Source organism: Gasterosteus aculeatus, chromosome 21, assembly GCF_964276395.1.
Source record: "Gasterosteus aculeatus chromosome 21, fGasAcu3.hap1.1, whole genome shotgun sequence".
Taxonomy (NCBI): Eukaryota; Metazoa; Chordata; class Actinopteri; order Perciformes; family Gasterosteidae; genus Gasterosteus; species Gasterosteus aculeatus.
The window spans coordinates 12,666,747-12,810,925 of NC_135708.1; the positions used below are offsets into that span (position 1 = coordinate 12,666,747).

Genomic DNA, 144,179 nt, shown 5'->3' on the forward strand with positions numbered 1-144,179 from the left:
TGCTGTGTGCGTTTCCTTGAGGCTTTGCCTGTGTGTGTCTCTCTCTGTCCACAGATATGCACACAGAGTGTGATTTGGGAACAGCTTGGTTCTTGGATGAGACCCTTTTGCGTGACTTTATCCGTGTGTGTTTGTTTCATAAAGGTCCTCCTGGCACTTTGCAGAGGTAGAAATGGAGTCAGCGGGCGGCTCTCGGCGTGACTCACAGATCACATCTGTTTCCAAAGCAAGCAGAAGCAACACAACCCTTCAACCCTTTAACCCACCGGAACACGGTGGTTTAGTCTAAGTGTTTTTTTTATTCCACTCCGGCTGTGAGGGACTGCATGTTTTTCGGCCGTCACTAAATCCTTGAAGATTCCGCCAAAATCGTGGTACCAAAACAGGCCGCGGCTGCTGCCTTCTATATAGTGTGTTACTTTAATGGAAACAATTTAACGGCCGATGATGTGAGTTCATTTTTGTGTTCATGAGCTGTATGGAATATGCATGAATTTCTATTTTTTTTTGTTAATGATGCTAACAGCTCAACCCCACAGACACTTGCTCTCCGAAGTCCTCTTAAGTGGGATTCTTGTGAACCAGCATGCAGTGGATCTACATCTTTTTTTTTTTTTTCACACATCCAAGCAACCTACGTTGTAACTTGTTTGTGTTCTCAACGTTGTCGGCTTAGTTTTGACGTTGGGCGTTGACTTTTGGTGTGAAGTTTTTTGGGGGTTCCTTCAGAGTCGAGCTGAGGTTTTCTGATTGCTTTGAGAGTCTAATCCGGCACTTAATTACCACCCGAGCTGCACAGGCTCCACCACAAAACAGCTTCTCTCAGCATGTTTTCACAGGAAGAGGAGAGGGAGGGAGGGAGGGAGGGAGGGAAGAGAGAGGGAGAGCCCTTTGCCTCCACTGGCTCAGCCCCAAAGCCTCATTATTCTTCCTCTTTCTCCCTCAATTGAGTTTTTTGTCGACACGTCAATGTGGCATGTGTGGTTTCATGAAAACTGTCATATGTGCAGCAGAGTGCTGCACAGTAACACACACCGAAATGATTTATTTGTCTTTCTCCAGTTTTATTTTTTTTTAAAGGAAAAGAAATATTCCTTCATCTCTTTGACTACCTTTTGGTTCACCTTTCCTTTACCCTCATGCCGATCAACCCACTTCCAGCCACTCAGGGCTTTCTCATGCACTTGGATATTTGCATAACTGTCAACTTGAAGAGAACATTTCTTTTCTTCTCTCCAACCTGCCCCCTTTTTTTTTTGACCTGCCAAGGTAGGCTGTGTCCTCTCTGCTATGCAAATCCATTGCTCGCTCTCTCTTTCTGCCGGAGGGGGCCGTCACAGTGCTCGAGAATTGATGTGTTTTCCTGGGCGCAGAAATGTGGCAGTTATTCTCAAGTACAGTACGTGTGTTCCTCTGCATTTATCGTAACCTAATTAGTTTTGCGCGTCACACAAGAAGCGCCACTGGAGAAACTCCTGCGAAATAAGTCGTGCGGGCAGCTGAACATCGAAGTTGATCATCACACAAACGTGTTGTGAAAGTACTTATAAAACCAGTGTTTATGTTTCAGGATGATCTCACTCATCACCGAGGACAACGAAGAACACATACTCTGTCGCATGCATTCATTTAGATACACAGATCTTCGCTTTCCCACTTTATTTGACACACAGTACAGCACACGTGGGAGGAGCTCCCTCCCTCCCTCCTTTCCTTCCTCCTTTCCTCCCTCCCTCGAGTCAGTGCGGCTCTTACAAGGCGTTGCATGCAGTTTACTCCACAATGCGTGGGTGATCGCAGGAGGATGACGGTGAAGTTGGTAACTGCAGCTGCCCGATGAATGAAGGCGCAATTATGCCCTGTGAGACGGCGCGGAGCCTTCGCAAGAAAAAGTGATTTGCTGTGAATGAATCTGAAGAAGAAGAAGAAGAACTGGATCTCGGCGTCGAGGGTCTCGGCTGAGAAGTTTTCCCCAGAAGTGATCTAAATTAACCAGCAGCGATGAGGTCGAAGATTTCTACAAGTTGGATCGTCCGAGGCTGGATAACGTGCGCCCTGGTCTCCTTTTACGCGCAGGTAAAATGCAAAATAACACTTTGTGTTAAATGGAAGGGTTAAAGTTGTCTGATAACATACTGCAAATAGTCAAGGGAGATGATAATTACTTCACTGTTGCGTTTCAGGAGAATTGACTAAATTATGAAAATTATATTTCATCTTGCGTGAATACGTGCAGGAGGAGGGTGAAAGAGCGGATGATGTGTCACCCCAACACATTATTTGTATGAATTGGGCAAAGGGAGGGGAATGTAAAGGGGGGGTAGTTGGGCCTGAATCCATGTCGCACTGTAACCAAACGGCTCATTATGAGAAGAAACCTCCAATGCGTTATAAGCAGATGACCAACTAGCGTCCCACAGACACCCACAAGTGTTTCCAACCCGTGCGGCGGGGCCGCGCGTAATGCCCCGCGGCTGAACCCGCTTCAACTAACCGACTGTTGCAGTGATTGACGTGAATGGCCGGCGGCGTGTTGTTGTCCACGTCGTTGGTCGTCAAGTCCAGACAGCTACCTCCTGACCAGGTGGAAGCAGTTCCCGAGATGTGGTCGCGGTGGTGGGACTGCTGGGCACCAGCGTTGCCCGCTGGCCTCCATAAGCCTGCGTCGTTGTGACCGCAGACGCTGGTTCTTTTTGTTTGTATTCTGCTGCGCTTCACTGACGTGAAGTCGCAGGAGAGATCGCGCTTATTAGGCGGGAGCCCGAATGTGGCCCACGCACACTTCCAGAGAGAAAGATGTCAAGTTTTTAAAAAAAAAAGTAACTTTCATCTGCGTTTTGGTGGCAAACGCAAACTTTTGGCGTTGGGTTTGTTCTCACCATGCTCTCGCCATTGCTGACTCACTGTATCCCCCTCAAATTCCCCTTCATTTTTTTTTTTCAATTCCAAATTAATTTCAAGCATTGAGCAATACAAAATTGCTTCAAGATGTCGGGAACTTAAAAGTCAAAGGTTATAATACAACATGAATGAACTGAGATTTGGTGGAGTCATTGATTTGCTCTTATCACATGACTCCTGTACTTTTTTTATCATAGCCATTCATGCATCTGATCATTCTCTCATCCAGCCATTCAATAGTCATCTGGCATCTCCCTCCATCTAATATTCAACTAGCAACCTTTCTTTGTTGTGATCACTTAGTGAAGAGATTATTTTGTAACCCTCCAGCTCCCTTCATCCATCCAGCATGTCTTCAGTAGGCTTGAGCAATAACAAATCCTTGCCTCAGGCCTTCAAACCTCATTTGACTGTATAAACAAGTTATCCAATAGATAGACAATAGAGCTCTGTGTGGAGACATTATAAGATGGTAATAGTTTTAACGCCTCAACACAATCTTGTTGAGCTCTGTCTTCAATCAAAACAATTACCAGGTTAGAGCTTGCAAGCTGATGGAAGAGCAATAGTTTGCCGTGTCTTTTAAATGCCACATCGTGGTTACATTTGTTTGTTTAAGTCGGGAGCATTTAAAATGTTCTGATTTCCAAAGTACTAATCGCAAGTGCAAACATTGTACCAAGATTGCATTTTTCGTTACGCTTTTACATGTTGTAAAATGCAGCAGATTCTTTCCCTCATCACGGACGAGGCGATAACGGGATAAAGTCACGCCGTGCTTCTCCTGGCTCCACGCCAACGGCTGCCGTTGCCGTTATGCAAATTCCACCCGAGAGATGGAATGCGCTCTGCGTCACACCTCCTCTTTGCTATCAACGTCGGACAAACGCTTGTGAAATGAGTTAACGTGGTATTAATTCATATCGCCATGAGCAACAGGACACTCAATCCCTGTTTGTCTTTTGTCTTTATTTTATGATTTTTTTTTCATCTTTTACCTCCCACATCTATTCCTTCACACTGTCTGTCAGCCTCACGCACTCAAACACCAGTGTATATTTGAATCCCTGGAGCAGATAAAGTTAGATTTGAGGTTGGATATTCCATCTTGACAGTCAACATAACCTATAATCATATAGGGTGGATCCACTCTTTTTCTCTTACATTTATATCCAAGCAGTCGAAACTTACTGCCTCGCATAACTGACACCCAATATTTAGATGTGGCGGTAACAGAAATACAATTCCCGCCATTCTTTTGGCTTCCTCCGAGGGGATTGACCGCCAGCATCGTTTGTGTCTCCACATCTCGGGCCGATCCGTCCATCCACCTCTGTAGAGTAAACAAGCATGAAGCTCTCAGCCTGGGAACCTTTCCTTCGTCTGTCACTCCTCTGCTGCAGCATGTGGTGCTTGTTAGTGCTGCGGTCTGAGCTGTGACTGCAGTGCATCATGATCCCTCTGGTTACATTCTAAAACAAAGACACGGGTTGATGGGTGAGAGGCTTAATGGGGTTGATTAAATGCTGCGGTGTTGTCGGGGTGCTCTTGGAGCCGCGGCGTCCAGACAAACAGACACTGAGATAGGCGGCGTTCATGTGGAGGTGTGAGGAAGAAATGCCACGCGGAAAGATGAGCACAGGATGTGAAACACAATTCCAGAGCGTGGATCACCTTATGTTCTTATCTGATTCTTATATTATTGTGCCTCTTTGGATGGAAAGAAAAGAGCCATTTGTCATCGATATGATGAAGGACTGACTGATGGAGGAAGCCTCTGGAAGGAGCAGGAGGACGAGTTTCAACTGGAGCGTTTCTTCATAATGAATGACTGAATTAGCAAATTGTTTCACGGGGAAAAGAAGCTGTCTGAAGGGCTGAGTGGGGAAGAAAGTAGAAGGTTGATTCTAGGTCAGAATGCAGTCAGGCCTATAGGTTGTATTTTTTTTACACATATATATAGACCTGTGGCTTTGGCACAGCTTCTGTCATAACAGCCAGATTCTCTAATTCAGCAATGTGGCTAGGCGTTCACTGACCCTTAATTTAGGTTGGCTGGAGGATGTGTACAGTTTGTGAGAGTCTGCACGGCTTTCCTTAATCGCCTTTACTTAATGAGAGTTTCCGTTTGTTCTTTAAAATATGCACACTGGTAACTTCCATGCTCCTTCCAACTAAAGCTCCAGCACACACACTCTAAGGACTCAGCATCATTTCCAGTTAGAATATAATTAATTCACCACTTTGCTTAAGTGCTTTTTTTTTTTATATCTGCAATATCTGTTTTAAATTTCAAGCTGACTGAAGAGGGTTGCATTAGGATCCAGTCTGTTCTCTCTATGTGACTGGTTGCTATTGGGGTTTGGTTTGCTGGTTTGGAGGGTGTGCTGCTGTGCTGTGGTCAGGTGCTTCTGAGAGTATGGAAAGAATTCCTGGGCACGTCTTGGAGATATTTAACCATACTCTTCCTCTCATTACTCACCACCATCTGAAAATATCCAATGCGGATTTGAAAGATGAACCGACGAAGGAGAAGGATTGCAAGAGAAAAGTGTGGCCTGCATTTAGGAAAGAAGCATTGAAGCTTTAGCTTTTCTTTAGAAGAAATTATAGTTCTCATGTAAATATGTATATATAGATAATATCCTCTGTGTTATTAAAGGAAATATGACTGTTTTGTTTCCTGTCTCACTAAAAGCAAAACTGATTTAGCAGAAAACTGATTTTATGTCCTGATCTTTTTTTTAGGACGCCGTCTCCAAGTCTCTCCAGTGTAATGAAACACATTATTTAAAAGGCTCAAGATGCTGCAAAAAGTGTGGACCAGGTAATAGCACACACACACACACACACACACACACACACACACACACACACACACACACACACACACACACACACACACACACACACAGACGTCCAACACAAGAAAACAGAGTGCGCATACAATACAAAATAGATTTCCATTCACAAATATCCTGAATCAAAAGAGGAAGCATGTCTAAAAAAGGAACATCTTGGCCAAAAATGGCACAGACGTACGTGTGATTTCACAACCACACACATTACACAAGGATTTGCGTTGACATTTGGTCCACTATAATGTACCCACTCATTTTAAGAGAAATGGTGCTTCGATTTAGCCAATTTAGTTTTTCTTTCAAGTTTTAATTGATTATGTGATTATTTTCAGGTCGTAAACTTCATCTGTCTTTGTTCATCCCACCGTCTCTTTCCCACTCACTTATTTGTTTCTTCTTTTTGTTTAGGCCTCCGTGTGTTTTCCCACTGCACCAATTCCCAACAGACTATATGTAATAGTTGTAATCGGGATGAATACCAGCCTGGCTGGACTGAAAACCAGAGCTGTCTCAAGCAGAAGTACTGTGACCAAGGTCAGTACCAGCCGTCTGGAGCTCTTCATAAACCAGTTAAAGTATAGATCATAGTTTATAAATATCTGGTGTCAACTCCCTCTTAGTCTAAAGCTCTACAACAGAGCCTCTGAGGGTCAACAAAGTTAAAATGAATTATTCTAGTACTGTTGTAGTGATTCTTTTTGGCTGAAATCACAAAATGAGCAAAATGTGTAATCGTACTCTATATGTAACAAATCAATTCCAAACTAATATAAATATAATATTTAAATCTGCCCTTGGGTTGGGGCTTAAGCTGTAACACACAATCATTTCTTCAATGTTTTGAACCTACTTTTGCACTAAAACACTTGTACCACTGACTACCAGGTAAGGGTTTTATGCCGAGGCCTGAAAACCTTGTGGCAGAGGAGCCGTGTCGCTGCAAACAGGACTTCCAATGCCACCCCATCAACTGTGAGTACTGTGAGAAGATACCCAGCTGCAGTACTGGATATGGACTCCAGGTGGACCCCGGTGAGACAAATGAACACAAAACACCAACAAAACAACAAACAATTAAGCAACCAGGAGTGTCTCTGAGAGCTTTGTTGCAATTTATTATTGATTTTAGAGTCAACCATTGGAAGGAAGACATGTGTTGCGTGTAAAAAAGGCTTCTTCTCTGCTGACAACAGTGCGGAACAATGCAAACCATGGACAAAGTGAGTGTTTAAATGCACACACAAAGACACACACAGATATTAGCCTGGAATCATGAATGGAAAATGCATTTGGGTAGTTGACGTGTGTCTCACCAACAGTCAGCTGTTATGAGTAATAACTCACACCACTTCCCCTGGAACCCTTGATCAGACACGAGCTTCCACTGCCGCTTTGATCCTTAGTGACGATGGAGAGAGGGAGGAAGAATTTAGTTTTTCTCTCCATCTGTTCCCCTTTTCTGTCCTTCGTCATTGCAGATTCATCTGCAAATTCTCTCGGGTCGGCGTGCAAATTGTAGAGGGAAAGAAAAAAAAACAACAACAGCTAACGAGTCCCGTTGAAGAAGTATTCCCCCCGTGACTGGTGCGTGTTTGTGATTTCATCCTCCCGTCTAGTTGTAAAGCCGAGGACAGGAGTGAAACCCAGCCGGGCAGCGCCGAGGCTGACGCAGTGTGTGGACCACCTGTCTCTGGTAAGACATCATTCACTGCAGACTGCGACCACACAAAGGGTGTGTGATTTATTCCTTAATTGTTGTATATTCGGCTGAGAAAAGTTGTCTGTAAACTGCTCTTTCTTGCAGGTGCAACGCCCTCCTGGCTCATCGTCTCCGTGCTGTCCGTCATCACTGTTCTCTCTCTCCTCATCCTGCTCCTCTTCTGCTACAAGGACAAGCTGAAATTACTGTCTGGTTAGTCACTGTCACATTATAACTATGATGTTTCATTGTTTTTTATCTTTTTAAGGTGTCACTCAAAAACAGATAGTCAGAAGGGACATGCAATCACTTTAAGTAAACATTGTAGTACTTCCTAAATCCTAAATGATCCCTTATGCTGTTCATTAACCCTTTTAGCAGTACATCTTCACCAGAGATTATTAAGAGTCCTACCACTGCTTATGATTCTGTGTTAACAAAACAATGTGATGTTTCTTTGTTTAGTAAATCTACGATCCTGTGTGCAGAATCTGAAGAGGACTAGGATACAACAGGTAAAGTGGAGTTTTGTTTCAAAAGCCATCGCAAGTAATGATGTTATTCATGAAGCATGTGATCAAAAGAAAGAATTAGGAACACAAACAGCTGTTATGTCTATTACCACTAGGTATCTTTTAACTACTTATGCTAATGATAGCAATAGCTCACAATGCCCATTTCGCTCTGCTCTCCTAGGAGACCTTGGCCCCTCTTTACCACAGTGGAGCTGGAGGAGGACTAGCAGGGGGCCCCAAATATACACCGTGCGATACGACCAAACTCATCTGCCAAGCCCCCCACGGCCCCGCCGACGGGCACCCTTGCACCTTCCCCATGTCCGTTCCCGATGTCAAGGTCTCACTGCCCTTAACGGGGGAAAGGACGGAGGAAGAAGGCACCAAGGGGAAGGCAGCGATGGAGGACCAGAGTGAAGGGTCTGGGGAACCCGAGGAAGTGTCAGAAGAAGACGAGGTCGTCAGCGCGTCTCCCCTTTTGGCGGGTTCTTGCGTTTGTCTCGTTCCTATCCGCGAACCCCTGGAAGTGGGGGAGAATGAGGACTGTAGCCAGGCCGTCAGCTGCGGCACCCCAGGAACCTGCTCATGTAGAGGGCCGGATGGAGAGAGGGATGCAGACGAGAGTGGGAAAGAGGAGAATGGTGGGAGTGCAAGGGCAGACGGCAATGGCGGAAACGGAGGCGGAAACCCAGAAAAGATCGTTTTGACCAAGAGTGAAACAGGCGTTGCGTCTCTCGTGCCGCTTTCTCCTCCGCTCCTCCACATCTCCTCCGTCATACCTCATCCCAGTACACTTCCTGAACTCTGCCTGCCGCTGTCTCAGGCGCAGACGAGGTCGGAGTTCAAAGCACACCTGACTGACAGGTCACTGGTGAAGCAGGAGGAGTCGTACACAGAGAGCAGCACAGCCTCTGCGATGATCTCGGTCAGCCCCTTGATGACTTCCTCGTCTGTTGGAGATCTTAACCTGGAGAAGCCCCCCGAGGCCTCGAGCCCGGAGCTCGGCCAAGGACTCTCCTGGGGCCGCAGCAGGGGAATAAAACTCTCTTCTGGAGAGTTAGATCTTGAGTGTTCACCTGAGAGCCTCCACAGTCAGCTGACTGAACCAACTCTTACCTCAGGTGGGTAAACATGTAGCACTCGCGCTGTATATTGTGCCATAAAAGAGTCATAGTATACAGTATAGTGTATACTATACTGTATATTATGACTAGGCATGACTAGGCATCAAAGAAGTGCCATAAAAAAGTCTCAATACCTTATGTTACACAAAAATGTCATAGTATGTCATTAAAAAGTCATTTTAAGTCATTATATAAAATGGCATAAAAATGTAGTGCTATAGTCTAAAGAATTACCATGTTATAATATGCCATGAAAAAGTAATAAAGAAGCAATAGTAGGATGTGTCATAAAGAATTCAGAGTACTTTTTGGTATTAAAAACCATGAACTTATTATTGTAGTGCTACAATAAACATGTCATAGTATAGTGTCATTTTGGAAAAGAAAATCTGAATACTAAATTATTATTATTGCATAATTCTGACTTGGAAAGTTGATCTCATAGTTGTGATTTAGTGTCTCATAATCGCCACATTGTTGGTGACCAAAACCAAATGTTGGTCGGTGGTAGAAACGGGCTTCCATACATACGTACTCTCATTCCCGGAAAGTCAAGCTATTTTTTTCCAAAACCCTCCTGGGGCATAAAAAAAGAAGCTGTGGAGATGGATACTTCCTGAATACTTTCGCGATGACCACCCAACAATGTCAGTGGACCCTGAAAGCACCACGGTTGTGTGCTCGGGGGGGGGGGATATTGGCTCATTACAAAGACCGTCGGACCACAGCTGTGTTTGCCAGTTTTTGGTTCTTAGTTATTTGTTTGTGAGTCAGTCACAACCACCGTAATGCCCCAGTGTCAGTGTGATTTAACGCAGCAGGGCTCTCTTTCTGCCGAATAGGTGGGACTGGCCACCAAAAAACAACACAATGAGACTCATGTTGGTTTTAATGGAAAGTTTTACTGTCACACAGTCGACCTTGTATTGTTCTCGTTGAGGCCGTCACGCGCTGCCAAAAGGACATATTTATTTATTTAGCTGTATTATGACAACGGTCCCGTCACTACACTGCTTCGATCAAATTATTAGGCGAACACTCTGTTTCACAATATAAATAAAAAAAGGTGTGTGATTGTTTCCAAGAAATATATCTTCTGCAGCCAGTATTGATAGTTTAACTCTGGATTAAAGGGGACCACACACAAAGCAGGAATACGATCTGAGTTTGATGAGCCAGTGAACCACCAGAACCACACTCATACAGTGTTGTGTGTTTGTTTGTGTGTCTGTGTGTGCCAATGTGGAACATGCCATCTACAAAGCTCCTGTTTACCCAGAGTTCCATAGGGTTGCACAAAATGACCACAACTTTGATTGAAGAAAGATGTTGCGCAGCTTGTGTAATACTTTTATAGCCCAGAAGAAAACACACTGACACACAAACATTTTGACTCTCACTGATGAGTTGGCTCTTTAATTATCCCATTTCCCATCATGCAGTAATCACAGGTGGTCAAATGGATTTATTTATAATTGTGAGACTATTGTCTCAGAGCGTAACATTGTCAGTTGTACGTTGGACTCTCAGCAGCTTCGGGTTTGGGGGTTAAATGCATTTGTGCAAAGAGGACACATCAAAAGTTGTAAATGACCCAGATATATTTTACTGGTCGAGGAATCAAACTGGCCGCTGTTCAGGTAACACGAGAAACGTTTGGCAGGGAGGAGCTGTGTGCAGTTGTGGTTTTCACTGAGACTGAGAAGAAGAGAGAGAGACACAAGTTCAACTTTAGTCTTTGGTTCAAGGAAAATCGGCCCAGCTGAAGAACCAAAACGGATTCCACAGAGCTTTGTTATAAAAGTTGTGGTGAATCGACATATTTTTTTGGGAGCCAGACCTCTCAGACTGAGATTCCAGGAAATGTTCTCAGATGGGTAACACAGAGACACACTCACTTTGTGCGTACTTGCGCTTGTCGGCCTTTGCAACTTCATGGGGATGTGTGTGCTGTTCAGTGAGTGTGTACGTTTGTGTAAAAGCTGCGATTGTATGTATGTGTGTGTATGTGTGTGTATGTGCGGCACATGTGCGAGCCGGCATGAGCTGTGAGTCACTGAGGTACGGCTCGTCCTGTCGGCTGGCTTAATGAGGTGGAAGATGGCTGACAAAAGAAAAACACACGTTACATTTCCTAATTCACCTGTTTCGCTGCAATTACATGAGTTTTTTTACGTTACTTGTGGAGAAACACTGGCACAGTACTGGCTGGAAATAAAGATTAGCGTGAATACAGCGTTATTTTTGGCAATTTATTCAGCTATGTCTGAAGAACCTTTTGACAAATGAGTTGTTTTCAGAGGGATTGAGCTTCTCACGCTGTGAAGCGCTACACACTGAAACAAATGAGACGGAAAGGATACGATACGGCGGTTTATGTCGCTGTGGCCTCTCTGTGGTCATCCTGCGTGGTCATTACACCCACTGTCCATCTGTCATCTGAGCTTGGTCGAGATTTAGCTCCTTCTTCACTGACATCATGAATCTGGAAAGATCTATCTGACTGGGCGGGTGAGAAGAGGGAGACTGGGGGGGGGGGGGGGGGGGGGGCCACCTCTTGCACAGCTGTACTATATATCAAATTATCTTATGATAATAAATTGTCATTCTACCCTAATCCAGGGATTATAGTTGAGTTATTTATCATGAATCCATGACTTTTGTTAGATCAGCCTACCCTTTCTAAAAAAATATCAAATATGACCCACAAATAGTGTCTCATTTCTTCATTCCTACTCCTCACCACCCCCCCTTCTCTTTTTCTCCCTCCCGTGCTTCTCCCATAAAGGTCAGGTGTCAGGGAGCCACAACACCACCTTCATCTCCAGCGGCCAGGTGATGAACTTCAGCGGCGACGTCATAGTGGTGTACGTCAGCCAGACGTCTCTGGGCAGTGACGGGGCCGGTCAGGACGACGCCTTCGGGAGCCCCGTCCAGGAGGAGTCCGGTGAGACGGCCCCGGTTTTAAGGAGCGCCGCGAGGCCGCGGGGGGACTCGGTCAATCGCAGCACCTCGCAGGACGAGACGCTGCCCGTGCAGGAGGTGGTGGAGGAGCGTCCGGCGGGAAAGTGAAAAGTGACTCAGAAGGACATTATTGATCTCCTATGCAGCCAAGAACCAAGACTGAGCTTCCTCTGTCCTTCATGGACAGCACAGTCCTCATCTCAGTGACAATCATTCAGAAAATGTAAAAAAAAATGACTCTGATCAATTCAGTTACTTCAACTTAATGTGTTAGCTTATGTTACAAAAAGCCTGAATGAATCTGCATAACATCCCTGCTTCCTGTTAAAGAGGAAAGAAAAACTGCCATTTGAAATGAAGCCGGGGAGAGAGACACTTTTTAGTGATGCGGAGCTGCAGATCTATGTCTGCATAATCTTTTCTTACTCATTTGTCAGTGAATCTTGCCTCAGGCATCTCCAAAACGCCTTTATTAGTTTTCCATTGGAAGGCTTCACGCTTTCCAATGGAAACTCCCTCCGATCCAGACAAAGATGGGGCATTTGTTGAGAATTAGTAGCAGAATTAGCGTTCGAACTGGAAGAACGTTATGTTCTTATTGTATGGAAATTGCAGTTGGGTACATGATACATTTTTATTTTCCCACCATCCATCCCTGATTATCCCGGATTAAACTCTAAACTACATTTCTGTGTTTAACATTTCTAAAAAAAGTATCCTTGCATAACAAAATATCCACCATGTGGAAATAATTGTGTTTGCTCTCACAAAATCAGGATATGACGGTAAATATTTTATGGTATGAATCTAATCCACCAGCTACTTTACTATCTGGCCATTCAGTGAGTGAGTGTTTGTCTTTTGGGGTTACAGGGTTTGACAAAAGATCATTTACAGTAAAGGGACATATCCAGTTTTGGAACAATGTTTATTTATCCCATTATGTCTTTTGACTTTTTCAAAATGATCTTCTTATTGCACCACAAGTGCAGTGTGTGTCAAGGAAAAATGCTGTGCATTTAATAAGCTATATTCTATTGCTGGTTTGTTTTGTCTCATTAAATTTTAATGCACAAACCTTCATGAAGAAAAGTTAAATTTCCATCTGTTTATATTTTAATTATTTTACAAAATTAAATTGTCGATCTATCATTTCAGAAGATATGTGATCAATGTCTGTACATATTTCAAAAGAAAGGGATGTATATGTGAATCTAAAATGAACGTTCTCTTTTTGCCTCCCCTTGTTTGATGTGAGGTGCGGATGCTTTTATAGACGCCATCAACAGCAGGCAGAACTGTTCAGTACAACCTCGCCATATGCTAGTAGCCATTATGTACATATCAATCGAAATCTTTCCAATCAGAGACTGAAAGAATTTTGTGATTGAAATTAAACACCTTTTGCATCTAATACTCTTTATACGTTGCCTGCTTTTTACCTCTGTCGACTTTCCCATTCTGGTTTTGCTAAACCACAATGAACGTGTCCTTTCTCCCCTAAATATGGTCCTCAATCTACGCGAGCAGTGCTAATTACAAATGTGGCCAGTCCCCTGTGTCTTTGCCCCCGCGTTGACGGGCAGACAGACAGGCGGCCTTTCATCGGGCCTGCGGACGGCGAGCAGCTGTGAGGGGAAACCAGTCAGACCGGCCAGCGTCACAGAGACCACATGAGAGAAGCTGGCAGCGCTCATTTGGGCCTGGTTTGGGTCAGCAGGAGTGTGTTTACGCGTGTGTGTGTGTGTGTGTGTGTGTGTGTGTGTGTGTGTGTGTGTGTCTGTGTGCACCTCGTTTCAGCTCACTTTATGGTTGTTTGTGAAAACAGGAAGTTATGACTAGCCTTCACATGGTTTGCATGAGAGCTGAGCCGAGCCAGAACCTAACTGTGGATTCAAATGATTTCAGTCCTGTCTCCAGCTTTCCACGTAGGAGCAAACAGGCCCTCTGCTGCTGGAGACGTGTAGCAAGTCTGCCCCCTAGTGGTTACTGTAAAAAAGGACAAGAAATCACATATGGAAATTTTGACTTTGAATAAGCAATTTGTATTAAAATTTTTAAAAGCCCGTGCTAGTCTTTGGTCTCATTAATGCATACCAATGCAAACATGTCACCCGTTTACCTCCATCACACAATTTTTAGAGGGGAGGGCAGTTTAAACACACTGTCACGTTTGCCACAATCCCCAATTAAGATAACAGGCTCAAATTCAGGTGATAATTTAGACCTTCCTGTGGAAAGCACCAGAAAATCCACAATGGTCGAATGCTGGCAGGATCACGTTTGTTTCCGGGTTTTTAATTTCACCTGATTTACTTAAGATTCATTTCCCCAAAGATCATTTTTCTTCCAGTGGATAAGGTTTCTGGTTTCCTCTCAGGTACGGATTCGCATGCAGGACGTTTGAAGAGATTAAAAGAGTTCAGATCAAACCGCCAGAAAGAAAATAAAGTAGCTTCACTTGGACCATCAGATACAACCTCTCATACTGCTTCCATGTTAGTGTACAAATATCGATTATTATTTCACTCTGTTTTATGTTTAATGATAAACTTTTGGAGTGAGCGAGATTCATGACATCCCAACAATCTGCTCATTTGAAGGCTGAAGTTCACTTTAGAAACACTGCAACTAAATACACAGTAGTTCTCTGTTACTCAGACTTCTGGAACGATAGCACCGCATGCCATGTGACTGCTCGCCGGAAAACCTGTTAAAAATTTGGTCAGATTAATTTGTCACCCTAACAGACTTTTAAATCACAAGACTTGCATGTACTTATGACTGACCGATGCACACGTAATTATGTGAAGGGGGTATAAAGGGCGTACATATTTTTCTCCATCTCCTTTCCCTGTCGTCCTATCATTCTCCCCTCGGCAGTCTTGGGAAGGAGAAATTTCCATTTAAGGAAGGAAACGACAATTTTGTGTCGCCGTCTACAGATATGCAAGCAATCAGGTAAGAAACTCCGATAGGAAGACATAAATAATTCAGAAAAATGATATATTTGCTAAATACATTGATTTCAGGGGAATAAGATGGGTGGAGACGTTGCTCAAGGTCTGTTCTGAAAGACACTGAAATGTCAGGTCAGCTTAAGCTTGTGACTTTTAACTTCATTTTGAACGATAATTATTGTTTAGCATTCACTTTTTGGACGGAGGTGGTAAACGTCACCCACCTTGTAATTTAGTCACTGCCAGTTTATACAAACATGGCACAAAAATGACTCTTGTCTCAGACTTAGAAGTTTTTTTGAATTATCTATCGTAAAAATGGGATTTATTCACAGTGTTTGGTGTTCAGATATTCCCCAACACCCCTTATGACTAACACCTTCATGCTCCACTCCGCAGGTCTCTAATCATCCCCAAGTGGTCCTCAGATGTGCAGCTGGAAGGGAAGACAGCCATAGTAACGGGGGCCAATGTGGGAATAGGCAAAGAGACAGCGAAAGACCTGGCAGGCAGAGGCAAGCAAGCAGAACCGCACATTTAAAGACAAATGAGCGCCATGATGACTTGCAGCCTCTTTGTGCAAATCTCTCTTGCTGTGTGACGGAGAGGAAATTGCGTGGAAATGGTTTGCGGTTTAACAAGCATGCAGGTGTGACAAATATAACAAAGTGGCTCAAACATTAAAGTGTCCAATTTGTTTAATAAATAATACCCACAAGCATGTGAAAAAACAGTGACTTTAATCAAATAAAGCTTAAAACATGTGAGACCAGAGCAAAAAAAATGGAATTACTAATAATTCATGCTGAGACAGAGATAAATGTTAGATAAATGAGTAAGCTCACTGTTTGGGGGCACTGTTCCTTTTCGACACGAACATACATGCAAGCACGCAGCCGTCATTAGGAGGTGTCTGTCTCCGTAGGTGCTCGGGTGATTTTGGCATGCAGAGACATGGCGAAAGGAGAGCAAGCCGCTCGGGACATCATGAGGGAGGTGAAGGGAGCCAAAGTAGTCGCCAGGCAACTGGATCTGGCTGACACCAAATCTATCTGCCAGTTTGCTGAGAATATCTACAGCAGTGGGTGGCACGCACAACGCAACGCAACGCAACACTGCAATACAGTTTGTCCACTCACAACCTGTGTGGTATATATTTTGTTTTCCAGACGAGAAGACTCTTCACTATCTGATCAACAATGCGGGTGTGGCTATGTGCCCTTACTCCACCACAGCGGACGGATATGAGATGCAGTTTGGAGTCAATCACTTGGGTAGGAGATCAAAAGTTTTTGGGACAATGGTCCCTGTTGGTTGGTTAAAAATAAAAGCAAATGATCAACCAGTGTGGCTCTGTTTCCATCACTCCGCAATCCCAAAAAATCCTTTGTTCGTTAGGATGTTTCTTGCCTCGCTTCATCCGTGAACTCATTTACCTCGATGGTTCCCTCTTCAGGTCATTTCTTCCTGACCTTTCTGTTATTGGATCTGCTGAAGCACTCGGCCCCATCCCGGGTCATCAACTTGTCCTCGTTAGCTCACACTATGGGAAAGATCCAGTTCGATGACCTGAGCAGCGAGAAAAGCTACCACCCGGTGAGGGCCTACGCCCAGAGCAAGCTGGCCAACGTCCTGTTTACCAGAGAGCTGGCCAAAAGGATTGAGGGTAAGGTGTGTGTGTGTGTGTGTGTGTGTGTCACAGAGAGGGGGACACATTATGCACCGTGTGTGTGCGTCTTCATGAGCCTTTTCTGTGGCTCTCTGTCTCGTTTTCTCTGCGTACCAAATGGAATTAGCTTCTCCAGCCGCTGTGAGAGTCTCATGCCTCGACCACAGTCGCTCTGGGCGAGGAACGCTTTTTAAGGAATGCACCGTGGCGGCGATTAAACATGTCACTCAGTATAATTAGGATTATGAGTGAGTGAAGGATAACTTGCATTCAAGATCAAGATTCTAACGGTTAAGGTTCTTTATTCGTGAAGATGAAAGTCTTTGCGCCGTGTCATTTTTTGATTTTAGAGCTATTTAGAGCAAAACCCCAGCGGTGGGACAGAAAAGCGTTTTGGAAAAGGGGCACTCACATAAACCCGTTTTAACTGCATCCCCTCGGTGACAGCTCTAGGTGTGACGGCTTACTCCGTGGACCCCGGCACAGTGGACACTGAAATCTCGAGGCACCTGGGGCGCCCTCTTGTGAGCATAACCAAGACGTTTGCCTTCCTGCTCAAGACCCCGGCAGAGGGAGCCTACACCACCATCTACTGCGTCGTCACTCCGGAGCCCCAGATGGTCACCGGAGGATATTACAAGTCAGTCCAACGTGCCGAGCTTCAATCCTCAATTCAAATCAGCCTGACCGGAGCCATTTATGAGGCCTCCCTGAAAGCAGACATCAGGCAACATGACAACACGTGTAAACAGCCTGAGGTCATTGTTTCCTTGATGGTGCATGATGTTGGACAATGCAGTTGCCGTCATCATATCTCATCACGACGTTAATCGTATTCACTGCCTGCTTAGAAACAACAGCAAGAACAGAACCTTTGCAGGACCACATACACCACCAAAAGTCTTATTATAGGACACGTGTCAATCAGCTACATGACAGCTATCCAACAGGTCATACACTGAATGTTTAGAATGAGCTTTTCTCATAGGATACCGCCCCATAAATCTGTAACAATTACATCGGGCCCTTTTGCAAGCTGCCATTCTGGATTTAATTCCGATGCAATTTGATAGGGCGTGTTGCAGCCCTCTCAGTGCTGCAGCACGCCCTATCGCCGTTAATAATGACACTAGTATTGCACATATAGAGGTCCTAACTGTCTTTCCCTGCCTTCCAGGGACTGTGCCAGTGCAATGACCGCAAGGGCAGGTCAGGATGATGGAACTGCCCTGAAGCTTTGGGCTGTGAGCTGCCAACTTCTAGGCATCCGCTGGAGATAAAACATCTAAATCTGCCACACCACATGCCATCAGGCGCTATGCATGGACACTGTTACACTGTTACAAAATATTATGCCTTGCTAGATTGAATAAAAACAGATGACTCCACGTGTTGTAATAGAGGTTTGGTAGTTTTGGAGGATTGGTAAAACTTGACAATGCTGAGGAAACAATGTTCATAGCTGTTGCTGATAAAATAAAAAAAAGCATGGTGGTATTCACAAGTTGTTCTTGTGCGTGTGCGTTTATCTGCATGCAGCAACCTCACTTCCTTTCCACGCGTTAAAATATTTAACCAAAATACACGTGGGTGTGTCGGGATGAAATCCTCAGGACCACCATTTCAGTTTGATATCGGGGGGGGGGCTCAAGCGGCAGGAAGAAAACTGTGACCACAATAACACCGTGATTACCGCATTATGCGCGTTACGCGCGGTGACTGCGCGGTTCGCCGTTTTTCTAGCAGCTCACTGGTGTCACGTACAGCAGATTGTGTGCGGGGGGCGTCATTGTTTTTATCGGAATCCGTTTTTCCTAGCAGTGTCCGGAGCCAGCTCGGTCTGTAACCCGAGTCCTCTCTCCGGCCCGCCGGTCCACCGTCTCCAACGTGCTAATCAATTACGCGTCCGCTCGCTCCTGATTGGCTGAGGCGCGTTATTGTCACCGAGGAGCGCGGCGGGGAGGGAGAGACAACACGATGGATCCGGGAGGTGAATTCATTCCGTGCTGAAGTGGCTCACTGATCCTGAGGTGGGGAATCTGTTGCAGAATGTACTGCAGGTAGGAGAAATGCAACAAAAAATGATTTGGGGAACGTTACATCACGGCAGCAGATTTGGATTTGATTTAACATAAATGTGTTATAGATGCGTCGATCCGGTGCGTGTTTCTTGGCTTGTAAGTGTTAGTATTCATTAGTCACTAGTTAATGAAAAACAGTTTAACAAACAAGTCTGAACGCTTCTCACTCCTGTCAAAATGTTAGTGACTTTGAACTGAATGTTTTTTTGTAATTGTTATAGTATCATCATAGTGTTTTCTTGTTGTAATCCTAATCTGTGGGCTGGAAATACAGATTACAATATATATATATGTGCTTAAATTAAACAAAAGTCAAGCACTGTAATTATCAAAGAGTGGATCATGTTTAGCATGATTCATTTCCCTCTTAACCAATTCACCCAATTCACTTTCCTTTACTTCACTTTCATGGAACATTCCACCAAGGATCAAGTTTCATAATGACAAAGCAGGTTCCTGACGGCAGTCGTACTCATTGTGAAGGTTTCTGTGATTGTTGTGTGTTGTTAAGGGGTGTGTGCTCGAACCGCTGGTCCTCTGAGGAGAGGTTAGATGGGAAAACAGTCATCATCACCGGAGCCAACACTGGTATTGGAAAAGAAACGGCCAGGGACCTGGCAAGAAGAGGTAGTCTCAGGCTTGTCCGTCTCCCCCACCCCCTTCTGTCTTAGTCTATTTCTGTTTTGCTCCCATTAATGTGTACCTGCTTCTCTAGCTTTCATCCTCCGAGCTCACTGACTACCAAACTGACTCACACATTCTACTCTTATTCCCCCGATTAAGTACCTTTAAGGCTTTCGGTTGTTTAAAGCCAAAAAACGTGATCTTCGGCAGCGGGCCCCCGTCCTTCGACCTCCAACATAGAATCCGGTTTTTAATCCCATTTGTGTGCTTATTCAGTGTGCTCATGCTGTTTTGTTGGGACTAATAAACTGTATCAAGGGGTTTTTGTGACTTCAGAATACCTTAACGTCTTGAATGCTCCAAGAAACCGACGTGAAGGGCAGATAGAAAAGAGAAATTCAAAGTGAACATTCCTCAAACCGTAGCTGTGATGGAAGACAGACGATGCATTCGGGGACAGAGGGAGCATTGTGAGGGTCTGCTCCCCTCCACAGCCAGACAGGAAACAAAGAGAGATTGGAGGGTGTGCCCCCCCCCCCCCCCCCCTCCACACCCCCAACTCGCAGACACAGAAACAGAATGAGTAATTAGAAAGTGTTGTTGTTGTTTTTTACATTTGTTGGAAGGCTCTGCGTGGCATCACACCCCCATCCCTCTTCTTTTTTGACGCTACCGCAGTGTATTTGTGGGAATTCATCTGAGGGCAACTGGGGATCATTTTTCTCACCTTATCACATTGCTAAAATATTCTTGAAATGAAATAAAATGAAGATAAACACAGAACGTGGTGAAAGCGATGGGAGGATTGGACAAAAAGAATCATCGTGGCCGGAGGAAAACAACGATAGCTTCTGGAGAATTCCCTGTCAAATTACTGGATCATTTTTCAGTGAATTGCATTACACAGCGGCATGGTGACAACATGATTACATTTGAAAGGATTCATAACACAAGGTGCTTCCTTGGGGTAAATTACCAGGACAACCACACCAAATCCCCACCTTTTTAATCATTTATTTATTACTCATTTGCCAATCTAATTATACAGAATTGGATCTGGTCGACTTTGCCTTTTGTCCTTGTTGCATATACTGACACCGACTGTGCCCCCAGTAACACTGTGCATCATCTGCTGGGTGATGCTCAACTTGATTCCTCATAAACTTCCCTTCTCCCATTTCTTTGCTACTGAATTACATTGAAAGAACTTGGCTACCAGGCAAATGAGGGTTTTTTAAACAATTGGGTTTTCCGACATGGGAACAGCAAGCGGGAACAAAGCCGCTGCTCCTGATTAATGAGCCTCCTCCTCCGTAATTGGTGGGTACAGCAGCTTTTTTGAGTGTCGGGGGAGTTTTCTTTCAATTTGTTACTTGTTGTGTCTGTTGTGGGCGACAGAGAAAGAGAGAGAGAGAGTGTGTGTGTGTGTGTGTGTGTCCTCCAAGCCCCTTTTCTCTGCTCATTAAGGAGAATGCATGTTCATTTGCGTCGGAGGCGAGGATGACACAGTTGAGAGGGTCTTGTGTTCATGTGAGTGAAGCACCTGGCTCAATGAGATGCTCAATGAGAGGTTACAGGATTTAATTGGTTTCTTTTGTCAAAGCGGATGATTTCAGAAAGTACAGACTCACATACTTCCCCCCCTTGATTGGCGTAGTTCGCTCTGTGTGCGTGCAAATGGGCAGTGCTTTTGTAGTTTGTAGTTGGAAACTTTCAAACATTCAAGCGAGCCGCTGTAGAATCTGCCTTTATACTTAGATGTCAAGGTTATATTCAGACATTGGAATTTCTTGTGTAGTGTAAATGATCCACTTGCAGCACAAAGATGAATGGGGACGTGATAATCAGCACGCTTAAACAGACTTGTAACCACTCAAAGGTCATGTGATGTGTGTTTTTTCAGACAGTGGTGTGGAACGGAGCATCAGTCGTGTGAACTTTGGCCCCTGTTTTTCAGGCGCACGCATCGTCATGGCTTGCAGAGACCTGGAGAGGGCCGAGGAAGCCCGAACGGACATTTTGGAAGACACAGGAAATGAGAACCTGGTCATCAGGAAACTGGATCTCTCGGACACCAAATCCATCAGAGTGTTTGCTGAGCTCATCAACAAAGGTAGGAAACGGGAGGCCACTGAAATCTTTACATTTAGCCCAGTTTGTCTACCGGCTCCTTAACCCACTGGTGCGTTTTGCGCGGGGGTTGCACGAGGCTTAATGAGAGGCAAACTGTGAAGGTGCTAAACGCAGTCCACTTACCGTCCCGAGCATCATGCCACTCATTTAACATTTGTGACTCATGGGAAATCATTACTAATTCTCCCTTTTCCTTTTGTCTTTTCAGAGGAGAAACAAGTGAATATCCTGGTAAACAACGCGGGCGTCATGATGTGTCCCTACTCCAAGACCGTTGACGGGTTCGAAATGCAGTTAGGCGTCAATCACTTGGGTAAGTCCTACTGGAAGGCGTAACATTCCGGCAAGTGACGGCTCAGTCGTGCTAATCGACGCAACATTCACAGTCGGGAGTGAAGTTTGTGAATTGTTTATTAACATGAATACGCAGTGATAGGAGGCTAAAGAAGGATATTTCAGCCCATATTACGTTGTGTTAACAAAGCCACTGAACACATGTACAACCAAGCTGGCCGACATGTCAGCCAGGAAAATGAACCAGTGTCTGTTTGGGTCAAGCTGTCCGTGTTTTGCCCAGCATTGAATCGTGGCTTCCTTCCAAATGATCTTCTCCTCAGTGATATTTTTGTCGCAGGCTGAGAAGAACAGTCTGTGTCAGAACATGCTCTCACCCACACACACACACACACACACACACACACACACACACACACACACACACACACACACACACACACACACACACACGCAATGTCACACATTGCACGCGCACATATAAACCTGTGCATCCACGAACATCCTTTACGTGTGCACACATACTTTGGATAATAATAAACACTGGTCAGGTCAACAGGAAGAAGAGAAGAATAGTTTTTAGGGCAGTGGCATTGTGTAGGTGGGCTCTGTACGGAAATCTGATTTTTCATGCACCACTTTATGCTGGAAATGTCCTTATTTCTGTAAAGGAAAACAAAAGCCAGGCGCTTTGAGCAGTAAATACCTATATAGCATCAATCCAACATGTGGTTTACCTCCGGGTATCTAAGGAGCTCATTATCATGGGAAGAGTCACTGTATGTTGACTCTAAAAAAACAGCCTCATGTGACACCGGCATCACATGGAATCACAAGCACATCACATAGTGAAGCTGCAGCAATAAAACCGATACAAGTACAACTTGAACAGAGAGTAAGTAAGCTCTTGACAAGTATGACTTTCACAAATGAGCGACAAAGACCAACCTAGTGGAATAAATGGAAGGGAAAAAGACACACACAGGGTCTTTATGTCATGTTTCCCGCAGGGCATCTCCTATTGACTTACCTGCTGCTGGACCTCATCAAGCGCTCTGCTCCTGCCCGTATTGTCGTCGTGGCATCGGTGGCTCACACTTGGACTGGAATTCGACTGGATGACATCAACAGTGAGAGGAGTTACGACACCATGAAGGCCTATGGGCAGAGCAAACTGGCCAACGTCCTCTTTGCACGCTCACTTGCCAAACTATTGCAAGGTGAGGTGGTGCATGCGTAGGCACACGTCACAAGGGATGGAGGCAAGAAAGAATAAGAAAGCTTTGGTTTTAAATTCGATGGACACATCTCTGTTGTAGCCATGATGAATTCATACCCCCAATTGTTATGATAACACATGGACATGTGCACGTGTTTGGTCAGGCTGAGACACTGGGGATGTTTTGGTTTGGAAGCTTGATGGATCATTTTCTACGGTTTGGGAGCAAACTAGCCTTCACAGTTGTTGCTGAGAACGATGACTCAGAAAGTAGCATTTTATTTAATTTTGCATACAAACACTGACGTGACAAAGTCAAAATGTTCCATTACTTGCACATTCGTTTTCCTTTTCCTTAATGGCAGTGGACTGAAACAAATAACATTCATACAACAACCCCACAGTCTAATAGTAGATTACCAAGGTCTGGAGTCTATCATGTGTAAGCATGGCTTTATGTGTGTAGGTTACTGTGCAGGGGCCTTTTATTCGTGTTGCAGGTACGGGGGTGAGTGTGTTCTCTCTGCACCCGGGGGTGGTGCAATCTGACCTGTGGAGACATCAGCACCAATGCATCCAGGTGGCAGTGAAGATCTTCAGGGTTTTTACCAAGACAACACTGGAGGGAGCACAGACCACCATCTACTGCGCTGTGGAGCCAGGCCTGGACAGCCAGAGCGGGGGGTACTTCAGGTACACACAGTACTAACAAACCAAAAATTGGCCACACAAAAGCTTTAATGTTGTATGATAAACGAACACGGCACAGTGTGTAATGGCCGTTTTTCTATGCCGGGCAGTGACTGCGCTCCTGCTAGGTGCTCAAGGGCGGCTTCGGATGAAGATTTGGCCCAAAAGCTGTGGGAGATCAGCTGCAACATGCTTGGCATCACCTGGCAGTGAACAGTGTTGAATGAGCTGTGCAGTGAAATAACATTGTATGATGTGTTAGAGAGCACTTTCACACACTTGTACATAGGCATTCATGTTACTGTTACTGATGTGCTCTTTATAAATCAAAGTACCGACATGTCAAAACGTTTAGGCTCTTTTATTTTGTATAAATATCAAAATTACATTTTTTGTCAAATTGTGTTTTTCAAGCAAGGTTGCATGACAAAACTGTCTATCTACTATACTTTACTGACCCAAGTGGGCATTCTTTATTGAGACCGTTTTCTAATCTTGAGTGCAGTTGCGCTTCTGTCTTGTTGTTGTAAATGTTAAAAGCGATCCGCCAGCATGGTCTAAACGTGTTTTCATTGGACAGCCCTCTATCACCTGCAACTTCAAATGCAAGCTGAAGAATGGAAAAAAAATTGTCAAGAAACGGCCTGTATGTAAAAATTAAACTAGACCGGTGGACATATTGCAAAGTTCTGCTTGTTTGTGACTTTTACGTAAACCTGACTTCTGTTTAGCAGTTTGGTTGACCGTTTCAGTGTGACACTGGGATAAATGTAACCATTGGGAGTCAACACAGTTTAAGGAAGTTTAGTGTGGAAGCAACGAAAGACTTAAAGTCTTAAAGGCTCAGCCGTGCCACCCATACCGATGAATGAATTTCAACGTGACTCACTCCATGGTCAATTCTTTAAAATCCCAATTGTAATAAATAAATGTTAAAATCCTATCCATTGAACGAGGCCCCAATAATGGATATATAACATAGGACATAGAATGCCTTGGACTGCGCAGCACAACTACTGGGAGCGAGGTACTTGATACAGTCTAGAACTATTAGCTTAAGAAACAAGGATCAAAAGAAAACACCAGAATTCTATTTAGTTTTTTAATCCCAATCACATGTTGGAGTATTTAGAAACAAAAGGAATGTGGCATGAGCAAAATGAGTGGCAACAAAGATTCAATGCTCCCTCAAAGCAATATGTGTGTAGCCAGTGGTAGTTTAGAAAAGTAATGCACTAACCAAACAACAAATACAGGGACTGTGAAAAAACTATTTTTGCTTGTAAACTGACAGCGTTCAATACAAATATTCCTACTGAATTACAGTCCATAGTTTGTTAGTAACGCATATCCCATAGCGGCCCATGCTATTAGACACACATAGTGTGAGGTTTGTGATATTTGAATTATCACAATTATTGAATTATAAAGTTGACAGAGAGAGAAAAGTGTAGCAAAAAAAGGTTTATCGCTCTGAACTTGTAAGTCTTAATATTTTAAGACTCAACAGATCAGTGAGAGAAAGATACTTTTTATAACTCAGGTCTCATAAGTGCCTACATCTAGATATAATGAACGCAGTCTGCGCTAAAGCCTCCTGACCTGCAGGCGGCAGTGTCGGAAATACCTCCACTTAGTTGACAGGGAGAATGAAGACGATGCGCATGCGCGCGGGAAGGATACGTCACCTCTTCTTCAACGAGCAGCCCGAAAGCGACGTGGCCCTCATTCCTCCGACTGTCTATCTGTCCTACCCGACCTCAGAAACAGGCAAGATAAAATCTTTTCTATTTACTGTTATTGTGTCCCACACGAAGACGACACGCTCACTGTTGTGCTGGTGTTTAACTACGATTCGGTTTTATTGATTTATTTCATCGCGAAACGACGGGATTCAGCCTCGCGTCGCCTTCGACGTCAGCAGCCCGGCCACCCGAAGCTCTGACGCGGATGTTGTGTCTCACTTTGTCCCGCAGCTCGAGCGCCATGGATCAGGTGATGCAGTTCGTGGAGCCCAGCCGGCAGTTCGTCAAAGACTCCATAAGGCTCGTCAAGAGATGCACGAAACCCGACAGGAAAGGTAGGTTTCGTACCGCTGTCTCCTCCGGGTCCCTCCGGTTCCTCCGGTTCCGCTTCCCTCAGCGGCGACTAGTGAAACATTTATACGAGTCAAGACGCGGCACAAGTTTTATGTTTTTTCGTAATTGGCTTTATTTGATTTGTGGTGGATTTCAACATCGATGATCGCTCGCGGTTCTTTCAGAATTCCAGAAAATCGCCATGGCCACGGCGATCGGGTTCGCCATCATGGGTTTCATCGGTTTCTTCGTCAAACTGATTCACATCCCCATCAACAACATCATTGTGTGAGTATAGGGGTGAGGGGTGAGATCGGGGGTGAGGGGTTCAGTCGGTAGAGGTAGTGGACGTCCCGGCTCAGTCCAGGGACGCGACGTCAAACATTTGATCCCATTGCAGTCAGTCATCTGTCCTGAGTGCTTCATTGTCTCCATCTACTCACTACAAACATGTTTAATGAGATCCAATGCTGCAGAAATACACTGAAACATTATTATTCTGTATCTCAAATACAAATACATTTGTGTTCTAAGGTATTAGTACATTCCTATCCTGAAAATGTCACTATATATGTATAATATTTATAAGCTGGAACATCATATCATTGTGATCCCCGTTTGAATACCGTGTACTCTTTTTGCATAATTAATACGTGATGTCAAACCTTTTTTTGTATTGTTACACAACTATCATGGATACTTTACAGCCTAAACATCAGCAGTCAACCAGTCGTGATTGTATTTTTTGGTACATTCATTCATTATTCATTTAGGCCATGATAATAATCTTAATGTTGGCCTGTTTTGTGGAGAAAGTTGTGGCACAAAGATAAATCTTAGCGGTGACGGACACGTTATACTTGTTTTGGGGACTACTTTTGTACAGCAGTGATTCATTGCTTTGCTCAGTCATTCAAACTATTACAGTAATGTTCATGTCCTATTTGGCTTTCACCGATAATTAACAGTGCTTATCTTTTCTTTTTTCCATCTAGTGGTGGTTGAGTCCTGGTGAGGAAGGAAACAAACCTCAATACCCGGGGACAGGAGACAGTGGTGTAAAGTGTGATAGGGGACTGAAGGGATGGCATTTTTACATTCTGTGCACAACATTTATATTTCAATGTGTAAATAAAACAAATGGGAAATTCACAGATTTGTCCCCTATTTGCTTTTCAATCACTGCATTTATAAAAGGAAAAACCGTTTCAACTGTCATCAGGCACAATTATGTTGTTCTAGTTCTTAGCAGAAGCCTTGACGTTAAAGGCACACGGTGCAGGCTGTGATTCCTCAGAGGTATAGCAGAGTCTCGGTCAGGCTTAGATTTATCTTCCTTCATACGGTTAATTTAAAATTTCACCCCGCACGGTGAGGAAGCACATCCAAATACATTAGTCAACAATGATCACTAATGATGTTACGGTCTTTCGGTCAGTTAGTCATTTCCACGCTCTCCAAAAAACTCTCAAACGTATGAGTTGTCCATAGCACGTTCTTCGTAGTCAAATGTGGCCCGAGAAGGAAGTGGGGCTTCCGCTGCGTCATTGCCCATCCTCACAGATGCCCATGCTCCAGATCAAGGGCTGGTCTGTTGTCACGGTTACGGGCTTTCTGGGGTGTCCGGGTCCAACGGGTTCATAGGTGTTCGAGGTGCTCACCAGCTTCCCAAACTGCAGGACCTGGTTACCTGGACAGACGAGACAGACGAGTGATTAAAGTCAGCAGTAATGAGGTTCTACTGAGCCATGCGGCACTTTAAATCGCATGGTTACATCATTCAAACTGTGAGTTTTATAATCTACGCCCATCTGTATCTTTGACTGTCAATAATTCAGCAATATGCCACGGCCTTGTTTGGGAGGATGTGGTCTGCAGCAATTGGTGTCCCCCCCCCCCTGAATAACAGGCAGGGTGGTACTGCATGACTTTGCAGTATGTTACTCTAAGGCCACAGAGCGTACTCCCACTCCACGGTTACTCAAGTGCCAACGAATCCCTCAACTTCCTCCAGCGGGAACGGTGACCACCGAGTCAAATCAGGCCTTTTGTTTGGTCGGATTGCGCCCGCTCAGAGTAAACTCAACTTTTGTGGAGTGGAGCATTTTAAATGAAAAAAGATACAATATTTTTATACATTTTTCAACCAAATGATGAGCTGAGATAAGTCATATCTACCTCCCGATAATCTCACTATTAAGGCCCAATGCTTCAAAAGGTAAACCATATAAGTTGAGAAATGTGGTTGTCTTTGTGCTCCATTGGTGCTGTCTCACTACGGGACATCAATTTGTTCACTCTTGGTTTAAAAAAATAAATATAAAACCAAATTGTAGCACTTTAATCACACTTATCTAGAGCAAGTTGCAAATCGGCTTATTCGATGAAATTGCACTTTCTTGTTTCTTGTTCTTCTGGGTTTGTGTGCTTATGGTTTAAAATGCACTTATTGTAAGTCACTTTGGATAAAATGAAAATGACATGTAATGTAGAAGAAGTGGTGGTTTACTTTATATAAAGCAGGATGAAGGTAAACCTGGCCAACACTGACATCTAGTGGTCCAGGCAGGAAGCTCGGTAGTATGTGTGGTGAGGGGGCGAGACACCAGTAATCCCTCAACAGTTACTCCCAATAAATAAGGCATTATCTTTTTCATCCTGACCGTGCTTTGTATCTTTTAAACTGGCAAAGAGAACCATCTTAATAATGTAAAACACGACAGTTTTCTCTTGTGAGGAATGAATTTATGCAAAATGATGAATCCTTAAGGACAGTTACGGAACCATTAAGCCGCGCTGCAAAAAGGCCCAAGTGGCAGGAGGAGAAATTTGCGTGTCACTTCAGACCTTTAACATTTACATTTATTCACGCACCATTTGCTCTGAAGGAGCCCAGGTGACAAACACGGTGAGAGTGGAGCTGTTGGATCGTGGCTAATGTGAAAAGGGCAAACCTCTACCTCGGGAGATTCCTACCAGGGGCACTTTATTATTCATTCACCGTAGGTTCTAACAATCTGGAGCAAATTGAACAGTGAAATAGGTAAAATAAAAAAGAAATCTGCTTTAATTGGGTTTGCATTTTGTTTGTAATACTTCCCAGAAAAATAAAAAAAAGACCTTCTGCTGCGGCTTTTATCTTCAAGTTGAACAGATCTATTTCTTAAAATCACCCGTCCCAGCACGGCCTTAAACCATGATACACTGTTTTTTAATGATCCCTTAAGCACATCTATTCATCGATCAGCTCTAAAAGCATTGACCTTACTTTTTAAAGCTATTTGATCTAATTAACAGGTATTGCCCGCTTAGTGTGTGAGCAGACCGAGTAGCACAAACAGCAGCTCAAACTAGGGTGGGTGCGTCTGTTTCTACCTGTCAATCATCTCCGCCCCATTAACAACTGTTCTATTTTCATTTCAGGGGATAGAGTTGCCATCTGCTCTTATGAATAATTTGAGCTTTTACAAATTACCTTAAAAAGGCACCAATTTGTCACTCTTCATACACATTCAAATAATATTGAAGGTATGTATTTATTGTCAGTAACAACTGTTATTGTTATATGAACAGGCTGATGGACAGAATAACTGCAATTATAACCCCAAAAGGCGTTGCTTTACTCAGCTTTACTTTGCTTTACTCAGGTGAATAGCAAAAGTGTATTTATTTATTTAGTATTTAAAATACTTCCAGTAGCTATAATACGAGTATGTTGTTTCCAGTTAAACTTTAGTTTCATAAACTTTGACTCAAATCTCAAAGCTATTACTGTAATAAATTGTAAATCACTAAACTCTAACGGTTGTTGTGAGCAACTCAATCCTGGGTCTTAGAATAAAGCTTTTGTGATTATTTATATATATAATTCAAACCGCAATAACAAAACCAATTAATCATAGAACCTTTTTTGGCGAACGTTACGCTTCACACATCACACTACACACTATTAACCCAAACCAACACCTTATGATTGCATTGTTTCAACATCTTTCACACAAAATAATGAAAAATAAAGAATTTCATGAATATGCAAAAATAGTTTTGGCGCAATCACTTCATGCCAAGGCAAAAAATGAACACAAAGGAACAAAGGCTGAGGAGAATGAAGCGAATCATTTGTCCACAGGCGCCTGCACGCACATCAAACGAAAAAAAGCTACTGTGCTTCAAAGACTGCCACACGAGCACGGCGTCGGACCAGCTCGGCTGAGAGGAGTAAAACAAGCTGCATGTGAAGTTTGGCTGCTTAATAATTGAGTGAACAGAGCCGCGGCGTGTAAGAGAATCGTTTTGGACTGTTGTTTGAGTCTCACTCTGGAGTTTTCACTCAGGGGGATGCGTCTTTCTCTCACCAGCTTAGAGCAACAAAGCTTTTCCAAACAGCCGGGACAAATAAAGGAGTCCAGGCAGATATCGCAGTGTTCTTTGTCGTGTGCGTATTTTACCTTCACTGCTCTCTTCGGGGAAAAAACCCACAAGGCCACATGTAAAGATTAACAGGGATCTCATTATGAGCATCATATTCCTTTCCGTTTGAACAGGTTTTAGATATTCTCCTCAACAAGTTTCTTCTTCAATACTTACTCAATAACTAAATAATAATTGACATTAATGTTAACTAGCATCAGTGTGGCAATAATGGATCTCAAATTAGGTTCCTCAGCAGGCTGCCAAGACTCAACAGCTTTACATTTGTCCAAAGATCTTCACCACAGCCCAGTTGGATCGTATCACAGCGAGGAAGGAGGCTTCCAGGTGTAAACGGTGACGTCTGGTGCAAGCAGCCGGACTCCCACCAGAGGCAGCAGAGCACTGCAGACAACCACAGGACGGCCCCGTGGCTCCTACAGCTACAAACACACATTGTCCCCCTCCAGCTGTCCTTCACGCACATCTTCTCTTAGAAGCACGCACACACAGACGGGACACCCCCCCCCGCGCGAAAACTCTTTACCGCCCAAAAAGCTTTCAGATGGCTTCATTAGTAATCCCCTCCTCAAAGCTGATAGCGATCGATGGCCACCCCCCCCCCTCCACTCCTCCTCCTCCTCGCAAAGGGGACCAAAATGAGCGTCGCACCCTCCAGTGATAACAATGGAGATGTTTGCTGCCTGTAATTGCATTTCCAGCGCCACAGCCGAAAGGGCCCGTCAGCTGTAAGTAGACCGTATTTACACAACAAATTACCCAGGAGAGGGGGTGGGAGGGGGTGGGAGGGGAGACGCGCAGACACTCAGGCTGCAGTCGGACAGGTAGAGAGGGGAATTATGGGTATTATGGGGGGGGGGGGCGTTTTGGCACAAGGAGAGAAGACTGTGCTCCATTTCGCCTCTCCACATGGCAGACAGGTTCTCAAAAGGACATGTTGGAAAAGCTTTTCTAAACAGCAATAGATTAGCCACATTATGTGGAGGTCAGCGTGCACGCGAGTCCACAGTCTGCGGGAAGCCGTTTGTGTCCCAGGTGTCTGTTTGAGTTAATGTCCTCAAAAACGATGGCCATATGTTCCATTAAACGCAGTTTGTTTGGCAAAGATAACGCTGATCTCTTCACTTTGCTCAACGCGCAGGTCGCAGCTGTTAGAAATCATTTTGGTCTTCCCACTCGTCCGTCCCGCCGCCGTCACTCAAAGAGCTGGAAGGCGATCGCTGTCTCAACCAAGACGCAGATCGATACGGAGGCGAGCAAAAGCGGGCCCTTATTTTCCAGAGCTGACTTTTGCTAATCACCCGTAATGGGGGGGGAGGAAATTGTTTGTGGAAAGGAAAAGCGTTGCGTGAGTCAGCGTGGTCCGAGAGGCACATGAACTTACACCGAGAAGACCATTTTATCCCCTCCAATAATTCTGAACGCGCGAATCCCCCTGTTAACGCGGCTCGTCGTCGAGGGGCAAATTGAGCTCATTCAGTCTGATCCTCCACTGTGCTATCAAACTTCATCACGCGTCACAGTTTGAGAGAGAAAATCATTTTCTATAAATCATGTTTGTTCAATGCCGAGCTGTCCAATTACTAAGATGAGGTGAATATGTGACTGTGTTTCTTTATACTCAAACCCTGCCCAATGCCCCCTTTGGAAAAGACAGCGTACGTCTTGCAATCCATGGACTGTACGGTATCTGTACTTTTGCAAGGTACAACAAGAGAGTAATAAGGTGAAAAGAATACACATTTAATGGTTTGAATTTAAGGCCTGTTTCACCTCCACAGAAGCGAATGGTTGTTAGTTTGTAGATGGATGAGGAAAACACTTGTGTTAGTGTACAATACTGTGCCAAGCGTTATCTAACGTTATCTAAGATTTGTACCGGGTTTACTGGTTAAGCCATTCAGATGCTAATGCCTGAGTTTTATTTGTATAGCTGATTACACTCCTTTAAAGTTTAAACAATGATCACACGGCATGAAAATGGAACTAAAAAAAATCCAACTTTCACATTATTTTAGTATTATAATACAATTTTAATAACATGTACAAATCGAATTTTTGAATCACCGTGAAGCTTGTGGTTATTCAAGCCCCGAACTGTGCATATGGCACCAGCCTGCAATCTGAATAAGGTGTCCTTCCTTTTCTCCACCTGACAGTCTGCTCATATTCAAGGCTATTTATTGGCCATGACATGAGCCAAGGCTTGCACTAGCATTGTTAGCACCATCTGCTGTGCAATGATAGCCACTTCCATTAAATGTTTATGACGGGTTTGACTGAGAGAGAGAGAGTGCGTGTGTGCGTGTGTGTGGGAGGGCGAACGCTGCCTCTGCTTAAGTTGACCTTCAGATAAGAAAACCCGTCCCTGCTGAATTCTGAATGCGGTATCAATCAGCAGGAGAGGCAGGAGTGCAAAAAGCATGTTGTTAGCAGGGGCTGATTGTTATGTTATTGTGTTTTCGCCTCAGTGCGGGGGGCGGGGGGGGTTTGGGGGGGTTAGTTGGTGTGTTTGTGCGAATGAATATCCTGCCATGCATACTTGTGTCTACTGTCTTTGCAGCAGGCCAGAGCTTGTTGGCCTAACGTTAGTGAACGTGTGCACTCTTCCTCGGCATCCCCGGCTTGTCTGCAGCTCCACAGGGGGTACTACTCTCAGCTTCATCACCCCCTCCTCCTCCTCCTCCTCCTCCTCCCCGTGTGTGATGTGCACAGCGCCAGAATTCTACAGATCCGTAAATAAAACCACAAAACAGCAGTTTCCCTTCCCGCTGCCACACAGTGCGCGTACACGTTTCCTTTCCCCTCGCTCGGACCTCGGTGAGTGGGAGCGAAGGAGGCGGCGAGGAGCCGGGGAGAGGGCGGGCAAAAGGGCAGAGAGGCCCGTCGTCATTATGCAGCGGAGGAAAGAGAGCGGAAGTGAATATGGGGAATGAAAGAAGGAGCAGGTGAGATGAAAAGGGAGAACCGGTTCTTAACTTTAGTCTGGATCCCAGAAAAAAATAGAAACGTGGTGAGAATGCAGACAGAAAAACACGGTCAGGGACAGAGGAGAGATAAGAGATGTGAAAAAGGATAAGGGAAGGTCGGCTTCTCAGGAAACAGAAGGAAAAGGAGAGATCTTACAGTACAGATGTGCGCCTCTGGCAGGGACACTGAGTAAGAACTAATATTATCCGTTTGACCACGAGATAAAGGGCATTGCTTTAACTTTGAAAACAATCCTTTCCCGATATCCTGAACGCCCCCCCCTGAGTGCTGACATCTCGAGCCAACATAGTCTTACGTTTCTAAATCAAAATATTGAACCACAAAGTGGGATTTAGTATAATTGTATAATTGCACTTGACCCAAATCTGTAGGAACAAAGAATGAGCTACTCGCCCCCCGGGAGACTTCCTGTTAAGGGTTCAATGGAAAAAAATGGAGCATGCAGTGAAGTCCTTATTAAAAATCTATCTCATTTGCAAGCCAATGTGTTTGTGAAGGCGTACGTTTCATAAACAGCATGTTCTCCTCACCAGCGAGGACAGGCTTTCTAATCTTGCCCAAAGTTTACTTTTAATTACGATTTTTCAATTGCTTTGGCTCCGTAAGAGACCCTGCTGCTGAAATCCATCTGTGTTCACATGTTTGTGTTTTATCAAACTCTGCACCTGTTTGTATTAAATCTGTGTGTGTGTGTGTGTGAGATGTTGGACTAGTTTGTCTGTGTGTGTGTGTGTGTGTGTGTGTGTCGGCGCCGGTGCAAATCTCCCGGGGGAATGAGTTGAGAAAGCTCACCTGTGGGGGGTCATTTGAAGGTCTTTGCCCGTCCTGATGACATTTTCAAGCACCTTGTTTGGAGCAGCGTGTGGGTGAGGGCGGCTTTATCAGTGTAGCATTTGGAGACGGTGCGAGCGAGAAGGACAGCTGGATGCATGAATGTGTGCAGGGAAAGGAGCGCGCGTCTTTGTCCGAGACTCCGAGAACACACGTGCAACGTTTGTGCATGCGTGTGTCAGACTGTGGCATTGTATTAGGAGAGATAACGGCTTCATAGAGTATGCCATTTTAGATCATTGTATAGTATGTTGTTACTCTTAAAAATATTACAGACAAGCTCAAATGTTGTAGCTTGAAAGAATATTAAAGAACTTTGATCTCAACCTCCAAGCCAACATGGATGAGGTATCGCTAAAGCCCCCACGGTAAAAATAAGAATAGTTTGTCTACTATTCTATGAACTGAACGAGCTCCATTTGCTGACTCACATCATGCAATATGGCCAGGAGCTCAAGAACAGCTACTTAATGGACCAAGGCAACTAAATATTTCATAATTAAAAGGTGATGACAAAGGAAGTGGATCCACTGTTCATTTTACTGGACAAGAACATTTTCCAGCAGGAGCCCTTCAGAGTATCTTCATCAGTCAGGGCCTCTCGATACACTGTGGTGGATATGTATGTATCTCTCTATTTATATATACACTCTATTTTCCTCTTTTTTTTTTTACATGTGTTCCCACAGTAATTATGTCCTGGGCTCTGAGTGCTGCTAGGACCTACAGTCAGTGCTGTACCTGAACGCATCCCGTATGGAAACAAAAGGTGGAGTACGGCTGCTGCTGCTGCTGCTGCTGCGTCACAGCACAGTCTGCCAAGACACCGTCTAATTCAGAAGTCAACATTTAATCACGAGTTACCGTATTACCATCTCCAACATTGTCTTTAGTATTAACAACCACATGAAGGGATGAATCCTCTCAGCCTATAAATAGAAATACACACTTGATCTTCAGTAGCATTCCTCCTGATTTGCATTTCCTTGAGCGAGGCCATATTTCCCCAGTAGGTGCGTTAGCGCCCCCCCCCCCCCAGGTATTTAATAGACATATCAAATCAATCTGGACTAAAGTTATGAGTAAAAACCTGGAAAAAAATGTGACATTTCTCAAGATTTAGGAATACATATCTTAATACTGAAATAACAAGATCACAAACTGTCACAATATTAATATTATACTGATTTATTGCCCAACTCCAATGTCTGTGTGTTAAGTGTCTGCTGGTTGGAGCGTGGATGTATGAGCCGGTACTGAAGTTATGAGGAACTGCTTATTTGCATAATTTAAACTGGATGTAAACCGAAGAATGAAACGCCTCATCAGCCTCACTGTCATCAGTGTGCTGACAGCCATTGTTCATGCTCCACAAACGTTTATCTTGCCGTTTGTCACTTTGGTAACACACACACACACACACCGAAGGAAACCAACAAGCAATGAAATCAATACAAGTGCACACACACGCCGCTTATACAGAACACAAGCATATGAAATAAAAGATACAATCACACCGACCCGCTCAGTCGATCACACACACACACACACACACACACACACACACACACACACACACACACACACACACACACACACACACACACACACACACACACACACACACACTATATGCAGAGCTGGTCTGTGCATGACAGCCATATCAATTTGTTGGTCATTATGATCCACGCTAAGCTGAAAAACATCATGACGAAGCAGGTTCTAACGCGCACAATCAACAAACGCCACAGGCAATAACTCTGTGTTGCTGCAGCACGAAGGCGTTTTTTAATATTAAGCCCTCGGTCGAGTGGCCGAGTCATAGAAATGACTACGGTAGTTTACCGCACGCCACACACACCTACACACACACACAAGGTGGTGGTTCTGTCAGTCACAGACGGAGCCCTGTGGTCTCACTGACCTGCATAACCCTAATCATCCATGGCTTTTTCCTTGGCGGAATATAGATTTATGTTGATTTAAGAGTCCTCCAAAAGCACCGTTGGAGAAATTTCATCTGCAGAGAATAGTTCTTGACCGGTATTTCTTTCTCAAGGAACATAGCAGATGGCCACAAATAACACGCATAATGGGGAATAAGTGTTTTAACCCTTGTACGTTTGGATCAGTGGGACGCGTTTTTCTGTTTATTAGATAAAAAATAATACGATTCATTATTTTTTTTTCCAACTCCATTTTAACCGCCCCCCCACTACACATTTACATTGCACACATGGTGTTCGGGTCCACTGGACCCGGGGCAAATAATAAGTGTGGAAATTGTAAGTCCTGTGTACCTTCAGTCTCAAGTGTCCACTGGGATTCAGGACACACTGACATCAGGGGACGAGAGTTGTCCTGAGGGACTCAGTGGACACATCACATACGTCGACATCGTATTTTTTGGTTTTAATTGCTTCCAGTTGTGATCAAGCAAACATGTTGAGTATTTTAACATGAGGCATACAATTTATTACGAACCGAAAAAAAAACAAGGGTTAAGAGGAGTCAGTCAGCCTGAGCCGTGCGCTGGTCATTTTAACTGTGCTCCACTCTATTTCAAAATAAAGGGTTTTTTAAAAAGCCTGGTGTCAAAACATCAAGCTAGCAGCAGCAGGTGTTTCAGGTCCTCGGGGTTTTATGGTTGATGGGATACACTTGTGTTGTTGTATTTGAGTTGATTTTGTGTGGACACAACAACAACACACGTGCCTGAAATGGAGGCAGAGTGCTTGTCTGATTTGCTGAATATTGTCATTGTAAAAGGAGGCAAACTGACGGGAGACAATTGTTTTTTATTATTATTTGTCTTCTTTTAACACAGCCTCCGTCACACAAGTCAGTTATCAAGAACACAACACGGTTCTTTAGTTGTCAGCGCCGAGGTTACAAACACCGACAATAACATAAACTCAAAACAGATTATAGACATCAGTTAAAAAAAAAGGTTGCACTGTATTTTAGTGAAGCAAAATATATATAAGATATCCAGTAAGCATGCATGGGAGGGAGAAGTGCAAAATGGCAACACCACCTTCTTCTTTACTGCAGCCTTCACTTATTGAAGGAACCTTTCTTTGTAGCATCTTCCGTCTGACAAAGCTAGGAAGTCACTTTTCATTTAGTAATTAAGTGAAATTAATGGAATGTGGGTCCACTGCCTTATAAACCCACGAGGTCTCGACCCGTTGTGTGTATTCCACATCTGCATGACACTGTTATTTTGGTCGAACCAAGTTACAGTTAAAAAAAAAACGTAATCATGACTAAACAATTTATTAAAGATGTTGTCCGGCCAAACACCAGATGTTTAATGAAGATAGTTTTGTTGATATACACGTTTTTCTGCCAATTCTTTTTGGGGAGAGGCTGTGGATGAAAAGGAAAATATGCTAAATCTGATACATTCGTGTCCCGGAGAGCGTCGTATGCACGCTACTTCCATGAATTAGGGGAAGATAATTAATCAAAAAAAAAATAGAAAACAGCAACAGTAAAAAAAAAAACCTCTCATTACAAACTACCCAAAGGTGCAGCGTTGAAAGTAACGGGCTCAGTGGCAACAGGCTGCTGAATCTCTTAACCCGTCTTAGTGAACGGCTACCAATAAACACCACTGCATTATGTTCCACTGATCAATAAAGTCTGGGTCAGGCACAGACTGTTGTTTTACAACAGAATTGACCATGTTTACTGCGCACACATCTGTTACAGCACAGTCCCCCGCAATTAGTCACGAGTTCCAGTCATTAGATTTCACCGTGGCCTTCACTTACAACAGGAAGTCCGTTACTTTGAGTTCTCCCATCTGTTCTCCTGGTCCCTCCTCGTATGTTGGAAAGGTTTGTTGCTAGTTCTCCTCAGATGATGTTACGCGTTCTCCACATTCTCAGGGAATACTTGACAAGTATGCCGATTACAATTTTTCCACAAAACATAATATGCACCCGAAAAAAAAAAAAAACCCATCAAGGGCATCCAATTATAATGGAAGAGAGGCAAGATGTGCCAACTCACTTGAAAAGAAGGAACTTCGTCAACGTCATGGTGGATAAAAAATGATCAGAAGAGAACAGAACAAAAGTCAAATACTACCATTTAAAAACTAAATGGTAGTTCATTACGAAGCCGTAGAAACACTTTGACTCCAGATTTTATATTTATATTATATCATTTTTTGTGAGTTTTTTTTCCCGTTTAGACTTGATATTGTAAACAAACACCCTGCCATTCTTCTACTGGAATATCTTCATTGAGATCTAACCACTAAGTGAGCTTTGTTGCAACTATAAACATTTTGTGAAATCGGCACACTGATCTCCTGCCTCATAATGGCTCGGGCTCGTCTTTTCTCTGTAAAGATTTGACAGACCTTTGACAGATGTCTTTTATACTAAGAAATTGATTTGATCTTTTCACCAAGAGAGTTCCAGGGAGGACTATGTAAGGTTTAAACATACACGGACCTTAAAAAGATTTTCTTTTCAGATTCAATTTAAAGAGAGCACAATGTGTTTCATTTAAAACAGTCTCTACAGGCAGGGATTCCCTCAAAATGCGTCTCTCTCTTTGTGCGTTTGCTTGACCTTTTTTGCAAATTAACATTTTTATTTCTCGGAATTCTTTCTATGACTGCGAATTGGCATTTCATCTCCCAAAAGTAGCTTCATATCACTAGTATAAATGGACTGAACAGCTCCAAGCATAAAGAGTGCATTATCATGTCCAGTCACTAACACAAGCTTGACCAAATCCGCCATCCTGAGTGACTACTTTTACATTTTTAAAGTAAATATATCCTGCATATTTTTGTTTTATTCAGTGTGGAACTACCTCCAAACGCCCGCTGGCAAAATAGCATCTTTGGATCCATATTTCTTTAGCTGTTGCATCATCGAGTGTGAGACCCCTTCACCTCTCAATCATCTGCCCACACATGCCGTCTTTCCCCAAGATACAGCCTCAGCACCAGGGCTCCATTTTTATTCATGTTGAGCGCTTCAGGGCTGTTTAATGTATTCATCTTTCACAGTGAATATTAATAAGCCTTTACATATGGCAGTTTCACAAACATACACTCTGCATAAAACATATTGTAATCACTTCAACCTTTAACATATTTATCTGGTTTTTAGTGGGTTGGAAAGACAAGTTCACTTTATGAGTGATGGAAATATGTTGCGTTTACATAACAACGGGCTTTAGTGGGATTACATGGCGCGCTTTGAATAAGCTGCTCCCCACAATTTTTCTGTAATCTGTGTGCGGTCGGCACAAGGAGAAGGTGTCATTAATTGTTTGCGTAGTGTAATAACGGGGCTTTGCTACATGCTTACTGAACCTATGAATGCGTGTGTCTGTTCCCCCTGATGCACAAGCTTCAGGGGTAAAACAGCACGACGCGGCAAGGTGTTAAGGAAAGGAAGAGCGACTTTGATGTCATTGTCACACTTTCTAAACAGGGGTGAAAAACAAGACAATTACAGCTAACTAAAGGCCAAACCACGATACTTAAAACTTATAATTTCATATTTCAACTCCAATACTTTGTTTCCACAGTCAGTGAAATTGGTGGGGATTTGCCCCAACGCAGGAAGTGCGTGCAAGCGGCTGGCAAAGCTGAATGTATCTCCAGCTCTGCGAGATTTAATGACCGACTCTGCTAAACAGCACGATCGGTGTAGATAAATCCATAATGCCAGAGAGAGTGCAGAGAAAACGCACAACTTATAGATTACTCTAGAGACTAATGTGGCTGGAAATTCCCACGCACAAGCACAGTGTGATCAGAGGGTGCTGCGCTGCAGAGCTGAGCATGTCCATGCTTTCCAGGGGCTACTCCTTTCTCGCTTCCATGACTATGAAGACCTGATGACATCCCTTTACGCAAGATTAATATTACAGTGGTTACGTGCTGTGGGTGGTCCACTGCCACTTATTTTCTGCAGGGTAGAGCAAGGGCGACGTAGTGCACAACAGTGACGAAAATGAGCACAGGGGAAAAAATAGAGGTTAGAGCTACTTAATGCAAACAAATTGGCAGGGGTCTGAAATTGTTACTGCAGGCCACAGCAATCAACAATCGTAGCCCGGCCGACAGGAGCGTGGTCAAGGTTTATGGTCCCGGCCACGACCAATCAAGGCTGCAAAGAACTCAGCCTTATTTCACATAATTATTGGTATCATCAGCCAGGTTTGAGCTCCTGCACTAAAGCAAATGAGGGGGGAAAACAGCCTTGACTGACTGCTTTGTGATGCTACAAAGATTTGAGATTGCAAAAAAAACACATTGCATGTCTCTGAAATGTATTTTGGGGGCTAAATAAAAAACATTTTTAATATGAGATTCATGCTCTCTATTGCTGACCCTGCTAACCGTTTTAATCCAGACTGAAGCAGTCATCGACTGCACTTCCACTTTTGCAATTACAACTAAAAACAGAAAACCGCATGTGGTACCTCAAAAGGCTTTTTCAACCTCTTATGGGAAGAAAACCGGTGTGGGTTCATTGGCTGCATAAATCAGGCCAAACAAAGGCAGACCTCTCAAAAGCAAAAGTGGTGGTCTTTTGCAGGTTTGTCTTAAGAGTGTGAAATGTCACTTGAAGTACACATGTTTTGGCATTTGTAGTTCTAAATCTTGAGCCTGAATTCTACACAGGCAGAACAAGCAGCTAAAACCAAACGCCAGAAAAGCTTCCACAGATGGCCGCTGCATTGTTTCATCCGAGAACGGAACAGATGTGCGGCCTGACATTTAGAATAATGGCAACTCGAACAAACGAAAAAGATAAAATCTGCTGGAAATAAACAGTATTGCAAAACAGATCAGCAAATGAGTTGTCCCGATTTTGCTCAATTAGCAAGACTTTTAAAGGAAAAACAATTTTGATCAGCTTTCCTAAAGATCAACGTGTTTAACTGTTGAAATCATAAGTTATTACCGCCATCACGGAGGACGACGTGGAGAATACGTGCAGTTGGGCTGATCAAGACTGTGCAGTGCTTCTTGGTTTGCATGTGTCCTGTTTGAAAACACACCAGAACAGAACAATCCCTTCTCCTGCAGAGAAGCATCCATCAGAAGAAGAAGTGCACACTCCCCACCTCTAGGGCCACATTATTGGACAAGGGCTCCAAAAGCGTGGCGGAGTCGCTGGAGCCAGAAACAGGAACCCTGAAGCATGTCCCACTCTGAGGCAGATGTCACGAGCCGCAGGAAAAAGTGCTGTCAGAGTGAGACGAGGGCAGGAGAGCGCCGTCAGAGAGCAACCCGTCGTCAACCGCGAGCAACCGACTCATTTGTCTCAATCGGGCCGTTTGAAAGGAGGTGAGCGCCCGGCTTCGGCAGAGCAGGATGAAGCACGCGACGGAGCAGGGGGAGGAGGGTGTCGGGCGGATTTCGCTCCAGCAATCACGTCGCGCTACCGAGACTTGAAAAAGAGTTTCCTAGTGGTTCGGCCAAAAAGCATTGTGTGCGTCATCCAGGTCCCACAAGCGTGTTGGATGCATTTCCTTTGGAGTTTAAACATTTGCAGAGATGATTTGAAGCCCCCGCATGGTTTACCTGCATGCATACTATTACGCGGGCTTATTTGTCTCTGCATTTGCTGGCACACTGGGGTGTTTCTTCATGAGTCACTTGTTAATTCCTGGAACGGCAGAAGAAACCGTTGGCCGGAACGCGTGCAGCATTAGTCACGTCTCCTCGTGCACGTCCACTAGCGCGGAGGAAATGTGGACCAACACACATCAGAGACATTTCACCAACTCCAGATGGGACCTTTGGAATTAGTAGTTTTGGGAAAGACACATTCGCTGGCGGAACAAAAGCAAATGCAGTGCAAAGGCAGCATGTTGTGGTATTATATGGGGCTTTGTGCTGGACTATTTCTTGGCTGGGCACAGTTACCTCTAGGACTTAATCTCTGGAACCTTTCTGAAAATGGACTACATTAAAGCCAAGTGTGGAGTTTGTGTATGTGTGCGTGTGCATGTGTGTGCCTACCAGCTCCTCCTTGCACATATCGACATTCTGGACATAAACCTGTCCACTTATCACAAATAACTGAAAGGGAGGAGTGGATAATGTGTTCATGGGACATATTCACATGAATAAAAAGTAAGAAAAAACGCTGGTAAATTATGTCATTAAGGAATATTGCCCTGAGCTAATGGTGAAATCCTACAGCCCATCTGAAAATACACACATATGCGCGAATGCAAGCTCACGCACGGACACTCGGAGCGATATATGTGCACACACTCAATGACAGCATTTACCGACGGAATCCTCGGGGGACTTTAGAACCGATGATTGAAAATTAATGTAACATAGAGAAGGTGATAAGGAGCTCGGCTGACAGTATCTCATAATGAAAGAGAGGATAGCGGCAGTCTCAGGCGGGAGGCGGGATTAGAATAGAAGAGAGCAAATTGGAAGGTGCCCGGAAAGAAAAAAAGGGAATGAGAGAAGGGAACGAGAGAACGAATAAATTATCACAGCTCAGTAGGAGTATGAGAGAGCGGCGACAGATTTACAGCGACTCGGAAGTCCATCCGTCTCCAGCCCGACACGCTCATCACATCCCGTTCAGGATGCCACACTCAACATGCAGCGCCCTCCTGCATGGATGTTAGCGCACCACAGTCACTTCGTGGAGCACTTCCTTCCTACATTGTTACCCCTTTCTACACTGCAGTCACTTCATTATTTAGCAGTACACTCCCTTCCTGTAGTATCATTACCGCAGTGCAGTCCTTTCATTAGACAGCAGTCTCCACAAAGACTCTCTTGAGCCACGGCCGCGCACGGCTTCCTCCGATGCCTTATGATTTTGTGGATTTTTCTCTACCGGACTGCCCGACTATATAGGAGTTTCTAGACAAAGCCTTGGGATCGAGCAATTTCTTTTAACCAGGACTTCTTGGATAAATTAAAATAAACATTTATTAAAAAACATTACAGGTTTGCATTAAAAAAATCTGATAAAATCATAAAGTATGCAAAATTATTCAGGCATAAACACATCAAGCGCAAACCTGCCTTCATTTTGAGATGCAGAATTAATTTGTGTCAATTGATCTGAATGACAATCATGTGCTAATTGCCTGCAGATTGCTTCCTCCATGACCTCCAGGGGTCGACGGTGCTGCCAGCAGTTTCACCTTTATCCCGGTTCTGTACCATATTGGACATCAACCCTCCGGGGCTGTATTCATTAATAAGCTTCCAAGTACTAAACACAAGCTTCTAGTGACAAAATTCTAAGGAACTTTTTAGAAATTTGATGTTGCAGACAAATTGCATGCATGCAACAAAGAAAGCAAATGAACGAATGCAATGGGAATACTTTGCAAGTAAGCCTATATTGTAGTACACTTTTAAAGCTGGCGTATAGCTCACAAGCTTCTGAATAGACAATATTATATGCTTTTTTGCCCATTATCGACAAAAATGCCCATTTATTCTTGGGGTTAAGCAGTTCAATCTTTTTAAAAGGATACGTCATGGCTAGAAACAAGGTCAGCCACACCGCTTCACTGGTGGGTAAAAGGGTTTGTCTCATGCTTGCGATGAGTTGCTTTGGGGGTCTCCCTAAATCCCTCCTAAGCTGCGACTTCTTGCCAAAGTTTTTAGGCCGAGTTAGGAGCCGTCTGAGGTGTTCTCCGAGTGTTGGTGAGTAACACCCCCGGTGTATCTGCCGTGCCCTCATGTCTTAAAGGATCAACCAAACAAGCATATCTTCCCAACCGGTGTCCACCCGAGTGTTTTCTTGAGGTTGTGAGATATCCGCAGCTAAACTTGTGCCTCTCCTCCAGGACAGGGGAAGTGAATTGATGTTTGCTGATGGATTCTTCCCAGTGTTATTTTCTTTTGTGTGTTGTATATTTAAGTTATTTAGATATTTTAAGACTGAAAACGAGGAGCATATGGTTTTGCTTTCATGTTATTGCCAAACCAAACATTTCTTTCTGTTGCAGAGAAAATATGAATCATCAATAAGACAAACTTTGACAAAACTCATAACTTTTTTTTCCTTCTTTTTTTTCTAAATGGTATCCTCTCATCGCCGGCTCAAGCGCAGCCCTGTCTGATCTAATTTCATAGCAATATTAATAACAAATCAACTAACATAAAACAAAATTACAATATTATCAACTCAGGCCGAGGGTATTGAAGCTCATCTTGCACACTCCCCCTTGAAGTAAAAAACACCCAGAAAAATAAAGTTTGCTTAATGTTTGACTATTCATACCAAATGTATGCTTTGGATCAAAACACCGCAGATTTTCATTTTTTTTAAAGGAAAAACTTAAAACAAGCTCTGGATGTAAGCAAAAAGTCCCCTTTGGGACAACAAGCCTGTAATGGCTGACAGCCCAAAAGCTGGGTCTTTTTTAGAAAGATTAGATATTTTTCATCACAGAAAGGCTTCGAATCCCAGTGTGGGGGGGGTCCTTTCAACTGACTTCTAAAGAGACTTGGTGTCACAAGAAAGTGACACGGAGATGATTGGGGCCCTTGAGTTGCATTGACAACCATGGAGACCACCACTGACACACATCAAGGAACTTTACAAAATGCACAACAACGAATGGTATCGTTTTCTATATGAAGACTCGCGCATACTGTGAGACATGTAAGGGGGGGGGGGGGGGGAGGTATTCCTAATTTTTGTTTCACATTCTGGTCTGTCCTCCCAACCCCAATGGGAAATCATTAGTTCCAGCCTTCTAAATATGCACATGATTAATTATGCATCTTGTTATCACTGGCTAATCTGCATAGCACTCTCATCCCCATGTATAAAGTCCCTCTCATTACCACTCAGAAGGCCATCTCACAGGTGTGCAGAGTAAACATAAACACACAAACACGTTAATGAACGGGGCTGCGCGGTGCACGCACAAACACACCTGTTGAAAACGAGCACAAAGACAACAGCGTGCTCCCTCGAGTGTGAAGGGGAAACATGCGATGGAGACATGAAGAGTGGACACCAACCACGACGCAGACAAACCCGCTTGACAGAAGGTCCAGGCTTCCCTCCTGCACCGGTGGCCGGCGCCTCCGCGCCAACTCATTAAGAGCACAGCTGGCCGCGCGGCTTCGAGTGGGGAAAGACCGCAGGGTCGTCAAATTGGATTTCCATACAATGTTCAGGACTATAAAAAGGCTCACCATGGCATGCGTCTACAAGGTATGAAACTTGTCTAAACAACTGGATTGTATATAATGCATGTGGACAACTCAGTGGAGGTTGCTTCCACTGCAAACGCAGTCTTGCGCGTGCAGTATTGGCAACCAACGGGTGAGTTTAAACACTCGAACACTTAAAAATACATGCCGCCACCAACCTTTCTATCATGTTAAGTATCTTGGTTACTTTGGACAAATTTCAGAAGCTCCATGAGGGTCTAATGACAGAACCACTAATGCGAGTGCTGCAGCCCTGTCGTACGGGTCACAAACCTTTAAGTTTGCTTAGTTCCACTTGTTAAAAACACTGACTTACGAACATGAAACCTTAATTTGAATTAATTTAAATATGATTACCATAGTATTGTTCCATCACAATTTATGGAGAGCTTTTTAGATTTTATGTTGAACGAAATTCCTCTTTTTAATCTCTGGCTACAATTTTGTGAACAACACATTAAACATACGAGGGGAATCAGAATATGTATTTAGTTTTAGCCATAGCAACACAAAAACAGTCTTGAGGACCATTGTTTTCCTTCTTTATCCTCATCATAGGCACGTTGTATTAATCAGATTCAAGAAAGAAGAAGCGTTACTTTTAAAAAGACAGTTTTTGTTTGAATTCATTGTGCCGCAAAACAAGTTAATTCTTCTTTTTGGAAAATAAAGCGACAAAGAAAGACTAATTATTATCTTTAGAGATCCAATCGAATGTAGAAAGTGCAAACAAAGAGGCTCACTCAGGTTCCACTTCAGTCCAGTAGTGGTCGTTTGGCAGGCTCCGCCCACCGGGATGAGGCTGCACCAGCTACCCTCCAGACCCGTGTTCACCTCCAGCCTGTGACTGCCCTGCGGACACACAGGAAACGAATGACGGCTCGTCTGTGCACGTGTGCCCGAGCTGATGACAGGTGGCAACTGGGAGATAGGAAAAAAAAATTATGAAAAAAGAGAAAACAAATGTGGAGCAAGACTTTTGCAGACAACTCCATGAGAAACTGAGCTTCTCCACCCAGGGACCCAAACTCATTAAAATAAATGATTGCCCTTGTCAGTGCTGCAACCCATTTGCAGTTGCTGCCCACTCTTGCCATTTGGAATATTAGTTCATTTTACCCAGTGTCACAGGGGAGTCAAGACAAGTATTTTTAAACCGATACCCCATACTGACATCCAGTTTCTCTCTAGAAAAGCCGTATTAGTACAATCATGAATAGCTCACGTCAAGTTGACGTGGGCAGTGTGTTTCACAGCATTCATTCGATCATTATAGCTGGTAGAGAGTATTTATTGGCTATGGGGAAAGATGGTGGACTTTGATAGACTTTCACAAATCATTGGAAAATACCTGTCAGAGCATCACTGAGAGGAACTATAGAGATGAGGATAAAAAGGCTCACATTGTGCAAGTGCAAGGTAGTGTCAGTCTTTGCTCTGAATGTGCTGGTTATAATAAAACCCGATGCTAGAATGTGAAAAAGGTCAAAACAAAGTTTCTCTCCATTCAGAGGTTAGTCAAAGAACACCTCGGTCTAATTACAGCTCATACATAGGAATTTCTTAAGAAAATGTTGCAGCAGGAAACTGCCCGAAGTATTCAAATCCCTTTTAATAAGATGAAACATGTCAGACACCCGAGCAACAAAAAACAAAAAAAAAAAGCATTGATAACTCAAACTTACTATAGATTAACGATCTACTAACAATTTGACAGATACAGACATGGACAGCAGAGGCAGACTCACTCAATTAGGAGTTTGAAAACTTGAAAGTGTGACATGTATAAAGCAGCTTTTCCTTTGCCTGGCTTCTAAAAGCTGCAAAGCTAGAGGGAAGGAAAAGTGGAAGAAAGTCTAAGCGTCGGAGTGTTTGGTCTTGAAGAAACATCCCTGAGGTTGTTTTCTAAACCTAAACACAGTCTCTTTGTGTGTCAGGGAGTGAGAGCGTGTGAGAAACGGAAAGAACGGCACACCGATGCACAAACAGCTCACGATGACAATGTTCCTTTCTGGCTGTAGAGCTGGCTGCTAATTGCAATAGTGACATTTCGCCATAACACAGAGGAATGAGAATGGAGCTTTATGCGGAAAGTTTTAGTCAGAAAAAAAGTTGCTGTTTAGATGAATTTAATGCAGGGTTAGGAAATGAAAACTACAAATGTATGAGACACAGAAAACCATGTGATGAACTTTAGCGTGCACATTGATGAACAATATTTATGGGAAATATTTCAAAATCTGCAGGGCAAATAAAAAGGCAGGCATGTTAATAAGCATTAAATGAGAATTAGTTTGAGTAATATTCAAACAGGGTGAAGAAGTTCTCTCTGCTGACACACATTTGAGCTCATTGTTGAGTTTCAATGTGAATCTGTCCTACAGCTTTAGCAGCACTAGAAAACACGCTATTAAATGAAGGGTCATTTTAAAAATAGTTCAGCGAGTTTTTACATTTGCTACACTTGTTAATAATCAGAGCACATAAAATACAATCCAGGATCAATTCTTTAGCTCTTATTTGTGTATTTTAATGCCATGTGGATGCTAACTTGGGGCTGAATTAACACACCTCAGGTACGACACTTCATCACTTAAATCAGCTCCTGAACCGACATGTTTCCCCATTCAAAAGGGCATCAGGTAAACAAGCTCATGCATTTGAACGGGAGTGTGTGTGTGTGTGTGTGTGTCGCTTAGAGTGATTCACAGCACGCATTGGGCTGACACAGCACTGTGCATTGTTCGCCCCTCACAACTGAGAAGAGCCCTCTGAAGTATCTTCGGGGGATGCGACACTAACTCGGGTAAACGCCGCTACGCTCGCCCCTTGCGACAGGAGACTCGCACAAAGAAGCAGGTGAACTCTGTGCAACTTTTTGTTTCTTTTTATGTGGTTTCAAATTGAGTAAATTTAGCGTCACCCTGAGACCTATACTGATTAAAACGTCATCTTGTCGTGTAGGGACTCACGACTCGAGCCCGAAGCCCCCGCGCCATATTTTAATAAAAGACGTGAGACTTCTGCGAGGCCCTGAGCCATCTATAGAAAACGTATTCCCACAGATGGCACAATCACACTTTCTTTTACCTTTTGTTTCCCAGATGAGTAGTCAAACAGACACAGGCCTGTTTAAATCCTGTGATATGCACTGACGTACTCAGGAATGAAGAAGCATGCTACGATAAAGTAGCTTTACGCTTACACCAGCAGTCTCCTCCAGCGATGGAAGTCCCACAAAATGGACACAACTGGTCGTCTGTCTGTGATCTTAATCTGTTCAGTATTTGTTTGTGCTGGGCTGAGCACTGAACATGAACAACGGCGTACGTATTGATTGTTGCACCGTATCCTGAAGCCGAGCACGTAACCGGGGGCTGATTGCGTGGGCTGCTGAGGATGTTTGAGGAACGTTGTAAACACCCCAATTACAGATGTAACTGGAACAAATAGTACCGGGCCTCTCGAAGGTCGCGTTCACCTTCATGTACCGGCGTCTGCGTTCATCAGTCGCCCGGCGAATTGAAGCTGCGTTGACAAACGAGCTTAATTTACCCTCGCTGAAGTAAGATTAATTGGAGGTGTCGAGGTATGAAGCAGCAAATGACAACGCGCCTTTAGAATAATGACATGAAGTAGGGAGGGAGTGCATGATAGAAAGGTTTACTTAGTGTATTACAAGGTGTCATCAGGAAGTGTGACACTTCGTCCTGGAGATTCTGCAAATAAACAATATGAGGTTGGGTGGGGGGGGTGTGTGTCCCAAATGGTGCCACTTGTAAACTCAATCAACTGAGGAGCATGAGAAAGTGGCTGGCATTGAGGAAAAACAATTTGCAAGAATCAAAAGAAACTCTCTCTCTCTCTCTTGTGCACAACAGCAAATTGGGGCACCATGAGAGGGCTGAGAAGAGAGTATGTGTGTGTGTGTGTGTGTAGGTTGTTGAAGTGATTATTTAACAAAGAAACAAAGTGTTCAACACTCCAATCAAGGTGGAAGCAGTGAGGCCAAGCAAGGGAAACAAGGGCGAGAAAGGAAGATGAAGACAAGGACCGGGGGAGGGCGACGGGAAGCAGAAAGATATGTTGGTTTCGTAGACTTTATCTGGATGGGTCTTCATACACAGCCAATGGATGATCTAGAGCGGCGGTTCCCAAACTCAAGAATGCCGCGGCCCAATTTGAAATCTGAATATCTTTTGCGGCCCACCCAAACCTTTAATCACAACTCTGATCAAAACATAAACTAGGGATGATTAAATGAATTAGAATTTAACCGATTAAAAATGTATTAACCGTAACTGTATTAAATTATTTATTTATTGTAAATGACCTCTCGCGGCCCACCTGCAATACCTTCGGCCCAGACTTTGGGAATCGCTGATCTAGTGCTTGCGAGTGTACTTTTAATACGCAACTGAAAACCGTCATTAGAAGTGACATGATGATACAGCAGCTTTTCACCGTGTCATTTAATAACACACTCACTGGTCTGAGGAGGTGTACCAGGCTGCTCCCCTGTAAGATAAACAGGGGCAGTGGAGTCATGGACAGAGCGTGGTGGAGGGTCTCGACAGACGCCATGGTCTGGTCAAACCTGCCAGCAAGGCCGCCCAGTGTCACTATGGCATCCACCTGGAAAGACATACAGAGTATAATTAGACACAGAAAAATGCCACGGTTTGACTTACTGGACTGGTTGTCTGGAAGAAGGTTGTTGTTTGGTCTCAGCGAAGAAAAATGACAGAAGAAGTGGTTTCAGAAAAACAAAGAAAATGAAAACAAGACTTGAAACTTTTGTCCTGAATGCTTCTGTGTGGAAAAAGCCAAGGTATGTTTTGCTCTGATGAAGTGTGCAAAATAGATTCTCCATCAGGAATAATTTGGAAACTTATTATGGGAAAGTATGGTACATCACAACTAGAATCCTTCCAGCTCCTAGTGGTATACCTCTATCAACCGTTCCAGTTGGAGTTCACATCCATGTCTATGCAACAGGTCGTCATTTTATCCTGAAATCGGTGTGAAATTGTACATTTTAGCATATTGTGTATTTAGGTACAGCAGAAAATGTTGTAATCCCTTCCACCGTGAGTCCAAGTGGACGTATGTGTAAAATTGGAACAAAACTCTCCAAACATTTTGAAGACATCGGCCTCACGAGGATGGTGTGGACAGACTGCACAAAATAACCAAATTATTGGTTTTGGTATTTTCATGGAATCTGAATATGAACATTTTTGAATATTCCTAGCCTATTCATTAAACATAAAAAACTAGTACAGACACTTGATTAATAAAAGAAAGACACAGCAAGGACAGAGTGTTGAGAGAAAATTGAGATGGAAGACAGAAAAAAAGTGGTCTGTGGTAGATTCTAAAACAAATTTGGGCGTCATAAATGAGGATTAAATCAGTTTCTTGTGCCCAGGTAAACGGCAAATCAAGAAAACTACATTTATCGCTTAAATTAACGACATTTCCTGCATCCTTGTTCTTAGCTACGAGCCAGCAGTTCTCATACATACACTATTTACGTCCCTCAGCAGTTATAAAAAATAAAAAGCCCCTGAGCATCAGAGCTGACAGGCTTAGAAACAGTCCAGAGGGCAGAGACGCTGTCAGAGGCTCACTTCCATCACTCTGATGCAAGGTTTTCACACAATATATCAACAAGAAAATATTAGCAGAAATTAATTTTCTGATGCTGTGGTTGCAGCTTAGGATGCGGTAGACACCACAGGAAACATTATCGCCTGAAAATCTAAAAAAAATATATTTTTATCTCCCCTCTACAACTCCAACAATACCTCAATGTGTTCGGTATTAACCCAAGACGAAAGATCACGGTTTCCCCAACCGAGTCTATTGTTACTGACTTCCTGCCTCGGGCAACGGAGTTAAAACAAAACCAAGCGCTGAGAGATTGAGATTATTTCAACATCTGGCTGACGCCCCCGTATGCACACAGGCTCCACCTGAAGTGTAAACAACAACAACAAGACGGAGAGAAAGAGAGAGGTTATAAAGTATAACAAATGGAAATATCCCAGTCACAAACATCCCTGGAATTTGAAAAACAAATATTTAAAATGCGGTAAAAAACATCTGAAATTCACCATATTTAAAATGCATTGTAAACTATCCACGTGTTACACTAGACAAGTGGGAACATAAAAAATTAGCAAAAACATCCCATCTCAACCTGGTGTCCCAGACTTATTGATTTATTGTCAACACCATGAAAATAGCAACAACAAAAAAAAGACTATCGCCTGCGAGTCTCAGACACAAGCTCAATTATTCCAACAAGAGAGATAAATCTTCAAGTATTTACGGCACCAATGTGTCACCCACATGTGGCCCACTGATACAGCATATGCCACAGAGAAATACGCCTTATCAGACTTTAGCAAATAAGACGTCATAATATATTAAATAAACCATTTATTTATTCTGGACCAACATTTCAAAAGTGAATATATGGTTTTTCTTTTATAAATAGGATCTCCTATTTACAATTTCTTGGGCCCTTTTTTTCATAAACCAAACCATCTGCCAAATACATCTCCCACGTCCTTCCCACCTTTGTTATTTCTTGCTAATAACATTTCTTTCACACACAAAAGAACGCCCTGAAAGGAGAGAAAGAATGAGAGAGGAGCGGATGGATCCAACTAGAAGCGAGCGGCGTCGGCGCGGCGCATCCGTCGGTTCAAAAGGCGCCGTGGCCACGCGAGAGGAAGCCACAGCAGACAAAGCCGGAAGAGAAAAGGAGGACTGGAGAAAAGACGCTCAGTGTTTCAGTCTTTTGCTTCCACCACACCGTTTCATTGTCCGACCACGTCCATACTTTCACATTTTTGTGTGATCCTATTTCATGTTTGTTTACTAAAAAAAAAACAGGACAACAAAAACAAGCAGGGGACGGATAATCTCACAACTGAATGAAGAGAATCTAAACAAGCTGGCCCGACGGCTCCGTCCATGCAGTCTCCCGATTGGCCGCGGGACGCCAGAGCGAGCCAACGAGGCTCAGAGACCAACACAAAAAGTCGTATTCATTTATTGGAGATGGCGTGAACACAAACCAGAGAAAAGACCGAAAGAACTTCATGTCTGCGACGGTGCAGCAAGGAGAGAGAAGCTAACTGGGAGAGAGACAGACAAGCACACATTTTAACAAGTACATATAGACACTGCAGAAAGGCACAAGGAGACACACACACACACACACACACACACACATCCACCCACCATAATCCTCTGATACCATTATTCAGGTTGTCAACCAACAGAAAACAAGTTCATTCTCTAAAATCAACCCTCGGGGGCTAATAAGTTCAATCATAAACATAAACTGGAGCACAATGCCTATACATATAACTCCACATTAAATTGCTAAAGGGAACTAAAAAGGTAAAGAACAATGGAAATATCCAAGTAAACAATCAAAAGTCATCGTCAGCAATTCTTAATGGACACGAAAAAAAGGGATTTCCCGGTAGTTCAAAGGCAGAGGGAACATTAGCCGGCCCACGACAAAATTACATCTCATCTTTGAACCAAACAAGGCAAATGAATGAGAAAACACACAATGTGACAAACCGCGCTGTGACAGCATGCGTGCATACTGGATGAGATAACGTGCACTTCTCTGCGACCTTTTTATCAGCGTGGAGAGGTGAAGTGATTGGAGCAACACTCGGCATGGAGGCTGAAAATTATAACAGTGGCAGAAACACAGATAGAGAAAGAGTGTGACACACACACACACACACACACACACACACTCCCCTAATGAGGACCTTAGTTTTGACAATTACGGATATACTTTTTGTTCTATTAGCCTGCACTAATTTTCCTCACGTGATGCAAGTCTTCACTCGACGTTGTCAAGAGTGAAAATGGAAGGCGCCCGTCTGTGGATCAGACGTCCGTGTCGGGCTGTGCGCGGCACCGCGACGGCTGCCGGCTCCTCTTGCATTTTTTGGATGTCAATTTGTTAGTAAATGCTTTAAACTTTGAAAATATCACAACCAAAGTGGTTCATTTGAAACCTGGCCGGCCCTCGGTAACCCGATGCCTCTTCAAGTGTAGGTGTAAATGTGGCTCATATTGTTCCAGCGATATTTTTCCCACACTTATTTCTTCGGGGAATGTCAAGTGAGCGTTCTCTCCCTCCAGCAGGCTGTTTCATATTCACACACCCGCCCACACGCGCCCACTCGCACACACACACACAAATCTGGCCCCTGTCGACCACATTCCAACACGATTGACCTCTGAGCAGATGATCTTAAGTAACTGAGGGCCGAATTCCTGGCTTAAGGTGCTAATTTTGCAGAGGCCGAGTGAGAGGAGAGCTTTATTTGTTTAACACGGTGCAAAAAAGCAAACAAAGATATATTTTTAATAGCAGTAACATATCCTTTTAGAAATATGTATTCTTGTTAAAAACACTGTTTCAAAAGCGGCATCGTTATGCCGATGAAGTTACTGCTCCCGGGCCAAAAAATGACCCCCTCATTATGAAAATACATTAGGGCGTATTTGAGCTTAGCAGTCCAGCCAGCTGTTTTTTCCCCCCACTTCCAGTCGTTATGCTAAGTTAACCAATTACTTAGCATTAAAGAAATAAAATGTGAAGATTTTAAATCATACGTCTACCTGCAACTGTCGCCTCTGAATTTCGCCCACCATGATCGCGAGGCACTTGGTGAAGTCTGTTAGATCCTGGTCAGCGGTTTCTATCAGCTTGCAGCCCTACGCACAAAGAAAAAGGGAAACACACACATTCGGACAACACGGCAACATAATCAGATGGATGTACACATTCCCAGATAGCAAAACAAAAAGCCAACGAAGAGATAAGGCATAGGGGATAACAAAGCACGGAAAAACACAACGAGATAGAGAGAAGTATAAATCAGTGTTTAAGTCTTGTCTGGCTGTCGGTGGGCTGTGTCGCTGAATAATGTAGAGGTTCCAGTCAGTGGCCCCCAACTACAGCATCCAGGTAAACAACCATAGTCTGGGGTGGCCTATGTCTCCTTTTCGTGCGCGCACGCGCACACGCACGCACACACACACACACACACGTTCGCTGTGCTCTGTTTGATCCCATCCATCCTCACTCGCTCCCTCGCTCCCCCTCCTGCTTCCTCGTCTCTCTCCCTCCCGTTGGGGATGCTTTTCTGTTTTTCTCCCCTGCATTTATGCAGAATTATTCAGTTTGAAACTTTCCCATTGTTCTGCTGCTTAAGTATTACCACAAAAGTTGGTTTACTGTCAGGGGAAGAAAAAAAGGTGTTGCTCTTTATCTTTTAAAGGCAACACGTGTGATATTTGTGAGATGAGTAATATTTCAGACAGCTACAGAGAGAGGGGGAAATAGTGAGGAAAAGGGAGGGTGTTAACTCGTATTGTTGTGTGCGAGTATCTTTAGGTGTGATGGTGTGTGTGTGTGTGTGTGTGTGTGTGTGTGTGTGCGAGCACAGTGCATTGTGACCTGGGTGGGATCAGAGACATTTCCTCAAAAGGTTCTGGTTTGACATTTTGCTTGTCGTGAGAGTCCACTTAATAGAAGAATTACCACTTTATCTTCAGGACCCTGGATGGTTGAGTCTAGATTTGCCTACATCTTACGCAACTTGGGGTACAAGCAGGAGGCAAAGAAAATAATGCAGTCAGAAAGACTCTTAAACCCAGAAAATGTTTGTGTATAATTTAGATATTTTTACAATACATTATTTCTTATGTTAAAATGTGTTAAGTGTTAACACATCAATCCAAAAGTGATTCAACCCTCTCAGATATGTTGATCAAAGCACTGTATTTTCCTGAGAAGTAAGAAAAGAAAAATGTGTTGTCAGATATTATTTTCCCCCTAATTTCTACACGGGCAACTCATCTGAGGGGAATTTTCACAAGTACATCCAACAATTGCGTGGACCAGTAGCTGTGGTTAAAGTAGTTACAATGACATCCTTTACCTTTAAGTTGGAGATGCTCAAATGATCTGCAGAGCCACGAAAGGTGCTCGTGCCGCTAGCAGAGAGGCTCGAAACGCCCGCATGCCGCTGAGTCAGCAGCCAGTGAATTACACTTAAAATAGGACCACGGGCGGAGGTAGTTTTTGATGACCGGGTCTAAACGCACCTTGAGTGCACCGAGTCAACCTGCTTATTTACACCCACTCTGATCGTTCAGTCTGCATGTTCTTGTCCGTGCAGCTGCAACTCCTGGAGAGTCTCCAGCATACGGGCCATTAAACCCCAGTCATCTCTGAGTAGTCACTTATCCACTTGCCTGATGTCAACCCTGTAACCCTGCGTCACGCAAACACACACACACACACACACACACACACACACACACACACACACACACACACACACACACACACACACACACACACACACACACACACACACACACACACACACACACACACACACACACACACACATACACACACACACACACACACACACTGAGATAATAGTTCATGCTCTGCAGATATGCTCAGGGTTTAGATTGCTGAATCCAGTCACAGTTCAAAGGGTCATTTGGGAGAGAACATGTGCCTGAATTCAGGATTAAGGTTATTTGCCTTGCATCATTGAAAATACTCACTAAGACACCTCTGATAACAGAGCAGTGTATGTACCATTGATCATTTTACAAACACAGAGTTTAAAAGGAGCCTTTTATCTATTAGACTATTCTATTACAGCTCTGCTGATCCACTGGCAGCTACTTGTTTTGGTATTGTGAACTTCAACAAGTTCTTGTTTTTTCTTTTTGTTCATGTGTGTGTGTTTGTTCATGTTGTTGTGTTGCCACTGTTTGTACACGAGCAGATTTGTGTGCGCACGTTGTGTTCAACTCACCTTGTCTCCATAGAACGCTTTGACCTCGGCAGTAATGGAATCAAAATCCCCACTGATATAGTCAGGGAGAAAGCTGCATGTGAGGACAGAAAGAGAGGGTGAGTGACAGAGGGAGAGGGTTACGATTGCGAGCAGGACAGAGAGTATAAGGGGGAGATAGACGAGAGACGGGGAGAGGGGACATCGGGGCATGTGTCAGCTCTTTGATCTGTGCAGCGAGGGAGCGCCAGCCGCCGGGGGAAGACGAAGAGACGCAGAGACTGACAGGGTGATTCTCTGTGGCAGTGAGCGTGGCGCTGTCTCTCACACACACTCACACACACACACACACACACACACACACACACACACACACACACACACACACACACACACACACACACACACACACACACACACACACACACACACACACACACACACTCTGCAGGGATCGATGTGAAAGCACACACGTACACAACCACGTTCTGTCACACACAAACGCAACACCCACCCAAATAAACAGAGCATGATGTGCCTGGTGTTGGTCCGATATTGGCCTGTTCCATTACACTGACTGACTACATTCTCCAGTGGCGCTGCGGATGGGTTTGATTACCACAGGTCACAGAGCAATTTCAACTTATCAAACGCGCGATCAATCAACGCAGGATACTGGAAGGGTAAACGGTGAAATAAGGTGATACAAATAGTCTGTGTGTCTGTTTTTAGGAACAGGTCTATTCATCTGGACCACTGACATGGACGCTGTAATATCACAGAAAGTCCTGTTATATGTAAAGAGGTTAAAGGCTTATTTTATGTCTCCATAGATCAGTCTGCTGAAAGATGCTGATCACGGCAGTTTACACATTACTCAGATCACCCATGATTAACCCTCTATATCACTTAAGCTTTGTTTATTAGTGCATATTTCACCCATTTTAAACGATTAGTAAATACATTGATATAGCTGCGGTGTTTCTTAACTGTTGCCTGCTTATGTAAGGTCACTATGCCCATTTCTTTATACAACTGATTATGAGGTGACAAAAGAAAATGAAAAGGCAATATATTGGCTTGAAAGTGAATTCACCCAGTCGCAATTTTTTAGGACTCATAAAACCCAGAAAAGCCCCTCAGAAAACAAGCACAATGAATCCAAAAAACCCAAATTCCAAACTCCTAAAAAACCTAAAGAAATTCTATGCTAAAACATGCAATTAAGAGGATTTCAATGGAAAATGAAACCGGGCAGGACGTTTGGGAAAATACGTACATTCTGAATACAAATATCACGCCACATTTTATTCGTCCTCATGCGACTGTGTGCAGGCGGCCTGCGTTCCCAAAGTGCAGGAAATAACAGCGTCTCTAGAAAATATCAATGGAAACAACCCAAAATCTTCCAGGGACTACTGAGTGGAACATTCCTGCCAGAGAGACGGATAGCGCTCTGTTTATTCCATGTGTGTGTGTGTGTGTGAGAGAAGCAGGACCACGAAGAGATGCGGTTACCGTTATCTAGAGGCATTAAGAGGTCTGACATTACGATTTCATGGTTGGTTAGTTAGTGCATTTCTGTGTGTGTGTGTGTGTGTGTGTGTGTGTGTGTTCTCCCAGCAAGAGAGCGATGTTCCGGTCGGTTGAAGAAAGAGATACAGAAGGATTACCCCCCCCCCCACCACTCATTGTTCCTATTTACACCAAAAAGATACAGCAAGACAAACAGAACCGCAATTATATATGATCTACTGTCACGCACACAAACACACACACACGTAAAGTCGATCAAGCACAATGTTGCTACCTGAGCTGAACAATCTTGGTAAAAACATTGCAACAGTCCAAACGAACACATTCACATGCAAAAAAAAAAAATGTCTGACGCACGCGCACACACACACACACATGCACGCACGCACATGCACAAACATCTGCAAATAAGAAAGTACGCACGAGCACAATTCACCCGCGTCATAACGCAGGGCGTCACAACTGCATCTCCTTCTGAAATAACCTTCATGTGACAGATGGGACGAGACGTTGCACTGGGCCTGATCAAAGCGACACACACACACACACACACACACACACACACACACACACACACACACACACACACACACACCCGTTGTGACCTATGTGCACGACTCCATCGCCTCATGGTAATTGACCAGGCGAGGTTCTAAATTCAGTATTTGTGCCCGTGTGTGTTTGTGTGTCTGCGTGCTGTGCGTCTGACAGTCTTCACTTCCACATTAATATTAACTGACACTTTAATTTGGACGGGAAATAGAGCATTTTACCGCCACTTCGTCTGAGTGCCGGGGCTGCTGGGATGGCTCCGTGACCTTTGCCTGCGTTTGCTTGTGCGTTTGTCCATTAGCCTGCTTGTGTGTGTGTGTCCCTCCCTCGGCCCGCCGATCGACACATCTCCTCCCCGTGGCTCCTCAGGAACCTTCTTGCCAATCCTGTTTCATTTTCCTTCTGCATTACTTACTTTTGTATGTAACTGAGGCAATCTCCGTCAATCTAACCACCTTATACATCCTGTTTGTGTTTCACTCACATCAAGCCTGAGCGTTCAACCATACGACCGTTTAATCAGAACCCAAGGTGTTGTTTTGTGTCCTCGCATCTCACATCGCCTGCTGAATCGAGCGCCATGAACACGCTCTTCTCCCCCTTTTCTCGTCTTCGTCGGCACTCGAGAGGAGATGCAGCTCTGATTACTCTCATCCCTCCCGTCTCCCAATCAGAGGCGCGAGGCCGCTGAAGGGGAGGAGGGATTATTTTGGGTGACAAAATGAACGACGCATGAACGTCTGTGAAGCCCTTTGACACGTTCCGTGTGAAAAAAAAGAAAAGACTGATGAAATAAAATGCACAGACAAAATCTCACAGATTCTGACAAATGACGCGCGATTTCTGATAAGATGTAAACATTTGAAGACCTCAAATACGACAAATGTCAGCTGGTTTGGAAACTCTTAAAAGAAACAGCTGATTTCCGCGATGGTTGGACCCGTGCGCGACTGTGGCAACATGATGCCATTTGTGTTTGCAGTGACTCGATTTGTTCGTCAGTAATAACCAACTTTCATAATTACACTTGGGGGAGGGAGGGGGAATTCTAATAAGTCTCAATTGTTAGGACTCAACAGCAAACGTGTCGACAAACAAACAAAAAGCGACTTTTAAAAGGTGAGGGCCGGTTCCCAACGCTCGTCAAGCTCCACTCAGCAGGGCCATTTCCCACACAGCGCAGTAAAGTGGTAACACAGGGGGGACTTCCAACCCCACGTGGAGCAGAAAAGCGCGATAATATCTGGGGAAAATAAACAAAAGAGAAGAAAACAAGTGACAATAAAGAACAAATAATATAAAAGTCTATAATTGCTAACAGAAGAGACGCACTGCGGTAACTTTATATACAACGACTGTGAATGTGCAACAAAGAAAATAGCTCCTCAATAACGAAGCAGTGAGACTTTCGACTGCAGCATTTTTGCAGGGAGTGTTTTAAGAGTTTGATACATGTGAACCCTTATCAGGTTTATTCTAAACAGGCATCCGCCTCAGACATCTTTGCTGACCCTCACTGCTCACCAAATTCAATTCATCATCACACATGTCTGTCAGGCGAGTTTGAAGGATAAAAAGGTACGAGATAGGAAATGAGGAAATACGACATGAAAGACAAATAAAGAGTGTGTCTGTCGGAGATATCTCTTATCTCCCCATTAGGTCTTGTGAAATCTGTCGTCTTGCACCGGACAGCTTCGTTTCAAAACAGAGATGCATACACAGTCATAATGCGACACTGCTGTGCACATGCTTAGCCAGCAGCATGACCTCTGCTAGTGGACAATGCCGCCGCCCCCCCCCCCCCCCCCCAACCCTACTGACCTCCTTTCATCCATCTCTTGACCTCTTATTCTCTCTGAGGTTTTGATTAGATGCACGAATTAAACCAATAGCTCTAAATTGAATGAAAAAAAGAGAAGAGGAAAGAATGCCTCAAACCATGACGATGTGTCATATAAAATAAGTAAGTGCACTATAGAACCTCGCTATAGTGCGCAGGAGTCACAGCACTAACTGGATCTGGCTTTTTGCTGAGCGGTTACCAGCTGATCAGTCTGCCAACCTCAAACTAGAGCTAAAGTCTCTAATTACAAAGTGCAGCACATAGATATTTTCCCATGCATGCCATGGGAAAATATCTATGTGCTTATGAATAGTGCTTCGCGTCTGGTGTCAACAGATGAAAAAAAGAAAACAGATTAGATGGAAAGACAAAAGTAAAAGCCATTAAATCTAGCGAGACAAAGCATGATCGGATGAGCAACCGTCATTCAGGTATAATAATGGGACTTTGAGCAATTTCCCGCAACCATGTCATCGAAAAAAAGAGCAAACGAAGGGCAAAGATTTGTCAGAACCGAGCAACTACTCAAACAGATCACGTGCGTACGCATCCGCCATGTACTGTACATCATCAGAGAACACGTCACAGCTCAAAGGACACCAGCGACGGGAGCGTTTATCAAAAGGCAACTCAAACAGAAGGAAAAATGATAACGTGGCGTTTTTGAGACACTTTGAGGAAAAAAAAAAAGAAGATGGATGAAGATGGGTGAATGAATGGATTCAAGGTCTGTCTGGATTCTATATGAACATTTAAATATTCACCATTTAACTAACTAATAACTCCCGCAAGGTAACGTTGAATCCTTGATGACAGTCATCAGGAGAGACAGGAAGCCTCGACCTGAAGTAACATCCTCCTCCTCCTCCTCCTCCTCCTCATCCTCAATGACTACTATTAAGGCTGTTTGGACAGAAAATGACATGGCGGCTGTCTTTTAACCATCCACCCACTTTGTCCCCGCGGCAGAGCCGGACGCCGCAGACCGCAAACTTGTATCCACGCGGTTCATTTCTCATCCGCATTCACCCACATCTTCCTGTGGAAATACACATTCGAAGGTCATTGAAAGGCCATCTCTTTTTCAGGCAGCGGCGATGGGGGAGGGGGTTGGGTTGCCTTAATTTGCATTTCAAAGAAAACCTGTAAAAATAAAATGTAACGCTACATATGTTAAATTCGGGTTTGTCCTCCACAAAGCCAACTTCAGGCCCGGTTTCCCTTGCGGGATAAATTAAATGGCTCAATTCTCCTCAACAGATCGAACTTAAATCTCCAGCAGCATAATGTCAGCGCACGTTGACAATTTGGGCAGCATTGAAGTTTTGGGGGGGGGGGGGGGGGGAGAATTCCTTACTCACTGCTATGCATGTATCTGACAAACAAAATCTTTGAACTATTATATCTGCTGCTGTACTCCCATCCTCAAACACAGAAACAGGCAGACGCACCATAACACACACGGACTCACGCGCAGGCACGACCTCTTCATCTTGCTTCTAGCACAACATTTATCCAGCAGTTGTGTGGTTTGTTTTTCTCGTCCTGCACGTCTCTGCTTACAGCCTCCGTTTGGTTACGCACTGCTGTTGTCTAGGCCTTTGCAGGGTTTTCACAGAGCGCGGCTTTGATCGATCACTTGCGTCTCCCCTCCTCTGTAGTCCATTACTTGTGGTAATGCGAGGTTAAATACATCCAAACCTGATGTGCGTTCCCCCATCCATAAACATTATCCTTATGTTTTTTTTCCCCCTTCATTGCGGATTCTCTCTCTCTCCCTCCCTCCCTCCCTCCCGCCACCGTTTAATGTAGAACTTTTTGTTTGGGTCGGGAGCAACGGGGCTGTGAGGGCGGCCTGGCTGACAGCTCCGCTGCACAGGCCGCTGACAGGTTCTCAGGGCCGGAGGGTCAGAGAACGAACACGCAGTGCAACACGAGCACACTCGGCCAGCACGACAAACAAGCTCAAACTCATGCACTGTGACGGAGAAACATCACTAGGAAAAGGAATATGTGTACAAAACCAAAATGAATGCACTAGTGAGGACCTCATCTCCACCAAGTACTTTAAATCTCTCTAATGTGGAATTATTGTAGTTCTAAATTAAACTGTGAGGCTTCTTTTCCATCCCGAAGCATCAGTTAGATTAGAATTAGAGAATAATCGCAGTTGATTGAGCGTTGCATATTGTGTAATTACAAAATGAGTCTACCTCCGCTTGTTTATGATTTGGATCGGCTGACATCCATCCTCCAAGCGGATGGATACGATTTACAATGAATCCGAAAAACTGTGGGCTGTTCCCTCAAGTGGTGTTGTTACAACACGACTTTAACAACAAGTTTGACTCCGGAAACACAATATGATAAGAAAGCTTGATTAATGGTCCCAAAGCCAAATAGATGTGCTAATCTGCTCCGTCCACTTAAAAGTTCAGCTTTGAACTCATGAAGTCACAAGTCGGCCCTCTGTGAATGGGCTTAAATGAAGTCCCTGTGCAAATATGTCCTCACCTCCGGTGTGTCTGACTTAAACCGGCTGTCACCGCAGTACAACACAAACACACACACGCAAACACACCACGTCGCATTCACAACCCGCGCTTAGACTCGGCGTGTGAAAAGCCTCAACACTTAAGGGACGCGGCGAAGCGCCGATCCATCTGCCTCCCAACAGCAGTCTTCCATTAGCCGCACACATACTAGTAGTATATGTTGTGTGTGTGTGTGTAACATGTAGTACTTAAGCAGAAACACACACACACAACAATATTGGAAAAAAACATCATCAGAAAAAAAACATCAGCTGCGTGCACAGAGGACAGAAAGAAAGAAAACGCTAACCTGTGCAGAACATTTGCGCACTCACCTGTCTCTATCTCCAGCGGTGCTGCTGTAAAGGTGATTGGCAGCTCCATCGGCACACGCCCTCAAGAGTGCTGCACACAGACAGACAGACACTTTAGCCCGCGACACTAAAGGCAAACCATTTTATCTGGATTTCAAACCTCACATTCACCGGCGACACATTTCTGCACAAGTCACCCAGTTCATACCGGTTCCACAACAAACCAGTCTCCACAGATGTGGGCTTGTGATGGGTGTTTTTCGCTGTGCTTTGGGATGTTTCCAGAGTCTAAGTGGACTAATCCAGTCTCACTGCATGCATGGAACACCATATAGAGAGAGAGAGAGAGAGAATAGAATCCCAGCAATACATCAGAATTGAGCAGTGCTTGCGGCGTGAACGGAGAGACGGATGAATGTTCTTCTGACTTGAGAGCTTCTGAACACACAATAAATGATTCATAGAAAAAGGAAAATTTAACAATAGAAAATTTAAACAGCTTTTGTTGAACAAAAAACCTTGGTATCACTGCAGGTTAGTTTTAAAAGAAAAAATAATAAATGACACGCAGCAACTACATTGAATTTGACCCTGTAAAAGGCCGAGTAAGTGGAAGAGCACTTATCTTTTTTTTTGATTTTAGAAACATTCAAATGAGGTGGTTATTTGATGTTCTTAAAATGGTATTCAAGTCGCACTAAATCAGATGCAAACTATTTGCAAATGTATGCTCTTTCAAGGCCGCTGCTCTATTCAAAATGAACAGGCAGCCTATTTTTTTTTAAGGGTTTGGGGCTCTTGTGTTACACACGGGGGGGAAACACTTCAAAGTGTCGGCTGTCCTTTTCTACACCGGAAGCCCGCAGCGGAGAGGCGACGGGCCACTGGTGTACAAAAGATGCCCGTCTCATCTGCCTTCTTTCCTCAAAACGTTTCCATTGTGCACGTGTCACTTGTTTGTTTTACAACACAAAAAAACAATTATACGGTTCATTGATACGATGAGATTGTACTGTGAGCAGTGCCAGCAAGAACACATTCCTGGAAGGAACACCTCCTTTTGGTCCTTCCCGTTCCTTCCCTTTTTAAATGATTGTATTTATTAACGGGAGACGCAACATGTATGACAAGAGGGAACTAAATACAGAGCTCGCACTTAAATAATCACCAGGACCTTGCAAACGGAAACGGGTTCATGCACATCACATACGTGCATCTACAAAGCCGCACAGGCTGACACAAACACTTAGGTAGACGCGATTAGCAGAGATAAAAGGAGTTTGGAGAGGAGGGGGGGGGGGGGTCTAATCTAAATTTCCTTGTCTGAAGTGCTAAAAAAAGTGTGAAAATGCAGACAAATCTGCAATGATGTAAATAAGACACTCAAGGCAGAGCTTTATTCATAACCCTCACCACCTGCTGTTTGGATTGGAATGTAAATGACTCATTATCTCTGACGCAGTGCAAAGGCTGAGAAACTTTTCAAACAGAGAAACTCTTCTTTAAGCCTGCTGGTGCCCGACTGCGAAGATATCAGTCATTATCTGTGTGTACCCGCGAACACACGCACACACACACACACAAACAAAGTCATTTTCAGACTTAAGGCTCTAGTATAGCATACTTCTGTCAATCATTTACTCAGCTCTGTTTAAATGCATGCCATTAAAACACACACAACTCCAGTAAAATCTGAAAAGATGATTCTACCAAAAAGTGCAGCTTTCATGATAAACAACCTTAAAAAAATTGTCCCATCATATGCATTTTCTCACCATACTGTCGCCTTTAATCCATCAGTAATCTTTCTTTTGGTGGAGTAAAAAGGGCCGTCAGGCAATCACGATCTGCATTATTTCATAGGAGAATTCTCCTTTAAAAGTGAGGTCCCTTCCGGCTCGAAAGCAGAACCTCATAAATATCAATGAATGTTTTTTTTCTTCAATATCTTGTTTACACCTCTTTGGAGATCATTTCACACTGTAATTTATCATTACATTTACTTTATGCAAGGCTTTTCTCACAGTGCGGCCTCCCTCCCTCTGCGGACATAAAAAAACGCCTCTGCTAATGTCAGACGAATGACATGATAAGTTTATAAATTACATTTGCCTCATTAAGCTTCAGAAAGTCTTCTAGCGGTGGCGCTGCATCATACAGCAAAGGTCACAGACTTAATAAGAGAAACTGTTTTAAAGTTTTGTTCATTCTTGGTGTTGCTAAAAAAAAAAAACTAAAAAAAAAGGCTTTGGGTGTATTTTTTCTCTCCTTCACTTCTTTCCTTCCTCATTACAACACCTGGAAGCAAGATTTTGTTTTTCTATTTAATCCTGCATTGTCACATCCATGTGGTGAGTTAGCTGCAGGGGCAGTAGGTTGTTTTCAGTCACCCATATTTGAGCTTTAGCGCATAAATACCAAACCCCTTGAAGACTAGGATTGAGTTGCTCATTCACTTTGTGCACTGGTAAAATCAATACTGTACATTCCTACGATGTTAAGATTAAGAATGTAGTAGTAAAAAAGGGATGCGATTTGGAATGGGAAAGAATACAGCAGCAAGCAGTTAATGAAAGCTTTTGCATTGGAAAGAAACAAACGGAAAGGGAAGATTGGATTTAAAAAGTCTATTTAATGAAGGAAGGCAAGTTGTTGGATAGGTCAGGGAATGAAGAATTGGCTCGGGGTGATAATTCACATGACATTTTGAGTGATTTACACCGAGAGCCAAAGTTTAATGAGAAAGACGTTGCGACGTCCTTCACTTTGTTGCCGACGCGGGGGCCCCGGTTGGATCCGGGGCCGGATGGTGTGTACTCTCCGCTCACCGCGAGGGACTTCGGCCATTATGAAAAGGTTAAGGCTGCGATACCGAAAAGGTGGACGACGGGAGAAAAAGGGGAGATAAGTCACATCTCGAGTTTGCCCGTAATATGACGACCCAATTCGGGAGCTGCTGTCGGTAGACAGAATGTGCCTGCTGGGGATTTCTACGAGCCGCTATGGTGACCGCGGTGTCAAGGAAGTCTGACAAAATGTGTCATTTCTGCAATGAGAGGGGTCAACGGGGAAGAGATAAGCACAAAGGAGCGCATGTGAAACCAGCCGCTTTAGCTGCGGCAGTTTTCTAGTCTGGACATTTCTGATAAATTGAGCGAGCTGCCATCTGTCACGGTGAAGGCCGACTTTTAGTTTGTATTTGGCTTTTATGACAGAAGTACACGTGTCTGCAGTGGGTACCATAATACGTGACACCGGAGCGGAGTCCTTCATCCTATCCCGGCGTCGTCAGGTTCCTTTATTCCTGTTTTACGGGTAAATAAAAGTATATTTTTCCTCAAACCCCTCGTGTGTTTTCCGCTATTTGCTACTGTCTCAGAGCCGGACCACAACAGTGACAAATAGTAGTGCGCTTCTTCTATTGTTCCCATTGGTCTCAATTCACACAAAACGGGTCAAGCTTATTCAAAAGCTTATGTTGGAAAGGAGACCGATAGAGCCTCCGTCTCTACAGATCCCTCAACATTAAAGTTGTCTCCATCACAGTGGCAAAAAAGTGAAATGAACATGACAATGGTGATCTGTATACACACACAACTGGCATTCCCTGTATCGAGTGCAGCATTGTGAGATTGCCAGCTGAAACAACTGCGTCTTCTCCTTTCTCCTCGGACCACACGAGTTTAACGAAGAAGCTCGACAAAAAAAAAAAAGAATCACGCAGAGGCCCAAAGCTGCCTCAAGAACTCTGGCGGCGGCATTATGAGCCGAGCGAGGGCGGCGGCACCAGTGAGTGGAGATGACCTTGTAAATTAACCAGCCATAATAATCCCTCCCTGCGGGCTGCAAAACCAACTCCTCCTGCCACTCAATGGGCTGGATGACAGATAAGCAGGCCTGGAGATAATGCACACACACACACACACACATACGCACACGCACACAGCACTAAAGCTGTCATTACACACACTTTCCCTCTTGAGTCTGATGCAGGAAAGATGCATGTTCAACACACACACACAGCTGTGGGGTGCACGCTTTAGCAGCCCAGTATTGATGAGGTTGGCGGTGAGGATTAATACCCGTCAGGTTAGGGGTTTAGCGCTGTACAGGAGAGGGCAAACGGTCACAGAGGGCGCTGAGAAGATTATGATCCCTTTCTCTGCTCTCTCACCCACGCCTCAAATGTGATTGATTTCCGGCACAAATATGCCTCATTTTATTTTTCTCTAGCGTCACTTTCCCAGTCCGGATTCCTGCCCTTTGTTATTCCAGAGGGCAAATCTTTCACCGGCTCTTCTCTTTTCCTTTCCAGCTGTACGGGAATCCGCTTTGTCTGGGAGGCTTTCTGACGATCTCCAACCATTAACCCTCACTAACAGCTTCTCTCCCGAAGTGCCCGTTCGGCGCCGTCTGACACGTGTTCTTGGAAGCTGAAGTGTTTGCGTGTTTGTGCGTGTTTGACGCATCTGCGCACTGCAGACAAATCACTCGACCGGCCTCGATTGCACGGCTCATACTCCACCGGCTGATGGGCGACGCTCACAAACTTCAACTTCGGAAAGCTGCTCCACATCAACAAATGACGAAAATCAGGCACCGGCGCTGTGCTGTTCCCTCGGGGTGTGTGTGTGTGTGTGTGTGTGTGTGTGTGTGTGTGTGTGTGTGGAGGGAGAGACACCTTCACTGATTGCTCTATTGATTTGCTCGTTTTGTGTTGTTACACCAAAACAAGTGAAGGATCTGTAAGAAGGTAAACGGGAGACTGATTTGACTGAATGAAAAAGTGAGTGGGTGACCGACTTCACGAGCGGGTGGGCGGGCGGAAGGACTCGATGAGGATGAGGGAGAGGGTGCGGGAGTGAGATAAGCAGCTCGATCCCGCCGCACAACATCCCACTCGGCACGTCTAAATGAGCTCCCCCTTTGATCAGCGCTGCGCTCTCCCAGCCGGCATCGCTCCTGCTGCTCCCTGCTGCTCCCTGCTGCTCTGCCTCTCCCACGGGTGGCGACTTGGGGGGGACCCAGGGGCGGCACATCAGAGAAGCCGAGAGTGCAGCGTCGTCTGTAGAAGGTGGAGACCCTGGCTGCGGCGCCTCCAGGTGAGCAGCCATCTGGAGAGTGACACGCGCAGCCACGCGCACACCCCGACAAACTCCCGTAAACAACATTAAAAACACATGGCATCTCGAGTGAGGAATGATGCATTGGCTGAAAGCGCGTTAAGCATCGCGCTGAAGGAGATCGGCCGTCAACGCATCGCCCTGTCAAGACCTCGGGTCACTGCAGAGAGAAGAAGGCTCAAGAAAGCTCCCTAAATCCTGAAAAACACACCACAGCACTGCTGCAGCCAACGTCTCTCTGAAACTTTAGGTGCAAATGCCACAGGAAGTTATCGAGCTGCTTCGCGCTGTTTTTCTACCTCACAGTGGTCACACAGTGCTGTATTGACTGGGGTAAGACTTCAGAACAGACGTGAACCCCCCCCCAAATAACTACAACAGAAGGAATATCAATGGCTCCACAATGTAATCAAATACAATATGTGAGTCTAACTGCATTACTGCGTTAGACTCACATACTGTATTTGAAAACAATGCTATTAAATGACAGAAATCAATCTCCAATCTCAATGGGGCATAAGAAAAAAAAATCTATTATCGGTCTAATATCGCCATTTATGGTAGAAATGAATCATTTAAGAGGGATATTGAAATACTGTCTTCAATTTAAATATTATTAACATTAAAAAAAGAGTGTTGAAATACATTTCAAAAGGGTTTCATCCCTGGATGCACACTGAAGGACTGTAAATTTAATATGCCAACATCTTCTTCCTTTGAATTCTATATTTTCTTTATATTCTTGATAAATTAACAATCGAAAGGGTCTTTATTTGCCTTCAGACATACTTTGTTTCCTTACCGTCCTTCCTGATTGCATAAATCCACGTATAACACTTTTTATTGTTTGCCCACAGGTTTTGTTGTTCACACCCAGCGATCCAGGCCACTTCTCTCCACTAACCCTGTTCACTAAGCTCCGCTCCTTAGCAGTTCACCAGATTTAAAATAAAAAGTGGTAGGACACAGACACGGACGATTTCACACACACACACACACACACACACACACACACACACACACACACACACACACACACACACACACACACACACACACACACACACACACACACACACACACACACACACACTCTCATCTCACAAGCGACCCCTCAGGGAGTCTGCAGCTCTATTCCCCTTCAAAAACCTACTTTCCCCCTTTTAACGATGAGCCTTTGGAGCACCAGTCTCCGTTGTAATATTTACACCCTTTGAGTTATTGACTAGAGGAAAAACAGCGTTTTTTTGCATCGACCACGTCGCTCCCCCGCTGGCCGGAGTGGACACTTAGCGACGCGGTCCGTGTTCACGTAATTTACCGAGCAACCAATTAGCGGTAATGAATAGAGGCACACTTGGATGAATCCGAAGGGACGATATTCTTGTTACATTCGGTGACTTGGAACGAGAGAGAAAAATGTGAGTGTTGGGGCCGCTGAAAGAACGGCCTCCTGAGGAATGAATACCGAGCTTTCACGCTATTCAGCTATTCAGTCTCATTCCAGGTACGCGTGTTAAGTTGACCTTGCCTTAACTGACGTTTCAGATACAACACTCTTCAAAGTATTTAATCACGATAATAAAAAGAGTCTCAGGGGCAACGAAATCATGCTGAATATTCCAACTGTGAGCCAACTGTTATGAATTGTAATATAAATGGTCTACATCCTACAGCCACGGGAGTTAGAAAACCAAAAGATGGCAAAAGAATTATGTCATCTTAAACTTAATTAAAACACATCTCACAAGAAATGTGGGCAGAGGGCAGAAAGGGGGCATTTTCAATGGCATGGCAGTAATTATGATATTGCACAGTGGAGACTACACAGGCCAGAGAGCACGGCCCCTCAAAAAAACAGCAGGGGAATAAATGCCTGCCGCAACTCAATGAAGATGAGATCCAAGCAATATTAAAGAGGCTCGTGTGAGATTTACCTTTTCTCCAGAGAATGTGCAGGTAGTCTTTATTTAGAGGCTGGTTCAGAATAATCAGACAGATCCTCTGCGTGCCTGCACAAGAAAATAGGGGGGGGGGAAGGAGAGCGATATAAGTGAAAAACGACAATCAATAGTCAGACACCACAGCGGCGATGAAACACGCGACGGCCGCATTGCAGAAACACGTCGTCGTTTGCTTGTCTGCAGAAATAAAATAAGAATGCCGGCTGTTCTTTAAGGCAGCGCCAGCGCTAAATAAAGAACGCAACCTAAAACAACGCTGTGATAATGACGCCATTGTCACGGGCATAGGAAGCTCAAAATGTCCGATGAGTGGTTTGTTTGCCTGAGAAAAAGAGGGAGGGCAGTTTCTCTCTAAGTTATGCAACATCTTTCCAGCACCTTTGCCTCTCGTGGACCAGGGGCACGAGTCAAAGCCCTTAATGTGACTGCTGGTGTGTGCACGGAGCCGCACACCAGTGCACATTTGAATACCTCGACCTTGATGGCACACCATCTGTACCGTCGTGGCGGCGGTGGGAAGCCCTTTCAACACCGAAAGGGCTTCCCAACAACAGCTAATCCCTTCCCTCCTCGTTGTACGGCCACGCTACTTCATAAAGTCGCAGGGTTCGTCGTGTCCTTTCGCGAACCCTCTTTTCTTTTGATCCGCTTCTAATGCAGATCCCCCTAATACTTTAGAAATGTGTTCTTTCCGCGGTAGATGAACAGAAATACGCTGTCATCGACATGAATGAAAACAGAGCAGCTGTAAAAGCTTTAGCGGATGAGAAACCAAAGCACGAGCTCTCCCTCCCCTCCGTTTCTAAAGTAGTTGCCCTGTGTAGCGAAGCCCAAATGCCTTGTGCAAGAAACAATGTGATTACGTCGCCCTCTTTCCGCTCTCTATGTATGCAAATTACACACAACTGGAAACCAGTGTTGAAACGGCACAGCGCAGCATATCTAATAAGGCCTGCATCTTTCCCATCACACATCAAAACACATCAGAAAGGCAGCAGGAGTGTGGGAGGGAGGGGAGGGGGTTGGAGAAAGCAATGGTTAAAGGGGGAAGAAGAACTACTTCTGGAGGTTTTATGAAATTCTCATTGCAAAATGTGTCGCGAAAAAGCTCCCTTTGTAGTGTTGAACCCTCGAATGCAAAGAGTGCATTCTGACCCAGCTGAGAAAGTGTGGAGGAAAAACATAGTCTTTGTTGCGGCTTGATGTTGTTAAAAAGAAGTTCACATCCGTGGAAGGTCATTTCCAATAGGAAAGTCACCCCCAGCAGAGTGACGTAAAGGGGAGAAGAAAGAAAGAGGACACGAGGAAGTGGAGGTGAGAGGGAGGAAAAGGAGGAGCAGATTTGTCAGTCTTGTCTCCTAATTGGCTAGAGGTGTAGGGAGAACACAAGACAAACCCAACCAGCCGTGACTTTTTCAGATGCCCCCCCCCGTCTCTCACACACACACACACACACACACACACACACACACACACACACACACACACACAGAGAGAGAGAGAGAGAGAAAAGTGTGCAGCCTTTTGTGCACTCCCTTCAAAGAAATGTCACCTTGGAAGTGCCAGACAGCATAAATACAAAATACCCACACACACACACACACACACACACACACACACACACACACACACACACAGATATTCCAAGAACAGGCATTTATAATTAAAAAGATAGAACTCAAAAGGCTAACTTTGCAGAGCAGGGATTTTAAAATGCAGACACCCAGGGGCTGTTTTTATATCTAGATAAGTAGAGAAAAAAGAACTAAATAATTTCCAAACTGAAAAGGAGGAAAATGTTGGGAGAAAGAAAAAAAAAAAGTGTTTAGCGTGTATGTGAAGCATACAGGGAATTTAAAAAAAAGCTTGCAGTAGCTTGTATTAGAAAGTGACGGCTTCATCAAGATGATGTGTGTGTGTGTACTCTGATCTGCAACCGCCATTTGCACTCGCTGTGAAATCACTAGAACAAAGCTTGGATTTGCACGGGGAGCAAACTCAGGTGCGTGGCCTGTAATGCTTAGCCAGCGTGTTTGAGCAAACGTCTGTTTCAATGAATGCTTCAGAGTGAGTCTCTCTTGAACAATCTTGGCCTTTGAGCGTTGATTTATTTATTTATTATTCTTTCTTTCTTTCGAGGCGTGCAGGCGCACACCGCGTGCACGCATGTCCGAGAATGTCAAGTACGTACGAACATATGTTCTCTTACCGGAGCACAATAACATCGGCCCTTAGCGGTGTAACAGCAGGATTACAACCTTCAGGCCGCGATCAATAGGAGACGGAGAGGGAGAGAGAAACAAAGGGAGCAAGGCGCCGTAACGCGAGCTGCACTCCTTCAATACGTGGCTCCCTCAGAGGCACTCATTCGTTCATCCACTCATTTGGCAACATTGGGAGGCCGTTAAATGGATTGCATCATGAATTCGTTCATTAAATTAGTTAGTACCCAAAAGTATGGGGAAAAAAAATGTCCTTCACAAGTTCAAATCTCCCAATTATAATAATAATAATAATCAACATTTAATTTGTATAGTCACTTACAGAAAACATAAAATATCCAAATTGAGCCGAATTGAGCGAAAAGCAGCAGAGAAATGCAGAAGAAGCTGGTAACAGATTTTGATTAAGAAAGTATAAACATTCTAAACAACTGATGGAGGGGTTTGAGAAACATGTTAAAAGAAAAGTAATAATATTGATAATGTACCATAACCATAATGGGACAAAGTCTGTGGTCAGGAGAGACAAACCAAAGTTTGTAACAGCAATATTTCATTAATCCAACATCAAGGAAATGGCTGGAAAACAAAGGCTTCCACTGATTTTACTTTGTTTTTATTCTTTTTCAAACTATTTGCATTTGACGAAGAGGAAACACGACCAACCAGAGACACAAACAAGTGCAACAAAATTACTTTAAAACAGTTATTGATGAAAAACAGGGAGAAAGCGGAGAACAAACAGGCGACATAAAAGCACTCGAGAGTAGACGAGGACATGAAAACAGACAAACAAATAAAGCAGAGGCAGAAAAGCTCTGACAGTCAGAGAAGAGAGAAACACATCGCGTTTGGTTTATCATCCCGTACCGCGGGGGCACGAGGCGGGGTGGGATTGTCATCTAAAGATGACAATAGCAACACGGTGACATTTAGCACCCCGGCAGATTGAGAGCAGGGGCACAAATATGACAAATGTTGATTGAATTCTGTGGTTTGATTATTGTGTTCGGCAGGAACGACACACGCTCTGAGAAGAAGTTCGGCCATTGTTTTATGGAGAGTAAGTGGCTGGATTTCCAATTTAAGGGAACAGTCTCCTAGGCAATAGCGAGAGGAATAAAATGAAATGAGATCCTTTTCACCAACCAGATGCTGTGAGAAACATTCAATTCTGGCCGCCTCAGTAAAGACCCCTAGACGAACAGTGATGAGAGAAACATTCAGTAAATTGCAGAGCACAGGAGAGGTTATAAAAAAGTGATATCATGTGTATAGCATGTGCAGAAAAATACATTTGAATCTTAGTAGTTGAATTTCAATTGCTCAACTTGAATAATAAACTAAATTATTCACATAATTCAAGGTGAATGTATTTTTGGAACTAGATTCCAATAAAACGTGGAGGTGCGTGCATTCACCTGCTCCGAAAAAAGAAACTTCGACTTCCACATTGACTTCCTCACAATTCAAATGCCGTCTTCAATTCAGTGACATGCACATGGAGTATTTGAAGAGGAGCCATTAAGTTCTGATCCACGGAGTGACAAAACATCTGTTTTCTCACTCCTAAGATCTCTATCTCTATCCATATCTTGGGTGTGTGGGTGGGTAACCAGTGTCCGCCACCCCAATTGAACTTGAACAGAGTGAAGTGGCTGCTAAGCAACCAATGGCAGTCTCCTTTATTATAACCGACCAATATTTTGAGCAAGTTGCAAAATACGCTCTTGAAATAGATCTCAAAGAGGACGTGTCCATAACCTGTAACAGCAGCTGTAGGAAAATGTCCGAGGAAGTAAAGAAACATAGCATTACAAAAGGTAAGGAGAAGAAATCAATATGACAGTTCTTTGTAAAATAACCGTGATATGTGTTATCCCAGTGCCGGCTACAACGGGCAAATAAAATGTATGAATTCAAGTTGAATGTACTCGTGGTCCTATTTCCTACCTACACGCGTAGGGAGCATTCAATGCCGCAGGGTTGTTTTCCACAGTTTTTCCGTTTATCGCTGCATCCGAGGGAACGTCCGCCAGGGAACACCTGATTTGCAAATCACTTAAATTTTATTTAATTTAAATTCAATCTGGTCAATTGGCAGTACTACCGCCACCCACAGAGCGCCGGTTCTGCTCTACGAGCCAAACTGTTGTACAATCACTTTGACCTTTAGAGATCTTGGAAAAAAAACCTGCCCTCGGGCAGCTTTCCCTCCTCCACACTCACACACACACACCACCAGAGAGCTCACAAACACCTTGACCTTAGCGCCGTGGCTGAAGGCAGCTACAGCCAGCCTCTTCGTCGGGTCCCTAGAGAGCCCGGCGCCGACCATCCGTAGGGTTTCTTTCAAGAGCATCCACACAGATAAACAACATCTTTTCTGGAAGTAATCTCGCCACGCCGAAGACGGGTTTCCGAGTAAGTGAAACTTTATAAAAGCACAGAGATTGTATTCAGGAGCAAGATTATTTATTTTTTTGAAATGTTTCAATAATCCCAATGCCCTCTCAGAGTTAGTTTTTCTCTATCGGAAAACATTACAAGCAAACACCGCAGGCCCCAATTCAACGAGGAATCATTATTCACGCGGGCGAATAAAAAGGGGCAAATAGAAGAGCGTCTCATACATATTGTTGTCAAAGTACCAGAGATTTGTTTTGGAGTTTTAATTCCCCCGAGGCTGTCTGTGCATGTCCAGGAGAACAAAGGAAGGCGCTACCTGAGGGCAGAAGGCAGTCCAAAGGCGTCAACTCTTCCTCCATCGCCGCGATCCACAGGAGCCCGTCTTCAAATCAGTGGACTCACCTGCAGGAGGACACACGTGTCACACACACTGTTGCTGCTGGCTTTTGTTTTTTTATTTACTTAGGGTAAGTAATGTATAATATAATCCTTAAAGTAAAGCCAGCACCAACCTTGATCCCTTTAAAGCTTTACAAGCCAACTAGCAGAGAACAGAGTAAAGCACGATTCAGAGCACAACAAAGCACCGTGTAGATACAGATCGCACAACAGTTACTCAAGCACTGCTGCACTTTCAACAACGTCCTTGTACCTCCTCTCTGTAACAACAATGCTTCCTCATTCCTACCCACACACATGGCAAACAGAACAGAACGGGATCAATTATTAACTCAAGTGCATCTGCTATTACATTTGACTATTTCAGATTTACAATTAGTACGGCTGAGGGATTGTGTAAGCGTTTATATTGTCGTACGCCTCTTGTAGGAAAAGGAAACAAAAGGTGAACTTGTAAATATCCCGTTTTTACATTTTATTAAAGCCACAAGTGGTGAACCATTACAATCTGCTGCAATGGTTGTCAATACCGTCACGTGTGGATAAACAGCTTTTCTGTGACCGAGTTATACAGACAAAAAACGATATACTCGGTTCACTGCATCTTAATATTTACATCATTTACAGAGTATCAGGAAGCATTCTAAATAAAACATGCGAATAACCCACAAGTTGGTGCTTCTATAAGGCGGTGTTAAGGCTTATTGGGCTGCAGGTGATGCTGCTAAAAACAAAAAGCCACGAAGTAAATGAGCGCGTTGAACTCCGCGCGCTAACGTGCACGTGTGACGTAACACCCCGCTCGCGCAGCGATGAGCAGCGATGCTCCCTCGTTGTCCACCGGTAAGACTCATAAAACGCCGCCACAGCAACGCAGACAACGCACACGGCAACACTCCGCCTCGCCGCCAATAAAGCGACCTCGCGTTATTAGCCTGGCGTTGCTTTGCCTGGTAGATATTCATTAAAACTCACGGAATGAAGCGACTTCCGGTATGGAAGACGCGCTGGTAAACAGTCGAGGAGAGGAGCGCAGAGAGAGAGCGCGGACAGCAGCGACGACGAGGGGTCGGAAGTTGTGACGAGGACACCTGCAGGACAAAAGAGGTAACGCGCTTCCTTGCACGTCGCTATAAAAGCAATGGGGGTTTGCATTGGATGCACTGCGGGCTAATGCAAACAGAATGAACAACTGCTTTCCTGTTAATGGTATCAGTAGACGTTATGGATTAGGAAATGTCACTAAATGAAGTCAAATAGCATATCTGATTAATTTAAATATAATATATATTTATATATAAATATGATATAGTTTCTAAAATATATCATATTTACCTAAACTGATTGAAGTGATCTATTAGTATTTCTGTGTTTAATGAATACAGACAGACCCAATAGAATACACATACATTCACATGATTTAATATGATATTTAGGACACGAGTGACTGAAAAGGCAATTGCAAAGACAAAAAAAGTCCAAAACATGAAATGGTCCACACTCAATAATTTATAGCACCCACAAACACACAACCTCTCGCTCTCACCTATCTGCCAACAGCACGCAGCCAGACTACACAGTAACCCACCGAAAATGCAGATAAATCAGAAAACTACACAGTAATACGCGGGCAAAACACACACACACACACACACACACACACAGGTAAACAAACACCATGGGTACATGCGCACACACACATGTGTTTGTACTGATGGTGTATGCTTCAGATGTCCTCAGACAGCAGTAGAAGCAACGTAAACCAAGAAATCAAGTCTCTCTCAAGGTGAATCCACTCCGGACGCTCGTTAAAACAAACGTTCTCTCATCAATCAGCACTTGTCCTGTCTCCTAGATAGACTGCACATGGGGGGTACACACACTTAGCACACAGTTTGCACAGGCATGTATGAGGTCGGCTTGCACACAGGCACTCTCACACACACACACACACACACACATGCTTTGCTCAGATGCATGGGAAGTACTTCATTCGTTGGGCATGCATTATAAATACATCTATGAATAAATTCCAAGCTGAGTGCATTCTTCATTGGCAGGGGTCTTTATTTTTTTACAAGGCCACATCACCCGAATGTTTGAACGGAGCTATTTCCTATTACTTGTCAATCATTCTGTCTAATATTTAACCCTTTCCTTTCAAATCTTACATAAATATAAATATATATATATATATATATATATATATATATATATATATATATATATATATATATATATATATATATATATATATATATATTATCAGAATGAAGTTAAATGCACAGCAGGAAAATCATCACACCTGGTAGATGATTATTTCAAAGAAAAAGCCTCTTTCTCAAGAACTGGACCTCTGCCAGGCGCGCTCTTTCTGTCTCGTTCGAGGTAATAAAACAAGTTTCTCAATATCTCTTGCCAACTGCTTTTTTTTTACCTCCCTCTCTCTCTGCCTAAAAATGTGGCCGGGCTCCAGGTTGTGGCTATCTATCTTTTGCAGCTAATTGCCTTCATTATTTGGCACATCAGCTCCAGCAGGGCCGTTGCCAATTCCTCACCTGGAATAACAACAAGGTTACGTGATGTTTAGTTGCTAAAGCGGAAGTGTAATTCATTCGTTTTTTCTGAAAAGCGTTGCTGTGACGATTTTCATTTCATCCTCTCCTCGGTCGCGTATCACAATGACGTTAGAGGGTTTGTCCTGAGTTCAATTAAACGTCTCCTATCATCGAAGACACGGGTCACATTACAGTTGTGGCCCACTTGATACTCGCAGAATGCACTTGTTGACACGTGATGAAACCAAAAAATGTACACACTAACCTGAAAATGTAGACTCTCTCACTAAATTCAGATTTTTGTGATGCTCGACAAAGGTGGATAGCGGCTCAAACGCGTCGGATCAGGCTGCTCGGGGGACACCGTGCAGCTCTGCTCAGTTGGACAACTGTGCAGGGAGTAATAGCAGAGGCTAAGTGTAACAGACTCAGGGCTAAGCTGGATATTTTTCTTCTTCATCTGCCAGTGAAGATGAACCTTTTAGTTTTAGGAGTGAACAAGACAACAAGAGTAATGGGAGGACAGCAGGGGGGGGGTTCCCGGGGGTGTCCCGAGGTAGAGTCTCCAGCTGCTGCCATGGTCCAATAGGGTTTAAAAAAAAAAGCATTGTGCAACGTCCTGCTTGGAGGGAGATTTCTCTTACAGCGAGCAAACGCACTACACGGGAAAGAGTCAGGGCTTGAATGACTATTGACACCCCTCAGCTCAGAGAAGAAGAAGAAGCCGGATGCATTACAGGTGATTGTGACCCAGGATGTCGAAGTGGAGGCTCTTTTAACTCTAATACACGGGCAAGTTGGTGATTATCAGCCACTTGGCAGCTTCTTCCCTGCGGCACTGCCTTTGCTGTACTGCACTTAATACTCCAGCAGGATTCCCGTCACATATCCGCGGGAATCTCCAATGAATTTTCTTTGTGTTCACAATATTACACGCCTGAGGGCCGGTGTCACCTCACCTGCTTGTCCCGAAGCTGGGATGGAAGACCGACTTTGAGGACGGGGTGGCACCAGAACTCGTATCTGTTGAGGAGGCCAGCGGCTGGGCCGAGCGTGGCAGTCATTTTTCTGTTCCTTTGGATAAAACCAAAAATAAGCTCCATGGGTCTATTAATCACTCATGCCTCTGATTCTGCACATCCGTCCTGAGGGAGTGTGTATTAGAGGATGTATAGGGTTTAAAATGTATTGAGAAGGGTGTGGCGGGAGTCTGATCCGTCCAAGTCCAACCCGGAAAAAGGGGTATTTTCACTACACCCCCCGAGCACGGGGGGAAGCACGGCCTCTCTCTCTTATTTGTGGGGAATAAAAGGAGATATTCTGGACGGGGGAGCTACCAGGCTGTGTGTGGGATGATGCAGATGGTGCCTGGTGAATAGCCTCAAACAGCTCGCCACCACCAGCGGCAGGAGGACACGGGCTGCTCTTCAGAGGTCAGCAAACCTGCCTGACGGCCTTTGGCCAACAACCTTTGAAAGCGGCGCGTAGTTTAACTTTGTTGCATCATTGCCAACGGGTTTGAAGTGTTTTAACAGGCTCGGAGCAATGAAAGGGCACATTGGGTGGGGGGGCGATTAGGTGTATGTGCTCTTCTTCCACACAAAAAAACAACAACATTATGCAGAATTGTTTGTTTTCAGACCAAGCTGGCTACTTATGCGGGTGAATGGTCGGGTATCAGGCAGTGCTGAAAGAGATGGCCTCAGCGTGCCTCAGCATTTCTCTCAAAATGATGTTGTCATGGGGGTAAAGAAGGTTTAGGGCGTGTGGAATTCAACTGGGGAAAAAGAGGGTCAGATGCTCGTGCGCTTCTGCTGACAATGTGGATTTCTGACGAGTAGCTTTTTAGTTTTTCTCTTCGGCTTCAGTGTGTGAGACGGAGGGAGAGAGAAACGCGTATTCCAACATACTAATCTCAAGTCGGGTAAGGTAATGAGGTAACATCTATTTGCTGCTGAGAAGGCACCCCGTGATGTGACAGTTGAATGATATTTCGCGAATGACTATTGATGCGTTCATTTCAATCTTAACCAGGGAGCGCGATGTTGTGGCTGACTAAATATTACAATCAAGAATAAAAACTAAAACATAATGTCTCAATAACGTGCAGATTGGTATTGAATTGATGTGGGACAAAAAGAAGAGTGAGATACACCGTACACATATTGGTGCGAGTGTTTGTGGGAGTTGATGCGTTTCAACTTCTTGTTCTGGTGCATCACACTGACGGCCATCAGTTTGAATTGTGTGTGTTTGCCCCCAGCCCAGCCCCCTCCCCCCCCCATCCTCTCACACGCTATCACTGTTCTCCCTTCCTACTTCATTTGTCCATTAAAGCACCATTGATCTTTCTCTCCCTCTCCTGCCCAGTCTCCTGGGTTCCGTGTTGTCTAAACACACAAGACAGACAGACACTCTGACAACGAATCGATCCGTTTAATGAATGAAGTATCTACAAATCTCCTCTATCCGTCTGTGAAGGACTGTTTGCAGAATGTTTTCTGCTTAATATTTTATCTGAACCTGCTCTCATTTATCTGTAAAAACAAGTACAACAAAAAAACAAAAGTCTTCCATTGTCTTTAATTAATACTTCCCTTGTATTAATGACTTATCATTTCTCCCGCGCTGAAGAAACGAGCAGGAAAAAGTCCAAAGAATCATCAGAGTCAGAGTACACCAAGAATACCATGGAATATATATAATAATATTATAAAGAAATATGAACTATTTGCTTATTGCAATAAGTTATGGAGCACTTTAATGATGCAGAAGGTTGATAATGACCATGCAGCAGATGATCGCTAACTCCCAGATGTTGCTAAGTTGATGGTTTGTGATTATCTCGCTCAGCTGTGACTCACGCGGCTGACACGCGTGATAAAATTGATCTTGTCTGTTTTTGATTAGCACTCAAACATTTCTTACTGTAGCTTAAGTATGACGTAATCACCCAGGTGAAAAACACCGGCAGCTGCGTTGTCATTAATGCAAATGCACAAATCTAACCTAAGCTGTGGTATCAACTCTCCCGACACGCAGCCGACGGGCTCCAGGGACCCTGTTTGCGATTCCCAAGTTGCCCTTTTTTCTTTTTCATTGGTGAAAAGAACGCAAAAGGCGCTCGTTCATCTTCTTTTTTTTTTGTCGCACTGAGTGGAGCTGTGTAATCTCAGGAGAGGGTTTTTTTCTGGGGTTATTTGTGTGTGTGTGTGTGTGTGTGTGTGCGTGTTCTTCATACACCACAGTGTTACATTGTGCTTACCTTTGATACAACACAGTAGCTGCGTGGTGGATTTACTGCTAAGAGAGACAGTCCACCTTTTTTTTTTTTTTCATTCAGAATTCAGAAGCGAAGGAAGCGGAGACGCACAACCCACAACACGGACTTGATCCGTGATTGTTCCATCACAGTGTTATGTAAATCAGCCTGCTGTTTTGAGGTTACATTGCTTTTATTGAAATAGCTCGGCTTCCTCACCAAGGCGAGCTGGTTCGCTGTACTCTCCTCATTTCCCTAAATCCCAGTCACCAATTCACTTGACTTTGGGAAGCCTGAATGAAACATAATGGAAAGATTTTCAAATTGGTCCATGTTTGGATTATATTACAGAACACGGGGAGGGACAGTTGTCGAAGGTCCTTTTTTAATAACTGATGGAGCGTTTTCAAAACGCACTTTCTATCCATTTTATAGAGGCCGGTTAGTACGAATACCGAACAGACTTTTACAATTCACTTTTTCACATGGCATAAAGAAACCGTTCTCCTCTTCCCCCCGTCCAGATTTTTACGTCTTTCAAACTAGCAATCTTCTGCTGGGGTCTCTAATCTCCTGGTTAGTATTGCTCATATTTATGTGGAGATGTATTGGGTAAAGAACGGGGACCTGTGAAATCCTCTCGCTTCAGCACCAGGAAGAACTTGTGACAGAAAAGCAATGTAATAACTTTACTCTTCATAAAATATGACCTAAGGCAGTGACTTTAATCTTCCATCGGTATGTGCTCGCGCCGATTGAGCTTTAAACTCGGCATGGAGACTTTTTAGCTTAGTTTGGAAGGTGCCTGTGATTGCGTGGGTTTGCATCTTGGCTTCAGTGCGCTGCCTCAAGTCTGAATTGTCTCCAAATTACTTTTTACTTACACTTCAACTCTGTCTGAAAAATACATTATGCCAAAAAATATAGTGGATGTGGCTTAAGTGCAATATAAAAAATAAAAAAAACGTGGCACTCGGAGAAAGAAAAGAAAGAGAGCAAAAGTGCAACAGTGTATTTTTGTGCATCGAGACTGAAGTTGTCATTCAGAACAAGACGCAGAGGATGAACAGCTGTTGTCCTTTTCTTTTTCTGTGCATTCTTCGAAATGATCACTGAAAAGCATTTTTTTTCAGCAAGCAAGTCACTCACACAATGAGACAATTGAAAGACTACTTCTCTTGTGTGAATTATAGTTAAACACTAAAACACAAATAGATTTGGACTGCTTCGTATTGTACGTTGCAGTGAGATTATTATGCATTATGGGCTTGTTTATAACTACAGTCACGGGCGTCATTGAAAGTTGTTAAGGAGGATAATAAAGTTATTGCTTCTTCCACTTGGTTGAATTCAGCGCTCGAGCGATGACATAATTCCAAGGAGCGAGAGATTATTTGGGTTTTGTATACGTGTTCGTGATGCTTGCTCACCTTGTGGGCTTACCGCAGGAGTCTCTCCAGGGAAAATAATTCAAATTTGCTTTTGGTTTTGTTTTAATTTGTTTCTGTTTCTGACTAGCGGCCCATTTCATCCATCTGTTAATTAAAAAGCATTGTCAGGGTCAGTAAGGAATCACAAGGTGTGTCGAGGGGAAAAGATGTTTGACTTTTGGGTTTTGACTGTTAACTTTAGGAGACATGCCTTGTGATCTCTAGCTTTTATTCAACCGCTGTTGTGGAGCAAGTAAAAACAACTGAGGCAATCATTAACGGGGGTTTATTACAGCTCTTTAGGTTGTCCAAAATGAACACTGAAGAGAACTCAGTTGAGTCCAACTTGCATCTGTCCCCAGAGGCTTTGAACAGACGAGCCCTGTTTAAACTCTGTTACAGTCCCTTTTACCTTATTTTATTAGAGCTGATCATCTCAAGATTGATTGTGCCTTTCACAACCTTCTCTTTAATATAGTATAATGCTTACTATCTGTTTTAAGGATATTTTAAAAAATTGTTTAAGTCCAATTGGGGCGAAGAGAAGAAAAACTAGGCGGGTGGAAAGAAGAAATCAAGAGAGAGAAAAGGACAAAAGAAGGAAAGAAAGGAGGGAAAAAATATTTATATTGCCAGAAGCACAGAAGAATAGATAGATAGATTACCGTAGCAAAAAGCTGCTGTTAGGGCTCGATTTAACGTACAAGCAATCTTCCTGCAGAGTGTGTGTGTGTGTGTGTGTGTGTGTTGCTCTGCAGTCTCTTGGGGCAGCTCTTTCACAATATACCACACACACTCTCTGCTCTCCATCTTTTTAATTCTCTCTCCTGCATGCTTTATATCTTACCATGTACTTTGCCTCATAAGTTATCCTGTCACATTTTGTCACACATAAGGTGTCTCTCTCACAGCGCAATTAGGCCTCGAGGGTCATGAACTTTTTTTTTTTTTTTTGCATTGCAATCTCCTGTTTTATTAAGACAATAGTCACAGAGAATCTAGTTACCTTCCATCCCATTGTTTCTTTTAAACAGTTGAAGAAATTAGAGAAAAACATTGGGGAAAAAAACAGGCTTTTGAACTAGTAAAATGTCGTCACCTATTTCGCTAGTCAGTAGACCTTGAATTGTTTTGCGTTGAATTATTAATCCACTTTAGGATAGTGTTGAATATTGCATATGACTATTTAAGTGAAAAACTGATAGAAAATCATTAAAAAAAGACACAAGGCATTCAGATTATTGAAATACAGTCGCAGTGCGACTACTGAGTAGTTTTATTTATAAATAGGAATAGTAAATGAGAATGAAACCAATACTTATTAGTTTAATCTTATTAAGTTATACAAATTTAGAATCATAATGATAACACTTCATTGACCCCAAGGGGGAGATTGGCACGTTATAGCTACACTTCAATGAGCGTAAACTATCAACACAATATACACATAGCATCTATTTTGATAAAAATAAGTAATACGTACTATAAGAAGGGCGCATCTTGGAGGAATGGCTTCCTAACAAAACGCATAAATATCTAAATGACAAATTATTCATGTAATTATTTGTTTTCCTCTTTGTACTTAAGGGGGGACTGTGGATAGAGTACGATCAGCCGTATTTTCTCGCAGCTGGAAACACAATTACGCCTGAAAGTGGGATTTTTCCACTGAGAATCAATACAAACTGAAACGTTGTATTTGGTGTTAATTTGCTGATTTCCTGAAATTGGCTTCCAACTAAAAAGTTTTGGCATTCTGTGTCCGCTGTTTAAAATACACTAATTCACTCCTCTCCACTTGGATGAGACATCTTAGAAAGATGAGGATACATTTTGGGAGTTTTTCAAGTGTTTCCTAGCTCAGTCTTGCTGCCTTTTTAAAACAACTGGCAGGTTGGTTGTGAAATCTGTAATATGCTGCATTACACTTTCTCGTTTCATATATATGTTCAATAACAATTCGCTTGTTTCATCACTTTGCCCTGAAGGTGTATAGAACACGGCACACCCAAACGCACAAATAATCGCTCAGTGTTTTCTCTCGGGTAGCGCGCCAGATGCTTCTGTTTATGTCTCTGGTATGATATTAATTAGGAAAACAATGATGCAAGACAATGTTCGACTGTCTGAGAAACTGCCTGTTTTGCGTTTGTAATTCACAAGGTGCCGCCGCGGCTGTCTGACTTGCAGGGCAGAAGCTTTGTTGGCTGGCAGATTGGCTGTCTTGATTGACAGATTCGCCTGCGTTGCCGACCGGCCGACTGCAGGGGTGATGCAGCGGCAGCTGAAGAAAATACAATGCCCCCCCGCACCGGGAGAAAATGTGTAAACGAAAAGTAGCTTGAAGATCTCACTGGCAAGGCTTGCTCTTTCTCCTGAGCCGTGTTGTTCCGACGATTTTAATTAAACCAAATACCTTCAAGGGGTTATGTTGACTGAAAAGAGGCAGCATGAGAGAGAGACAAGACCGTGAGCGTAAGCCCCCAAAGCAATCATGGTACCGGTATGCCAAGAAAAGATTCTTTAGCAGAGTGGCCGACGTGCATTTTCCAGTGTAGCTACCAAGGGGTATTTTTGACATATGTCTGAGGTGCTTACGAATTCCAATAATATGATTCTGGCAACTCGATCTCATGGGAAGGTGAATAAAAACCACAATTTCCATGTGTCTCCGGTACCCATAATTGGCTTTTTGAGTATTATTTAAACGCCACCGGGTTACCAATGCAAAGCGGCTTCACGTTGAGTCGCTGTTTTGAAAAGGTCGTGGTTCCGTTTAGCCTACTTCAATATTTGAGCTAAAGAAAAATATGTACGTCAACGCTGTAACATTGGTACGGAAAACCCTTCACAAACATTTTTCATTATTTGGAAAAAAAACACACAATTTCAATACTTTTAAAAACACAGAGGTCTCTCTTTCTATCACTGCAAAGCGTATTTTCTATATAACTGGATAAAGTTAAAAGGGGCCGTGGGGAAAGAAGCTCTGCTTGATGTACTTTAATCTGACAGCGGTCTGCTGGACTGAGATACGGTGTGCAACATCTAAGGATAAGGAATATTATTAACAAGTTGACTCGGTTGTTTGGCTGTTTATGTGATATACTCTGGACTGCAGCTGAAAAAATAAATGCAGTGTTATTGGAAATGCTTTGTACGCACATTTAACTTTTCTTTTTTTATGGTCATGAATTTGAAAATAAATTGCCAGTGTCTCAGATGAGGTAGTAGGGAGGTTTATGCATTATTGACAGTATTTATGGGGGAAGGTGACTGTGTATATTGTCCTCCATCACAGCTGCTGTAACTTTTAAATGAAATGGAGCCGCGTCGTCAAATGAGCCATTTTATGACCGTGACAGGTGGAAAGTACAACATTCCTTGGACTTGTCAACCTGTCCGGTGCGGACCCTTTTCCAACGGCCCTTAAACTATTTCATTGGCGATAATCAACGTGGTTGTGCAAGAAGACCACCCCAAGTTATAGCTGCGTAGCTCTCCTGTGGTCTATAAGGATTATTGAAGGCTTCTGGAGTGGAACATTTTGGCCTGATCATTCAGAATTTCTTAGCCTGTAAGTCTTCCTGCCGGCCAATATTGATCGTTTCCAGTAAAGGAGCAAGAAAGCACATGACTGATACGAGTAAGTGAATGTTTATGTGTTTGTTTCCACGCATACCAGTGCAGAAACAGTGTGATTCAATCTCAAAAACAGCAATACCTCTGAGGCTACATTAGCTTGGTCTGTACAATTATTTAGTTTGCTCATTGCTAACTGCTGAGAGATTGACTTCCTACAGACTCGCATGCAAAATGATCTTTTCAATGGCGCTGCAGAATATACGTGTGGTTTTTCATACCTTGTGTCTGTTGATGCTTTACATGCGTCATCATTATTGACCAGTGCGGCAAAGAAGTGTAGGATAATTAGAATATTGGCAAGATGAAAGAGAAAAAACACAGAATGATGGCTCTCTACTGACTCCTGACATATTGACAAAAAATATATATTCAATATTCAAGTCTGGAGGAAAATATACACTATGCAAGGACAGAGGAAATAACATGCAAATTGGACGTATTATTGGTTGAAATCATGAAGCATTGCCACCGCCAGAGAGTGATAAACTTATATCATGCTACAATAAGGGAATGTGCTGAGGAGAAAAGAAAGAAAGAAAATATATCAAATTGACAGTTATTGAAGCCCTTTTCTGCACAGCTTCACAAGTTTGTTTCACACACAGTGAAGGATTTCACTCACATGTCTAAAAAAAATCTGCCCTGTAACACATACGCAGCATGTTGACAACGCCCGGGAGATAACAGGTGCCCGATCCGCATTCATCAGATACAAAAGAGAGAAGTGAAAAACAGAAAGTCAAGGTGAAATGTAAAAGTAAGCAAGTAGGGAAGAAAAACTTTAGCGCCGAGTCCTGATATTGTGATATTCAGCAGACGGCGTGTCTGTGATCCCAGGGATAATGGTATCGGCCTCCCTCAGAGTACACAATTCCTTCGCCCTGGAAACAAGTCATTTCACAGGAAACCTCTAATGTCAATCTTAATGAGATCTCCCATCCTGGAGAATGTCATAAACTGTATATGAACCAATGCAGCTCACTGCGAAGGAAGGTTAATATTGTCTCAACAGAATAAATATTCAGTTCTGTAGGTGTCACAAAAAAGAATGCTGACCAGTGACGGATGTTTTTTTGGACATTCTCGTCGGTCCAATTGACAGAAACACTCTAGAATTATGTTGTTTCTTTTTCTTTTTGAAAAATGTGGAACTGGCTTCCTTATTACTTTATTGTATTTGTTTTATTGTTTATCAAGTCAATGTTTGAGGTTAGTGTCAAATAATGAAGTGAACGCAGTCGGTTACTCATCTCAGTGTGTTGATCTGTTTCATTTAGGGGCCATTTTTGACTAGTGCGTGTGGTCCACATATCCTTTTGGAAAGTGGACCAATCTAGATGCACACAGGACAGTGCCAAGGTTTAAAATACCCCCTGCTGTGGTGCAGTTGCTATCATTCCCTGTTCAAAGAAACATAAATCTCATTTTGTTCCTCCTCTCACTCACACAATCCAGATGCTTGGTCATAAGACCTAAAAATCCTTATTTAATTTATCTCCCTTCCTGTATCAAAGCTGACTTAGCTGGATTTATCATACCAAATTAAATTTGGAATCCGAGCCTTCACTTGGATTCCCCCGATCAGTCTGTTTCCGGGAAAAGTGCACAATCAAATGTGAATATGTGATATAAAATAAAATCCATTTAGAACTACCTGATTTTATGCATATTTAGACACTGTAAAAGTTGCTTAACCATGAAATTGGCAAATAACCTCAGATTGAGCGTCTCATTTTAGGGTACGTGTCTAAATAATGCCTTAAATGATGTCACGTTTTAGCAAAACACATCCTCACTTTGTATTATTGTTTCATTAGCAGTTCCCCAACTTCAACAAAACCAATTTCTATTTGATATAACGATTGTCACGTTTTCAACAACATTTTGCCAGGAGGCTCATTTTACATCCTTGAATGCTGCAACGGTTCAAAAGAGAAAAAAACGGCATGTGGACGGAGACTTAATAACCAATTTTCTGAAGTCAACCAATGTGAGAAGAGGAAGTTCATGAGCCCGGGGCATTGTTATGGACTCTGGTTATTACAGCTTGATCCACATGGAGAATTCCAAGCTTTAAGCGATCCTTTCACCCGTTTGTCGTGTATTTTAAACCAATATTGCTGCTCTAATTGTGCTCCCTAATGCTCAGATATTACATTACGTCTGCCATTCCACAGGCACACTAGTAAAGTAACCCCTCATTTATAACCAGGGACGCCAATAATTCCATTTCACAAACACACAGTCAGGAAGAAGCCATCAGAGGAACCATTAGGGACCATTTAAAAGACGGGGCCCTGCTGTGATACCTGCTTTGTCACAATAACCCCCCTAAACACACATGCCCCACTCATGAGCTACAAACAAATAATACCCTCCAAATATAAATCTGAAACATTATAGCCAGGATCTGCAGGTTAAAACGGTAATAACAGTGTTTGGCAACAATTTAAATCCCTTCTTACAGCAAAAAAAACAATTTCTCATATCAAGTCAAGCTTATAACTCATTCAAATTGCACTGCTAGCGGGCATTCAATGACACCAGCATGGCTCAATCACAGCAATAGATACCTTCTGTAAGAACAAAAAAACAAACAAACAAATGTATAAATAAACAAATATATATATATATATTATATATATATATATATATAATTAGAATCACATGTGCTTCTATCTATTGGTCCGGCAGTACTGATGCATATGTGCCTTAATGCCTTTCACATATTTAAAACATGTACTGCATGTCTCACTATTCATATCAATTTCCACGTTGCGTTCTTGATTAAAGTCTTTGGGGAGCTTTGGGTGGGGGGGGTGTTGCAAACAAACGGTCGCGGACGGTCTAAGTTGAATCTCGCCACATACACATGGGCTAGAGTGCATGCACAAAGAGCCTGTGGATGGGCGGCTTGAACAGAATGAAATTAGAAAGAGGCTGGGTACTTTTAAAATCCCATCTGGGACCCAGTGAAGCAGTCATGACACCAAATTAGCATTTATGGCGAGGAGGAGCAATTACCGAAAAGAAAAGCTAACTGCGCTCAGCGTTCTGCGACTGTACCTGGCTTCAAATACCTGGAACATCGTCTCTTTCTGTTTCACACAAAGACCCTATGCGCACATATCTGACTCTCTTTCACACACACACACACACACACACACACACACACACACACACACACACACAGACACACTTACACATTGGTTCCATGGCTCTCTGACTATTTCCTTATCAGATCCAACCCAAATTTCAAATTAATCACCACGTCCTTCATGTGCATTCCTATGATCCTGCTATGACATCAATTTCATGGGCTGTATAACCAAAAGCAAAGGGAACAAGGAGCAAGATATGGAAGGAGGGCACGGGGGCGGGGTGGAAGGAATTAGACTGAATAAGTGGAAAACGAGTAGACGCGGTTGAAAAATTCATTTTATGCATTACGTGCTAAGCCACGACTCCTCATCCACGGGTTTTTTTTCTTTTTCGGTCCCTCATGCATTTGGAACAATATAGGGTCACCCTCCCATAGACACTAAGCCCCTGAATCGCTCTCCATGTCCCTTGCTGCTTTTGTCCGCCCGCTGCTGAGACAGCATGTAGCCCTCCCCGAGGAAATGGCAGGGTATTACGAAGCATTAAGGAAGAGTCCGAGTGGGAATTGGAAGCGATAAGAAATGAAAGTTTACATGCAGCAGCACAGCTATGTTTGAGGTTTTTCCACGTAAAAAGGGATTAGGAAAAATGTGTGGGAGAGGGAGGGGGTGGGGGGGCGGGGGGTAGTATCACAAGGGCGGACACGTAGCGAAATAGTTGAGGGGATAAAATTGACAAACGCCGGGCGTTCAGATATATATGGTGATCTAAAATAAAGCTTATCAGGATTTGATTTAAGAGTTTTTTTCAACGTTCTGAAAGAATAGAAAAAAAGATAAAGGTCATCAACCTGTCAAAACTTAAAGTGAATGAAAGCTGTGTTTAGGGCCTTCATTTTGAAGAGGAGGGTCAGAGGAGTAGAGGGGGGGGGTGAGGGGGGGCAGCAAGCAGTCACCAAGGTCCATCACAAACAATTACAGAAACAGTGATGCAGCGATATCTTGATGCCACATTCAGCCGCTCAGACTCTGTCACGGTGTGGTTAACTTCCTGTCTTATTTTGTAGTTTTCTGCCACTCGTGTCCCCGGGTAACTTCACTTCCTGCCTTGTCTCGTCATCCCCTGTGTTCGTCTAATAGTTTCCACCTGTGTCCAATCACCTGCACCTCCCTTGTGTATTTAAGCCATGTGTCTCTTGTGTCACTTGTCGCGTCATTGTCTTTCGTCTTGGATCGTCGTAGTCTCTTGCCTGTGTGCGTTTGCCCCCAGTTCCGGTGTTTTTGGATCCTTGTGACTATTAAAGTCTTTTGTTTGCCGCAAGTCTGCGTTTGAGTCCTGCCTTCCAACCTCACACCCTGACAGAATGACGCGACCAAAGAAGGGCTCAGCAGACCCGCTGCCAGACTACGGTCCGGACTACCTGGACGTAAGGAGTCCCTTCTGGCAGCGGAAAACAAACTGTGTTTTTGGTCCCAGGAGCTATCAGCTCGCCTGCCTCGAGCTCCGGGACCTCCTTAACCCTAGGAGGAGCAAGCGGAAGAAGCGATCTCCCGTTCCCGCTGGGCCGCCGCAGCGATCTCCCGTTCCCGCTGGGCCGCCGCAGCGATCTCCCGTTCCCGCTGGGCCGCCGCAGCGATCTCCCGTTCCCGCTGGGCCGCCGCAGCGATCTCCCGTTCCCGCTGGGCCGCCGCAGCGATCTCCCGTTCCCGCTGGGCCGCCGCAGCGATCTCCCGTTCCCGCTGGGCCGCCGCAGCGATCTCCCGTTCCCGCTGGGCCGCCGCAGCGATCTCCCGTTCCCGCTGGGCCGCCCCGACTCTCACCCATGCCCCCGACCCGACCAGTTCCGGCCCCACGCTCCATGCCCCCGACCCGACCAGTTCCGGCCCCACGCTCCATGCCCCCGACCCGACCAGTTCCGGCCCCACGCTCCATGCCCCCGACCCGACCAGTTCCGGCCCCACGCTCCATGCCCCCGACCCGACCAGTTCCGGCCCCACGCTCCATGCCCCCGACCCGACCAGTACCGGCCCCACGCTCCATGCCCCCGACCCGACCAGTACCGGCCCCACGCTCCATGCCCCCGACCCGACCAGTACCGGCCCCACGCTCCATGCCCCCGACCCGACCAGTACCGGCCCCACGCTCCATGCCCCCGACCCGACCAGTACCGGCCCCACGCTCCATGCCCCCGACCCGACCAGTACCGGCCCCACGCTCCATGCCCCCGACCCGACCAGTACCGGCCCCACGCTCCATGCCCCCGACCCGACCAGTACCGGCCCCACGCTCCATGCCCCCGACGCCCCCAGTCCCCGCTCCGAGACTCAGGCTCCCTCCCTCCCACCCTCCCGTTGGTGATTTGAGGGCCGTCTGGGATCCGGCCCTTGAGGGGGGGGCTACGGGGTGGGTTATGGGGGGGGCTGAGCCGCCGCAGACTGCGGAGTTGTTCCATGTCCCCGAGCTGGAGCAGACTGCGGAGGTGTTCCGTGTCCCCGAGCTGGAGCAGACTGCGGAGGTGTTCCGTGTCCCCGAGCTGGAGCAGACTGCGGAGGTGTTCCGTGTCCCCGAGCTGGAGCAGACTGCGGAGGTGTTCCGTGTCCCCGAGCTGGAGCAGACTGCGGAGGTGTTCCGTGTCCCCGAGCTGGAGCAGACTGCGGAGGTGTTCCGTGTCCCCGAGCTGGAGCAGACTGCGGAGGTGTTCCGTGTCCCCGAGCTGGAGCAGACTGCGGAGGTGTTCCGTGTCCCCGAGCTGGAGCAGACTGCGGAGGTGTTCCGTGTCCCCGAGCTGGAGCAGACTGCGGAGGTGTTCCGTGTCCCCGAGCTGGAGCAGACTGCGGAGGTGTTCCGTGTCCCCGAGCTGGAGCAGACTGCGGAGGTGTTCCGTGTCCCCGAGCTGGACCTCACTACGGAGGTGTTCCGTGTCCCCGAGCTGCGGACGACGACTACTACCCCGGACGTTTCCCGTGTCCCCGAGCTGCCGACGACGACTACTACCCCGGACGTTTCCCGTGTCCCCGAGCTGCCGACGACGACTACAACCACGGACGTTTCCCGTGTCCCCGAGCTGCCGACGACGACTACAACCACGGACGTTTCCCGTGTCCCCGAGCTGCCGACGACGACTACAACCCCGGACGTTTCCCGTGTCCCCGAGCTGCCGACGACGACTACAACCCCGGACGTTTCCCGTGTCCCCGAGCTGCCGACGACGACTACAACCCCGGACGTTTCCCGTGTCCCCGAGCTGCCGACGACGACTACAACCCCGGACGTTTCCCGTGTCTCCGAGTCTGCCATTCTAGAGACGTTCCGTGCCCTGCAGTCGCCGCTCCGGAGCCGGATTGGTGACCGCCCGCCGGGCCGACCCCCAGAGGCTCCCCGCTCGTCTGGCCGCCCGCCGGGCCGACCCCCAGAGTTTCCAGGGTGGTCCGACCAACGTCTCTGGTTTCCCTCCCCACCCACCCCTTGTTCGCTCTAGTGTTGGCCGTCTGGAATTCGGCCCTTAAGGGGGGGGTACTGTCACGGTGTGGTTCACTTCCTGTCTTATTTTGTAGTTTTCTGCCACTCGTGTCCCCGGGTAACTTCACTTCCTGCCTTGTCTCGTCATCCCCTGTGTTCGTCTAATAGTTTCCACCTGTGTCCAATCACCTGCACCTCCCTTGTGTATTTAAGCCATGTGTCTCTTGTGTCACTTGTCGCGTCATTGTCTTTCGTCTTGGATCGTCGTAGTCTCTTGCCTGTGTGCGTTTGCCCCCAGTTCCGGTGTTTTTGGATCCTTGTGACTATTAAAGTCTTTTGTTTGCCGCAAGTCTGCGTTTGAGTCCTGCCTTCCAACCTCACACCCTGACAGACTCAAGTTGCCTCCCCCTCCTCCCTCTCGTCCCCCTCCTCCTCCTTCCTCCTGAGCCGACCCAAAGGTCTCTTTCTATTAGCAATCACCTGCGTTTGCCGTGTTTACCAGAGCATACATTTGAGGCATTTGGTCATTTACATGTTATTCAAACTGTTAACTTTTGCATATATATGAGACTATTTTCCAGCCTCAACCCTCAATGAGTGCTCTTAGACGGAGTTGTGACACGCCTGAACGAATGGCAATTTGCACGGCTAACATCGGAAATCAGGACTTGGTGTGGCAGAAGTGAAGCGCTGTAGAAGTTTGTCTGGCAAACTTTGGACAGGAGGGATCAAGCGTGCTTGTAAATAAGTGTGTATGAGACTATTAGGCTACATTAGGTTATACTTACTAGGTCTAGGACCAATGAGCTTTCGCTCACATGTGCAACGTGGCCAATTCTATTAATTGCCTGCCGGAGCCTTTGGCCTCATGCGAAATCAGGCCATCGTTAGTGGGACATTTGATGTCAAATTATCTTCAAGGCCAAGGAAGATTAAAGTAGCCACAGCTTCACATGCACATCACTATCACTGGGGTGGACGCATAGGAGGAGTAAAACGGGTCTGCTCAAGATGAAAGGCCCGCTAGCGAAGGCATAATCACAGAACATGAGGACGATTGATCGTGCAGGGTGTCATCGCACACAGCGCTTTATGCCGGGATATTTGCAATTTTGCATCCAGCATCGCAACTCCAGTTCCCCTGCGCCTGCCGTATGGCTTAGCTTATGACTGTGTAGCATGTTAACGGTTCCCACAGTTAAGGCTTGTAGGAATGGGGCAGCATTTAGGGCCAGTTAGATCAGTTTGGAACTTGCATATTATGGACATTTTATACACACAATTCGGATTCGAGCGAGCCAAGGTATCTAAAATAAACGATTTAACGCTTTAGATTAAGATTGTAAAGCCCTTTGAGGGAAATTTGTTATTTGTGATTTGGGGCTATACAAAATAAATTTAATTCCGTTAAATATAATTGAGTTAATTGACTTTAGAATGAACATTTGCAATACTGTGGTTTGCTAAAGTTAATTCAATTATCAATTGGTTTTGTATTTTTAACACACTCACCAGATTCATTGGTTTTCACGATGCTGATTTATCTCTGTTTGACATATTGCATTTTAGATTCAAGTGTTTTTTCCTTTAGATATAAATATATATAAATAATATATAATATTATATAATATTTAGCTTCTTTTGTGGTTCCTGTCCTCGATTTCGAACGGCTATTCACTTCACAAGTCTCTGTTTTCTTCAAACCTTTATTGTATCCTTGCAGTGGGCAGTCACAGCAGTATTAGCACGAGGAAACGCTGTGTGACAAATGCCTTCTCATTTTTGTTGGGAGTGTAGAAAAACGGGAGCCACTTTCACTGACTGAGTGATTGACGGAGTGATGAAGTAACCCCAACAGTCGGTCAAGTTTCCCGACGTTTCGCCCTCTGGCAGTTGCAGTTTGCTTTTAAAAATGATTAGTGAAGAAACTAAATCCCAAAAGCCTCAATACATAGTGTTGTTGATGCTCTGCATTTTTAAACGCAAAGCTCAAAGCTCCAGTAACAATAATTTAAAAGTCTGGAATTGACATTATAGACATCAGTGTGACCAAGTGTTGCTTTTTGTTGGGTTTTCTTTCATTTATTGCTGCACCTGTGTTTTTTTTTTTCTATGTGGAATCAGTATGCCTTCTGCATAACAAACCCCGTTCTTCTATGGCGTTCTGCACTGTGGGGAGAAATACGGCGCACATAATTTCCACAATGAAAGAAGTAAGGGCTATTCGTTCGAGACAACAGCGCTGACCACACCGCTTCTGCTGTTATTGCTACAGCCATCCATCAACCAACGAGGAAGTTTCCGTGTTTGTGTCCTCTTTGGTTTGTTTTGGAGCACGCCGACCCACACAGAAGCAGGGCGATTATCCTGTAGACTAGAGGGATGATGAAAACCCTTAAAATGTATTTCTTAGCACCAAGGAGTGCAGTGTCTTTCTGCAGACAGTAAATCTGGCGGAGACAGATGCGTCGTCAGCGTTGTGCAGCTAGCAGATGCTCATCAGTGAAAAACAATTACAAACTGCACTCTAGATGCACACTTTAAATTCACTCTTTCAGAACTGGAGGACTCCGTCACCTTCAAAAGTATTTCTCAAGCAAATACATATTCGCGATGAGTCCCCCGTGGGGTATGTATGAAGACAAGCTCCCTGCGGCTGCCTTTGCTCTTTGGTATAATGGACTCGGTCATCCAATACACAGATTGAAATTGATTTCCTTTCACCTATCAACGCTCTCTAAGTCGATGTCGTCAGTCAGTTTGTTAGCTCCTCTTTTGCTCACGGTCTCCCACGTGGGTCACTTTTCTCGGATAACAGTTTCTACAAAACCACATGTTTCTCTAAAAGCCCTGTATTTCTTTGCAGCTGTTTTTTTCACTTTTTTCGTATTTTCTGCGGCAAAATCCTCGCCTCTGCACGACGCCAACAATCTCAGTAATAACTCTCCTGACCCCAGTCGCTCACTCCTGAGGGTCCCGGTGAAACCACCGGCAATCTGTTAAACCTCACTTTGCTACGGCGCGATATAGAAGATTTATGACACCTGCGAAATCCGTCCTTTTCTCACCAGGGATTTTTTGCTGTCATTTGCTGTCAAGCCATTGTCCGAGCCCCGGCCCTTCCTTGACGAGAACCCCCCCCCCGTTGACTCAGCTCCCCGTGCACTTCTGTCCGTGCCACAAGAATTCGACCAGCTTTCTAAATTCACCTCGGCGCGGGCAGGAATATAAAGGACGTGACGGATTCTGTACCCCCCCCCTATGTGGAGCAGTGGTCACCCTTATATTCTGGGTTGCACTCAGTAGTGAATAGGTACTCACTATTCTCTTCCCTGTGGCGGCCCTGGCTATTACCGCTCTGCCCCCCCCCCCCCCCCGCCCCCTCCCGCCACTCCTCCCGGCTCCTCGGTGGTGAAACGATCCATCGTGTCGAACTGCGAGACAGGAGAATCACTCCTAATCTGATGTGTAATGAGAAGCTCGGGTTACGCCTCACCCCAGGCCTTGTCCAGCCTTTCCCTTTGCCCCCCCCCCCCTGACCTCAACTTAAAAAATGAGCTAAAATAATCAGTCAGCATTGACCATGTTATTATTTATTTTTTTACACTGTCCTTGAACATCAGTATTGTCCTTTTTGTTGCCATGTGGCATATTTCCATTACCAGGCTGCTTTTGTGTTTTTCTAAACTCGGTCAGTGATGTTCATGTTGTGTTTGTTTAGACACACATACACACAACACGCTCCACCACCTCTGGCTCTCTCCGGATGCCGATTGTGAATGTATGCGTGAAGAGTTGGTGAGAAGAGGCCGTCTTATCAGCTGGAGCATCTTTTGTGCCCCATACGCATAAAACATGTAGGTCATTGTTTAATGCAAGGTTCTTTCCATCCCCATGATGTACTATCCATACTACATATTATGTATATTTATGGACATCATACCATGTCTCTCAAATCCTAATATGAATGCAAAATGGCAGGCTAAGTCATGGCAAGAGGGTTGTTTGAAATGTCAGTGTCAAATGACAGTTTATTTCCCAAATGTTAAGCAGGATTGGTTGGGAACTTACTTGTCAGCGTCAAGTTAAATACGTATGTGTTTTGTCCGTGTTTGGGTGTGTGTGTGTGTGTTTCACAGGAGAGAGTCAGACTTAAATAAAAGAAGACATTACCATCCATCCCAGTCTCTTCCCATCGCTGGAGATGACAGACAAAATGCTGACAACGCCCTCCTTTCAAATTGAATTTGAGATATAATATATTCCTGTTTTAATATGAGTGGTAAATCATGTGGGAATAGCCCACGCTCACTCACTTTTTTGCTCTCTCTCCCTGTTTTTCTTTGGATCAGTGAGGGGTGGACGGATGAATGAATGTAGAGGTTAAACGCCATTTGATACAAATCTTTCTTTTTTTGTAGCATGCAGGCCGGCGCACATCAGTCCATAGAGGGATACACATCCTGTCACAGCTTATCTTCTGCATACATTACAGCTTGTTTTGTCCCCGTAATCTGCATGTAGGAGGTAGTCATGTGATGTCAACCATTGGTTAAGCCCCAAGTTTGGCCTTTCGCCCCTTTGCCATTTCGGATTTTTGGAACCATAAGTGACAGGACGAGCCGGAGCCGAGCACAACTGATCGTTGGATAATACCTCTTCATAATTACCTAAATAAACGTAATAATGCGTTGAAGAAGACCTGAATCTAGTGGTTAAGATCATAGACTCATGTTTACCACATGTACTGAGGTAATAAATCAAATGAGAAGCAGGATCATTTTTTTTATAGACTTCAACACATTCTCCCTGATGGCTTCTAGAGAGAATGCCAGTTTAACGCACATCCGCATTGGCTTCACTTTTCCGGCCAGGAGGAGGATTCTTATTCAACACATCTCACAAAGACTGCAGCTAATAGCAATGTGACTGCTGCACTAATAGGAAAATGAATCATTTCTTTGGCAAGGGGCAAGGTAGAAGGAAGCAATGCCTGTTCACTGTCTGTTTACTAGATATGAAGCCACCGGCCTGCAGGAGTCGTCGGGCAGAAAGACCAGGACTGTTTTTTCCCATTGCAAATATACTGGGGTAAACCCGCTTTCAAAAAATAGTTCAATTATAATCCTCGGTTGGACAGGAACCTTTTTTATATATTTTGCTTTGCAGAATGACAAAAGTCAGACAAGGTTTTGAATCTACCGTTTATGCTATCAACCTGGAAAACGTTTTAAAAAGCTGAAACTTCTTCCCATCGGCTGTGATGTGCGTTAGCGAGGAAAAGAGTCAAAGGAAAACCGATAAGAAATCTGTCTTTAATCGCTGATTAACTAGTCAGATTGATCTGTCTTTGAGTGCCGCCACCACTTTTTCAAGATGCTCAATCGGCATAACAGGGAAAAATAGGCCCCAGCCTGCAACAACAGTGCCAGACAAAGTGTGTGAGCTAACCGGTTAACATCAGCCCTGAGGTCATGATACCGTGTCTGCTGTGCCATCAGTCATAGTGACAACATTTAGCTTCAACTTGCTTGACTTTGTTACTTGTTCAAAATTGGGCTATTAATCAAAATTCCCATCCGCCACCAAAAGAAATATATAACACCAAAAAGGGAAAAAGAATTAAATGCATGACACAAATGAGGCTTTATTCTTCAAATATTCTTCATGTTCAACAGTAAAAATGAGTGAACCCAAGAAGCTGAATTGCAGCAAAATATGTTAAAACCCTAAAATCCATTCATTTGACAGCACATATGATTATTCTCTACTCCGAAGTCAAACTCAGGATGTAGAATGTGTCAGATTTCAATTCTCACCTCCCGGCGATTGTTTTTCATTATACTGGCACTAAATCTAGAATAGCTCAATCATGTACACAAATATGGTACACACACACACACACACACACACACACACACACACACACACACACACACAAAGTGCAGTGATGAATTTGAATAATCACACTTGCTTCTACTGTACATAAAAGCCCCCAGAGCTAAAGCCCCATACACACGTTGGCGCTGAATTTCTCCTCTGCGTTGTGATAATTACTGTCGGCAGAGCGTGTTGTTTAGCGGAGAGGCAGAAATGTGATGTAGCCTGCAGTCCTACCTGCGATTCATTGCTCTCAATAGACATTATGCAAAAGTTATTAGCCACAGCAGCGACAAGGAGAGATGGTGAGCGAATCGAACTCACTGACCGAACTCAATGCGCAAGATAAAAGACACTGATGCAAGAGGGAGTGTGTCTGTCTGTGCGTGCGTGTGTGTTTGTACATTAAAGGGAAACGGTGATTGACTTTAAACTGGCATTGGTGGGTTGAATCCAAGGTTCACACTGGGAACCTCATAAGCTTTGCATTGTTTATCCCATGATGCAGTGCGGAGAAGCAGCGGCCTGGTACCGTTTACTGATTGATGGGAGGTGTATCAATTATATCTACTCATCTGTGGGCGAAGCAAATAAGTATCTACTGTAGGATTCAAATGGCTGCCCTTGTGCACTTTATACTTTTCAACATTCTGCACTCAGTCTTCAGAATGAAATAGAGATGGTAACGTCTCTGCAGCATATGCTTTCATATTTAATTTGTTTCTCCCATGATATGCATTTAAAGGAGAAAAACAGCTGCGTAAACAACATCGTGCAGAATTTAACCTAAAGATCCATCCCCGTGTTCACTGCAAACTCAGTTGTGATGCATGTATTTCATTACATCCACATGTACCCATCAGTGATCTGTAGTATTACTAACATTTTATATCCATAAGGGAAGAATAAAATCCCCCGTGGCAATTTTTCCAAACTTGTTTTCAGTTAACGTCCCTCCATTGAATAAATATTGCATTTATTAAGCAAAAATTGGTTTATTCTAAAAAAAAAGGTTAATAAAATGGTTTTCTATGTCTGTGTGAGTATGAGTGCGTATGTGTCTGTACAGTGGTACCAAATGAGCAAGACTTAAGAAGCATTTATTATGATTAGTCATCATAAGTGGACCAGAGGAGGCCTTTAATATCATTGACAGTCATTGGCTGCTTTTCCCATCTTTATTTTACACCACCCGTCCCTGATTCACTCGGCGCTCATTTCCACAGGCTGTTTTCATCAAATAAGCTCAATAATCAGCAACCCCCTACCACCGTCTCTAAATCCTATAAAAACATTAATTTGCTTGCACTTGACTCACTGTTTGGCCTTCGGGGTGACAGGATATGTCGTCCATATTGTCCAAAGAATGTAAAAACAACCTAAGTTACTTCAACTGCACCTGAAACCATCGGTGCAGCAAAAACCTTCTTACTTTTATGATTACACATATTTTACTCTATTTGATCTTGTGTACGTTATAGATATAGAAGCAAACTATGAATTATACACATGTAATCGTTAGAGGCAGAAGATCAGGGCTGCATTATATTAGCTTTCATCGTCATAAATCCTTTAAATGGTTTACTAGTCATGTATTTCTTGAAATTTTGACTGACTATTTGTCCAAAACCCTAAACAAAGTTATTCAATCAAATGTATTACATGCTGGATCGGGATCATCACATCAATAAATTAACTCAGACTCATTTCATATTCAGGCAGAAGATATATAAAATATTGTATGTAATTATTTCATCAAGTTGTTGAGAGAGCTTTTAGAGTCTTTTACCCACCAGACAAAACAAACATGAAAACCTCAGAGCGGCTTCCACCAGGGCAATAAAGTATGTCCATCGGCTGTTTATCATCACGTCGCCTGGTGAGAAATGGCTCAAGTGGCTCGACAGCGGCCCCATAAAGCCCGGGTTCCATGTTCTTTGTTCAAATTGTCCCAAAGAACAGAAGTCGCTACCAGCACTCAGCCCTTTATGTGTCTTTTAACGACTCGGTATCTGTCTAGTTCGCTCTTGATCTGCAGCGAGACAAAAGGTGTCGGGGAGCTGCTAGTCATTTCTTACCCTTTTTTGGAGGGCTGAGGAAATCAAGTGCGGCGTTAAATCTGATCCTGTCAGTGCAGTTGACGGCTAAAGGGACTCTGTAAGAGGCTTTTCTGCCGCGTGTCTGTCTGGATTGTTCTTTAAAGACGGAGAAAAGCTTTTGAGTTTGTCGGAAAAGACTCATTTTATTCTTTCCGAAAGCAAAAAAACACAAACATGAATTCATAGTTTTATTTTAGTCTTTTAGTGTTTGCATTATGACAACCAAAGACACTCACACACCTGCTGCATGCAGTGTGGGATGCACTTAAACGCATGCATACACGTGTCTGTGGGCAGCTGGCAAATAGTTTTCCTATTAGACCATCATTAATAGTATATCAGAAAATATTTTACATCATTCCCTGACCTTTTGCATATTTTAAAAGCGGACACATCATGCACATTTGCAGGTTCAAGCTTTCATTTGGGCGTTACGGGCTGGGTGACGGATTGTCCAGACAATTGCTTTTAACAAGCCAGAGGGAAAGTAGGGCAAAAAAAATACTAATGTCTCGCTTCACTGATCCATTCCACCCCGATATATATTTTTTCTTTCGCCCTCTATAATTCACAAGTGGACGCTTCCCCCCCGCACATCTCCCACAGCTATACACGTCCAAATGTTGAGCGCACATGTACCAACGTGCACAGAGGAGAGCACGGCCACAGGCACGCACACAGTAGCAGCAGGTTGGCCGAAGGTGGTCACTTTATTTTTTGTTTTGGTGAAGGAAATACTAAGAGCCCGAGGGAGAAGCACCTTGATTCAGAAATGATGTGTTTGAGCATATAAGTTTGTGTCTTTTTACTTGCGTTTATGTTAATCCTAAGGCCAACGTGCGAGTCTAAAGTCTCTAAAGCGCAGCGTGGTAAGTGAAAGAAAGCCAGTAGTAATCAATTGTAAGGTACATGGATTCATTGTGAGCTCGCAGCTGCATGCAGCGTGCTCATGGATGGAATAAAGTGTGTATGAGAGCAGAGAGAACAGAAAGGACAGACGAATGCAGCTTCCCCATAGCAGCTGGACTGCGCAGACGGCCGGGAGTGTATTCTCTCTAGTTTGTTCTACCTGGCATAACAGGAAAATTAGGTATTGACTAAAGGATAAGGCTTTATTCATTTCAACCAAAACGGGGGGGAATGAACGAGCTGTTGCTTCACTGGAACACAGGTAGGCTAAAGGCCCGAGCAAATAGAGTTCCGTACTGTTATTGCAATAAATGAAAATGCATTTTTGAAGTTCGCATTCTTTTCCAGCATGATATTGCTTTTGTTCATACCATCGATGTTGCTCTAATTTAGTGTGTAATACCTACTCGTGTGCTGAATACAATTTGATCTAAAATCGCATCATGGGAAAATGAGTATTTATTTAATTATGAATTCTTTTTTTAATATCAATCATGTAGTCATTCATCTGTTCTCTGAGCATTTCAGCGCCCTGCAGTCAATTATCGGTGAGAAGGCTGCGGATGAGCACAATCACATAATCAGAGCAGAACTGTGGTTTCAGTAGTGGCAGTAATGGAGCTTATTCAGACTACCGATAGGGGCGGGGGTCTTGGGGGGGGCGACATTCAAGTAGCTTTCATTAGGGTGCCAATTGAAAGTGAAACCCATGGTGGAGCTCATTTGGAGAATTATTAAAAGGCATAATTTGACCCGTAATTATCATTTTCGCGCTTTTTGCCGAGCACTTTGCAATCCGCTCATAGAGCTTGTTCACTCTGGAGGGAATTATCAAGACGGTATTCTTAGTGTGAAGAAAGGGCTAAATTCAATCTGTTGTTGCTAGGAGATTTATGGTAAAAGAGCTGCCGCAGTAGCTAAATGGAAAATTAATTTATCTAGACAATTTCATTCAAAAATGGAGCGAGTGAAAAGATATCTTTGAACTGTCAAATGTTCGGTAATTTGTCCAAATCTCTGGAATTGGGTTATACTACTGTTCTACTACTGTTGTACTAATATGTTAAATTGTTACAACAACATGGACAAATGCTGCTGAGCTGTGGACGCCCTAAAGCCCCCACAGACCGGTTCCTGTAGAAAATGCTTGCATCATCATACTGGTTTATTCTAAAAAGGAAAAAAATCAATTATACCTTCATTTTGGATTGGCCTATTCTTTCTTTTTTTTGCATTCCTAAATGTTGATTTCTTCCTTAATAAACAGTAGCCGGTCACTGTAAACAAATGCTACAAAATCAACGTCTGTGTGAGAAAGACCCGAGACGCTATAATATATTTACATTTTTTATATTTACATGAATATAATCATTTGCTAACCTCGTATTTATTAGTCGCTGGTATTCATCCGTCTGCTGGCTTCCTGCCTCTCTCTGCTTCTCTGTCCCTGATGTGCTCTGTTTCAGCCGAGGCAAAGTATCAAACATGCATAAATGATTAGAGAATTTTGACACAAAGGGATTATCTCTTCTAAGCCTCCTGCACAAGTACCTTTCGATCCCGTCGCGCACACAACATGCAGACGCACGGTGACACATTTCTGAGTTGCATAGAGCAGGTCGACGGGCATTGATCTGCGGGGACGCTGCTCGGGTGTCGGCACAAGTGCCATTGCCGGTCAGACGTGTAAGTGTGTGTGTACTTGTGCAGAGGGGATAGAAATGATAATCATTCGGTAACCGAATTCCCTCAACACGTATTCATGGATTGACACTTTTCTTCTCCTCTAATGTTGCATCCCAGACAGAGAAACGGAGAGAGAGAGAGATAACTCTGACAATATAAATATATGGATTCATTTTAATCACAGTAGCTACCAGAGCTGCAAACGCTGCTGAGAAGATAAACCAACTTCAAAGACATACGGTCTTTTTAAATTTGAGGTGTCAATCTTTTGGAGCGTTAAGATTTGTAATAAATCCCACACATATAAACTTGCCTGCTTCCCCTGTCTGATTGTAGTTGTTCTTCAAGACGTTGTTTTTCCGAGCCAATTAGACTGGACTGTTGCCTGTTTTTCTGGATTTGTGATTATTGCCTGTACTCCCTGTTGGACTTGTTTGCCTGCCCTTACCCATCGTGACAAGAGCTGTTGGAATTCTCTAATGCTAAAGAAAGGAGCTTTAATGCTTCCGTACTTAGCTCCTTTAGCACAGGAACCACTGGGCCATCCTCTACGAATGGAAAGGAGATAATTGCGGCGGCAATATTTGAAAAGTGCCGAATCACTCGACTGTTCAAGAGAAATAAAGACCGAGAAATGCAGATCATAGCATAACTAATTTGTATTAACCTGATTTCAGCTAATCTATAATGAGAAAGAGTAGCGGTCCATTAGGCATGACTGTCACCCTTGCAGAGGTCAAGGATCACCAGAGTGTTTAATAAGTATGTTGTTTGTTTGTGCATAGTGATGTCTATGTTGCATAACTTTGCAATTCTAAATTCTACGGACAGTTTGAAATGCATATTTGCATCGCTGTTCAAACTGAAGCAATTACATATATACACATTAGCAATTGGCTATCTAGCTAGCTGTATACTTACAATGACAATGCTGAAGACTGAGTGATTTGCATGACGTACCTACCACTTGTTTTAAAAGATGTGAGCCCAAAGGCCTTTTAGGTTTTGATTCTGTGATGTCTAGTTTTTTGTGTGTGTGTGTGATCAGTCTGAATCTTAAAGTTCAACAGGAAGCTCATATACAGGAAGACGGAATGATCATTAAATCAAAAATGTTTCCATTTTTCTTTCTCCCTGAGAGCATTGAAGACCTCAATCGACAATGTTCCTTTGGTGTCTCACCCAGAGAAGAGGGGGGGGGAAAAGGGGGAGCGTTATTAAAGAAAACAAGGTGAGCCGCAAACTTGGAACAAGAGATTGAATTTGCATACTAGAGGCAAGAGTTCAGGCTGCGGTGCACAGGATAGCGGAGGAGTGTGAGGAAGATAAAACAGGTGCAGCGTGAAGAAGAGAGAAAAATGCTGAGTAGAGGCCCAAAAAATATACTGAAGTGCTGACTCAGATACTTGACTCAACAGCCAAAAGTGCTCAGTCCCAAACTCAGACACGGGTACACGCACACACTAGAGCACACAGAGTTGTTTTGCTGGCTATCATTGCATGTTTAGATCCAGAAACAACCTGTAATTGCACAGAAGAACACAGAATATTGTCTTTTATTGGACCTCATTACAGTAAAAATATAGCAACGAAAACAAAACACCCTTTCACTGAATATTAACAAACATCTTCGTTAAATACATTACCAACTGATATGCACACAAATAGATATGTTCCAGCATGCAATTTATATTTACTCAATCATTTGTGAAGATTTGGCAAAGCCAGATGGGATGTGTGCTCGATAAAATATGTTTTTCTGTGGTCTCCGTTAACCGTTCTTAACAAGATAGAATGTTCTAGCCATGAATATATTGTTCTTTTTTCAAATCTGGCCTCGTTCGGCCGATAACTTTCTGAATATTTTGTAAAAGGGCACAACAAAGCATCAGCAAATTGGGAGAGGAAGGATTAGATTTCTGGCTTTTAAGGCAGGATTCTATTCAAACTATATACATTTGGGAAAACCCAACTAAATGTGAATGTGAACTATGTGAGAACATAGATGTTTTTTTCTTGATGGAATACTTATTTGTGGTTTGACAATTTAGTTATTTTTTGCAATCTCTCAGCCACTTTGGAGCAAAGTTTGTCTGTGAGTCAGTGATAATGGAGCAAGCTTTTTGTTCCGGCTTGCTGAACTTACTGCATTGAATCAATGTTGGTTTAATATGATTTGGGATCCGATCTACTGGCTTCCGCAGCAAGAGTTTGTACTTAAATATGTTATGGTTAAAAAAGCCCATAGGTGTTATATTTGAGTGTAAAGGGAAAATTCAGATTCCAACGAGGCTAATTACGTTGATGTCCCTTAAACGTTGTTATTTAATTGCATATGAAACAGAACATTTTGATATTTGGAACCGTTCTTCACAATTAAAGTGTGACATCTGTGTATTGATTAAAACTTTTGTCCTTTTTGTGCATTTTGTGTCTGTGAGTTTACAAATGCCTGTGTCTTGAGATGGGTTCCCTATGGCTGCGCGGTTTAAATGGAAAACAGATGTCTCCACTTGGAGAGAGAATGAGGAACTTACAGCCTGTCAAACACAATTAATAATAACAAGTCCAAACACACACACACACGCGCGCACAAACACACAGCGATCCTCAAGACATGCACTGGCTCCTCGTTTCCTCATTGTGTAGAGAGTGTTACCATGGTCATGCTAACTTCAATGACTGTGTAAGCTATACAAATGCACCAGATATACTCCATTATCTCTGTAAAAAGCTCTAGGAGGAGTTCATTTGGAGCAACGCCACAAGAAGCGGCTTCAAGAGCAAACCAAGGAGAGAGGAAAAAGAGTCCCTCTCTGTGTTGTTCTCATTCTTACTTGTCCTATGTGACTTTGTGGCTGATGAGAATTTCACTGCCTCCATCTGCCCAAACATCCGATGTTTGTGCTGCCTTGCAAACATCTAATTAAGCTAAAATCTTTCCATTTCATCTCAAAGAAACACCAGAGTAAACAAAACCAAAACTATTAAATTAACGAGAACAGCGTCTTCATCCATGTTTACAAAATCATGTCATCGAGTCGTTTTAATTCGGGTTGTGCGATGGATCCGACCTCTGGACTCGTGTGTTTACTGATGGTCACTGGTCAAGTGCTCCCTCGTTTCTGTTGGAGTTGGTTGTTTCTTCCTGCAGCTAACGGCTCAAGGTTGTCACTCAGCCAGCCAGCGGCGTTGGGCGGCAGCAGTGTTGTCTGCGATACCAGGACCATTAGCTCATTAGCTCATTAGACGTGGCCACTGGCAGCCAGCGTTGGCAAGCCCACAAACTGAGTTACCATGCTGCAATGAGTTTTGCCGTGGGCTGTTTTGGTCCAGTTTTTTTCACATTCAGCAGCAGATGCGGGAAGAGATGTCAATGTGCGGAACAGAGGGACGTTCGTGGTCATCAATTTTCAACCATGCTTCTTCTAATGGTGGTTCTATCTGCTAACAGAATTTTCAGCAGATACCGGTCTTCTCTTAACACGACATCCCCTGTCATACCAGCAAAGTGAAGAAACATACATGACATGTCATAGCCCAAGAGACACTGGAATGGTTTACATTTACTGCCCCCAAAATTCCTCCAACAAGGTTGAACAATAGACAGACACTTGTTTGTATTTTGGGGAGTAATAAAAAATCTGATTACATTTTTTGTTTGCTCCAAGTTTGCCAGGATTGTAAATGGCAATTTCACGCAAGATTGAATATCAACATGTGATATTGTCTCTGTGTTGTGTTTCAAGATTGTTTCCACACAAGTGGCCCAACAAATCAGTAAAGGCAAGGTGACGTGCCGCTCTGTGGATTGGACCAACTGTACAAGAAAACCATTGCTTAGATTGATTTGATGATTTGTTCAACTATTTGGATCTAAATCAATAGCTAGTTAGTCTTCTAAGTTTGGCTAACATTAAAAAGTGAAGGGACAGTAAATGTTTCTTTATGTCTCTTCAAACCTTTACCACCCAGTGTCACAAATGCTCTGCAAGCAACCAAAATCACTACTTTTCTGGTTAGCGACGGACGTTTTTTTGAGCTAACACATATTTCTCCCCAACACACATCTGCCAGCAATACATACTCTTTCCTTCCACATATTCTCGCATGCATTTTTATCCATTCATTCTTACATTTCTTCACTTTTTTTTGCTCTTTTCACATTTCACTTATTCCCATGTCTCACAATCCAGAAGGCAGCTCAGATACAGTGGGAATAAGCAGGTGAGCTCTAATGAAGAATATTTCTCTTCCCTGGGATTTCTCTCCATTATCTGTAAATGATGCATCCTTAGCCTTTTCTCTTGAATTCAATAGGCTGCTTTAAAGTTTGGTAGTGGATCAAGTGGTTTCAGAGGAAGCAAATACTGCGTTTTTTATCATTTATTTGTGCATGTGGTGTATGAGCAAGCACACCTGTGGGTAATGCTGTTTTCATGTGTTTTTGTGCATGTGTGTCTGTGTTTGTGTGTGTTTCTTGTATTCTTGACATGCATGGTTCTTTCTGATAGAGTTTTCAGTCACCTGTAACGGCTGGAATTGTATTTGCTAAAGGAGCCATTTTGGGACAAGCGGGCTTAGACAGACACCGAACTATCTCACCCAAGATAATACCTTTGTTGGGTGGCATTTCGTGCCATTGCTGCCACTCATTCATCAGGCACCAGCTCTGTACTATTTTCTCTAAAACTTAGATAGCATAGAAATTCAGCTCTGTTAAACCGTCCTGAAACATCATGAAAAGCAAATCAATTTGACATAGCTGGTTGTACCAATTACTAATTCCTACCTCAGTACAGATATTGGTATTTATTCTCATGGGGGATAATGATGGATCATCGGTTCATCAGCTCAGTGCAGTTACCATAAAAAAATATTACCACCCACCATTGCGTTCCCATTATGTGACATCTGCAGGCACATCTGGAGATTAAAAGCAGTGTGGTATCAGCACAGCCTCATACTGCATTAAGCAACAGTGAGTTACAGCCTACACTGAGACCAACCGGGTGAATGAGGAGAAATGAGGAGGCAACTGCCTGAAAATGTGACACCTTGAACATAAATTGATCTTACACATTTAAAACAAAATGCTAGTTCCATATTGTCCTTATCAAACAACATCACATTTACAAAATAGGTATTAACATGGACGTAAAAAACAATGATGACAATATAGTTTCACTAATTGATTATTCAATTCCACTTTAAGTGCACTTTTGGATGGGACATATGAGGCGATTATTTATATGGCTAAACTAAAAATAGCAAATTTCCCAACGATAGAATATGTATTGGATTAATGCAGACTCTTCTGCAGTAAATAATCAAATCCATCCAGTTTCATGCCTTTGTGGCAAAAGGCCCTTGGAACCTTATTAATAAAAAAAGTAGAACATGACTATGTAATTATCCTGGTCTCCCAGCCTCTCGATTATTTTAGTGTTACTGCCAATCATCTTTATGTATCTCTCTCTATATATATATATGCATACATATACATACATATGGTGAAAGTGGTCGTCCTCTCACCTCTAAAGTAAATGAAAGGTCTCTATTTTTCTCGAGCCCACTTTCCCATTAGCCCCACACTCTGCGCTAAAATGAGTCGTCAGTGTTCCCGATTGGAATTACCTGGGACAAGACATTACCATCATTGGAAAAAATATATTACACCATCATAGTTTTATTAATAAAATAGTGTGAGTGAAAGGGTCTATTGGTGAGAGGGGTGATAATGAAATTTAAAGGTACGAGGTGAGGTGAGATTGAGTTCACGGTTGAAATAATGAGGGTGTTAGGTGAAGTAATATTTTTGAGTCGGGAATGTGGATACATGAATGTTGAAGGTAGATGTTACGAACTCCTATCTACCAATCCGATGCATATTTTAAAAAGTGAGATTGCTTTGTTAAAGCTCTAATGAAAATATTACAGTAATATGCAGTAAGATTCTGTGGTCCGTTCACTTTTTCTGCTTTGCGCAATGGGCCTATCATTACATGTAATTGTGAAAGTTACACTCTCAAAAGTTTAACTTGAAGGGGCTGAGAATAATGTTTTGAAGAGGGAAAATCTTTTTGATCATTTTTCTATTCATTTTTATCTGTTCTCGATACTTACCTTGTGTCATTATCTTGCCGTGAATATAGAAACTACAAGCAGTATTGGCTTTTATTATCTTTTCTTCATTTTGTGCGCTTTCTCAGTCAAGGTAAGACAGATCAATACATGCATACTCCATTTGTGTTCAAACCTGCATTGATCAACCTCAAAACTATTGTTAAACCTAAAAAAGTATTATAAATTATTTAATTATTCATTTGTGTTGTTGAAATTGTCTAGTAGGGTCAATGCAATATTAAAAAGTTGGACTAATAGGAGAGAAAAGGTATATGTTTGTGTGCTCAAAGGACAGGAAGGTGGAGTACAGCAAGATGTCTGATCGGGGTGTGAGATTTTAGGCTCAAGGAGTGCAGCCGAAGGGCAAAAGGGCAGCTGTCCATAAGTCACTGCGGATTAGGAGGCATCACGACCTTCAGCCTCCAACCAAAAGTAAAATCCTGGGATAAATAAGTGCATACACACACACGCATGCGCACACAAAGATTCACTGAGAAACTACACTCACACACACACACACACACACACACACACACACACACACACACACACACACATTAGTTGAGAGTAAGGACTGAGAGTGACAAATAATGCAGCAATAGAAAAATATGGCGGGTATTTCAAGAAATTAAAAACAAAAGTATCGGTTGAATGGGAAGGATCAGGATTGTTCCTGCCTGCTTTATTTTGGGCAACATAGTTTGGAATAACACCATGGCCTCTCCATCTCATGTTAGTGGTGTGAAAACCGTGCAGACATTCAAACAAAAAGTTCTACTTCAGGCACAGCATTGCTGGTTTATCGTTTATTATGTTCACCATTTTAGGTTAGCATCACCATACTAACATTTGCTAATCGGCGCTAGAAGCGCTGAGGCTGATTGATATTGCAGGTATCACCGAGGATTTTATTGTTCATCCTGACAGGGACCTATAAATCACCAGATTTCGTAGTGACTCAAAAACACAAACTTGTTGTGGTGCTACAGAAAAGGTAGGGACCACCTAAATGTCTAGAATAGATCATCTGGGAAGAACAAAACGTCTCTAGAAAGTTAGATCCACCCATCACATGGTTGACTTGACGTCATGAATTACTTTCCTCTTCATTTGCATCTGGGACATCCTGGTTCATATCTAATGGCCATCAGCCTGCTAATTCCATTTTGATTAGCCATCTCTTAGTGCCACACCTGCTCGGACACGGACCGCCGGCGCCCCCCCCCCCCCACCCCCTCGTTAGGGGCAGAACATTCCGTCATTAACGAGGCGCGTCAATAACCACAGTGACCTGGCAACACATTCCCAAAACATTCCATCAGTCAGCAGAGCATGTGCACAAGATCGTTAGCGGAACACTCATTAATTATCAAGATGATGGGACTGGTCGGGTTCGGGGTCGCTGTGGCACTTGAGATGATAAAGGATATGGCTAATGTGACTAGTCATTAGCATTTAAAAGTAGGCAGCTGAGATGAAACATACTTTATAATCATCTTGTTGCAAGAGAAGGCTGAAGTGAGAAGAAGAAGGTGATGCAAAGTTTTGTTTCAAAGGAGAAGGATGTGAGGGAGAAATATGGACATCACAGAGAGAAAACCAAAAGTAAGGTAGCAATGGTATGAAGAAATTTAATGATCTCAACAGCTTTTTATTATTCCGGCTCCTTTGCAGACTTTAATGTTCTTTACAGGTGTCTGGCTCGAGCAGGTGTCCTTTGTTATCACACGCTAAAAATGCAATTAGTGTTTTCAATTCTCCAAGGCCCTTCTTCGTCATAAAGCAAGATCAGATATTGTCCAAAGATTTTTCCTAAAAAGGAATTGGATCTAAAAAGCTTTTTAAAAAAACTGTACTTCACCTTAGGGTCAATGGTTGGAAACCAAAATATCAACCTTTGAGGTCATTGGAAATAAAAAACAATGTAATGGAAAATTCGAGAATGAGATGTTTTGACACACCACCAGACCAACTTCAAAAACAAAACCTTTGTATTCATTGTTTTTCTTACAGAACCAGTGTACATGTCAATCAACAACCTCCTTCTTCTATCCGTTTGTTTTCAGAAGTTTAGTCTGCCTCCATGAGCACCTTCCGAGCTCAAATACAACTACAGCTTTTGTTTTATGTCTGCATAATGTAGTCTCTAATTGCCAGTTCACCACATCAAAGGCGTAAATATGATTGACATGAAGTAAAGAATCAGGAGAGGGAGGAAATTAAAACCAAAAAAAATCCAGCTATGGAGTGGGAAAACTTCAAGCTCATGACCTCATTTATTGATGCTTTTTTTAATCTTTTGTTGTTTTTCTTTTACTGCCTGACATTCACTAGTTGGTCTCCTTTCAGGCTTTAGTACAATTGCCACACCAGTAAAGGATAAAATTAAGCTTGATTTGGTCCCACACATCTCACTGGCCTTGTTCCTGCCTAAAAGGGTGAGCATCTCGTCCCTTTTTGGCCGTGTTGTGTTTATTTTGCTTGCTACACAGTCCACACTGTGCACATGCCTGGACCATGCAACTAACTCTTGTCTAATATTATGATAAAACATAACAGCAGCTGCTGTGGTTAAACCCTGCCACTTGTGTTCATCATGACATTAGCTGGGAGATTTTTACATGTGCAAACTGTCAGTTTTGACCAGAAAATGACTGTCACGGGTGTTATTCAATTTCAAAAGGCTAAAAATGCTTTTAGACACCAAAATACTTGAAACAGACCAGTCCAAGCATAATCATTTGTTTACAAGAAACAATTAAACGCAAAGCGAGTTGGTGACATTTATCCATTCTACAAATGTACTGCACTGTAAAAAAAATCAGTTGTTAATATGGTGAAATACTGGAAGCTGTGGTTGCCAAAACTCAACCGTAAAAATGACTACGTCAACGTATTAGACATTGCGGGATGTTGTTTTTAAACTGTAAATTTCACAGTTCAGAACCGGTATTTGTTTACGGTAATTTGCTTTAAAAACAATGTACAGTAAAATGCCGGCAGCTGCGTTCAGAACTTCACCGTAAAACGACAACATACACGTATAAGACGGTATGTTTTTGGGGAGTTGTAAATTGCAAAGTTCAAAACTGGGTCGTCGTGGTGCAGGGGTTAGAGAAGGTGTGCTGTGAAGCACAAGACTGGTGGTTCAAGTCCAGGCTGCGCTATGTTTCATGTCGAAGTGTCCCTGAGAAAGACACCTAACCCCTAATTGCTCCCCAGGCAAAAATGTGAAAAAGCCATGGGTTTAAAGTGTAATGTAAGTCGCTTTGGATAAAAGCGTCTGCTAAATGACCTGTAATGTAACGTAACGTAATGTAAAAACTGTTTTTTCAACAAAGTTTTATTTACGGCAAATGACTATTAAAAAATAGAAATATTATAAACTTGTTGACGGTAATTTGCGTTAAAACCCGCGTATCTGTTGAAAATACGGTAAAATGACAGCGATAACGTATAAGACGTTTCGGTTTGGAGTTTTGACCACTGTAAATTTCAAAGTCGAGAATGAAATGAAAAGGTATATTGTAAAGCTGTATATATTACATTGAAATATGATACAATTTCAAACAGCTGTTACACTGTCACTCTAAATACAGTCCTTGTCAGAGATAAACACAGTAAGTACACTTTTTTATTTCAAAGTTCAAAGTAAATTGCAGGCAGCTGTGGTATCTAAAATAAAAATTCTGTTTACAATTGTTTGGAATGGATTTTAACATGTGCTTTTAGTCAATCACAAAGGAAATATAAAATAAAGTCAATTGCAAATTAAGATACAGATATCCTGAAGAAACCGCATGTGTCCATAAAGGATAATCCATGAGTAAACATGATTAGTCCTTTGCCCTGAGATGATCAAGAGTAACGAATCGCTGAGTCCAGACTTGACTGAAGAAGCCACACAACCCGATCTAGAGTCTAACGCGTAGATAATGTTCTACGTCTACCTTCCAGCGATGCTGATGAGTTTTCCAAAAATCCATCTAAGTGTCAGCACTATTCCAAAAATGTACAACAGCTACTATCTACTGAACAACATCTTCATTCTGTGTGCTGTAGAGAACATACTATAACCTATATATATGAAAGGATGCAGCCGACACACCAAGAAACATGATCATTGCTGTAATGAGATAAAACATTAACTTGCTCAGACCAAAATGTCATTCAGTCGGCCAGCCCAGAGCTGTTTATCCTGTTTTTCTTTCTTTATTGTACCTTCCTTGCACTCAGAAATGCACATAATCCCACTCTAACAGTATTAACACCCAAAAGGAGAATCAGTCAGCCATTAAGAAGCTTAAAAACCCATCTTCCTTAGAACATAAAGGACTGCCAACTCTCCCCAAACTTCCATTTATGTTCAACCGTTTTCCATCAGTAATTATTTTCTAGGGGAAAGCCCCATGATGTTCTCAGCCATTTTGTCTTAGTTACTACTAAAACATCTGTGCATGGCTATTTAAGCTTGGTTATGGGGACAGCAACCAGTTTCTAGGATTTGTGAATTTTTTTGTGGTGCACATTTGAATTAATTCTTCTGGTATGAGTTTGTGATTATAAAAAAAACAAAGAGAGACATGATAAAAATTGGTGGTTTCCATAATTTTTGCCTAAAATGTAATCACTAATGCCGAATAATTTCATTTAGATTTAATGTAAATGTTATCCTCTTTGCAGCACTGAGCATTTAGTGTTAAATTATTATTGCCATCAAGGGTGTGCTGGAGACGGCTTGAGAATCTGTCGATTCATTTAAGAAGAGAGAAGGAAAGCTCTTGAGAGTGAGGGCGAGAGGAGGACCAGGGATGAATAGCTGTCTCGTGAACTGAAAAGATAAGGTATCTGATCTCAATCGTTTGTGTCTGCCTCTCCCTGTTCACTTCCTCTTCTCTTCCGCTGCCCCTCGCTGATTCCTTTGGGCCCATTTAGTTAATTAAGGCCATGAAATGTTTCTCGAAGGCAATTATGCTGTGACATTATTAAAAGACCACCCTGCCTTGTATGTGCAGATTGTGTCCGTCCCTTGTCCTCCAACTGAAAGGAAACTTGCCTGACCTGAGCGGCCATTGGAAGAGGGTTTGGATTCATGTCGTGAAATGTAACATCAGCATCTTTCAGTCTCCTTTGACTGGTATTTTTATTCACTTCACTTGTAGATCCACATTTACTTGTATTACCATATTACTAGAGCGCTAAACATTTTCTGTAAGTGGATTTTCTTTTAGGGATAAGAAGGGCCTGACATCAGATTACAGACCATGCTCGGCTGGAGACGATCTCTTATAATTATGGGGAGGTGGGGGTGGACTGCTAGCTGGAGATTTTTAAGAAATCCCTTCAAAACAACGCCAAGGCTAAAATGGGAATAATACTGCTGTGATTTATTTAGCCTACCACTGCTGATAGATATACAGTATTTCTATGCGGAGCGTTAAAATACATACTGTTGTATTAAAGACAATCACATCATATTCTACCATGATAAAATTGAAGATTGACAGTGCTTAATGAGCATGCCATTGGGAAATGTATGTAAAAATACATAGTACGTGTTAACTATGAGCTCCAAATTCCAAGAACAATCGCATTTCTACTTTTAGACAATGAGCACGCTGGTTCGTGATCTGAATTTCCTGCACACAGACAAACAAAAACAAACCCATCAACACATGGAAGACTAAGATAATTTGCTCATGCTAATCAACACAATGTAAAGCCACAGTGATTTGTACAAAATGCAGAGTGATTTGTATCGCACCGCTTTTGTGTGTTTGAGGGGGGGAACCAAGAAGACATTCACAGAAGTACAGATGTAGATTTTTCTACTTCTAGGGCTATTTTGAGAAATATGCAAATATTCAGTGGAACAATTGACACCAAAGGTCGGTAATTAACATAAGTCAATTCCCCTGAGCGTCTTTTTGGAGTGAAATGTGGCAGCATTATACAGCACCTCTTCTCCCGGTACACGTACAATGCAAATGAAAGGCAGGCACATGCACAACACAACAAGCGGCAAGTGTGATCAGTAAAGACAGAGAAGAATGGCATGTTTCACATTTTATAAGCTACACACACGTAAAGTGTAAGATTGATGGCTGTCTATTCTCAATCGATCATTCTGTTTAGGCGCACGGAGGGCAGAAGAATCTCACAGTGGTCAGAGAGGAGGAAAGAATTATGCACAGCTCGCGCTGTGTGTATAGGGACACTGTGTTGGTAAAACACATCGCAATCTACAGTGGGTTCATAGTGGATTGTGACAGTTGTGACAAGCTGTGAGGTAATTCGTATGAACATCACATTTATTACAGGGCTTGCAACAATGATTCAGTTGGAGAGTGATCATTTTTTAACACACACACACATATATGGAAATAGGAAATATCCATCAACTGCAGAGCCGAAGAGTGTGTGAGAGTGACCAGTAATTTTGTAGTTAACGCATTTCAAGAAAATCACAGAGGCAAGTCTGATGTTTTTTATTGTTGTTTGTTTGGAAGGGGCAACACTTTAGCAAACTAAAAAACAATTAAGTTACTGTCATATGTCGACTAAGTTAACACAAACAAGATAACACGGTTAAAGATACAGTGGGAGGCCATTTCTAACTCTAACTTTACCATTTTCTCAGGATGTATTACCAACTCTGCACTGTCTAAGAAGAGACCACATGCTCTCGTGGGGTTGAGTTTACGTTAGCTCGACATTAGTAGCCTAACGTTAATGATTCTCACAGCTAATGCTAACAGTTGTCAAACACAGGTGTAGCTAATCGTCACTAATCACTCTGATTTAAAACCGGCCTGCATCAATGTTAATAGTTGAGCTTATGCTTCTCCCATTCAAGCTAACAGACATAACTCGTAATGCCACGGACCTGATGTACTAAGGGATATGGATTTGGACTAGAGCTACGGGTCAAGGCGGCATCTACAGTCTACAAGTAAGTTATTTTAATATGCTAAACTCTCCTCATACTGTACTTTACATTTTTTACCCTATTTTAGTAAGGCCGTGGCTTGCAGACAAAAGAAGGATGAGCAGGGGAGCTGCCCGCTGTCAGACTGAGATCTAACGTTATTATATATATATATATATATATATATATTGTTCTGCATTCCACCGGCGTTAATTCTGCTCTCCTCTCTTTGTCCTCTTCTCTAACCCTTCCCTCCACTCCCCCAACCTCTCGTCTTTCTTCCTCGCCTTCCATCCCAAAATCTCCTATCTCGTCGATCTTCTGTTTTCCATTTCCGTCTACTGCCGTCTCTCATTTCTATGCCTCTATTTCAGTGTCTCACATCAGCCTTTTGCCTTGTCTGTTCTGGCGCCTCTTTTATATACTTTGAGGTGTTGATCCTGGAGGGAATATTTAGCACGTTGCATTTGCATGAATGTGTGATTTATTACTGTAACAAAGCCATGGCCTGTTTAACTGAAAATAACGCAATTTACATGATTGTGAAATTCCTTTGTGTTTGAGAAAATGGCATGTATTCATTTTCTATTACTTTATTGAATGATTATGTGGCTATAAACTACTTGTGTTTGACCCTTGATTTATGAATGTCTTGTGTACAAATGTTTTTGTACAAACAGCTGACGCTGAAGTCAACAGATCTGTAATATGAATGGAATCAATGACAATGAGTGGTGAATCACTTTGTGACCTCATGGTGTTTAAGCCCGCTGTGTAAAAGCATTTGACAACAGTGTTAATTTGGAAAATGTGGTATTTTTGTTTTCAGTTGTGCATGGCTCCAAACCCTTGAGCTCTCTCTCTCTCTCTGAAAAGTGCTGGTTTATTGAGCACATACATTAACCGCTAACTATGCGCAGGTAAAGCAACAAGGTAGCAATCTCCACAAACCACTGCTGCTGCAAAGACGGGAGAGCTCCAGCGGACAAAAAGCATCGTCGACTACAGTGAATTCACAAACAGAGCAGCTTCACATCCTGCTGACTGGCTGGGTTTGTCCAGCAAGGTAAGCACACGTTTGGCCAAGTTTTAAAAAGCAGCTGAGGTAATTTCAATTTACAATTACAATTTCACTGCGGCAGGACGGAAAACCGTTTTTATTGCCACCTACCAATTTAGATGACCTGAATCGGGGTGCGTGCAGTGCTTGCATAAGGGTGAGCGTGAGAGCGATAAACCCATCGTTCGTGATGAGAGAAAAATTATATGTACTGTATATTTTGTATCTATAATTTGCTATAAATGTGGGAGGTACTGCGTAGACATTAAGATATGGTCGCCATTTGCCGTAACATTGATTTTAAATGCGGCAATTCAATTATATCCCCATGTCTGACAAAGCATACTTTGTGAAGATTAGCAGGTAACATTCAATGCACCAAGTGCTGGGAATTATTTGAGATGTTGTTCGGGAAATGTGTCGAAACTCTGAAACACTATTTTAAAAATAACTCCATATCCGCTTTCTCTGGAGTGTTTGAGATATTGCCTGAGTTATTACATTTTTCATGTGTGAGCCTTCTATGACCTAAAGTGAGTGCTTTTCTCTGGTATTCCAACGCTTGCATCAATGGTCTGTGGGCCTTTCCCTTTGGCAGGATCCTCACAGCAGGATTTGTTGCCCTGTTAAAGGAACACTAGATGGTCACTTGGAATAAACCCATTCTTATCACATGCACTTAAGAAAGAACCTAGACGCTCCAGTAATCCATGACAAACGTCCTTTGCCTTCATATAATTTTTATTTGGATGCATTTTTTCCTTCTTTACTTGTTGACTAAGTAGAACAAGCAGCTTTATCCTATTCTGTGACTCTGATTGACATTAACCTCAATAAGAGGAATTGCTGGTGAGATTTTGAACACAGGATGCTTGTTTTCCTTACTTTCCCTCACAGCAGTGAATCCCTCTATTTACCACTTCTTAGTTCCTGAAGTTTGGTCATATCATTCTCCAAACCTCCAATTGTATTGGGTACATCAACAATGAATTCAACTTCAATCATTTGCATTCTGTTTCCAATAATTTCCTCTCTAGTGTACAGTGTATTGAATACCGTCCAGTGGTTTAACTGTCGTGAGAGTCCAGCTTATTTGGCTGAGTCCGTAATAATGCCCATTATCACCCCAGTAATTTCCTCCCCATAAAACAGACCACAGATTCTTATCTAATACAGCTTCTAGATGTCTCTCTAGAGAAACGTATTCTTAAGGTTAACCCAAACAGACCTCTCCTCATATTGTTCGTGAGAGATAATTCTCTCTTAATTCTCAATTCTCATTTCTCCCAAGCGTTTTATTAAAAAAAAAACACTCTTCCTCTTGAGATTCACCAACGCCGGTCATCAATCTTTTTTGATCAAACTGTCTGTCAGTCATCACTGTTTTTTTTTTTTTATCATGTGAGTGATGGCTGTAAATGGCCACGCATGACATATTGACAAACCCATTTGCAGTCCTCGGGGAGAGAGACCACTGTCATACAGCGAGCAGCCTGGTGGGGTGAATGGGGTAATCAATGATTTCAAAAATATACAGTATGCGTATTCTTTGACATGTCCCCGGCTACAGAAAAGTCACACTTGACATTGTGGCATTATGGATGCCGATGTCCGTTGAATGCTTCACTACTTTTTGTCCTGACAAAAAAAATCTCAACAACCATTTACCACAGACACTGTGGTCACCACAGGATGAGGCGACAGCGTCCATGATAACAGCGTGCTGCTCTCATGAGCAATCCTTCCTTTAAAGAAATGCTCACAAATTACCACTGATGGATCCGTTATGAACTCCATTTTAGTGTCACCATTTCCTTCATTTTGAGAAATGCTTCCTGCAATAGTGTTAATCACATATTATCAGCCTGACTGATGGAAGTGACACGTCTGAGACATGGTAGTGACAAATGCGGACACACAGATCTGGAAGGTAATTAGTCATTACTTAAACATGTAGCTTCTGAAGAATATTTTCTGTATGAATACATCACAGCAACAATCACCAGTATAACAATGCATAGGAGATGTGTGCAGTTCATTATCTCTCACAGGAACTGTCTCTACAGATCAGGGGAATCATTAAACAGAGGCATACACGTGTACATTTGAATACCTGTAAGAACAGGGGAGCTCTTGTTGTTAACACGAGACTTGCGCAGTCATATTGATTTCAAACATTTTGGACAAAAGTCTTCTAGAGCTGGTACTTCATTTAAAACGAGTGAAGTAGACAGGATCTAAACCTAAGAAGTCTGGCAAAAATACATGTTTTTCTTTAGGACAATTCTCAATAACAAACACTAATATCTTATAGCAGAACAGGAAGGAGAAAAAGTTGGGTCAATACTCGGATGTCTTCTCTTGCAAACATAAGATTCCTGTGACGCTAAATAACAACTAGACGTTAATCGATACTCAAGTAAAATACAAGTGCATAAGCACCAACACTTTACTGTAAATGTTCAATAAACATGTAATACTTGTACATTAATTGACATGTGTGTGGAAATGACTTGCCACAAACATCTACTGTTCGCTAATACATTCTCCTTACATGCTTTATCCTCCCGCTCGCCTCCCAAAAGCATTTTGACATTGAAACAATTTTTCAAAGAGAACAAAACAGAGAGACCTGTCCTGTGTGTATTTTAGTCAGAGCTTTTATTGTTAGGAGAGGAGGCGAATGCACAAGGCTACCACCATCTAGGGAAGGAGGGGGGCACTGTCTGGCTATAAGAAACGGAAAGACATTGGAGAGGAAGACGGGAGATAAGTTCAGTTCAGCACCACGGACAGCGCACCACATCAGCTCAGTGGACTGATCCGGCTCCGGCAGCCTCTGTGGGCGCCACCGTCGAGTACTTTGTCGGCCTCGCCCCGTGTTGGTGGAGGCTGTTGTTTTGTTTGTTTGTTTTTTCATTCGGGATTTGTTAAATATGAAGGCACGGTAGCAGCAGAAGAGAAGTGCGGCGCGTCGGAGCACAGGCGAGCCTGTTAGTCGGCGCGATCCTTACATCATCTCTTTATGAGAGAGAAATAGAGAGAGAGGGAGAGAGAGAGAGAGAGAGAGAGAGAGAGAGGGGGGGGGGTGGGAAGAGAGAGAGAGAGAATCCAGGCTCCTCTTCGCCAGTCAACTGCCTCAACTGCGAAGCGAGTGTGACCGACCGGCGGTGCCTCCTCCTCCCCGCTGGTTCCTCTTTTCCTGAGAGTTTCTCCTCGCGCGCAGGTCGTGAAGATGCACCGTCCTGCCCAGGGACTGGCGTTGGTACTGTCGGTGGCTTTGTGGATTTTCTGCCACGTCAACAGTGTGCACGGAGCTTTGCCAACATCTCGTAAGTTGTTATTCTTTATTTGTTGTTGTTTTTTCGGAGGGGTGGAGGGGGGATGCGTCTCCTGGCGCTGAACGGGTGAGTCTGGATGTCGGAGGCAGCCCGAGCCGGTCTCCGGAGGGGAGACCTGGGCGCTCTCCGGCGGGGCGGCATTTTTGCACACGGCGGTTCCAGGCGGGTCACTCGGGTGCTGAAGCGCCAGGCTGCGCCGGGGAGAAGGAGCAGGAGCGGGCTTACCTGCTGACTTTAGATCTACACGTGTTAACTCCGGGGGATCTGTCCTGCATTGGTTTGTAGGACCCGGGGCTTTAGGAACGTCGCGGGTTTTTTTGGATCCTCACGGGCTCAGGTTATCACGTCTACAATTCAATTGAGATGAGCTATCCGTGGTTCCGTCTCACTCCTCGGGGGTCATTGCATTTGAGTGAAGAGTTTGAATCCATTTCACAAATTGCTTTTTAATAAATTATTACACTGGATTAGCCAAAAATCAATCCTAATAAAGGGGTTTGTTGAATCACCAAATTATACAAATACGCACTAAGTATTGTGGAAGATCTTTATTGATATAGATCGAATTTAGTTTTGCAGCAAACGGTCAGACAAATACTTTTAAGTGCAAAGAATGAGTGTCTTTTGTATGTAATGCATGTGCGTAGTTACTGCACTCTTATAACTTATATCTTATATCTTCACTTATTGTATTACCCGGGGTATGTTTTGGATCGTGCAGTGTCTTTTTGGGGCTCTTGTCCATCTTACAACAACTCAATCACGATTGGTTCCGTAATGCACCGGAGTCATCCACACTTGGTTCGGCGTCATTCTGACGGTGGCGGAGTCGGTGTGACTCTGTGAATGATTTCCCCCCGGTGGTCGTGGTCAGCGGGGCTTCTCGTGTCCCGGATGAACGTGATGAACGGGGATGCGCCTCATTGATCGTCTCGGACTGCATACGCGTGCCAGCACATACTGTATGTCTCCGTGTGCGCGTCGGCAAATGTTGGAGAGCGACCTCGCAGCGTCACAGTAAACAACACCTCGTTTCTAAAGCTGTATTGATCCGTTTGAGGAAATCCTCAGTCCGCTCGCTCTGTGCTGACTGGGTCAGCAGCAAGTAGAGACTCACTGTGTTCCTGAAGGAAAAAAAACCCAGGTGGGAACAAGCTTGAACAAAACTATTCAAAAGACATGATGAAGGCGGTATGCGTGTTTAGAGTTGTTAAATCGTTAGTTACGAAATATGATTTCCTATTATCTACGCATTATTTAGCCATATAAAAGGACTGTGCTTTGCTTTGAATAATAAATGTCTTCAAAGAAATGCTGAACTGTGTAAGAATATTCTTCTCAAGTAGATACTTAAAAAGAATCGGTCTCTTATCCCAAAAATATAACTTTATACAAACAAATGAGATACATGCATCTATATCTATTCGGAATATATATATGAAAACTTGATGAATCACATCTAATGCATCTTGGTATACTGTATATAGCATTGCAGACAATAATACAACACATCAGGAATCAAATTGTGGAGAAGGATCAGGGTAGGATTTGAAAGATGGCGGGATGGGGGGGGGGGGATGAGAGAGAAAGTCCTATGAGCAGCAGCATGTTGTATTGGACCAGCAGTTCCACCACGAGGCTTAAATGGGACTATGTGCAACACTTTGGGGACATGGACAATATCTTTGAGACCAATGGTCTGAGGCACGGACTAAAAAATAACATTTCCATCCTACCAAGGCCAACACACTCTCAGGCTAAAAGTCAATGGGCCTGTTGAACCACAGACTGTGTGAAGTGTCCCATGTCAACACTTAAAATCTGCTTTTATTCATCTAAGGGGGGATGTTTACCAAAAGTAACAGAGAGCGAGAGGGAGGGAGGTATACGGATTTGTATGTTAAGATCATGCATTCTGGCTTTAACAATTGATTGCATGCTGAACAAACCGCCACATGCAAGCTGAAATACAAACCTGCATAAACTGAACGATCAGTCACTTGCATAACGTGACAAATAAATCACTTTTGTACTAGTATTTGAAATATAGTCACATATATGTGGCCCAATTGTACATTATTCATGAATATTATGTTTACTCTAATCCAATTTTCTAAAATGCCAACCTTTAATCTGTTGATCCCTGCGTAATGGACGGGGTTTGTGGTGTAAACACTGTCGTGGAGTTAGTGACACTGTGGGTGGTTTAATGGGATGCCCCCAGAGGCTGTCTCCTATAGAATCAGATTAGCCTTTTCTCATTTCATTAAGCACGCTAGACCATTCGACACCAAAAATGTGCCTGCTCGCGCCCCCAGGGCTGAACAGAGCAAGACAAGGGTTTCCTGTTATTCAATACAATTAATTATATACCAATAGACAAAAACACAAATGTTGTTGTTTGAGTTTGAAGCATTAATAGTTCATCCCATTAGAAGGGGTGGCCATTTAGGCTTCGTACCAAAGTCGCTAATTTTAACATTTGACTCGTTGTGACGAATTCAAAGCAAACAAAAGAGAAATCTGGCGTTTACTCACATTCTTTCTTTAATAAGAATGGTGAAAGCAACATTTCTCAACAGATGAGTCACTGTGACCAGCACACAAGTAATCCTGATGTGCCAGTTGTGTATACCTGTATCTTGCGTGTGTTTTGATGGCTCCGAATAGGAGGTGGTAATAATCGGATTAGAGCTGGAGGAAGCAGACTGGTATGTCTCAGATCAGCTCAATACTTGGTGTTTAGCGATCCTTTCCATTTATATGGGTGCGCCGGCCTGTCTTTTGGTTGTGTGTGTGTGTGTGTGTGTGTGTCTTGTCCACATTGGCCCTGACTCTAATGAGTCGAGCGAGCATTAGTTGAGTTGTTAATTGCCATTGTTGTTCTCATTTTACCTGTTTTCCTCTGTCTAAATTGCCCTCCTTTTTTTTTTTTTTATCTGTCGATCCTTTGCACTCCCTGACGAATCATCCTATTCCCCTCCTCGCCTGCTGCCCTCCTTCTACATCTTTAATTCTCTCAGCAATGGTTTTATCATCTGGCCACAATCACTACGTGCCTCCTTGTATTTTCTCATCCACCCAGTCCGTCTTCCTCACAATCTGTCCCCTTCTTGTTCTACTGATAACTAATCTGTTTGCCAAAATGTCCCCGCCGGCCGCTCTTCAAGGGAGTCGTGTGATGCTGCTTGTCCACGCTGCTACCAGCTCTTTCAGTCTCGTACAGCTCTTAAACTTTTCTTGCCCCATCAAAGTGTGACTATTTCATCGCGCGTAAACATTTGTTTGATGACAGAACTTTTGAGACAAATATGCTTGACCACAGCCGTCCAAAAAGCCCTTTTCTCCCGTGGCTCCCACGGCAGTGAATGAATATGAAAATTGTCCAGACAAGGATAACTTAACACATCAGTTTGCCGATGAGCCTTCACCCTCGCTCATTTCAGAATATGTACTCAAACTGTCAGAATCAAAGCACCGCGACTGTTTTCTTTTCGTCAATTCGCCGTCAGCTTTATACGTGAACTGGGGGCTGATCCGTCCCCTTGAAGAATTGAAATTTCTCACTTGAAAGTGAATGCTTCTGCGCAGCTTTCTGTGTTTCATTATGGGAGCGAGGCCACAGAGATACAAATAGGCACTGACGGGTCATGCGGCATAATTCCCTTAACAATGTTAGTAACGTAAGACACACACAGAGGCCCACACCACACAATTCGCGCTAAGTGTGTGTGTGTGTGTGTGTGAACAAGTGCAAATACACCAGATATGAAGATTACTCTAGTGGAATGTGTTCTCGTTAGAACCCTTCAGGATTTGTCCACCTTGTTAAACCGAGGTTCGCTGAGACGGAGCGTAGGCTGGCAGGATATGAGGAGGAAGAGGAGAGTTTGTTAGAATAGGCAGACAGCTTGAGGAAATATGGTCTTGAGTTGAAGCTTTTCTCTGACACCTTGTCGTTCAACATTACCGTTTTTCCTAGTTGCATCATGGCCTTCGATTAGGTCGAAACTGGCTGTGTCCCCCTACTGTGACTGTGGCTTCATAACTGCTTGCTCAGTAGATGAAAATGATTATCACCTACGTATTAATCGGTAGATTCCTATAGTCAGATTCCTGTCAAAGATGGTCGTAGCCTGTCTATGTCCATAGGCTGGAACTAACTCCCGTTTTACAACATCATGTTCATTTAGAAATCCACTGGGTCATTTTTGTTCAACATGCCTCATCAGCAGACTATTTATAGCTTAGGATGTGACTTTTCAACCTTTGACTAACTTCTGAGCCATATCCACTATTTCCGTAGACGTTGCAGCAAATGCAGCAAGATTCTGCAAACTCAATGTCTATTTATGTGTAACTCTGAATGTAGTTCTGAACCACACTTTACAGCTGACTTAGCTGAAAGCTTAAAATGAAAGAGGTTAAAATGCTGTTTGTTAAATGTATCAGTTACGCCACTAAGATGAAGCCAAATGATACGGGTACAAACATCTGTTGTAGAATAATCTTTGGGGAATGCCAGAATTCTGGGGGTTTGGTACTGAACAAAAAGCAGTGAAAGTGACACAAGTGAACCTGACCCGACTCATTAGTGTCTAGTGACAAATTAGTGTCAAAAGCGCTACGAAGGAAAAGTGGGCAGTGAACTCTGTCCGTGGCAGAGCGGACGTTTAGGCACGCTGACAGGCTGTTGTAACCCTTTTGTACAGCCTCTTGAACTAAATCCAATGCTGGGGAGGGCATCGGCGTGAAAAAATTACAGTTGCTAGTGCAACAATGAGGACATGATCCCACACTGGCATCGCACCAAATTGTGTTGGTTGCAGCAGGCTGCAGCCAGGGACCGAATCCCAGGAGGCAAGCATTTCTACTCGGCCCACTTTGGTGTTGCTGTTTGGATTTTCTTTAACAAATGCACATGAATGTTCATTTACAAGGCACTGACCATGTGAAATGAAGGCACCATATTACTTGGCAGAATAATATCATGAATGTATTCTGGTTTGTTTTGTTGTTTGTTGTAATTTAGCACATTTAGAAATGTTCCGCCTGTTTTAAAGTTGCATGCTATTGTTTTACTGCATATTGCCTTTAACTGAATGCTTTTTTAATTTGAACTTGTTGTCTTCACTCCACTTTGAGTTTGGGTTCCTTTGCCAGAGGGCGGCAGTAAACTCAGTAGTCTATTCTTGCTCATTTTTATTTATGTTTTTCCTTCTTGTTTGCTTCAAATCCAACTGAAAAGTGTCTCTTTTTTCAAATGTTTCAGTCAATCTAGCATGAGGGACGTGGTCCCTGATCCAGAGCGATGGGCAAAATGACATCCCAAGTAGGTGGGTTATCAAAACCGTACAGTCATTAACACTGTTGATGATTCCGGAGGAGTAACTCTATCCGAATGAGCCTTGGTCCCACTGTGCTATTCAGTATGCCCACTGCTCTGTACAAACCGCCATCTTCAAATGTCAAAGACTTTGTAATTGACATGAATGTAATATTAGATGTCAAAGTATCAATTTTCCACATGACATGGACACATTATATTATTTAGTCAGAGAGAGAATATTAAATGGTGAGCAAAGCGATTTAATGAGACTTTGAGACGGTTACATTAACCAATTAGTTATTGCTCATGTAAAAATCATTGGCATTAATTTCTAAGTCATTAGCGAAGCGTTTGCCAGTGCTCACGCAATTTAAAGCTGCAATCCTTTTTAGAAAGTTACAGGCTTGTATTGTCATTGGATAATGAAACTGTTGCTTTAGCTTTCCTCTTTGAGTTTAACCTATATTCTAACATTAACCCTTTGACCTTCACGTGATGAACCTTGGGATTACGGATAAAAAAAACTGCAGCACATCTGTCCAGCTGTCTCACATTCCGCATGCACACACAAACGCACAGCCAGGCTAATGTTAAGTCCCACCATGTCGTTCCCTCTCCATCATTTTTGTTACTCCATACATTCAGTAGGTAGAGCGTCTGTATATATGTGCTGGAGAGGGAGTTGGTGTGTTCCTCAGGCCGTGCATGTACGTACATGTGCCTACGCACAGGTCGCTTTTAGCCACCAGCTCATGTGGAAGACTGTGGTGGAAAAGGGCATTGTGCCGCGGCTAAGACAAATGTTGTTATTACTCTCAGCCTTTGCGTTCAATTTGTTTTTTAAGCCGCTTGAATACCCCATTTACAGCCCAAGATTAAGTGAATTAATCTTTGGGCTAGTTCCATTGAAGGAACACTCCTCTTTTATTGAGACTCAGAGGAAAAGCACAGGGGCTGAATGGTAGCGTACTGTAGCCAGCCACTCGCGTGGAAAACGTAACCTGTGTATTTCTGTGTGTGTGTGTGTGTGTGTCTCTTCAAGCAGGAGCTACAATATGCACATGTGCATGTCTGGACTCTACCAGAACATATAAACAGGCGTTATCGTTGAAAAAAAGGCTCTGTGAAATGCGTTATATACATCAGAAAGATAAAGGCACAAAGTTGATTTTTGACCTCAATCCTCATCAGTGCTCTTTAATACTGAAAAGCTCCCGACGGAGACTGGTTCAATACTTCTAATTTCTCAATAATTTATCAAATCAGAATCTGACTCCTCAATATACCAGATTTTTTTTTGCCGTGCCACTTGATCCAAATACTGATTCATTGATTGGAGGTTTAGCTGGAAGAATGAAACCCCTGAAACTAAAATCGATGGTCTGCATCAGCTAAAAATTCCCTGCTGCCTGGTTGTTTTGTATACTTATTGCTCATGAGAAAGAAAATTCAGCAAATCCATGTGTGTCCTTAACAAAGATGTCAAAGACTAATAATAATTAGTTACTGATTAATAATTCTTGTCACATATGCAGTGAAACACAGCGCAGTCGTCATTAAGGACAGTATTACTGCAGCGCTGGCAGACAGATGTCAAAGCGCAGTCGTGTTCATTAAATAGGAGTTCTGATTTTGATCAGCTTTGTTTTAGCCGGTACAAATCTATTTAAATATGCCGTGATCAACCCGGACTGTAATTCAGCATGTGCACCTCTGCTTGTATGTAACCTACATGTGCAGGAAATCTGGTTTAATACAAAAAAACCTGCCTTGGGTTTAACACTTCTGTGTGTGTGTGACCAGAGAATATATGAACAGATATTTCAATGTCAATGTGTCTGCATAACATTGGTATACATGTTTCTGTGGACCGCTGTAAAAAAAGAAGTTAAAAAAAGCTTTTATTGAGGCAAGATATGGATGTGATTCATCGTACTTGGTTAAAGAAGCTGTCAGAGTGAGATTAGTCAGTCTCTCTCCGCCTTCCTGTATATTTTTATTTTACCATTGCTTTCTTTGTCCTTTTTCTCCCTCTCTGGGGTCCCCGTCGGTTTTAGTCTATGTGAATGATTTCAAATCAATTCACTTCCTTCCACAGCATCTCTTGTCCATATACTTGTGTGTGTGGGGGGACACTGAGTGAGCTGCGTGACTTCCGCTCGTGGCCCATGTAAGCTCAGTTAGTTCATCTGTGCAAAGCCTCTTGTGCTTGGTTGTCAGCGGAGGTCCTGCTTTTAGTGTCTAGATAGCTGGAGGTTTTTTTTTTCCGTTTTCTGGCAGAAAGCTCTGGCAGGGCGCTGGAGAGTGGTTCATTCACAGTGACAACACAAGCGGCTTTCTGAAAAAGTTCAGAGACTTTTTAACTAGAAGCGCTGAGAGCGGCACACAAAAAAATCAGAGGCTCGAAGAAGAGGGAGATGGTAAAAAAAACATTCCTGGAATGGTTGACTGTCATCAGACAGCTTGTTTATTACCGTTTGTACAACAAAAAGGGAGAAATATTACGGATGTTAAATAAAACAATGAAAACGCACAAAATAAAAGGATCTCTATAGGTTTGAGAATTCTTAGGTTTTCTGAAGAAAGTGTTATGTTCTGAATGGTCATACAATCCATGCATAAAAGCCTGGCACACCTGGCACACACACACACACACACACACTGACCACCTGTCCCACACTGATCAGATTCTAATCTCATTCATATCCACGTCCTTCTTCCTGTTTAATGCCCCCTCATTTCTGCATCTTGTCACATTGCTTCTGCATACATATCTTAGTCATCTGACTTCCCATAAACCATTTAGTGTCTCCTTATCTTGCACTCCATCTCCTCTTATAAGGGCATTGCCTTATTTGTTTGTATAGCTCATATTTAATTATTCAGTGAGTTTCGTTTCTGCCAGTATATCTGTAATTACTGGCTCCAGGAAGAAGTTCTTTAAAGGGTTTCGGTTGCTGAGAAATACTCCTGTAATGGAATGAATCTCTTTCTCCGCCTCCTGCAGACTCCCATACTGTCTGACTCCTGCCAAGTACAGTATATCAATATTCTAGTTAATCCTGACTTTTTGTGCAATGAGGTCGAATTACAAATTAATAAATGCCCTGTGACTTTATTGATAACGAGCTCACTTCGGAGCTGTTGAAAGTGCCACAAAGACGAAATTAAAGACAGCAGCACAGCTGTCGATTGAGTTAGGTCAATCCTTTAGCCGCTCAGTTGATTACTTTAGACATTCATTAACTCCTCATTAAAGTGTTGGTTAATAAATGTAAAACGTGGAAATCCACTGTGTCCACATTTCAAAATTACAATTTCATCTGGAAATATTTGGGATTTAGGTTTAATATCATTGCTTATTAAATGCTCATCCCGTACGCTGGCATCTCCCTCGGTTGTCTAGAGATGAATTGATGGCGGCCAAATGGAGGCGATTACAGCATGGCTGATCTCAGATCAGTTTCTGCTCTTTAATCTGTGTCTGGGACCAACATAGTTGCTGACCATGAGTCCATGACAGAGAGAAGCACGCACACACACACACACAAACACACACACACATATAGGCCAGAAGGCAGACAACACATTGTTTTAATAGATGTATCCACTTGGCCAACGGCCTACAATGCGCATGCATTTCAGCAGCTTGAGTGATGGAATATGTATTTTTAATCTTATTGCAAATGGGTTAGTGAATGTGTATACGTGCTTGTATGTGAGTTTGACCACACAGGTCGTTCCTTGTTGTTTTGGAAATGGAAAAATGAGATTGACACACACTATCACATACTCATACTCATACTCGCAGAGGAGAGGTGAATGCTCTTTGGGATTCTTTGGAGGACTAAAAGCTCAGTGTGGGGTCTGATTCCTTGGCTGGATGGGAAGCTGGTGCAGTCATCAGTGTGCAGTGAAGTCTTAAAAGTGCCTTATGGATGATGACGTAGGCAGCTGCTTGGCTTGTAGATGGCAGCGGCCATCAGAATGTTTACGGCTTTATTTCATATTTTAATGGTTATTCACTCTCTGAAAATAGAATTGTTCCCTCCGTCTCATGGTGCTCATCCCATTAGATGTTTAAATAAATGATCTTGGCCTGTCATTGTCTTTTCAATTGACGTTTTTATTCATTTACATGTTAATAATAATAATAATATAAATTATTCTTTCTAACATTTCAGAGTTTTTCAGTCCACCTTGTTGTAGTTAGCTACATTTTTGTATTTTGAGTATTGTTTACCTTCATCCCCTGCCATCAGTGAATGAATGGGTAAATGATGACATTTATTGTAAAAGGACTTTGAGTCGGCGACTAGACTATAAAAGTGCTATACGTAAGTACAGTTAACTTACCATTCAAAAAAGCACTGCGCTCCTCCTGCAAACTCTAGACTATATTGAGAATATGTACCAACCTTGACATTCACATCTGTGCCCTGCACACCTTAAACCCAATGGCTTCCACATTTATCAATCTCTATACAGATGTCAATTGGTAATTATTGAGCTTAAATGCATTTGACTTGTCAAACTGAGAGATACTTTGAATGAAAGCACCCATTAAACGGCTTCCGCTCAGATTAGACCACAAACACACAAATTAACGACAAATGTTTTATTAATTTTGCACCTGTTCTCTTTGTGCAGACACACTAACACAGAAAATCCATGCCCCCTTCATCTCAGAGATGAAGGGGGCATGGGGGAAACGGAGGACAAGGGCACTGGAAGTGCAGTGTTTAGTCAGTAGACTAATGGACGGACACGCCACAGACTCTCCCTGAATGGCATCCGGAGCCATTAGTGCCTCACACATTTCAAAGGGTGCTAATGGGTGATCTTGTGAAGCTATCCGCACACTATGGAGTGTGTATGTGTGTGTGTGTTATTTACCTCTGTGAATCAAAGTTTGTTTGTGCATGTGAGGTTGTGACTGCCGTGAGGACGGGTTGATGTGGACATGAATCCCTCAACAATACAAAGGGATTTTACATGGATTTGGGATTGTAGTGGGCAGCTTAGTATGTGGTATATTAAACTGGATGGGTCAGAACGAGACGTCTACATGAATGGGGGTTGATCTTAATAACTTATAATAAACCTGAATTTGGGTCTGCAGAGTATTAATTGGTTCACTACAGTCTAAATAATAATTCCAGAAAATTGCATACTCTTGTAAAAGAACCGCTTGAACAATGATCATGATGATTTACATCCTACATACAGACATGTTTTACAGCTAATGCTTGAGTTAATGCTGATATGGCTCTGAAACCATGTGGTTGTGGGAATAGCTGCATGCGATTTACCAAAACACGATTTAAGCATAAATCACACCAGCAAAAAAACACATAACGCAACATCCAGAACGCCAAGGTCCTATTATTCAACCCAGTAAACTATTATTGGATTTATAGAGATGGTATTGTGTGTGGGTGCATTTTGATTAAAGGAAGTCAAATAACCCCCTGACAGTCTTTACTGACCTTCAATCCTCCCCAAGTTCTTGACTGCTGATCACTAACAAACAGATGGACAATCACGTGACCTCAAAAAAGATAGACTGCAAATAAATAAAAGACAGGTCTGAAAATGTTTTGTTTTAAAAAAATGAAATGAAGTAATAGCTTACGTGCAGGCAGGTTCTTCTTAATGCAGAGCAGAACTATTCCATTGTCCAGCATGTACACTTTATGTGCGCTGTGCTGCTGTGCTATCTAGGAAACACCGGCGGAAAAGAAAAATATGGACATCCCCTCTAACTATTATGAAATATCATGAAATGCCTTCCTCCACTTTTAATATCTTTATTATGATCTCCAGGGCTTGATTGTTTGGTCTTATTGCAGTTGACACCACAATAGCATTTCTCTTTTTGGTCTGTTGTTTTGTTGTATTGGGAATCCAGCTAATTTGAAACAACCTTTGCAGGAAAAATGTGTGATGCATTATCATGCAATCTTATGCAATAGAAGTTCAATGTATTTGTTTTCTGCGCTTCATTTATTAAAAATGTATTCAAACGTAATGCATCTCCTTTTCTGCAGAGTGGTACCCGCTTTGATCCAGTTGACTGTGCTTCACCGTTAATCTGTTATAAGTGCACTGATGAATCAACAATGCGTTGGTTATTGCTGTTCACAAACATTTCCTCGAACTATTTACTGAGCGCAAATGGTGGAGTTATTCCATCAACTTTATTTAATTTTATTTTGCAGCAACATAAAGCTGTTCTCTACAGAGTTAGTTTAAAAGTTACTTATGCGATGGCAGGTTCAAACTGTCGTAGCGCATGCGGTATACAATAGGTACGCTAAGAAGAATCTTAGCTGGCAACCATCTGACTTACCTCAGGGACTGGAAAATAAGTTTATATTCTGCTATACTTTAACTTGAATCAGTGAAGACTTTTCAAACTCGGTCATGCATGTGTAGTCTTCTCTGGAGAATCAGCCAGCATTATTATAGAAACTTGTCAAAGTTTGGCTAGATTGCACTCTGAAAGACTGCAGATTTAGACACCTTGGCGGTTATCAGTCCTAATGTATCAACATTTTATATGAAAAACATTTTGGAGATCTCTTGCTTAAGCATTCTAACCCTGATCTGTGGTTATTAGTGCCACGTGGGCCTTTATTTTAAAGTAATACAATACAACCACGAAAGTTGCCTGGCTCCTTTTGCCTGAGTTACAGCAATACACCCACATCAGTAAAAACTACCTGCCAAGAGGCAAATATGAACAATGCCACACAGGTCACACACATGCTAGCATGCAGGGTCTTTGTTCCTGCTATTTAAATGACTCTTCACCATTTCAACCACAGCATAGCAGCAGTAGGTCTCCCTTCTGACAACCTTGAGAGAATGGCTTTCAAAGAGAATGCTGGAAAGACGCATTCATATAAAAATGCTGTACAATTTTTTTTGCTTCAAATAATAATGCCATATGCTAAATGATGGTTTCACATAGGTGTTTACATATATATGGACAGTATGTGAGGCCATATTTTTATGTTTAATCAGCTTGTTAAAAAAAGGATATACTTACTAAGTCAGACACTCTCATACGGATTCCTTGATTCCCAGATTCTGTGTCTAGGTAAGCTTATCAGATAGCTGTCCTTTGAATTTCTTCATCTAAGAAATGTAAAAAGGAAATAGCAAAAAAGAGAACTATAAAAATAAGAAAATGTTCTAATATTTCCAGAGTATTTATCTTTTGAGAGATAGTGCCGATGAGTAGAAAAGACCTCGTAGGGGAGATTCAAACCTCGGCCATTAGTTACATGTGCTTCTACACCGTCTCATTTCCACTGTTCAAAGATATGTTTTGTCTAGAGCCAGGAATGCCCAGGGCCTTGTCCTCACCCCCCGTTGGCTGTGGACCGAATGTTACATCTCAGTAGATTACCGGCGTGAGGAAAGCAAGCAGCGACACTGACAGAGGACAATAACATGAAGGAATGATGAAGGATGTTTGAAATCTGGCAGAGCTTTCACTGTGTGGTGTGAGGCATTCTTTGTTCCACGTAGAAGGCAGTGTGTGTGTGTGTGTGTGTGTGTGTGTGTGTGTGTGTGTGTGTGTGTGTGTGTGTGTGTGTGTGTGTGTGTGTGTACAGGTTTTTTTCTACCAGACTTCCAATGGGCGGCTGGCTGTATGTGGCACCTTTCCAGATTACAGATTACATTTGTTGAATACCAAGTTGGCAATTATTAATAACATGTCACTTCCCCTCATTGTTTCCCCCTATTTTTATTCACCTTACAATTATTGAAATGTCCTCTGCCCATCATCTCCTCTTTTACCTTCTTACCAATTTTCTTGTCACCCCCCCCTCATTTGCTCCCTGTCCTGGTTTCACTCAATTTGTGCACTCATCTCCGGCTAACTCATAAATACTGTGTCCAAATGATCCACCCGAGGTTGAGATAAAAGCATTATAGTTCATTTGCATCATCGTATTTATCATTATATACGCAGCCATAATTACACTCCTCACCGGAACATCAAAGTTTATATCTCCTTTGTAACTGTCTTTTGCACAGAGCAGCTTCTCTGCCGAGCATCCTCGCCACATGCAACTTCTTCTCTTTCTCTCTAATTTTGTCCTCGATTCTTCTTCTCTGTTTGTCTTCTGTCAGCCTGAACTATTTTTGGTCACCTACCACCGTGAGAAGAAAAAAAACATATCAAATCACACACACAAAAACACCCTCCCACGGACAGACACACAATCAACAGCAGGTTCTACGAGAGCATGCGGTGACAAGGAAGGACCACAGGAGAGGAGATGGATGGAAATCTTAAACGGGAATGGAGACAGTTCAGAACACGTTAAATGGTCTATTGTTGCCCTTGCGATTATTTATTTTGCTGGTTTTGAATGCCTCATAACAGATATGACACCGTTGAGATAAAGAGTGCTAGAGGAGCTAATGACTAAGTGTGTTTTGTTGGAAGAAGAGCCCGGTGAAGGGACAGATTGAGACGAAAAAACAGAGACTAGCAAACAATGAAAGGAGAAATTGTTGCAAAGGGAAAAACTGCAACACATTTGGGCAGAAAAAAACTGAACTGAGAAACTGTTATAGAGGAGAAAGTGGCTACCTGGATCCCAAAAGGCAATATATATAAATATATATATGTATATATTTATATATACATATATATATATATATATATATCTGTATATATATCTGTATATATATCTGTATATATTTATATATATATATTTATTCTCGTTTTCCCAATTAGGCCCCGTTGCACTCCCAGACTTCACTTCAAGGACTAGATCCGTAGTCTTTGTTGCTTCACTAAAAAACAACCAAATGTATTTAAATATATTTTTGGAAAGAAATAATGTCCCCAAGGTCCCAAAAATTGTGTCTCCTACTGAAAAAAGTATACATTGAGCCAAATATAGAGACTTAGAGAAAAATGTGAAGACAACACTAATGCGTTACTTCCTTTAAAAAATAAAGGCTGTGATAGTTTCATATTACCTGGATTTTTGAGTTACTGTTGGCTAATTGACTACTGTGACAAATAAACCTTTTGAATCAATTATAATGATAATAATAATACATTTAAATTATATTGCAGTAAGGACTGGATTGGTTCAGACGTATTAATCTAAGTGAATCAGAAATCTGATGGTTTAATTTGCCTGTCATTGGGCATGACTGTCCTGTCTTGAGGAAAGATGTGAAAGGAAACACACAAATGTCTGCAATAAAGCTTTCATATTGTCAACACCGCAGCGTATGTGTTCGGAGGCCCAAAGCTATTAAATATTCCCTCTCCTCCTTCCTTTGCAGGCTGTCTAATGAGCCCATGTTTGAAGTGTGTGTGTGTGTGTTATTGAGCTTTCAGGGATATAAAAGTTGATCTTCCTCCATATATCTCCATCCCTGTATGTTTTCCTGGTGTATGTGTATGTGAGTTGTATTCAAAGTGCATTCATTTTGGCACTCAGCGTTGGGGTTTGGGGTGATACCATCATCTCATTGCTTGTTGGAACAGATTGAGGGTGCGACACTATCATGCATGGAAACAATTTCCAGCAGCGTAATCAAGAGTAGATCGATTTCATTCAAATAAAGCCAGAGGTTGCTCACAGCCAAATTCTCTGCCCTGAGGGCCTGGAAGTAATGAAGCAGAGCACATGTGCAGAGATAGAGGCACATGGTAGTGTGTCATATAGTGGAAGCAGTTCAATTTGTAATACTGCACAACAAGGTGTCACTTTGTGTGATCTAACACGCCACACACACACACACACACACACACACAAGCATCTGTGCCATTAGTTGGACCTAATAAAGGGAAGACTGCCGATGAGTCCCATCCTCCCTTGCCGAGCCCTGAAGTCGATTTTAAATCAAGCCATTGTTTATTTGATGGAGACTCTCTTTTAAAGAAGTTTGTGCTCTTTATACCAACTTCATCATGAATTCATTGGTTTTATTGATATGAAAAAATCATATCCACAAATCGCGGTTCCAAACTAACCTGGAGCCGCTCATGGTGCACCGTCTCGGAGGAAACGAGGCCGGCCAGCACCAGGGAGGGATTCCTCGAGGCCGTGTCTGACCGGCCGAATCCAACCCTGCAGGGATGCGGCTCCTTATCAGGTTATACACCTGTTAACAGATTTCTGGTTCATTACGAGGCGGTGCCAAATTTACATAAACAATTTTCCGTTGTGAATTAAAAATATGTATAATATGGGTATGGCTATAAGGTGAATAAGATGTAGTGTGTTTTGTTGTGTTGTATTTCCTAAAAACAGAGAAAAGTCAACAAAGCATTGCTATAAATCATTAGAGGGAAATAACTCTTGTGAAATAATTGAAACTTCATAATTCCCAGAAGAAATAGTTGATATATTCTGTTCTTTGGAATAACATGTATTATGGCGTGTAAACCCCTCGACCTGACTCATCAATTCTTCTTGGAACTCTCAATTATTTATATCCGCGGGGGATTTTTTCTACACTCTTGTTGTGGAAAAAGCTTTTAATTATGTTTTTGTTTGACTGCTCTTTCTGTATTTGTAGATTTGTACCTTCAGCTATGCACCTCAAAACTTTAAGCTCTGTAGTGAGTTGCAATTATTATTACTCCATGCTGCTTGGAAGACTACTGTTTCTACAGCTTCAGCTCTGTGTGCGCATGTTGTGCTTCTCTGTGGGACTGAATGCAGTATTTGATGGGTGGACGGGCAGTTGCAGAGCTAACGGAGTCCAGTTGGCTCGTGGGCCGCATTCCGATGCCAACGTTTGCCACATGCTTGGGTAAGGAGTCACTTTTAAAAGTCCAAATTGAGTGCACAGTTTCTCATTTTCTCCGGTAGACTAGAAGATATTATAGGAACAGCTAACTTGTTCTTTTTCTCTCTTGCGTTGCTAGCTTCTAAGCGTTGAGCCCAATTTCGCGCCACAAAATAATTGTTAATTAAGTCCGCAGTATGCCTTTTAAAAAACATCTGCATTATTCCAAGATGGAACACGTGTGCAGCTCTTTGTAGAACATCTCTTCTTTTCATCTTTTTTCCCCCCCAGAGTTCACCTTTGATGTGATCTTGTTTCCTTGATTTCTGGTATCTCATCATGTCTGTGTGCATAACGTTAATCAGATTCCTTCACTTCTTCCAGTCACTGTTGTCAGAGTTGTAAGCCCAAAATCTCTTCTAAACTTCAAAGGATGTCTGTGTCTGTGAACCCATAAAGGCCGGTCTAAACCCAGGCTTTATCGCCCGCTCTTCATGTCTGTCTGCTCTTCTTCCCGCGTTCATCCTCCTGAATCCGTTCTCACTTTCTTTAAACACACTTCTCCCTCAGTTTGGCCGTTAAATAGGACCAGCCCACCTGCCAACAAGTTATTTGGATGCCTTTTCTATGTGTGTGTGTGTATTTCTCAGTTGATTCTCAGTTGCAATTCATGCATTTAGCCATTTTCAAAATCTCAAACCTCTCATGTCTTTTTCCCAGAGTTCTCTGGTCAAACCGTTGCCATGGCTCTCAGACTGTCAGGCCAAAATTGATGGGCAGGAATTACTTGGACGTGTGTGTCTGTGTGAGTGGGTTTGCTAAGATGATTGGGTGAGTGCGGAGCCGACTGAGCGTTGATTGAAGCTCTGTATAGCATTAAGGAAAACCTTTGTTTCCTCCGTCTCTGGTCTCCTTAGTTTTCCTCCACGTCCTGTCACTCATTGGCAGCCTCATCTGTCTCATCACTGAGACCCTGTCTCTGAATCGTTGTCTCTATTCGCCCCAAACTTTCTTCTCCCAGATTCATCATTTTGCTTTATTTTTGATTTTCCTACATTTGCCAGTTCCTTTCCTTGGGGAACGATTTTAAAATAAATCCACATATAAGTAAGATAGATTTGCAAAATTCAAATGCATCTAACTATAATCACATAAATATTGTGGACCTTGATCATCAATCTTTGTGCATTCGCAACTGCAAGGCCTGATTATATCCACAGGTTTGCAGGAGGCTGTGTAATTGTGTGTCTGAGTTTGCTTGGTTAACTGTATTTATGACTGCATATTTGTTAGGCTCTGTATTAAAATGTATGAGCATGCTCCTGTTAGTATGAGCAATTATTTTGTTTTACTGGTGACAAATTGAAAGCAAATGCAGCGGTATTGCCAGCAGCGTTGGTGGTTTGTGCCTCCTTTGAATGCTCACCCTGTTATTAGTAGAGCCATCTCTTGTTAGACGTCCCTTTTGGGGGGGACTCTATAACTGAGACAAACATTGGTGTTTCATTCTTGTTTCCATCGTGAATGTTTCTCTTCCTGTCTTTGCTGGAGATGTGACTACTGACGGTCTTGTATAGACACACAGAGGAAATGAAATCAATGCCTTTCACTCGGAATAAAAAAAAAACTCTCATAGAAACCGGTTTTCGCCATAAACTGTTTAACATCAGGACGACCAGAGAGAGGGCAGCGAGCTGAGAGGGCACCCAGCTGTCAATCAAAACGGCTTTGTCCATTAATTTAGCAAAAGCCCTAATATAGTAAATATAGAGGCACCAATTACAGTTTTCTTTGTAGATTGTTTGTTGTTATCTGACCTCCTGGTCGAATCAGTATTTTGCAGATTCCAATTTTCTTTCCAATTGAAATATTTTTTAGCCAATAAACGGTGGCCTTATATATTTATTCTCTAATTCTCGGCTATAGAAGTTTAAAATATACATCATCAGCTGCTTAGGGCTGGTGTTGGTAAGTAAAACAGGCATTTTGAGTTGTGATAAATCATGCTGAAAGCGGTCCGGTTCCAATGGGAATCCAATTAATAAATACATCTCTAATTTAAATAGATGACTAATTATTAGCTTTATGTTCCAGCCTGAAACAACGATTATTTCTAATGTAAAGTTTGCTGTTTGAGGAACAGTCGTTTATTGTTTGGACCCAAATGTTTAACGGATGCAAAGATTTGATATCACTATTTCTAGTTCTGTAATCTCCGATCACGCTTCCCCTGTTGAACCCAAATACAGAAGTGGAGAACATGCATCCATGCAAATGAGTACAGAAGACAACTAAATCCATCAATGGCCCAATCTATCCCTCAGAATAATGTGACGTGGGGCATATCCGTCTACCACAGCGAGGCCAGCAACACCCCATGCAAGACTCATGAGTACCTGCCAGCTTCTCCTTTCTGTATTTTATCAGATCTACGCTGTTCACAGATTCAGATATTGAAATAATAACGTTGACTCGTCAAAATGTCTCTAAATATGTTGCCGTACATGGTATGGAATTTCTATATTCAATTTTCTCAACAAGCATTTTGTGCAAAATTGCACACTATCTGTAATCTTTTCCCAACTTTTCCTGTTTTTTTTCTGCTCTTCTCGCTCCTCAGCTCTTCTTTTCTGTTCTTCTGGAGTGATGTTTAATGGCCTCCAAACTTTTCTTCATACTTATCAATGTTGCAGCGCTTGCAGCAACTCAGCAGCAAAAGGAGACAAAACAAAAACGGCTGAACCTTTTTAGTAAACTGCGCATATCCCTTTTGCGATGTGTGTAATTGCTATGTGAATGCGTGTGTGTGTGCCAGCATGTGCTCACATACTCCCCCCTATACGGGGTGAAAATCCCTTTGACTAATGGAAAGTGTAGCACACGGTCCAGTTCTGAACCCGGGAGTCACTCCAAGCCAAATGGACTCCTGTTGTTAACAGGTTTCTAGTGTTGTTGGGAGGCTCGTGTAACAGGGGTCAGACACAGAGCACAGCACACATTCTCTCTGTCTCCATCACTGTTGTTTTCTGTTACTGTGTCCGTCTTCTCTCTCTCTCTCTCTCTCTCTCTCTCTCTCTCCACCTTTCAGCAGTCAATCTTTCTTCTGTTCGTGGCTCTCTGTGTTCACCGTTCGTTTTGACAAATGTACGGACTGAAAAACGTATGTGCACGTGCCATCGCCAGAATACCAGTTCGTTACGGGGAAGGCATTTGGTTTTGTAATTGGGGCAACACAAAACATGAAATAAACATAGAAACATACATGGATGTGTGTGGATCGTGTGTCAGTACGATATGGTCAGCTTTAAAACCGTAGCTATCCTCAGCATGACCTACTGAACGGCCGGATTAAGACAGTCATCAGCATTCGGTTTGGACTTAAGTCCCTCTGCTCACACACACACACACACACGCACGCACTCACGCACACACACACACATGCATGCACGCACACTTGCATATCCAAACATCGGCAGCTGTCACCCCCTCCCCCACATTTATATCTACAGAATCCAAATGGTTGGACAGGGTAAAGATGTATGAAAATCACCTTTAAGAGCAGTCAGTTGGTTTGCATTTTAGCACAATGCACGTGCTCAATTGTCAATTGTGGCCATTATCTCCCACAAAATCATAGTGATACTGGCTGATTCTCACTACAGCTCAATCAGTACATACTCTGGCCTTCTGATCATCAACTCAGTCTCTTTTGTATTTCATGTATTGATCATTTTTCCTATTATACTCTCTTCATCTTGGGAATGGGACGCAGCATATCCTTATATATATGTATCTATGTATAGACATAGATCTATATATATATCAATATTGAATGTACAATTCACTTTTTAAACCATTATATTATAAAAATAGAACAGGGCATTTTGTATAGATATATTTAAAACCAAACAGTCTTGTGGATTCATAGCATTATGAATTCTGAAATTTATCATTTTGCCCAAAGCCCAACATCTGTGCATGATAACCTTTTTTTTAAATGAGGGCGACTGTAGTCATTGGGAGCAGTAATTGGGGGTACGACACATGCAAAATCTAGGCTTCTGCAAGATATCGCAATCAGAAGAAACCGCTTTGGGAAAGCGAATTCACCAGATCCAGCGAATAAAGCACATGTGATGGATATTCTGAAAGGAAACCATGGGGGGATCCACCCCGTCACTGTTTTTAGTTTGACTTTGTAGTCACACACGGTGATTTGCATGAATGTGTGCGTGCGTGACTCTAAAAGTGTAACAGTCATGTAAGCGAAGCAGCAGGCAGCCATTCCTTTGAATGCTGTCCACACACTAGTTTGTTTGGCGGCGCGGTGAAAGCGCTCCTGATGTTTCATATCAAAGGGACGGCTGGCACACAGGCTGTTTCCTGTCACAAAGTAGGGCTATTGTGGTAGCCGTGGCAACCTGAGAAAATGTTGTTTTGCAACATTTTTTTGCAACAAATTATTCATAATAATCATATAGATTATTTGTTTGTGTTTATGGAATGCCACTTCTTTCAAAGATACAATATTGTAAATGGAAATGTACTTGCATAGTGCTTCTCTCGCCTTCCAACCACTCAAAGCATCTCAACACTGTATTTCATCCAGATCATCCACCAGCATTCATACACTGAAGGCGCAGCACGTCAACATGGACCAGCGCAGCGGTTAACTGAACCAAAGAGTGTACGGAAAACTAGAGGTGCATCCACAGGGCTTTGCTTTGGACCAGCTGAACTATTTAAATATAACAGGGGGGAATAAGAAGAGCTTTGGAATAATCGTCACATCACCTCAATTAAATTATAAATAGTGTAATTCAAAATTGTTTTAAATTAAAACTGTTTATCATTTATCTATCTAGTTATTGTGACTTATATTTAGGATATATTTTGTTACCATGTTTATTATTTCATGGGCATATTCCGTTTTGTCTGTTTATACTATATTACATGAAATGTCATTCCTATCTGTGTAAATTTGGTTGATTTTATCCACAAAATATTTTTGTAATTTGTTGTGCCTCCACCTCCACAAATACAAGCAGATTACTTGTACACCGTCTCGAGTGGGTTGTTCTATGAACCTTCTAGAGTGGGATTAGCCTTGCATGATTGCTTTTTTGTATACAAACACACTTAAACACACGCTCACCTTCTTTCACTTGCTCATTTCCATTCCAATCGTATTTGAAAGTCCTCTGTCCATGTTTTGTATCTCAGAATTAGCAAGAGAGAAATGGAAGAGGAGGTGACACGTCCAGCCGGCTCTCAGAAGAACCACATTGAGAAAACTGCACCTTCACAGCGTTGACTGGCAATTTGAGTGGAACATTTTGGATTATCAATGTACAGTCGCACAGGAGGAGGGTCTACTGAATTCTCCTAACCTTTGAACCCATTCGTGTGAGATAGCTGTTAATCTTCACATGTACTACTGGCAGCTGCCCCCCCCCCATCCCCCCCACACACACACACAATACTGCTTGCAAGTTGAGCCGCTAAAAGTTGAGTCTTTACAGAAGCTAAGTGGTCTGTGACCTGCGCTGCATCCAGGTCACAATGAAGGTTGTGGAGTCAGTTTGGATGACGTGCATTGACCCGATGTTATTGATCGCCACCGCAGGGTTTACCCGCATCCCTGTGGCTTTCTGAAACAGGTATTACTCCTCCCCACACCCTCGTTCTAGCTGCCCACCCTTTTATGTCCTCCATCTTTTGAGCCACCCACAGCCCCACTCTAATCCCCCAGCAGGCCCACTCTCCCCGGGACAGGATTAGAGACCTCTCCACTACACGCGGCGAGGCTGTGGGCTGTTTCTATGCCGGTGTGAGCGCACGCGTGTGTCCTTGTGCTCGCGGGAGTCGGGAGTGTGTGGAGGCACACAGAAGAAAGAAATTGACAATGAGCTTGAGCTACAAGGAAGCGAAAGTGAATGGGACAGAAAGACACAGAGGGGGAGAGAGAAGGCGAGAGGTGGAGGTGCAGAGGTATAAATCACTAGCGCGCTATGTGTCAGACAAAGGACAAAAACCGTCTCCTGCAGCCCCCCCCGGGGTTCACACTGAGAGAGCCTCAAGTGAGGGATGCCGAGGTGGAGATACCTTGAGAAATAGGGAAGGCATACTTTAGTGTGATGTAAAATCATAGTGAGAAGTTAGCGCGTTAATATCAAAATGTGAAAGTTAAAAACCAAGATCTGAATGCTTAAGAATGCTTAGTATTTTTGAAAAAGGATGAATTCAATTCCTTTTTATTTTGTTTTCTACAAAATAATTAGTTGCATCTCTGCCCATTAAATAATCCGAATGTGAAGTGCCAAAAGCTCCCGTAGATCCCTGAGGCTAAATGGTACCACGTCTGGCATACGAGAGTGTCTGTTTTCCTTCTGTAACGCTAGGAAAGAATATACCTGATTAGATCTACGGGGGGTGTTGTTGTCACCAAAGCAATCCAAAATCCCCACCTGTAAACGGGAAGAAGACCGGAGATGAGGGTCTGATGGAAGACACAGTCAATATGCAAGCAACTCTACGGAACAGATTGATAGTAAGGCTCCCGGCTGTAATCTTACAAAAGGTGTAATATCTTTGTCATGTTCTCAGCAATAGCTTTTCACTTGCCACGCTGTCTGCGATGAGGCTCGGGAAATTGTTCTTTTGCTGTCACGACCGTGGGATATTTATTTGCTGGATATCAGTTTGCTCAGCAAAGCATGCCTCTCATCCAAAGTCATCCGACATTCTTTGATCCTTGGGGGGGGGGGGGGGGGGGAAATGTAAACTATTATTTTATAATACCAACTAATCAAAATTGAATATTGGTAGGAAGGATGGCCCAGTGCTTCCTCATGCCAGTAACGAGCAGCATTGATTTCTAACATTTGTGAATGAAAAGATGCCAGGAAGTATTTAGGACATGTCTCCCTTTGACTTTAGCGACCATTGTCTATAGTAATGAAAACAACCCTTTTGTTGTGACCTGGACACCTTACAAACCGGTACGATGCATGTTTTTTCCTTTTGTAGATCAAGCGGTCTTCAGCTATAAATATACAGCGGCCTGGCACAAAAACATCACTAGGCCCGGGTTGCATTGCATGTTAAGTGAAAGACCAAATATGAATCTGCTTAAGTTCCAGTTGGGGTTTCGTGCTTTAAAGTGTTGCTGAGGAGAACATTTTGAAACATGACAAAGTGCGGACGATATACTTTTGGTCCTGTGTCTGGATTAGCACATGCACGGTGCTATTCATTACCTGGACATGTGTAGGTGTGTGCGTGCGTTTATGCTGCATTCCACTGTCTCCTCTCCCTATTTCATCACATCCACTCATCCCCCCTGTCTCTCTCAGTCCCTTTGCATTACGTATTACTGCATCACTTTCATCCTTTCTCCTCCCCCCGAGTCCGTCTCTCTCTCTCTCCTTCCTCTTACAGTATCTGAAGCCACATGACCTGAGTCAGCAGGCTTTGCTTCCTGAGTGTAACTCATGCTGATGTGTCTCATGCTGTTGGCTCTGTTACAGGAAGTACATCATG

General features: G+C 43.2%; 6 protein-coding genes across 14 annotated transcripts in view; 5 read left to right on the forward strand and 1 right to left on the reverse strand.

The window, feature by feature from the left end:
• The first annotated feature begins 1,736 nt into the window (after positions 1 to 1,736).
• Positions 1,737 to 13,478, forward strand: tnfrsf11a (tumor necrosis factor receptor superfamily, member 11a, NFKB activator). The gene is made up of 10 exons (XM_040166970.2): positions 1,737 to 2,076; positions 5,650 to 5,728; positions 6,171 to 6,296; positions 6,648 to 6,794; positions 6,892 to 6,982; positions 7,379 to 7,455; positions 7,567 to 7,674; positions 7,927 to 7,976; positions 8,158 to 9,097; positions 11,889 to 13,478. Exons 1-10 carry the CDS (start codon positions 2,002 to 2,004, stop codon positions 12,170 to 12,172), a joined length of 1,977 nt encoding a protein of 658 aa, XP_040022904.2. The 5' UTR covers positions 1,737 to 2,001; the 3' UTR covers positions 12,173 to 13,478.
• Positions 13,479 to 14,723: 1,245 nt separating this feature from the next.
• On the forward strand, positions 14,724 to 18,197 carry LOC120811542 (retinol dehydrogenase 11). The gene is made up of 7 exons (XM_040166973.2): positions 14,724 to 15,025; positions 15,424 to 15,539; positions 15,950 to 16,105; positions 16,194 to 16,298; positions 16,481 to 16,690; positions 17,141 to 17,333; positions 17,871 to 18,197. The coding sequence occupies exons 1-7, from the start codon at positions 15,012 to 15,014 to the stop codon at positions 17,971 to 17,973; spliced, it is 897 nt and encodes a 298-aa protein (XP_040022907.2). The 5' UTR covers positions 14,724 to 15,011; the 3' UTR covers positions 17,974 to 18,197.
• A 121-nt stretch (positions 18,198 to 18,318) lies between these two features.
• LOC120811541 (retinol dehydrogenase 12) lies at positions 18,319 to 24,420 on the forward strand. Of its 3 annotated transcripts, none has more exons than XM_078095809.1 (7): positions 18,385 to 18,753; positions 19,286 to 19,401; positions 21,356 to 21,511; positions 21,740 to 21,844; positions 22,836 to 23,045; positions 23,545 to 23,737; positions 23,845 to 24,420. In XM_078095809.1, exons 1-7 carry the CDS (start codon positions 18,743 to 18,745, stop codon positions 23,945 to 23,947), a joined length of 894 nt encoding a protein of 297 aa, XP_077951935.1. In that variant the 5' UTR covers positions 18,385 to 18,742; the 3' UTR covers positions 23,948 to 24,420. The 3 variants fall into 3 exon arrangements, with proteins under 3 accessions (XP_077951936.1, XP_077951935.1, XP_077951937.1); XM_078095811.1 differs by having other exon boundaries at positions 18,658 to 18,753; positions 19,258 to 19,401; XM_078095810.1 differs by lacking the exon at positions 19,286 to 19,401 and having other exon boundaries at positions 18,319 to 18,753.
• A 444-nt stretch (positions 24,421 to 24,864) lies between these two features.
• Positions 24,865 to 26,964, forward strand: sec61g (SEC61 translocon subunit gamma). Its single transcript, XM_078095818.1, has 4 exons — positions 24,865 to 25,504; positions 25,711 to 25,814; positions 25,998 to 26,100; positions 26,808 to 26,964. Exons 2-4 carry the CDS (start codon positions 25,721 to 25,723, stop codon positions 26,815 to 26,817), a joined length of 207 nt encoding a protein of 68 aa, XP_077951944.1. The 5' UTR covers positions 24,865 to 25,504; positions 25,711 to 25,720; the 3' UTR covers positions 26,818 to 26,964.
• tpk1 (thiamin pyrophosphokinase 1) lies at positions 25,921 to 76,130 on the reverse strand. 7 transcript variants are annotated; one of them, XM_078095814.1, is made up of 10 exons: positions 75,714 to 75,833; positions 75,158 to 75,186; positions 74,962 to 75,047; positions 69,988 to 70,062; positions 62,949 to 63,018; positions 56,167 to 56,239; positions 53,942 to 54,037; positions 49,760 to 49,906; positions 46,015 to 46,123; positions 25,921 to 27,502 (listed from the first exon to the last, which is right to left on the reverse strand). In XM_078095814.1, exons 3-10 carry the CDS (start codon positions 75,002 to 75,004, stop codon positions 27,357 to 27,359), a joined length of 759 nt encoding a protein of 252 aa, XP_077951940.1. In that variant the 5' UTR covers positions 75,005 to 75,047; positions 75,158 to 75,186; positions 75,714 to 75,833; the 3' UTR covers positions 25,921 to 27,356. The 7 variants fall into 7 exon arrangements, with proteins under 7 accessions (XP_077951940.1, XP_040022913.2, XP_077951939.1 ...); XM_040166979.2 differs by lacking the exons at positions 75,158 to 75,186; positions 75,714 to 75,833 and adding an exon at positions 76,020 to 76,130; XM_078095813.1 differs by lacking the exon at positions 75,158 to 75,186 and having other exon boundaries at positions 75,714 to 75,843.
• Positions 76,131 to 119,942: 43,812 nt separating this feature from the next.
• The window catches only part of cntnap2a (contactin associated protein 2a), a 241,430-nt gene continuing 217,193 nt past the window's right edge, over positions 119,943 to 144,179 (forward strand). The window contains exon 1 of the mRNA XM_040166691.2: positions 119,943 to 120,520. Within this exon, the coding sequence (XP_040022625.2) occupies positions 120,424 to 120,520 (97 nt within the window). The 5' untranslated portion in view covers positions 119,943 to 120,423. The remainder of the gene's footprint in view (positions 120,521 to 144,179) is intronic.

Coding starts and splice junctions, on each gene's coding strand:
- tnfrsf11a (XM_040166970.2), top strand. CDS start 2,002: ATGAGGTCGAAGATTTCTACAAGTTGGATCGTCCGAGGCTGGATAACG. Junction 6,983..7,378: donor CAATGCAAACCATGGACAAA/GTGAGTGTTTAA, acceptor CCTCCCGTCTAG/TTGTAAAGCCGAGGACAGGA. Junction 7,456..7,566: donor GTGTGGACCACCTGTCTCTG/GTAAGACATCAT, acceptor TCTTTCTTGCAG/GTGCAACGCCCTCCTGGCTC.
- LOC120811542 (XM_040166973.2), top strand. Junction 16,299..16,480: donor GTTTGGAGTCAATCACTTGG/GTAGGAGATCAA, acceptor TTCCCTCTTCAG/GTCATTTCTTCCTGACCTTT. Junction 17,334..17,870: donor GTCACCGGAGGATATTACAA/GTCAGTCCAACG, acceptor CCTGCCTTCCAG/GGACTGTGCCAGTGCAATGA.
- LOC120811541 (XM_078095809.1), top strand. Junction 21,512..21,739: donor TGCTGAGCTCATCAACAAAG/GTAGGAAACGGG, acceptor TTGTCTTTTCAG/AGGAGAAACAAGTGAATATC. Junction 21,845..22,835: donor GTTAGGCGTCAATCACTTGG/GTAAGTCCTACT, acceptor TGTTTCCCGCAG/GGCATCTCCTATTGACTTAC.
- sec61g (XM_078095818.1), top strand. CDS start 25,721: ATGGATCAGGTGATGCAGTTCGTGGAGCCCAGCCGGCAGTTCGTCAAA. Junction 25,815..25,997: donor CACGAAACCCGACAGGAAAG/GTAGGTTTCGTA, acceptor CGGTTCTTTCAG/AATTCCAGAAAATCGCCATG.
- tpk1 (XM_040166979.2), bottom strand. CDS start 75,004: ATGGAGGAAGAGTTGACGCCTTTGGACTGCCTTCTGCCCTCAG. Junction 56,240..62,948: donor ACCGCTGGAGATAGAGACAG/GTGAGTGCGCAA, acceptor CCTCACATGCAG/CTTTCTCCCTGACTATATCA. Junction 49,907..53,941: donor TTCAGAGGCGACAGTTGCAG/GTAGACGTATGA, acceptor ATGTCTTTCCAG/GTGGATGCCATAGTGACACT.